The 144,179-nt window shown below is 40.5% G+C and overlaps 4 protein-coding genes and 1 long non-coding RNA gene across 8 annotated transcripts in view; 3 read left to right on the plus strand and 2 right to left on the minus strand.

Annotated features, from left to right (window-relative positions):
• LOC124275486 (probable methyltransferase-like protein 24) overlaps positions 1 to 5,629 on the plus strand; it is a 5,995-nt gene extending 366 nt beyond the window's left edge. The window contains exons 2-4 of the mRNA XM_046711067.1: positions 572 to 646; positions 3,036 to 3,177; positions 5,239 to 5,629. Coding sequence (XP_046567023.1) covers positions 572 to 646; positions 3,036 to 3,177; positions 5,239 to 5,556 — 535 coding nt within the window. The 3' untranslated portion in view covers positions 5,557 to 5,629. The remainder of the gene's footprint in view (positions 1 to 571; positions 647 to 3,035; positions 3,178 to 5,238) is intronic.
• Positions 5,630 to 17,191: 11,562 nt separating this feature from the next.
• Positions 17,192 to 32,938, plus strand: LOC124275483 (probable methyltransferase-like protein 24). 2 transcript variants are annotated; one of them, XM_046711062.1, is made up of 7 exons: positions 17,192 to 17,606; positions 18,701 to 18,802; positions 19,467 to 19,552; positions 21,516 to 21,644; positions 22,443 to 22,517; positions 30,831 to 30,972; positions 32,595 to 32,938. In XM_046711062.1, exons 1-7 carry the CDS (start codon positions 17,460 to 17,462, stop codon positions 32,910 to 32,912), a joined length of 999 nt encoding a protein of 332 aa, XP_046567018.1. In that variant the 5' UTR covers positions 17,192 to 17,459; the 3' UTR covers positions 32,913 to 32,938. The 2 variants fall into 2 exon arrangements, with proteins under 2 accessions (XP_046567018.1, XP_046567019.1); XM_046711063.1 differs by lacking the exon at positions 18,701 to 18,802.
• Positions 32,939 to 54,688: 21,750 nt separating this feature from the next.
• Positions 54,689 to 118,650, minus strand: LOC124275487 (probable methyltransferase-like protein 24). 3 transcript variants are annotated; one of them, XM_046711069.1, is made up of 8 exons: positions 90,990 to 91,138; positions 89,652 to 89,827; positions 78,039 to 78,259; positions 77,572 to 77,657; positions 74,541 to 74,669; positions 71,490 to 71,564; positions 58,621 to 58,762; positions 54,689 to 57,741 (listed from the first exon to the last, which is right to left on the minus strand). In XM_046711069.1, exons 3-8 carry the CDS (start codon positions 78,219 to 78,221, stop codon positions 57,424 to 57,426), a joined length of 933 nt encoding a protein of 310 aa, XP_046567025.1. In that variant the 5' UTR covers positions 78,222 to 78,259; positions 89,652 to 89,827; positions 90,990 to 91,138; the 3' UTR covers positions 54,689 to 57,423. The 3 variants fall into 3 exon arrangements, with proteins under 3 accessions (XP_046567025.1, XP_046567026.1, XP_046567024.1); XM_046711070.1 differs by lacking the exons at positions 89,652 to 89,827; positions 90,990 to 91,138 and adding an exon at positions 118,559 to 118,650; XM_046711068.1 differs by lacking the exon at positions 89,652 to 89,827 and having other exon boundaries at positions 90,990 to 91,137.
• Positions 62,398 to 81,520, plus strand: LOC124275488. The gene is made up of 3 exons (XR_006898301.1): positions 62,398 to 62,500; positions 71,242 to 71,247; positions 81,510 to 81,520. It is a non-coding gene; the product is annotated as an uncharacterized LOC124275488 (long non-coding RNA).
• Positions 118,651 to 130,675: 12,025 nt separating the features above from the next.
• LOC124275491 overlaps positions 130,676 to 144,179 on the minus strand; it is a 19,429-nt gene continuing 5,925 nt past the window's right edge. The window contains exons 2-6 of the mRNA XM_046711073.1: positions 141,067 to 141,770; positions 139,531 to 139,659; positions 138,233 to 138,307; positions 133,397 to 133,538; positions 130,676 to 131,224 (exon numbers count right to left, since the gene is read on the minus strand). Coding sequence (XP_046567029.1) covers positions 130,931 to 131,224; positions 133,397 to 133,538; positions 138,233 to 138,307; positions 139,531 to 139,659; positions 141,067 to 141,770 — 1,344 coding nt within the window. The 3' untranslated portion in view covers positions 130,676 to 130,930. The remainder of the gene's footprint in view (positions 131,225 to 133,396; positions 133,539 to 138,232; positions 138,308 to 139,530; positions 139,660 to 141,066; positions 141,771 to 144,179) is intronic.

Here is a 144,179-nt window from a genome sequence, read left to right on the forward strand (position 1 = left end):
GAAAATGTATGTATGTAAATATTGGGTAGCGGGTATTTTAATTTGGATAATTTGTCCCGAATCCCTTTAATATTTGTGAATAAAATATGTTAAAACCAGTGTGTGGGTTGGGTTTTACGCCGCTTTTAGCAATATTCCAGCAGGAACGGCGGGGGACACCAGAAATGGGCTTCACACATTGTAGCCATGTGGAGAATCGAACTCTGCGCCTTCGGCGTGACGAGCGGACGCTTTAACCACTAGGCCACTATTGTGACGGACTGCCAATAATTCTAATTGAATAACCACCAGCAGGTTCACACTTCCAGCGACGTGTGTGTGTTTTGTTATAAAATATGAAATATAGGTATTGTAAGTTAGGGAGCCTTGAGGTTAGAGTTTTCGCACCTCACTCAGAACATAATTTGTGTAATCCTCGGAAAACATTGGGCACGTTGTTCCACTGTGTATGTGCGTGCGTGCGTGCGTGCGTGCGTGCGTGCGTGCGTGCGTGCGTGCGTGCGTGCGTGCGTGCGTGCGTGCGTCCGAGTATAGTCTTTTCTCCTGATCAGTTCCACCGTACATCTTTCAGGATCAACTACGACTGGAGCTTCGACGACGATGTAGCTACAGCATATGGCTGCCATGTCCACTCGTATGATCCAAGGTGTGTGCTTTCATAAATACGGGTCCAAAAGCCAGATTTTACACTATTGTAACACAGACAAACACGATAGAAAATGCTTGATATTATCGCATTTGCCGTGTTTCCGACACTGACTTGAGCGCTTTTTTAATTTCACATTAAGCTATACCTTCGAAAGATATGCTCATCAAATATTGCTGTGTGCACTTACACGTTGTCATGTAGGCTGTGCTTGGATATACAACTTCTAACTTGCATGTGTGGATGGATTTGACTTTAGATCTTGAAATGCATGACGTAGACGTTTCCTTCTGCAATGTGTCAGCAGCCTAGTATACCTTCACAGTACACTTCACAGACATTCAAGAGAATCATTGTTGCTACATCATAGGCTATGCTTGCATTGGAGGATAGGAGAAAAAAAACATTTCTGTGATGAATGAAGCAAAACCCAACAGGAATGTCCATCTGCATGCGACATGAACTTGAAAATACACCAGAAATAAAACAATTATGTGCCGCAGCCAAATGAACGCTGCATTAGGTTTCAACTGAGTTAGAAGATGAATCGTAGAAAGACAATTGCATTCAGAAAATGATGATCTAGCGAAAGGAATAGTTTTTACAAATTTTCTCACGAAAATCTTATGGTGAGGCACAGCCTACAAATTCACTAATGAGGAAATACCCCTTCAAGTTACCCCGGAACACTCAGTAAGTTTATATTATTTCAAAAAGCTGTTATTCTATAGAAACCCGATAAAAGTCATAGAATGAAATACACTAGACGCCAAAAGAAACGTTTCCCTCCTACCTTTATGAATTACTTAAAAACTATCAAAGATATGTTAGAAGGTATCAGTTTACAAGAAAGCTTAACAACACGAAATCACCAAAATAAATTCTCAAATGCATTCATATATAGGTGAAATGCATCTTTTTCAGAAGAGTTAAATTGTCCTATTTTCGTCCATGCCGAAATAAACCAATAACAGTAAGTTAGATGTCCAAAAGAAAGGTTGAAATAAAATTCTACTTTGGGACAAAGATAAACCATTTAATATCACCATTTTTCAACTATTAAAACAAGAAACAACTGTTGTAGAGTGTGTAAAATTGGAAAATAATCATTCCTATGATTTCAGTCTTTTAAAACTTTTTCTGCTGATTTGCATTAGTGAAAACATGAAAAAAGTGTCTTTGATATTGTGAAAAAATGTTTAGGAATTTCTACAATGATCTTTGTTACCATTTTTACTTGCAAAGTAACATTTTTCCATTTTCTGTTTACACATAGCATTATCAATCGCCAAAACGCAGCAAAATTCAAGCAGTATTTGCATCCATTTCACATGTAGAATGATTCTATAGGGTATGAAGAGAGCCTAGAAAAGATTATAAGATATACAAGTACGAGAAATATGCCACGATTAACAGCTGAAGAGAGAGAAAAAGTCATTGGGATGGTGCAGATGGGGTCGACATACAATGCTGTTGCCAACGCCCTCGGATGCCACCGTATCACGGTTATAAAACTTATGTGGGAGGCTTCATGCAGACTGGGGCACCGTAGACAGACCAAGACGTGGACGCTGAAGATAGGTACCTCCGTCATTAAGGAAGGAGGGTAACGTTTCTTTTATTCCAGCAGATTGTGAATGGCTATGGATATATAGTGTCAGTACTAGGTACGTCTATTTGAGTGAGTGAGTATGGTTTTACGCCGTTTTTTGCAATATTCCAGCAATATCACGGCGGGGGACACCAGAAATTGGCTTCACACATTGTACTCATGTGAGGAATCAAACCCGGGTCTTCGGTGTGACGAGCGAACGCTTTGACCACCAGGCTACCTCACCGCCCCACGTCTATTTGAGGAACTAAACTATAAATTATATTTATTTATAAATTGACTATTAAATACTCTAGGGTGTTGGATGTCAGCGGTTGGGTTATTTGTATGTTTGTGGAAACGTGATACTGGTGAATCATTTCCGTAAGCGAATCGTATTTGTGTAGTCATTATGTTTAACGCATAACAAACATGCACATGAGTAAGTGAGTATGGTTTAAGACGTTTTTAGCAATATTCCAGCAATAGCAGGGCGGGGGACACCAGAATTGGGCTTCACATATTGCACCCGTGTTGGGAATCGAACCCGGGTCTTCGGCGTTACCCATTAGGCTACCCCATCGCCCCAAATACACATGAACGTTTAGTGAGTGTATCCCGACCTTTAGCAGTTTTTCAGTTTTTGCAGCCTTTACACTATAGGCCCCATATACCTTTATGAATTTAATAACCACATAAACACGCACACATACACACGCACGCACTCACGTACATGCACACGCACATGGGCGCACACACAAAAACACACAAACACTCTTTGTAAATATATTGTTTCAGCATGACCAGAGTATCAGACCACGACAGGAGAAGTAACATTCATTTCCATAAGACAGGCCTTAATTCTACCGACAGTACAAACAACAAGGGTTGGAGAATGCGAACCTTCTCGTCCATTTTAAAGGAAAATAATCACACACAGGTAAGAAGGATGTATTTTACGCTATCTAAGACGTGTTAGAACAGGAAACGAATTTTTGGGGAAACAAACTATGTAAAATGAATTAAAAAGGAACAAAATAACTGCAGCATGTGGTAAGTGATATGACCAGTGACCATGGGCACAAGCTATATGAGTGAGTGAGTTTAGTTTTACGCCGCACTCAGCAACATTCCAGCTATATGGTAGCGGTCTGTATAGAATTGAGTCTGGACCAAACAATCCAGTGATCAACGACATGAGAATCGATCTACTCAATTGGGATACGATGTCACCAAAGTCAGCGAGCCTGACCACCCGATCCCGTTAGTCGCCTCTTACGACAAGCATGGGTTGCTGAAGACCTATTCTAACCCGGATCCCAATGTATGTGGTGAACCACACACTCCAACAATCTTTATTGAACGCATATACACGTTAAGACTTTATTCAACATTCTGAACAATGGCATTACGACATCTGTTGCAAACAGCAACTCAGAAAGGCACGCAGCGTTTGTAAGTGTTTATGTCCAGATGTTGCAATAATGTCCGCATCGATCACGACGTCCGCGTGTGCTCCCCCAACTCACTACCTATCGTACAGGGGTGTTTTTTGTGTAGGGAACGTCAACACTGGGATAATAACCTTTTGGCTGTTTGACGTTATCAGTGGTGGGGTAGCCTAGTGGTTAAAGCGTTCGCTTGTCACTCCGAAGACCCGGGCTCGCTCCTCCCTCCCTCCCTCCCTCCCTCCCTCCCTCCCTTCACTCACTCACTCACTCACTCACTCACTCACTTCACTCACTTCACTCACTCACTCACTCACTCACTCACTCACTCACTCACTCACGCCCATATTGTCAGCAGTGCCGGCAATACATAACTGCACCACCACTGCCGTTTCGTATGGATCAGAAGTTATGTCTTGACAGGTGTCACTGCCCATTACATTTCGTCATATTGTAGCTATTGCAACATTCTGTTAATATTACTGTTGGGTCTGTCTCGTGTTCGCCCGAGTTCGATTAGCAGTTGAGAATACTCTGTTTCAAAATTGTTTTCAAACATTGAAACAGAACATGCCTAGAAAGTAACTTTATTTGTCATACAGGTGTTATTAGAAATAATATCTTTTTTGATCATAATATATGTTCCATTTGATAAATAGGTTCACATCAGTAGAACGCATTCCAAATCTCAGCAGAGAATGGGACGTATAATAATGGCAGCAAATCTTTTTTAAAATCACTATTTTTCTCAACGTGTTTGTGGCTGAAAGCCAAACTCAGCAATATCCCAGCAAGGTGGCGACTAACGGTAAACGATCCAATTTGGACATAACAGTAACATCACCTGTATCTTTATGGTTCCCTCAAATCACCTCAACTACAAAGTATCCAGTTTTATCCTTAATATCTTGGCATTTTACATCATGCAGTCAGTTACTTTGATATATCAATGGATCCACTATAGGCTATTTTGGTTATGTTCGGATATAATGTATAAATAATACATGTAGAGTTACAGTGATGGAATACTACTGAGCGGAGTGTTAAAAAACAAAAATATATTTAACGCGATGAACGCAAAATGTTAGTAATAGAGTTACTGTGAGGGCAGCATTTGTATTTTCTCTGTTTCTCATCGCCCGGCCGACCCTTCTAATTCTATTGTGCGCACGCGCGCACACGCACACACACACACACACGGGTTTTTTTCATTCCAAAACCGCCAACTCGCGCACCGCCTCGTCATTTAAAATGTTTACCTTCTAATCAGTCGCTGCCACAAGTCCAAGGAACGCGGGAAATTCTAATAAGAATTACAATAAATGAGAATCAAGAACATAATACAGATAACTTTGTCTTTATTAAGTTGGGGCTTTTTTCCCGACCGACTGACACATGTTCAGAATTTGTTGGCTACGTGAAACACATTAAAAAAATGATGCCCCTAACTAGTGTGTCCTTCAACATTGTAATGCACGGGGCATATTCACTGTACAGGATACACGTATATTAACTCGATTGTATTAACTCCGTTAACGTATTTTCTATTCTAGGCTATAATCGATCTGCTCAAGATTGATATTGAAGCTTCGGAGTGGTTTGCCTTTCCTGAAATGTTACAAAGCGGAAGTTTGAAAAATGTGAAACAGTTTTGTTTTGAAATTCATATCAAGATGCCACTTAACCCAGAGCCGGATATAGACAAGTACCTAAGAGGTCTGGAGCTGCTGAGAGACTTCTATAATGCTGGATTTAGGATATTCCATACAAATAAAAATATGATTCCTGCATACAAGTCAATGTTTGGCATGGAGCGAACAGGTTGCCATGAAATTTACATGGTACGCAGTGACACACGGACATTTGGCTAACATGGCATTTCTGTTTAAACCAACGTCTTGTAAACCTCTCCTCAGCAGCTTGAGAAATAAATTCACAGATTACGACAGTGTTTTGTGTCCTCACACTGCCTTGACGGAATATGTTTGGTAAACCTTGCCAGTTTTCTCCACGTATTAATTGTGAGATGTCTGCGCGTATACTCTAGGGGGGTACAAATACATAAATCACTAACTGGCATCGCTATAAATGAAACCCCTTCATTAAAACTACTCACTCTTTAATCAACTTAAATCGACCTTTTTGACAACAGTGCACAATTCTCACCCGCGAACGAAATTTCAACCAATCAGAGCGGAGCGTCTCTGTGACGTCATATGAGGAGTAGACATGAGGGCCGATGCAGAATTCATCTACATTTCAGGGGGTAAATTATCTTGTTTCCAGGTTTGTATAAACCTGAAATCGTGACAACTGTTGTGGAAAATGAAAGCTATATGTTCTCACAATCTACTGTCATCTAATTTTGTCTCCTGCTTTGAATCGTTTCCGAGTTACAACTTGTTTTCATAGACGATTCTGTCAAAATCGCTTGGTTTCGTTAGGCCTTATTTGTATAATGATTGATCCAAATTGATCCCATTACTGTGGTTTTTTACCTCGATATTTAATCCTGTCATGTAAAAATATGACGTCTATTACGTATGATATTAAAAATTGACATTTGATTTATTTGAATCGGTAAACTAAACAACCCTATTTTGCCATTGCTAGAAGAATTTGAAATTTTACTTAGGTAAATAGGTACATTCAGTTTTAGCACACAGCAAATGCTTATATGTATTTCTTATGCAACAATGAAGTTCTGTTTGTATTCTCAAAACAGTGTCGGCCCATAAGTTTTCACATACAGCAATTAATACTCCCTCGTTGTAACCCGTGTTAGGTGGTATAAACCTACACATGTTATTTGTCATCATTCACTTGATGGTCAGTTAATGAATTTATAACAGGTATAATTAGTGGTAAAACCACTTAGATTACCCGACAAAGGTTTGTCTGGAGTAAATATTCAACATTATAAACATCGATCAAAGGATTAACCGATAACAAGCTTATTGATTAATTACTGTTATCTTACACAGCGGATTTGTCAAAAGGTAGTGTTTATGTATGTAGATTTACTAATCTATACTGAATACACTCTGTCGTGTCTGTGTCTGCGTAAAAACAACGTCCTTCCTTCAAAGGATTAACCGCCAATACAGTGATTAATTGCTCATTATTGGCTAACTAAATTACCGTTTTTAAAGAATGGCGGACATTATGCAATCGGTTGCCAGGTGTGCTATCTTGGGTGACCAATGAGACTATACACCAATGTGACATACCTGAAACGATATATCACTTTTTCGTATACTAGACTGTTAAAAGACACATTACTTGGAACAGCTGCAGATGAATGGCATATCAGTCGTTTTTGTGGATATTGATGGATACATTCCTCGAACAAGGTAATAGCCTGACATTGTTCCTATAACTTTAATCTGTTTTAATTTTAATATTTGCATTTTGTTTTTATTCATTTGTCGTAGCATTGAACAGAATCGTTGTTTTCGTCGTGAAGTGTAATGAGACATACACTAGGGCGTGTGTGCGAATTATGATTCACATTGGCAAACTATAAAACGTCTAGATATTAGTCCTGTTATAAATGCACTATAAGTATCAGCACATCGTCTGCTTTTTATTTAGTTTCAAAATGCATACAAGTATGATAATAAACTAATTAGGATTATAAGACCAAATATAAAGACGTACATTAACTAGTATCTACATACTGGTGAGTGCACGTTAACCACGTGAATGTAGCAAGAAATGTATTGCGCAGTATTGTCACTTCGATCCCCCACCTCGCTTCCGTGGAAGAAATCGTTATGTAATAAGTTGTGTCATGCAAAATGCTTTTGGTTATGGTTCAAGTACATATTTAACTACGAGTAGAAAGTAGTTTTGATTTTCTAACTTGATGAAAACAAACCATAATCTCATTAATTCTAACAGACTTTAGCCCGTGACTTCACGATTGTCAAAAATGGCGGCGCCCTGTCGCGAACATCCGCCAGTCTGAGTATAAATGCTATTTAGGTTTGTTTTCACAAAGTTACAAAATCAAAACTACTTTCTACTGGTAGTAAAATATGTATTTGATTGATGGCCAATAGGATTTTGCATGACATAGCGTATAACATAACAATATCTCTCGTGGAAGCGAGGTGGGTGTCAATATAATACTACTTACAGTATTATTGTTACTTCGACCACAACCTCGCTTCTGAGGCAGAAATCGTTATGTTACAAGTTGTGTCATGGAAAATCTTTATGGTCATCAATCATATACATATTTTACTATGACTAGTAAGTAGTTTTGATTCTTTAACTTCCGTGAAGCGATCTGAACACAAGTAAGATATCGTTTCAGGCTTCCACAACGCTCGCTTCGCACTCACAAACATAACCCATTTTGCACGAACTGCGGGGTCTTGTGGAAATCTGTGCATGGCGACACCATCGCCCGACCTCTAGGAGCAATTGACGACAACGCAACGATTTGGCATGTCTTCGTTGATGTCGGGTTGATGTCGAGAAATCATCAAAATGACGAGCTTGCTACACACTTTCTATACAACTAACTGAAAATCCTTCTTCATATGACGTCACTGCAGTGCTCTGGCGACAGACGTAACCTGTCTGTGGTTTCGTTGGCGGGCGAGAGTGAAGCAGGCGACTTTTTGGCAACTTTTAATCGCTCGGTACTAATTTAAAGTTTTTAAAGAATGAATTTGGTGTTCCGCATAGGACTGACCACAAATCTTTCATATGTCATAGTTAAAAGAGTAAAAACAAACAAAGTTTATTTGTTCTTTAAGATAGTCATACCTTGGTAGGCCAAGGTGGTGAGGTGAGGTGAAATTGGGTTTAACGTCGTGCTTGAGAATATTTCGCTCATATGACGACGTGCATGCGTGTGTATGTGTATGTGCGGCTGCTTGTACTAGCCCAGACTGAAGCTGGTTTTATAGTGCTAGCCCACTGAGATACCATGCCGCAGTGAAGCATGAATACCCCACTCAGACACATTATACTGACTCCGAGCCGACCAGTCCTTGTTGTACCCATTAATGCCGAGCGCCAGGCAGGGACCAACAAGTACCATATTTTAACGTCTTTTTGGTATGACGCGGTCGGGGAGCGAACCCGCGACCTTCCGCTCTCCGGGCGGACGCTCTAACCACTACACCACGGAGGCGGTCTGGAAGGCCAAGGAGACAGGAACACTCCAATCTGAGGCTACAACATCGCAGGATTAACCGATATAAATTCCTGGGGCCCGTTCTGCAAAGCGATCTTAGGGCTAACTCTGTCTTAAAAGTATGTCAAGTTCCACGCACGAACGCTTTGTTTCAGGTGCCACCAGCTCCTTGTTATGTGTTTCCCTCGTAAACACGTTTGGTCCTTTTCTTGGTAGTCCCCGTTCTAAGAGAACGAATGTTTAACGAATCTTGTCGTTTGAAACAACCTCCATCTTATATGTTTGTTCTGTTGAGTCTAACAGTAGCAGTTGTTCTAGAATCTAGTATTCATGAATATATAGCCCCATAAATATTTAGGTGTATACTTTACCAGAAATCTTTCGTGACAAAGACATTCAAATCAGACAGCAATACTAGCTAAAATATGTTTTAAGTGTTTCAACAGATAAAGAGTCCAAGGAGATATTTCGCTTAAATCATTTTTAAAATATGTTATGTTTAAATTAATCTAATTTCGTTCAGAATGTTTCGACGTTATAGAGAAAATTCAATTATTTGTTGTCAGTATGTTCTTGGACTTAAATCTATACATCTAGTGTTATGACGTATGGTGAGTGTTCCCACCATTTATGTACTGTGTGTTGTATTGTAAAGTATTGTATGTATTGTGTGTGTACAGTGAAGCCTCGTTAATCCGGACGGTTGCGTTTCTCAGCAAATTCGTCCGGATTGCGAATAGTCCGGACTACTGAATCAAGACCCAAGTTCAAGCAAGAGTTGCTTCCCTTACTATTACAAAAACGACACGAATCTGGATAAAACAAATAAGCATTTAATGTAAAGCTTATAAAACAATGAATACTTATATATGTTTTAAAGACTGGTTAAGATACTCTTTATGCCTTCATACAAACACCCCTAAATGATGATAATTGGAGAAAGAGACTGGATTACGAATGTGAGATGACAACTCTTTAGAGTTGGGTATGGCCATGTGCGGAATGATCTTAACGTTCATTATCATGGTAAATGTATATAAACATTGACACACAGATAAAAAAGATATGCGTAGAGAAACAAGTGTTTTATTACAAATTGATAGCCTCGTTTAGGTATGTTGTTTGATAGCCACTTCGACTGGCACTTTGTCTCTGTAATTAACTGTGTTTACATCAAAAGGCTTCTTCCGTTTATAATATAGAATATAGAGGAGCCAATACTGACTCCGAGCCGACCAGTCCTTGTTGTACCCATTAATGCCGAGCGCCAGGCAGGGACCAACAAGTACCATATTTTAACGTCTTTTTGGTATGACGCGGTCGGGGATCGAACCCGCGACCTTCCGCTCTCCGGGCGGACGCTCTAACCACTACACCACGGAGGCGGTCTGGAAGACCAAGGAGACAGGAACACTCCAATCTGAGGCTACAACATCGCAGGATTAACCGATATAAATTCCTGGGGCCCGTTCTGCAAAGCGATCTTAGGGCTAACTCTGTCTTAAAAGTATGTCAAGTTCCACGCACGAACGCTTTGTTTCAGGTGCCACCAGCTCCTTGTTATGTGTTTCCCTCGTAAACACGTTTGGTCCTTTTCTTGGTAGTCCCCGTTCTAAGAGAACGAATCTTGTCGTTTGAAACAACCTCCATCTTATATGTTTGTTCTGTTGAGTCTAACAGTAGCAGTTGTTCTAGAATCTAGTATTCATGAATATATAGCCCCATAAATATTTAGGTGTATACTTTACCAGAAATCTTTCGTGACAAAGACATTCAAATCAGACAGCAATACTAGCTAAAATATGTTTTAAGTGTTTCAACAGATAAAGAGTCCAAGGAGATATTTCGCTTAAATCATTTTTTAAAATATGTTATGTTTAAATTAATCTAATTTCGTTCAGAATGTTTCGACGTTATAGAGAAAATTCAATTATTTGTTGTCAGTATGTTCTTGGACTTAAATCTATACATCTAGTGTTATGACGTATGGTGAGTGTTCCCACCATTTATGTACTGTGTGTTGTATTGTAAAGTATTGTATGTATTGTGTGTGTACAGTGAAGCCTCGTTAATCCGGACGGTTGCGTTTCTCAGCAAATTCGTCCGGATTGCGAATAGTCCGGACTACTGAATCAAGACCCAAGTTCAAGCAAGAGTTGCTTCCCTTACTATTACAAAAACGACACGAATCTGGATAAAACAAATAAGCATTTAATGTAAAGCTTATAAAACAATGAATACTTATATATGTTTTAAAGACTGGTTAAGATACTCTTTATGCCTTCATACAAACACCCCTAAATGATGATAATTGGAGAAAGAGACTGGATTACGAATGTGAGATGACAACTCTTTAGAGTTGGGTATGGCCATGTGCGGAATGATCTTAACGTTCATTATCATGGTAAATGTATATAAACATTGACACACAGATAAAAAAGATATGCGTAGAGAAACAAGTGTTTTATTACAAATTGATAGCCTCGTTTAGGTATGTTGTTTGATAGCCACTTCGACTGGCACTTTGTCTCTGTAATTAACTGTGTTTACATCAAAAGGCTTCTTCCGTTTATAATATAGAATATAGAGGAGCCAAGCAAGACTTTCTTCGTTTTCAGAAACGGCAGTCCATTTGGACTGATTACATATATCAAACTTGCATGGGCTGTCTTTAATCTATTTGTTTCAGGATCTGTATTGATAACAGTTGACCATGTGTCAGAGACGTCAGACACCTTTGACACATCACGAAATACTGAAATGATTTCACTGCATTATACACTAACAATTAGACGACCGACTCCACTGCAACATCAACGACCATGGCTACCACAACAGGTAACACCAATTAATACTGGCGACGTCCATAATGCAACCACTATTGCCATGGCTACCATACCAACATCATGTAACATCAACATTGAAGACATTCCCATTTCAACCACTATCACCATGGCTACAATCTCCACAACATGTAACAGGAATAATGACAACGTCCCCGCTTCAAACACTATCACCATGGCTACCATCTTCACAACATGCAACACCAACAATGACGACGTCCCCGCTTCAACCACTATCACCATGGCAACCGTCCCACACCAGCACTGTGACTGTCATCTCTACAACATGTAATACCAACAATGACGACGTCCCCGCTTCAACCACTATCACCATGGCTACCATCTCCACAACATGTAACACCAACAATGACGACGTCCCCGCTTCAACCACTATCACCATGACTACCATCTCCACAACATGTAACACCAACAATGACGACGTCCCCGCTTCAACCACTGTAACCATGGCTACAATCTCCATAACATGTAACACCAACAATGACGACGTCCCCGCTTCAACCACTATCACCATGGCTACCATCTCCACAACATGTAACACCAACAATGACGACGTCCCCGCTTCAACCACTGTCACCATGGCTACAATCTCCACAACATGTAACACCAACAATGACGAAGTCCCCGCTTCAACCACTATCACCATGGCTACCATCTCCACAACATGTAACACCAACAATGACGACGTCCCCGCTTCAACCACTATCACCATGGCTACCATCTCCACAACATGTAACACCAACAATGACGACGTCCCTGCTTCAGCCAATATCACCATGGCTACCATCTCCACAACATGCAACACCAACAATGACGACAACTATCCCCACAACATGTAACACCAGTACTGTGACGGTTGACTGTATTTCAGCCACTATCACCTTGACAACCATACTCACAACATGTAACACCAGTACTGTGACGGTTGACTGTATTACAGCCACTATCACCTTGACAACCATACCCACAACATGTGACACCAGTACTGTGACGGTTGCCGCACTACAGCCACTATCACCTTGACAACCACCCCCACAACATGTAACACCAGTACTGTGACGGTTGACTGTATTTCAGCCACTATCACCTTGACAACCACCCCCACATGTAACACCAGCACTGTGACGGTTGACTGCACTACAGCCACTATCACCTTGACAACCATCCCCACAACATGTAACACCAGTACTGTGACGGTTGACTGCACTACAGCCACTATCACCTTGACAACCATACCCACAACATGTAACACCAGTACTGTGACGGTTGACTCCACTACAGCCACTATCACCTTGACAGCCATACCCACAACATGTAACACCAGTACTGTGACGGTTGACTGCACTACAGCCACTATCACCTTGACAACCATCCCCACAACATGTAACACCAGTATTGTGACGGCTGACTGCACTACAGCCACTATCACCTTGACAACCATACCCACAACATGTGACACCAGTACTGTGACGGTTGACTGCACTACAGCCACTATCACCTTGACAACCATACCCACAACATGTAACACCAGTACTGTGACGGCTGACTGCACTACAGCCACTATCACCTTGACAACCATACCCACAACATGTGACACCAGTACTGTGACGGCTGACTGTACTACAGCCACTATCACCTTGACAACCATACCCACAACATGTAACACCAGCACTGTGACGGTTGACTGCACTACAGCCACTATCACCTTGACAACCACCCCCACAACATGTAACACCAGCACTGTGACGGTTGACTGCACTACAGCCACTATCACCTTGACAACCATCCCCACAACATGTAACACCAGTACTGTGACGGTTGACTGCACTACAGCCACTATCACCTTGACAACCATACCCACAACATGTAACACCAGTACTGTGACGGTTGACTGCACTACAGCCGCTATCACCTTGACAACCATCCCCACAACATGTGACACCAGTACTGTGACGGCTGACTGCACTACAGCCACTATCACCTTGACAACCATCCCCACAACATGTGACACCAGTACTGTGACGGCTGACTGCACTACAGCCACTATCACCTTGACAACCATACTCACAACATGTAACACCAGTACTGTGACGGTTGACTGCACTACAGCCACTAACACCTGGACAACCATACCCACAACATGTAACACCAGTACTGTGACGGCTGACTGCACTACAGCCACTATCACCTTGACAACCATACCCACAACATGTGACACCAGTACTGTGACGGCTGACTACACTACAGCCACTATCACCTTGACAACCATACCCACAACATGTAACACCAGTACTGTGACGGTTGACTGCACTACAGCCACTATCACCTTGACAACCATCCCCACAACATTTAACACCAGCACTGTGACGGTTGACTGCACTACAGCCACTATCACCTTGACAACCATACCCACAACATGTGACACCAGTACTGTGACGGTTGCCGCACTACAGCCGCTATCACCTTGACAACCACCCCCACAACATCTGACACCAGCACTGTGTCGGTTGAATGTAGTACAGCCACTATCACCTTGACAACCATACCCACAACATGTAACACCAGTACTGTGACGGCTGACTACACTACAGCCACTATCACCTTGACAGCCATTCCCACAACATGTAACACCAGTACTGTGACGGTTGACTGCACTACATCCCCTGCCACCTTGACAACCATACCCACAACATGTGACACCAGCACTGTGTCGGTTGACTGTATTACAGCCACTATCACCTTGACAACCATCCCCACAACATGTAACACCAGTACTGTGACGGTTGACTGCACTACATCCCCTGCCACCTTGACAACCATACCCACAACATGTGACACCAGCACTGTGTCGGTTGACTGTATTACAGCCACTATCACCTTGACAACCATACCCACAACATGTAACACCAGTACTGTGACGGCTGACTACACTACAGCCACTATCACCTTGACAGCCATCACCACAACATGTAACACCAGTACTGTGACGGTTGACTGCACTACATCCCCTGCCACCTTGACAACCATACCAACAACATGTAACACCAGTACTGTGGCGGTTGACTGCACTACAGCCACTATCACCTTGACAGCCATCCCCACAAGATGTAACACGAGCACTGTGACGGTTGACTGCACTACATCCCCTGCCACCTTGACAACCATACCCACAACATGTGACACCAGCACTGTGTCGGTTGACTGTATTATAGCCACTATCACCTTGACAACCATCCCCACAACATGTAACACCAGTACTGTGACGGTTGACTGCACTACATCCCCTGCCACCTTAACAACCATACCCACAACATGTGACACCAGCACTGTGTCGGTTGACTGTATTACAGCCACTATCACCTTGACAACCATACCCACAACATGTAACACCAGTACTGTGACGGTTGACTGTATTACAGCCACTATCACCTTGACAACCATACCCACAACATTTAACACCAGCACTGTGACGGTTGACTGCACTACAGCCACTATCACCTTGACAACCATACCCACAACATGTGACACCAGTACTGCGACGGTTGCCGCACTACAGCCACTATCACCTTGACAACCACCCCCACAACATGTAACACCAGTACTGTGACGGTTGACTGTATTACAGCCACTATCACCTTGACAACCACCCCCACAACATGTAACACCCGCACTGTGACGGTTGACTGTATTACAGCCACTATCACCCTGACAACCATACCTACAACATGTAACACCAGCACTGTGACGGTTGACTGCACTACAGCCACTATCACCTTGACAACCACCCCCACAACATGTAACACAAGTACTGTGACGGTTGACTGCACTACAGCCACTATCACCTTGACAACCATACCCACAACATGTGACACCAGTACTCTGACGGTTGCCGCACTACAGCCACTATCACCTTGACAACCACCCCCACAACATGCAACACCAGTACTTTGACGGTTGACTGTATTACAGCCACTATCACCTTGACAACCACCCCCACAACATGTAACACCCGCACTGTGACGGTTGACTGTATTACAGCCACTATCACCCTGACAACCATCCCCACAACATGTAACACCAGTACTGTGACGGTTGACTGTATTACAGCCACTATCACCTTGACAACCATACCCACAACATGTAACAGCCGCACTGTGACGGTTGACTGCACTACATCCACTATCACCTTGACAACCATCCCCACAACATGTAACACCAGCACTGTGACGGTTGACTTCACTACATCCACTATCACCTTGAGAACCTGCCCCACAACATGTAACACCAGTACTGTGACGGTTGACTGCACTACAGCCACTATCACCTTGACAACCATCCCCACAACATGTAACACCAGTACTGTGACGGTTGACTCCACTACAGCCGCTATCACCTTGACAACCATCACCACGACATGTAAGTTGTGAAACTGATGAAATAGAACTCATGATAGAGTCAGAATTGTACAACCGATTTCACCAGATATTTTTTATGGATGTTGAAAGTGTTTTGTTGCTTCTATATCAGGTCTAGAGCGACAAGATATCCTGAATATTCTGTCTGTCTTCTTATTCATTAAACGTTCAGCAATGCCATGGCGAACACAGTGGTCGTGAAACCTTTGTTGATGTATATCCCAGTCTGTGCTGGGAAGAGTAAGACCTTAAATAAAACAGTGCCACACCCATGAAGTGTTACAGAATACACCTTTCATCACATTTACACTATTTACATAATATGTTATTGTTAACACAGTATATCCGTTTTTGACAACTTATTCACGTTTGTTCCAAATATCCTACTGATATGTGAGGTGGTGGGATAGCCTAGTGGTTAAAACGTTGGCTCGTCACACCGAAGACCCGGGTTCGAATCCCCACATGGGTACAATGTGTAAAGCCCATCTCTGGTGTCCCCCGCCGTGATGTTGCTGGAATATTGCTAAAAGCGGCGTAAAACCAAAATCAGTCAGTCAGTCCTACTGATATGCACAGGAATCTGTCTGCGGCGTGACAATTGTCTACACAGAATTGCCTCCCCTTGAGGACGCAAGAAATCTATAATGTCGCGTTCTCCCACCGAATGAACCGCCTCCGTGGTGTAGTGGTTAGAGCGTCCGCCCGGAGACCGGACGGTCGCAGATTCGATCCCCGACCGCGTCATACCAAAAGACATTAAAATATGGTACTTGTTCGTCCCTGCTTGGCGCTCTGGTCGGCTCGGAGTCAGTATAATGTGTCTGAGTGGGGTATTCATGCTTCACTGCGACATGGTATCTCAGTGGGCTAGCACTATAAAACCAGCTTCAGTCTGGGCTAGTACAAGCAACCGTTCATACACATACACACGCATGCACGTCGTCATATGAGAGAAATATTCTCAAGCACGACGTTAAACCCAATTTCACCTCACCTCACCTCTCCCACCGAACCCGCCGTGATATTGCTGGAATGTTGCTAAAAGCGGCGTAAAACTAAACTCAGTCAGTCTCCCACCGAATGTGTTTCTATCAGTGTCATTACTATTCACGTTCGAAGTGGATTTCATCGAGGACTTACACTTACACCATTCATTATCCGGTGAGCATGTATCAATTCAATAACCCTGCCCATGCCACGTTAAGGCTGCATGTATTGTTGAAAGGTTTAGTCACATATTCGCTCGACAGCTGTCGTTATGAGTGTAGGTATTGATTAATTGGACTTCACTTTGAAAAGGTGGATTTGGAAGGAGCGGACTCCACTTGCATACTAAACTTTTCATGATGCCGATGATTACTTTTCGGCACTTCGTCCTCGTTGGCACGGTGCTGACGATTATAATGACATTTGTAACGTTCATATGGACATATCGGGAAAATGTGAGAATGGATTTAGACGATTCATCAAGGAACACAGCGGTGATCGGTGTAAGTATTTCTGCCATGATAGTCATTCAAACAAAACTATTATGTCACTTACTATTGCACTGTAGTTAATTACAAATTGTCTTTTTCTATGAGTGCACCCATTCACGTACAGAACTGCTTATATTACGCTGATACAAGCATATATTATTTGAATTGCTGACCAGTTGGTAAACGTATGGTCCTGCCCAAAATGATGAAAGGAATGGGGTGTTGCTTAGCTTCATCGGTTAACCTTGATGGCGCTGCTGCATGGTCTCGTGTACCCGTGAAGATCCGGGCTAGAATGAACCTTCAGTAACCCATGCTTGTAGTAAGAGGCGACTAACGGGATCGGGTGGTCAGGCTCGCTGACTTGGTTGACACATGTCATCGGTTCCCAATTGCGCAGATCGATGCTCATGCTGTTGATCACTGGATTGTCTGGTCCAGACTCGATTATTTACAGACCTCCGCCATATAGCTTGAATATTGCTGAGTGCGGCGTAAAACGCAACTCACTCACTCACTCACTCTCGTTACGTGACAACCATACTTGAACTTCTATGAGTAGCACGTCGTCATATGAGCGAAATATTCTCAAGCACGACGTTAAACCCAATTTCACCTCACCTCGCCTCTCTGGGTAACATTTAGAAGTTGATGTGACGAACAACGTACAAAGTTCTATAGATATACAACCTTTTTGTTATTTAACATAAGCGACGTTTCAGTGCAGAGGCTAACACTGCTATCAAGCAAGTGATGTACAATATTTAGATTTGGAGATAACGTGCGCTTTCCGACATAATGCTTATTTCGCAAACGGGCCAGCCGGGCCATTTAGTATTTGATCGAAAGAGAGGTGATTTGACCAAAGGATGTGGCAACCTGAAGGCGGACGCTAGTGTTGCATAATTTAATTTGTATGAACTGGGAATTTGGTAATTTGAAAGAAGTGGTAAGGGGAGCTGAAGTACTGGATGGTTTGTTTGTAATTTGTGTTCATGTTTTGTTTTTGTTTTATTGGGGTGTTTTTCTCAAGTTATGTGGTTTGGATTTGTTTGGTATAATATTGGTAATATGTGATAACAAATGCGTTGTCAACTGTTCTGTAGCACCAGATTGGGGTGATGGTCTGGAGGGCTCTATCTTCTAGGTCTGGCATACAGGTCTCTGTGATGATGGGTGAAAAGGGTGATCCCATGGGGAGTCTGTGGGTATGTTAAAGTATCTTGTCTTGCCTGGTGAAGTAGGTTGTGCTGATGGAGGAGCTGATGAGTCGGATGATACTGTCAGTGAAGAGGAGGGTGTCTAAAGTGGCGTGGGTTTCTTCGTAACTAACTTGAAGACAATATATTGTCTGCTTTACAGAAATATGTCACTGTAATCTTTGACTTGAAGACAAAAGCCGTTTAATGCCAGATGCACTGTTATAACAGGAAAACGTTGTTGAAATAAGTTCTAAAATGGATTCCAAACAGTGCTTGTCGAGGTCTTGCATTAAGGGTGGTTTGAGATATGGTCAGATGATACTTGACCAATAACTTATCATTATCTCGGGACACAAGAGACCTAGTCATCCAATTCACAGGAGACCTAGTCACCCAGTTCGTTGCGCAGAGTTGCGTCCCTTTGGCAAGCCAGGATCCCGATTCTCTTCGATTACGTTTGTTATCACCCTACCAGTGCTCATTGGTTTCAACAAAGTAGGAGACATCACCTTCCAAAGTCAAGGTGACACGCTCTGGGAGTTGAATGTTATCCGCTTCTGGTTTTGATCTCTTACATACTATTTAACGCTATTGGTCTTTATCATATAGATATAGGTATATGATCAAACATGTTGTCCGATTTTGTCACTTTCTTCTTTTGATATTTCAGAATCCCGTGACAGTAGGACAACCCATGCCCACGCTGCAGGTGCTGAAGACGTTGGACAGACGACAGCTGTCACAGATATACCACAAGTAAAAACAAATAAACAATAAACTTTGATTACCTGGAACTCATGCAAATACCAGCGTGTATGTCTTTTTCCATTTCGATCAGAAAAGATAGTGATAGGAATAGAGTTCGAAAAACATAATTAAACCAAACACTTTTGGGTCTAAACAAAGAAAGGAAAAGTTTACACAGCTATGTATCAATTGTGAAATAGTCGTGCGTTCTTCAGCTCACAGGGAGAATCCTATATACGCAAGGAGAGAATGGTTGGTCAAGAGGGCTAAAGTTCCTACCTTAGGAGCGTCCCTAAATCGGGCAATGATCCGAGTTTGACTCCAAAGTTCTAGCTCTATACTTAACTTGGTTTATGATCACCGACCGTTGATACCAAAGCAAGTGTTAGACGCAAGTATCACTTTTTACACAGACTGTCATGTCAAATCGCATCAATTTGGTGCAGTTCATCACTTGAGCACGCCTATAACCAATGATCACAGGTTCCTATTCTGGTTCGGCCTGATTATAATAATAAGTCATCTTGCATAGCGCAAACCAGGTGTTACCAAACACCAAGTGATTGCTCGCGGCGCTGTTGATAACACAGCTAGACTAGGCATCAGGGTGACATTTTCGGAAGAGGAAGTTGGAAGGTTGACTAGAAGGCAGAAGAAGATGAAGGGCAGATCATACCAGAGAGAGGCGGATGTGAAAGAGAAGCGTCTGTGTCCAAAGGTTTTCAGTTTGGCTGAGGGAATTGTGAGCAGTGAGTTGTTAACTGATCTGAGGCATCGAGGAGGAACATACTCTTTCACCAAATTGGTCAGGTAGGATGGAGCTGAGCCTTTGATACAGCGGTATGTGATGCACAAGATCTTGTATTCGATCCTTGCTTTGATCGGCATCCAGTCGAGCTTGACAAGGACTGGTGTGATGTGTGACCGCTCCCTGCTTCTGGTGATGGTCCGTGCAGCTACATTCTGAACGCGCTGTAATTTGGTGACAAGATCCTGACGCACATTACCCAGTAGATTGTTGCAGTAATCGAACCATGAGAGGATCATGGATCTGGCCAAATAGTGTGATGCATCACATGTCAACAGGTGACGGATGTTGGCGATGTTCCTCACATGGAAATAGCATGTACGACACACGTTATTGATATTGTCCTCCATAGAAAGGTTCGAGTCCATGATGACCCCAAGATGTTTTACTGTTGTACTGAAAGTTAGCACGGAGTGACCAACTGTAATCGAGTCCACTTTAAGCTTGGTCCGATTCATGGTTTAACTGGTCAGCAAGATGTCAGTTTTGTTGTCATTCAATTTTTAGTTTATTGATTGACATCCAGGATTTTCACATCAGAAATGCACTGTGAAACATGAGCGATCTGAGTTTCGGACCCTGATCCACAAAACGTTCGTAGCGCTACGACATTCGTAAGTCATTGATAAACCAATAGAGTTACAACAGGTCGTAACGTTACGAACGGTTTGTGGATCAGGACCCTGATTTACATCTTTAAGTTTTAACCTGACATTGTTGTGTTTGAAGGCCCTTAGTCTCCCATTCCCCCCGATCCCAATCTCTCTTTGCCCTTCTTGTGATGCGCCCATAAGCGGGTGACAGGCTCAAAAAAACAAGTGTAAACTCGTCATGCCAGTGTCCCTATTTGCTCTATGTGTAAGAATGCAAAGAGTTTCGTAACTCTGATCTAATAAGCTCGTGCTCTGCAATTAATAGCGCCATTATGGTAAAATCTTCTATGAATGTTTTGTCCCGTTTTCAAACGATAATGATAAAGATGTATATGAAAGGCAGCCAGAAAACATTCCATTCCCTTAAAGCTGCAAAAACGTAATTGTCCAACGCATATCTGGATTAACGTGTTATGTGTAAGGATTAATGACCTATTTAAATTGTTGTTTTTAAGGAAGGGGCTTTTGAGTTTGAACGAGAGTAAATAACTCAATGGGTTTTTTTATTCAGCTATGTGAACAGCGTACAGATTTCGTGTAAAAAGGTGGTCAGGCGAGGCAATGAGTTTGACGGCGGTTGGAACGTTTGTGAAGACCATCCCTACGGAATGAAGACACCCTGCAATATATACTCATTTGGGTAGGTCTGTTATATTCATTCCAGATAGTTGTATCACATTTGACAAAGATTGATCAATTTATTCATACGTTGAAAATGCCCATGTCTGGTGACAAGCTTTGATGACTAGTTACATCTATACTTCATTATCATCGATATTGTCGGTGAGTGAGTGAATGAATAAGTTTTCAGATGTGTGCAAACTTTTATTCATCAATCAAAACGTTTTGAGTGATCACATAAATTGTGTCCCTTCCTCTCTTCTCTCTTTAACTTTCCTATCTCTTCTCTCTAGTCTTTCCTGAGATGCATATAATTGAAAATGTATGTATGTAAATATTGGGTAGCGGGTATTTTAAGTTGGAAAATTTGTCCCCAATCCCTTTAAAATTTGTGAATAAATGTGTGAGTTAGGTTTTACGCCGCTTTTAGCAATATTCCAGCAAAAACGGCGGGGGACACCAGAAATGGGCTTCACCCATTGTAGCCATGTGGGGAATCGAACCCGGGCCTTCGGCGTGACGAGCGGAGGCTTTAACAACTAGGCCACTATTGTGACGGACTGCCAATGATTCTAACTGAATAACCACCAGCAGGTTCACACTTCCAGCGACGTGTGTGTGTTTTGTTATAAAATATGAAATATAGGTATTGTAAGTTAGGATCCTTGAGGTTCGAGTTTTCGCACCTCACTCAGAACATAATTTGTGTAATCCTCGGAGAACATGGGCATGTTGTTCCACTATGTATGTGCGTGCGTACGTGCGTGCGTGCGGGTGTAGTGTTTTCTCCTGATCAGTTCCACCGTACATCTTTCAGGATCAACTACGACTGGAGCTTCGACGACGATGTAGCTACAGCATATGGCTGCCATGTCCACTCGTATGATCCAAGGTGTGTGCTTTCATAAATACGGGTCCAAAAGCCAGATTTTACACTATTGTAACACAGACAAACACGATAGAAAATGCTTGATATTATCGCATTTCCCGTGTTTCCGACACTGACTTGACCGCTGTTTTAATTTCACATTAAGCTATACCTTCGAAAGATATGCTCATCAAATATTGCTGTGTGCACTTATACGTTGTCATGTGGGCTCTGCTTGGATATACAACTTCCCAGATAGCAATGATATGTTGGCCCATAGTTGGCCCATAATCACCGGTTTGGTTGGCCCATGGTTGTCAAACTGACGATGGGCCCACTTGGATATGCTCATCGGCTCCACAGTGGCCCATCATGTTGGCTCCTTGTTGGGCCAATAAACGAAAATTCATACAAACCCATGGCCCATAGTTGGCCCAACGTAGTGATTTTGTTGGCCTTATGTTGGCACCACCATTACAACATTTAGCTCTTTCCTGACTTCTGCAGTCAGAAACATAATTAAACAACACAACAAGTTAATCAAGTGAACTATTTAATTCTTTTTTTCATTGTTATTTGAACATTATTGTATTTCTTGAAAATATTCTTGTCTTAGGTCTTTTGGCTGTCGCCGCTGACAGGTTTTTCGAACCGCTCCTGAAAAAAAACCACCAAAACTTTCATGAAACTGTCAGATATCATAATTTTAGACATGAGAACTATCGTAAAAGGACATAGTATTTGACCTTATGTTTTATTTGAAACATACAACTTAATGATTGAAAACTTCTTGTTTATTGCACAGAGTGACGTTCGGATGTAGATTCTTACTCTATTATCAAGCTAAAACCAAATGATGAGAAGTATATATGCGTAGTATGTTTTGACAAGCAGCAGATTGACATTAACGAAGTATGGGGATTTGAAAACTTGAACATTATAGAAAAAGTACATCTCAGATTTGTTAAATTTGCTGTTGGCCTTCGAAGCTCCACTCCAAACTTTATGGTGTATGGCGAGTTTGGCCGAGAACCGCTCTACATCAAATTATACAAACGAGTTATTTCTTTTTGGCATAAAGTAGCAACAAATAACCAATACTGTAAACTCTCCTCACTGATGTATAATTTTATCTCTGTTAATAACTTTGGTTGTCAACTCCGATGGATATCTTTTGTTACAAGAATACTTAATACCTGCGGTTTATCAGAGGTTTTCTCAAACCCCCACAATGTCACCACGTCATGGTTGGTCCTAAAAGTTGAAGCTACTCTCAAAGATCAGTTTTTACAACATTGGCGTAGCTCCATAGAAACTAGTTCTTAAGGTCAATGTTTTAATGTTTTAAGATAAACTATGTTTTGAAAACTACTTATACTTATCCAGGGATATATATTTCCATATATTAAAACTAAGAACTTGCAACAAAAAACTTCCAATTGAAACCGGCCGATGGCATTCTATTCAAAAAGAGGAAAGAATATGTAAGTTGTGTAACGCTAACGTTGTTGGGAATGAGTTTCACTATCTCTTTAGATGTGAAACCCTTCTCCAACAGCGAAATACCTATCTCGCGACATATATGTGTGATCTCCAAAAAACATTCAATGTTAAAGAAATTATTATGTAATAAAACTACTAAACATCTAAAGAACTTAAAGTCATTTCTGAATGTATTGTATAAATCGCTTACTAAGTAATATTCAAATGATCATGTCCAGCCACTTGCCATGTATATATTTGTTTACCTATGTATTTATATATTCTCATGTACCACCGTTGGTTGGTTGAGAAATAAACTTCTCTGTCTGTCTGTCTGTCTGTCTGTCTGACAATCAGCAGATTGACATTAACAAAAACATGTAATTGAATAACAACTGGTACATTATTGGGAGAGGCCAGATGGGGACTAAGAACAAATGGAATGGTGATGAAGCCAATAAACAAGGGGGGGGATTCAGTTGTAACAACAAGCTGATAGGGTGCTTTGATAGAGTCTATAGTTTGATTAGTTCTTCATTGGTCTGTCGTTTCATGTGACTGCAAAATTTGGTTTTGTTGCAATTATTAGATTTTGTGTTAGTGAGCAATTCATTGGACTCAAATGGTGACTATAAGTTGGTGGGTTACTGGTTGAGGCTCGTGAAGACATGTTGTAGGTGGTTCCGCTCATGTTCTAGGTCATGGCTGCTGGAGCAAATGTTCTTAGCGTGCTTGATCAGGGTTGAGATGACGCCAAACTTAGTTTTAGGGGGCTGGTTTGACAAATTCGAAATCTTATCCACCAAGAATCAGGACTTCACAAAAAGAAAACATTTGGAAGCCATCAAAATCAGCGGCCACAAACCTTTGACCAATAGAGACCAAGGATACTACATACCACTGACTGACTGAGTTTGGCTTTACGCCACTTTAAGCAATATTCCAGGAATATCACAGCGGGGGACACCAGAAATGGGCTTCACATATTGTACTCATGTGGGGATTCGAACCCGGGTCTTCGGTGACGAGCCAACGCTTTAACCACTAGACTACCCCACCGCCCCCACTACATACCATTGGAATATGAAGAACTAATCAAACTATAGACTCTATCAAATCACCCTATCAGGTTGTTACAACCTATCATTCCACCCCACTCCCCACTCCCTTTCTCACTAGATCAATTTGTTGTTCTTAGTCCCCAACTGGCCGCTTCCAATTATGTTTATTTGACAAAACATACTATGTACATATATATATATACTTCTCATCATTTGGTTGTAGTCACTGTTAGCTTGATAACGGTGTAAGAATCTACATAGAAACGTCGCCGTATACGGGAGTTGTATATGGAAACAGGAGTGTAACTGACAAACACATAATGATAATAAAGTAAACACAATACATTTAAATAATTTAAAATGAAATGAGATTGATCAAAGTGGTTTAAACAGGCTACCTAAAGAAAAGAGTCAATTAAATCTTTTATCTACTCAATCAATTGCCTTTCAATACAGTATGCGTCAGTTTCTTCAGCCTAAATGATGATTTAAACCAATTATTTCACAATATATTTGCAATCAGTATCACAGAAATAACAATGCATATTTACCAGTTGAAGGCCTCCAGAAATGTAGTGTCGTCTGCTCTTTGAATATCAGGTAAAGCTATCAATGATGACAAGTTTGGTATTCGATTTGGAGAAAATAACGCTGTAAAATTCACTGTATCGTAGTTGAAAGACAGGGAAATGGATTCTTTCTTTTTGTCTGTGTAATTATTTCAACTTTCATCAAAATCTTAATAAGAAAGCATGGCTAAAAATGGCCGTGTGCTCACTCTATTATTCACAATGTTGGGCCAACGGTGGCCCAACTTTGTGAAATAGATGTAAGATCAGGGGAAAATAGGCAGAGTTTTTCAAATGTTGGCCCACTGTTAGACCAACGTGTCAAAAGCCACCGTTACTTTTAAGTCATTAAGATAACGTTGGGCCAATGTTGTCAAACTGTTGGCCAACCAAACAACCATATACCAACATTGGCCCTACACAACTTTGCTATCTGGCTTCTAGTTTGCATGTGTGGATGGATTTGACTTTAGATCTTGAAATGCATGACGTATACGTTTCCTTCTAGGGCTGGGACGGGTACTCGGGTACTCGAATCCGGGTCGGGTACACCTTGAATCGAGTCCTATTTCTAGGAATCGAGTACCCGGAAAGGGAGAGAACTCTGTAATGACAAGGGCAGATAATAAATTGTCTTTTTCATAATTGACGTAACACACAATTACATCATTGGTATTGTCCGATTAATGAAGGTTATTATTAACGACTGTAATTTATCTACGCGTGAGCGGCGGGAACGAAAAGTTCTGTGAAATAAAACACTATCTTTATACATATATTTGGCTCGTTTTCTCATTAGGTGTGCTCTCATTCGCATAATCCGGAATATCCTCTTCTATCAACACGTAGGCCCATCATTGTCTCTATAATCCAATGTGAAATGGCTAAAGGACGGGACATCGACCTTTTTTCTTAACTCATCCGTTTGGACCAAAGGTCGATAGAGGGGAGTTTCCATGTATATTCTCACGCCATTATCTGGATAAAAGTTACTACAACCAGGTGAATAGAAGTATATATGCATAGTGACAAGCAGCAAATTAACAACAACAGGTACTTCAGCAAGTAGCACATCGTTGAGGTCAACAGGAGAGTAAGATCAACAAGTCGAAATCCACTCCATTATCCAAGTGATGGAATCAATCAACATTCAATCAGCTTGTTTATTCTGAACGATGTACATCGGAATGCCGTTCTATGCAATAAACAGGGAGTTGTTATCACGTAAGTGGTATGTTTCGTTATGTATCCCCATATTGTTTACTGCAGTATAAGTGAGATCTGCTTCAGTTTGCGAATGACCAATCTTTTGAAGTTGATTTAAGTTCTACAGATTGATCTCAGATTAAAACATCTCATCCAAATTCGTGTTTTCTATTTCAGGTACTAAGAAATACTGAATTTTTACATTTTAGATATAAATCTATCGGTACCAGTTTGACGTGTCTGGTCATGAGTTAACTAACATAGTGATTATGTATTTTTACCATTACATGTGTCATAAACACGTCATTTATGCCATTATAATGTTCTCTGATCCATTTCATCATACAGCATTTATTTCATTCAATGTTTTGAAGCTCATATGATAACATGAAAAATGTTACTGTTCCAGTTCCTTTTGAAGCGAGAAATTATTTTTGTTCCTCAAGTGTTCCAACCAATATAGTCATGGTTACAAACGGCTTGATTTTAATACCTATCAAGTTAGATGTTATACACGAGTGCATGCACACAAACCCACACAAAACATCTGTAATTTGTGAATTCCGTTCGGACGATAAAGAAATATCTAATTTGATAAGAATCACTATATAAATTATCTTCCCTTACTCTGAGAGAAGCATGGCATTATTCCTTCCTTTTTAATAATTTTATCTGCATAAAAAGAAGGTATTATCAAAAATGTGAAACAAACTTCCGTATACTACCATTTCACTCACATTGCGATATTGACCATGGAATAATGTTAAGTTCAGTTTGATTTCAATGTCATAATATGTGAGGTTCCTCATTCACACATACATACAAACTGACAGCATAACACAAAACAATATGCAACCAACCAAATTCAATACAATACAACTTTCACCGCCTGTGCATACAACACTGTTAACGAATCTCTCAGGTGTGTTAGAGCGATAATCACATCGAGACATGATTAACAAACCTACAGCTCAGTGGATTTTAATAACTTACCTTTTTAATAAGAAAAGCAAGATTTATGGATGTCAACTTCTTTATTGTGAATAACACGATGTTTCGGAGCATATGCTTGCTCCTTCATCAGGTGAAAATCAGGTCACAGTAAGGAAGTTGACATCCATAAGTCTTGCTCTTTGTATGCATTCCACTTCTAAATGGCCATCAAAGATATAACTTACTTCCAGAGGCTTCTTTAAGAGGCATAAAAACTTGCAACTTGGTTTTCCTTCCAGAGGCTGTCTAAACTGACTTCACTCACTCATTAATTTAACAAGGCAGTAGGCCTTGTTAATTGGTGACTCTTAACTGCCTTGACTTACTCATCAGTTAACAAGGGATTAGGTCCTGGGCGTGCAAAGAACAATCATTTACCATCACCCACAAGTTATCCCCCCTTGTGGACATTTCCAAAATTGTAAATTTTTGGAAATCTCGTATTTCCAAAATTGTAAATGTCTTGGAAACATCATCTTTCCAAAATTGGAAATGTCTTGGAAACATCATCTTTCCAAAATTGGAAATGTCTTGGAAACATCATCTTTCCAAGACATTTCCAAGCTTGTAAATGTGGACTTTTTTTCCAGTGTAACGAGGAATGTAAGTAATGCTGATACTCTTTATATTGGTTAAATAGACGTAAATTAAATAGCCTAAGATCTGTTTTAATGTCTTATTGCCATTCTTTCAAGTTTCTATAATAATCTCTGTCAACCCGTGATTGAATTTTCAGACAGTTGACAGAAGCGCTGTATTCCTTACATTTCCGGGTACTCGATTCCGATTCGGGTAAGCACATGCGGGTACTCGATTCCATTTATTCCTACCCGTCCCAGCCCTATTTCCTTCTGCAATGTGTCAGCAGCCTAGTATACCTTCACAGTACACTTCACAGACATTCAAGAGAATCATTGTTGCTACATCATAGGCTATGCTTGCATTGGAGGATAGAAGAAAAAACAACATTTCTGTGATGAATGAAGCAAAACCCAACAGGAATGTCCATCTGCATGCGACATGAACTTGAAAATACACCAGAAATAAAACAATTATGTGCCGCAGCCAAATGAACGCTGCATTAGGTTTCAACTGAGTTAGAAGATGAATCGTAGACAGACAATTGCATTCAGAAAATGATGATCTAGCGAAAGGAATAGATTTTACAAATTTTCTCACGAAAATCTTATGGTGAGGTACAGCCTACAAATTCACTAATCAGGAAATACCCTTCAAGTTACCCCGGAACACCCAGTAAGTTTATATTATTTCAAAAAGCTGTTATTCTATAGAAGCCCGATAAAAGTCATTGAATGAAATACACTAGACGCCAAAAGAAACGTTACCCTCCTACCTTTATGAATTACTGAAAAACTATCAAAGATATGTTAGAAGGTATTAGTGTACAAGAAAGCTTAACAACACGAAATCACGAAAATAAATTCTCAAATGCATTCATCTTTTTTCAGAAGAGTTAAATTGTCCTATTTTCGTCCATGCCGAAATAAACCAATAACAGTAAGTTAGATGTCCAAAAAAATTCTACTTTGGGACAAAGATAAACCATTTAAAATCACCTTTTTCAACTATTAAACCAAGAAACAACTGTTGTAGAGTGTGTAAAATTGGAAAATAATCATTCCTATGATTTCAGTCTTTTAAAACATTTTCTGCTGATTTGCATTAGTGAAAACATGTAAAACGTGTCTTTGATATTGTGAACAAATGTTTAGGAATTTCTACAATGATCTTTGTTAACATTGTTGCTTGCAAAGTAACATTTTTCCATTTTCTGTTTACACATAGCTATATCAATCGCCAAAACGCAGCAATATTCAAGCAGTATTTGCATCAATTTCACATGTAGAATAATTCTATAGGGTATGAAGAGAGCCTAGAAAAGATTATATGATATACAAGTACGAGAAATATGCCACGATTAACAGCTGAAGAGAGAGAAAAAGCCATTGGGATGGTGCTAGATGGGGTCGACATACAATGCTGTTGCCAACGCCCTCGGATGCCACAGTATCACGGTTATAAAACTTATGTGGGAGGCTTCATACAGACTGGGGCACCGTAGACAGACCAAGACGTGAACGCTGAAGATAGGTACCTCCGTCATTAAGGAAGGAGGGTAACGTTTTGTGTACTATTGGAGTGATATAGTATGAAATGCATGTAGCATTAAACATGCATAGATTCCCCATATTAACTAATATGTATATACTATTGTATCATTCACGACGACCTATTGCAGCAGATTGTGAATGGCTATGGATATATAGTGTCAGTACTAAGTACGTCTATTTGAGTGAGTGAGTATGGTTTTACGCGGTTTTTTTGCAATATTTCAGCAATATCACGGCGGGGGACACCAGAAATGGGCTTCACACATTGTACTCATGTGAGGAATCAAACCCGGGTCTTCGGCGTGACGAGCGAACGCTTTGACCACCAGGCTACCTCACCGCCCCACGTCTATTTGAGGAACTAGACCATAAATTGAATTTATTTAGAAATTGACTATTAAATACTCTAGGGTGTTGGATGTCAGCGGTTGGGTTATTTGTATGTTTGTGGAAACGTGATACTGGTGAATCATTTCCGTAAGCGAATCATGTTTGTGTAGTCATGTTTAACGCATAACAAACATGCACGTGAGTAAGTGAGTATTGTTTTAAGGCCTTTTTAGCAATATTCCAGCAATAGCACGACGGGGGACACCAGAATTGGGCTTCATATATTGCACCCGTGTGGGGATTCGAACCCGGGTCTTCGGCGTTACCCATTAGGCTACCCCACCGCCCCCAAATACACAAGAACGTTTAGTGAGTGTATCCCCACCGTCAGCAGTTTTTCAGTTTTTGCAGCCTTTACACTATAGTCCCCATATACCTTTATGAATTTAATAACCACATAAACACGCACACAAACACACACGCACGCACGCACTCACGTACATGCACACGCACATGGGCGCACACACAAACACACAAACACTCATTGTAAATATATTGTTTCAGCATGACAAAGGTATCAGACCACGACAGGAGAAGTAACATTCATTTCCATAAGACAGGCCTTAATTCTACCCACAGCACAAACAACAAGGGTTGGAGAATGCGAACCTTCTCGTCCATTTTAAAGGAAAATAATCACACACAGGTAAGACGGATGTATTTTACGCTATCTAAGACGTGTTAGAACAGGAAACGTATTTTGGGGGGACACAAACTATGTAAAATGAATTTAAAAGGAACACAATAACTGCAGCATGTGGTAAGTGATATGACTAGTGACCATGGGCACAAGCTATATGAGTGAGTGAGTTTAGTTTTACGCCGCACTCAGCAACATTCCAGCTATATGGTAGCGGTCTGTATAGAATCGAGTCTGGACCAAACAACGACGATGAGAATCGATCTACTCAATTGGGATACGATGTCACCCAAGTCAGCGAGCCTGACCACCCTATCCCGTTAGTCGCCTCTTACGACAAGTATTGGTTGCTGAAGATCTATTCTAACCCGGATCCCAATGTATGTGGTGAACTACACACTCCAACAATCTTTATTGAACGCATATACACGTTAAGACTTTATTAAACATTCTGAACAATGGCATTACGACATCTGTTGCAAACAGCAACTCAGAAAGGCACGCAGCGTTTGTAAGTGTTTGTGTCCAGATGATGCAATAATGTCCGCATCGATCACGACGTCCGCGTGTGATTCCCCAACTCACTACCTATCGTACAGGGGTGTTTGTTGTGTAGGGAACGTCAACACTGGGATAATCACCTTTTGGCTGTTTGACGTTATCAGTGGTGGAGTAGCTAGTGGTTAAAGCGTTCGCTTGTCACGCCGAAGACCCGGGCTCGCTCCCTCCCTCCCTCCCTCCCTCACTCACTCACGCCCATATTGTCAGCAGTGCCGGCAATACATAACTGCACCACCACTGCCACTTCGTATGGATCAGATATGTCTTGACAGGTGTCACTGTCCATTACATTTCGGCATGTAGCTATTGCAACATTCTGTTAATATTAACGTTGGGCTTGTCTCGTGTTCGCCCGAGTTCGATTAGCAGTTGGAATACTCTGTTTCAAAATTGTTTTCAAACATTGAAACAGAACATGCCTAGAACGTAACTTTATTTGCCATACAGGTGTTTTTAGAAATAATATCTTTTTTTATCATAATATATGTTCCATTTGATAAATAGGTTCACATCAGTAGAACGCATTCCAAATCTCACCAGAGAATGCGACGTATAATAATGACAGCAAATCTTTTTTTTAATCACTATTTTTCTCAACGTGTTTGTGGCTGAAAGCTAAACTCAGCAATATCCCAGCAAGGTGGCGACTAACGGTAAACGATCCAATTTGGACATAACAGTGGCATCACCTGTATCTTTATGGTTCCCTCAAATCACCTCAACTACAAAGTATCCAGTTTTATCCTTAATATCTTGGCATTTTACATCATGCAGTCAGTTACTTTGATATATCAATGGATCCACTTAAGGCTATTTTGGTTATGTTCGGATATAATTTATAAATAATACATGTAAAGTTACAGTGTTGGAATACTACTGAGCGGAGTGTTGAAAACCAAAAATACATGTATATTAAACGCGATGAACGCAAAATGTTAGTAATACAATTACTATAAGCTCAGCATTTGTATTATCTGTGGTTCTCATCGCCCCGCCGACCCTTCTAATTTTATTGCACGATTGTATTAACGATTGTATTAACTCCGTTAACTTTTTTTCTATTCTAGGCTATAATCGATCTGCTCAAGATTGATATTGAAGCTTCGGAGTGGTTTGCCTTTCCTGAAATGTTACAAAGCGGAAGTTTGAAAAATGTGAAACAGTTTTGTTTTGAACTTCATATCAAGCTGAGATCTCACCCAGAGCCGGACATAGACAAGTACCTAAGAGGTCTGGAGCTGCTGAGAGACTTCTATAATGCTGGATTTAGGATATTCCTTACACACAAAAATATGATTCCTCAATACAAGTCAATGTTTGGCATGAAGCGAACAGGTTGCCATGAAATTTACATGGTACGCAGTGACACACGGACATTTGGCTAACATGGCATTTCTCTGTTTAAACCAACCTCTTGTAAACCTCTCCTCAGCAGCTTGAGAAATAAATTCACAGATTACGACAGTGTTTTGTGTCCTCACACTGCCTTGACGGAATATGTTTGGTAAACCTTGCCAGTTTTCTCCACGTATTAATTGTGAGATGTCTGCGCGTACTTAAGATAATCATACCTTGGAAGGCCAAGGAGACAGGAACGCTCCAATCGCAGGATTAACCGATATAAATTCCTGGGGCCCGTTCTGCAAAGCGATCTTAAGGCTAACTCTGTCTTAAAAGTATGTCAATTTCCACGCACGAACGCTTTGTTTCAGGTGCCACCAGCTCCTTGTTATGTGTTTCCCTCGTAAACACGTTTGGTCCTTTTCTTGGTAGTCCCCGTTCTAAGAGAACGAATCTTGTCGTTTGAAACAACCTCCATCTTATATGTTTGTTCTGTTGAGTCTAACAGTAGCAGTTGTTCTAGAATCTAGTATTCATGAATATATAGCCCCATAAATATTTAGGTGTATACTTTACCAGAAATCTTTCGTGACAAAGACATTCAAATCAGACAGCAATACTAGCTAAAATATGTTTTAAGTGTTTCAACAGATAAAGAGTCCAAGGAGATATTTCGCTTAAATCATTTTTTAAAATATGTTATGTTTAAATTAATCTAATTTCATTCAGAATGTTTAGACGTTATAGAGAAAATTCAATTATTTGTTGTCAGTATGTTCTTGGACTTAAATCTATACATCTAGTGTTATGACGTATGGTGAGTGTTCCCACCATTTATGTATTGTGTGTTGTATTGTATGTGTCTATATATATATATATATATATATATATATATACATGTTTTAAAGACTGGTTAAGATATTCTTTATGCCTTCATACAAATTCAGGGGTGGAAATAACTATAAAATTGATAGTGTACTCCGGTACAGTGGCACATGTAATGTCACTTGCCCTGATAATATTGCCACTATACCGACCGTTTTCCTGCTGATTTTTTTAAATAAACATAATTAACATTGGAAAGTCAACTGGACACCGGTACAGTGTGATATACAAATTTGCTTGCCCGACAGAAAAGAACACTGGACTCGGACGTCGGGCAATGGGTTATTTCCACCCCTGTCAAACACCCCTAAAAATGTTACAATATGATGATAATTGGAAAAAGAGACTGGATTACGGATTTGAGATGACAACTCTTTAGAGTTTGTTATGGTAAGGTGCGGAATGATCTTAACGTTCATTATCATGGTAAATGTATATAAACATTGACACACAGATAAAAAGATATGCGTAGCTAAACAAGTGTTTTATTACAAATTGATAGCCTCGTTTAGGTATGTTGTTTGATAGCCACTTCGACTGGCATTTTGTTTCTGTAATTAACTGTGTTTACATCAAAAGGCTTCTTCCGTTTATAATATAGAATATAGAGGAGCAAAGCAAGACTTTCTTCGTTTTCAGAAACGGCAGTCCATTTGGACTGATTACATATTACAGACTTGCATGGGCTGTCTTTAATCTATTTGTTTCAGGATCTGTATTGATAACAGTTGGCCAATATCTCAGAGACGTCAGACACATCACGAATTACTGAAGTGTTTTCACTGCATTTTACACTAACAATTAGACGACCGACTCCACTGCAACATCAACCACTATGGCTAACACAACAGGTAACACCAATTAAATACTGGCGACGTCCATAATGCAACCACTATTGCCATGGCTACCATACCAACAGCATGTTACATCAACATTGAAGACATTCCCACTTCAACCACTATCACCATGGCTACAATCTCCACAACATGTAACACCAACAATGACGACGTCCCCGCTTCAACCACTATCACCATGGCTACAATCTCCACAACATGTAACACCAACAATGACGACGTCCCCGCTTCAACAACTATCACAATGGCAACCATGCCACACCAGCACTGTGACTACCATCTCTACAACATGTAACACCAACAATGACGACGTCCCCGCTTCAACCACTATCACCATGGCTACCATCTCCACAACATGTAACACCAACAATGACGACGTCCCCGCTTCAACCACTATCACCATGGCTACCATCTCCACAACATGTAACACCAACAATGACGACGTCCCCGCTTCAACCACTATCACCATGGCTACCATCTCCACAACATGTAACACCAACAATGACGACGTCCCCGCTTCAACCACTATCACCGTGGCTACCATCTCCACAACATGTAACACCAACAATGACGACGTCACCAATGCAACCGCTATCCCCTTGACAACCATCACACACCGTGACTAAAGTACTTTTGTACCACTCCACAACACCCCACACAAGACCAACACTGGAACGATATCACCACTTCAACCACGATTCTGTTCACTGGGTCTTACAGACGTGTTTCCAGGTCCAGAACCACAACATATCCTTGCAATATTCTGTCGGTACTTCTTATTCATTAAGAGATACACGCCCGAGTCGAAGATGAAGTTGAGGGATGCGATCATGAACACAATGGGCCTGAAACCTTTGTCGATGTGTACCCCCGCCTGTTCTAGGAATAGCAGGACCTGAAAAACAGTGCCACATCCATGAAGTGTTACAGAGTAGAACGTTCATCACATTTGCGCTATTTAAACAGTATGTTATTGTTAACAGTATATTTATTTAGTTTTTGATGACTTTTTCACATTTGTTACAAATATCCTACTGAAATCAGCAAGTTACTTTTACCCACAAAGGGGATAGGAAGCACATCTGTCTTCGGCGTGCCAATTCACCCCTTGGAACCACTGTCCTGCAGAGTGCAGTGATAGGGTGACTGCCCGCCTGCGTTTGCAGTGATCGCGTGCTTGTTTTGGCGGTGAATGTAAGTTCGTCTTTAACAATCTAGTCACCATTTGAGAAAGACGAACTGTATCATTTAAATATTAACATTACACGAATGCAAGGGTTCTGATGGTTATTTATGGAACGTTTTAAGTTGCTAGGTTAAACATGAAGAAAGCAATCAGCGATTATCGGCAGAACATACCTTTTCAAGTAGACAAATACTAAGTTTATTTCCTAATGGTTTGATGTTACAGTATTTCTATGTGTGGATATTGTTAATGATACACTTTTCCACATATATGTGAAATCTTTGCTCAATTGAATGCATAATATTCATTTAATCTGTCTAATTGTAATCGTGAAGTAATCGGGTCCAGATCGGGTACAGTAGCTGTACACCCACTGTGTATGCTTGCAGTGATTGTATTTTTTCTTGCAGTGATCGGTATCGTCCAGTCAATCATGAGCATGGGCCCTGTAGAGGAGAAGATGGCTGAAATAGATCGTTTGGATCTAAGCGTTATTACCATGGAATGAGAATTTGAAGTCAGAGCTATTGCTCTGTTGAAGGCAACTAACCTCTTCAAGCGCAGCTTTTGATTCGGCTTCTCGGCCTTCATTGATATCAAGCACAACTTATTGTAGTATTTGTAAATACAGTACCAAACGTTCTTCATCCATGCAACGGCATATCAGGTGTCACCAAAGATCATCTAAACTCAAATGTGATTTATGTGACAGGGCGTACACAGACAAAGATAAACTAAAATCACACAAGCAAAAGCATGAAGTGAAAACGTTTCTTTGTGAAGTGTGTGCGACAGTGTACTTGTCGCGCGATTCCCTACCAACCCATTTGAAAAAAGCTCCCACCAATGATTGCACATGTACAATGTGCACAGCAGGATTCACTTCACTTCAGTGACCATTGCTTAACATGGTGAGGGTACATAAGATTCATTGCAATTGGTGTTATTGCCGCCATTATTAAAGGGTACAATGATATATAGTACATGTAAAGAACAGTTTCTCAGAAATAATAGAACTAAGAGTGTCATCATAATGTTTAATGTGTTGACAAACGTGACACATCGTGACATACAGACAGAAAGTTCAAACAGCCCCGGCAAACATCAGTTGTATAAACCAACCCCCCAAAATGAAAATGACAAACATGAAGCACTCGGTCATTCAATAACTCGTGTACCCGCCTTGCGCGTCCAAGACACACAGGTGCACCTTGTTTTCATGCTCCTTATCGAGTTCATAAAGAAAGCTGGCGTATTCGCATTCCATTCCTCTACTAGAGCTCTGCGGAAACCTGGGAAATCCACTTGTGCTGGGTGACGTGTGTAGCCTATAGCCTGACCCGTTTCATCCAGTGTCAAAAACGTCTCATTTTAAGCAGCGATTTCAAACAGGTACCTGAACAGTGAACGACAGTGAAAAAGCATCCATGCATGTGTATTGTCCTCCACTTTCCATTGATAGAGCGACTTGCACGTACAGGTCATAGACATTAAGTGGCAGGTGGATTTCTATATTGACAATTTGAATAAAAAAATGTGCGTTTTGTAACGGCACAATGTATCGGACGTTAAAGAACGTAATGGTGACATTTTAAAGGCCTGATGCGTTTTTCCATACTGTTAAGAACGTTTGTAAAACATTCTGTTGTATATATTTCAAACAAAAAAACGAAGACTTAACAATATAGTGTTATCAATAGCTTGACCCTTCATTAATGACGCCGAGTATACTTAGGGGTGTGTTTAGCCATTCTAAGTAAACTTAGCCTCAGTATTATTCGTTACACTGCTATACTGAGTCTAACAAAACCTTGTTGAAGGTCGCGTCAGGTAACCTTTCCAATTGACCAATCAGAACACAGCTTACCAAATCGCGAAAGTGGACATTCGCACATACCTTTTGAACTTTTACCTCGAAAAAGTTTGTACCCGAACTATTCCGAATGCTATTTTCCGTACGATCGGTTCCTAGTGATGCACGCCACAGCAGTGAGTAAACATTCGCTGAAAATAGCGTTTTGTCAGTATTAAAGCATGTCAGCTTGCGGAAATATTAGCTAATTATAACCATGTCAACAGAAACCCCAAAGCGTATATACTGCAAGTCAAATATCAGTGTTTTATGCGGATTTTCATTTGTTGGGTGATCAGTGTTGGCGACCGGGTACGAGGAAATACACTTTGTAAGTCCCGCCGAACCCTAAATAGTAGCCGTTGTCTGATTGGTTAAATCCGTTCGGCCGTCTCGCCTTTGATTGGACGGCCATAGGTCGCTGAAAGGTTACCTGACGCGACCTTCCACAAGGTTGTGGAGTAAAACTAAACTCACAAACTCACAACACCGGTACTGATGCTACTAATGAAGTGTAATTAAATTATTTAGAACTCCAAATATCCCTACATTTTATGGAAAGTCGGAGTATGACGCCTACATCCGTGAAATGAAATCATTGATAACTTTCACCCTTTGGCGATATATCCCTGTCCCTATTCTTCGTTTTCTTGCTTAGAGGACTAGCTGTGTAGAGATTTTGTATACTCATGCCAATAATGTTGTCACCCCCTTCAATTTTTTAATTGGAGGGGATGTTCGGGTGTGTGGGGAGGTGTCGACAACCATTATTGGCATGAGTGTATTTTTGCAGATGTGTAATGTCTATTTTGTACCCTCAAGTTCGCCTGGTACAATGTCATACACGCCTGGTAAATACTGATTCTTGCCTTTGGTTATATTAAATGTTATGGCCATTGTCTTTAGTTTCAAATATCCGTGTTTCTACACACAGTGATTCACAACTGCAGAAAAGTCATCCATACAAGGGCAATATCCACACCTAACCTTCTCATCCATGTTTCTCAGTCTGAAATTGATCGAAAATATACTTTGTTACATCGAAACACCTGCCTAGTTCATATTTTCGATAAACTTGAAGAAAAGGTGTACAGAAAATTCCGATCACTGAATTCTGTGATCACTGTACTCCAGCGATCACTTCACTGAATATCTATTTTACATTTTACAATCACCCAATTTTCATCTGAATGACTTCCTCTTTTAACAGAAGCTACTTCTGGTGATTTGTTTAAATCCTGTGTGTCATTCACATGAAAAATGAAATTATATATCAGATAAACTTAGTATTTGTCTACGTGAAAAGATATGTTCTGCCGATAGTCTCTGATTCCTCTCTTCATGTTTAACCTAGCAACTTGAAACTTTCTGTAAAAAAAACCATCAGAACCCCTACATTCGTGTAATGTTAATATTTAAATGATACAGTTCGTCTTTCACAAATGGTGACTAGATTTTTAAAGACGAACTTATGGTCTAGAAGCCAGACCCCCAAAATGGTGAAAATGTGGTGCAGTTCTGGCGACCAAACGGGATGTGATTTTTCACAATCAGGAATGATTTAGCTTTGATCTAAAGCCGGTTGTCATTAGCTCCCACGCGTGACTACCGTGCAGGGGCCCTTTTTAAGGTACAACATGTCATGTCGGTTATCGCTATATTTTAATCGACAACTGGATGGTTTAATGTAATAACCCTGGTTTGCTTTGACCGATTTTAAAAAAATAGTAGTTTTGGAATGCTCAGACCATGATTTACATTTGTGGACAATAATATTACATATATGCTCATCGCAAAAGGTATTTTGGTAAGGTTAAAGGTAAAAGATTTATAGAAAGGGCATTTGATGAGAAAATATGAGTTGAACTTTACAAATTAAAGGTAAATTTTCCAAAATTATGTTTTTCTGATTCAGCCATAACATTTGAAGATCATATATACCGTTGGTTGGCATTGTATTCATGAAAACCATTACAAGGAAACAAAGGTTGGTACTTTGTATGTAGATCAGCAAAATATTACACAATGTCTGTTCAACAGTAACAGCACCATGCTTTACATAGTCAACGATACTAAATATGTCAAAGATACTGTTGGACTATCATTAAAATCACACAACATAACAGAAAGCTCTCAAATGTATAATTCAATTATTCAAGATGTCTTTCTTTAATCATCAAAGAATGATGAGTCTGTCATGTCATCATAACACAAGCAACATTGCCTTTATATCAATTCGTACTTATTGTTCATAATAGTCATAGTGTATTCCCCGTTGACATGTTAGCTAATGTCAACATTGTCAAGATCACGGGAACATGTTTCAAGTCTACATCCACATGCCGAAATACACAACAGGTTCAACCTCTTGCAGCTACACCTTCCTGTACATTGACGTTTACATGCACAGATATGTTGAAGAAGCTCCACGGAAACAATTTAGTCTTAACTTATTTGCAACTTTATCACAGAGGAACAGAGGAATATTTGATGAAGATCTATTACGATAGAAACGTACTGCTTTAAATACAAAACATTAAGTGCCTGCTTTTATGGACAACGCAAAGGAATTCCTAGACAATATTCGTGTCTATTGTTCCTAATAGTCATAGTGTATTCCCAGTTGACATGTTAGTCAACGTTAGTCAATGTTGACATGTTTGTTTCAAGTCCACATCCACATGCTCATGTACACAACAGGTTCAACCTCTTGGAGGCACACCTTACTGTACAATGATTTTTACATGCACAGATATGAAGTTGAAAAAGGTCCACGGAAACGATTTAGCCTTAACTTATTTACTTTATTTATTACATGATATGATACAAAAGCACGAGAAATGTGCCACGAGTAACAGCGGAAGAAAGGGAAAGAGCCATTGGGATGTTGCAGATGGGGTCGACATACAATGCTGTTGCAAACAATCTTGACAATGTTGACATTAACTAACATGTCAACGGGGAATACACTATGACTATTATGAACAATAAGTACGAATTGATATAAAGGCAATGTTGCTTGTGTTATGATGACATGACAGACTCATCATTCTTTGATGAATAAAGAAAGACATCTTGAATAATTGAATTATACATTTGAGAGCTTTCTGTTATGTTGTGTGATTTTAATGATAGTCCAACAGTATCTTTGACATATTTAGTATCGTTGACTATGTAAAACATGGTGCTGTTACTGTTGAACAGACATTGTGTAATATATTGCTGATCTAAATACAAAGTACCAACCTTTGTTTCCTTGTAATGGTTTTTCATGAATACAATGCCAACCAACGGTATATATGATCTTCAAATGTTATAGCTGAATCAGAAAAACATAATTTTGGAAAAATTACCTTTAATTTGTAAAGTTCAACTCATATTTTCTCATCAAATGCCCTTTCTATTAAAATTGACCTTTAACCTTACCAAAATACTTTTTGCGATGAGCATATATGTAATATTATTGTCCACAATTTTAAATCATGGTCTGAGCATTCCCAAAATATATTTTTTATGAAAATCGGTCAAACCAAACCAGAGTTATTACATTAAACCATCCAGTTATCGGTAAAAATATTGCCATAACTGACATGACATGGTAGCTGATGACAACCGGCTTCAAATCAAAGCTAAATCATTCCTGATTGTGAAAAATCACATCCCGTTTGGTCGCAAGAACTGCACCACATTTTCACCATTTTAGGGGTCTGGCTTCTAGACCATTACATTCACCGCCAAAACAAGCACGCGATCACTGCAAACGCAGGCGGACAGTCACCCTATCACTGCACCTCTTCATTACAGTGGTTCCAGGCGGTGAATTCGGGGTGCAAAATTGCCTACCTCTGTCACGCTAAAATTCTGTGAGTTCGCGTGTTATTTATATATTACGTATATTAACGTGGCATTACTGTGTATCACTTTGATAATTCCTCCCTCCTGTATCGCACACCCATTCACCGAATAAGAAGAAAAGTTTGGTCTTACAATCAACGGACTCCAGCACATGACGAACGTCACTGACAGTGCCAACAACACCTTTGTCATGCGAAACTCTGGTCTCTGGAGCGGATTAAGTGTAGGCCAAATGATGTTGCTTTGCATCCTCTTCATCTCCCTGATCACCAACAAATTGCAAGAAACGACTACGACGAGGAACACTGCACCAACGGTACTATAAGTCAGAGTAAAGACCGCTTCCCTGTTATCACTAAGTTGTACAAAGGGAAAGACGCCACACTCTTCTACTTTCACACCGCTGACGACTGTGACTGTTCTGACAGATCCTAGTCCAATGAATGGAAATATCGAGATGAAAACTGAACAAAGGGTCTGCACAAGGAAAATGATCCAGACTACATTGGCTGTTATATGACGATTGTACCAATATGGCGCCTTCAGCGCCAGGGTTCTATCTATAGCCATGGTTAAGACTATAAAACCCGAAACTTGCAAGGTCAAGACTAGTATGACATCAAAGATATAACAAAAGAATTCGGTTGTGGCAAAGTTGATTTTGACTAAAATATGAACGATGATGTTCAGAATTCCGAAGATGTCTGTTACGATCAGAGCTAAAACAAGTTGTTTTGCCACTGATGGGTTCTTCCTCCAGTCGAGGACGACAAGAGTTCCCGCCACACACTCCAGAGCAAAAGCAGGAATGACGAAGGCAAGCGCGGTCACTGTAATGCCAATCAGTGAAGCCGAACCATCAGCAACGGTTGTGTTCGTATAATTTTGCTGAAAGAACAACATCATAATTGTATGATTGAGAATCTCTGCTTTGATCAGTAGTTCAATCATTACTGAAAACGTGTCTGTTACGTGCTGTGAGAGTGGTTTAGGAATCACGCCGCTTTTTAGCAATATTCCAGCAATATCACACGGCGGAGGACATCAGAAAGGACATCAGAGGACACTGTACCCGTGTTGGGAATTAAATCGTACCCCAACTGCCTAGATCAAAGCTCATGATGTCGATCACTGGATTGTCTGGTCCATTATTTACAGACCGCCGCCATACAGCTGGACTATCGCTGTGTGCGGCGTAAAACTAAACTCACTCAATCACTTATCTATTGTAAATAGTACCGCGTAGTCCCATTGGGAACAACTTGTGTACTGTTATCTGTGAATTAAGTACATAAGGTGAAAATATAATATCTGTGTGTCTGTTTGCCCTTTAACAAGTTGAAAACTCACAGGGTGCCATAGCAACTGCATAATTTCTTTAAGTCGCCATTTTGAAACGGACTTTTTTTTCTATATTATATCTTTATCTTTATTATTTGGAGTATTTCCATTTCGCTTTATACGAGTTTGTTGTTGTCACAGTTATTCTGTACTGAGCCAAGCCGTAACCATGGGCAGTGCTTCACCATTTTGCTCATAATCTTAATGCTCAATATTAAACATTTACAAAGGGCGGCATTAAGCAACAAACCAACCAATCAACCAATCTTACTTTAATATATGACAGGTTTCATCTCTATATATACTAATCACACTTTACTAAGGATCACAAAAATTCACAACTTTACTTAAACGTAGAGGTATAATTTGAAATTGTGTCTATTTCATAGGATCTGTTTTAGAAATATTTTTAGTTTCACCAATGATTGTTGACAGTCGAGCTTCAAGAACATCAGGTCGAAATTCGTTTCATCAGCCAACATGATTCTCCTAAATATGTTCAGTGTGCAGACAGTAATGATCAATGCCAATATAAGTTTTGTCAGAAGTATAGTGATATGTCGCCATGTTTCGTGACAGTTGCATGTTTGAGAGCGACTTATACCTTAATAGTATCAATCTTTATTCAGAACTGAAGGCCACAGGCCCATAGTACAGGTATATACAAAGTTCAAAAGCAGAGTGGGTTTCTCTTCAAAATCACATGGTATATGAACAAAGCAATATTTTCAATCAGTATACGATTAGAAGTTGACAACAGTTGGATAAATTTATGTTTTGACGGTTGTTTCGTAAAGAAACTGGGTATATATTTGCTTCTAATGTTTCTATAATAATCACAAATTAGAAGAACATGGTATTCATCTTCCAAGACATTTTTACAGTATCTGCACACAGCAGATTTCTTATGAAATTTTCCCTTATAACAACTTTAATCATAATAAACGGAACGAAACTGTGATAAGGCTAGTCTTACTTTCTTGATATTGATACAACGTACATATGGTTCACACAAGAAATCTTCTTTTAACAGGGAATAAGTAAATGTACAGGGACTATTTTGGAGTTTTGCATACCACTCTTGTATAAAGCAATCTTTGCTTCTTCTAACAAGTAAATTTAAGAAGTGGTGCTTATTTCCAACTCCCTGCCATATCCATGCATAACCTAGTCCAAATCTAAATAAAACTGTTTTTACATGTGTAGCCCAATTAAACCTATTACGCTCAGCGCTTGCGTTTAAATCTAGATTACATAACATTTTGTAAGCTTTAAATGGGTAGCGTGAAGAGGGCATGGAGAGGAGCTTTAGCCAGCAAGCAATACAGCGTTTTAGAGTGTACACATGAATAGGATATCTACCAGTTTCTCCAAGGACAATAGTATTTGGTGTAGACATTCGCACACCAAGGAATCGTTTACATGCATAAAGCAATACCCTTTCCAGACAATCATGTTTGTGAAAGCCCCATAATTCTGACCCATACAATAATATGGGTAGTATCTTACAGTCGAATATTTTGAAATAGACATCATATGACAAGTAAAAGCTACAAAGGCATTTTGTAATAGACACTAAAGCTTTCTTTGCCTTAATTGAAATGTTTTTTGCAGAGAGAGACCAATTTAGAGTTCTATTAAATGATACTCCAAGGTACTGGTACGATGTAACAACTTCAAGCATAGCTGATTTGTATGTCCATTTTTCTGATTTTGATAGTTTAGGTCCTTTTTAAAAAATCATAATTTTAGTTTTATCAAGGTTAACATTTAAGGACCATTTATTACAGTAGGTTTCTAAAGCATTAATTTGCCTCTGTAGACCAATTACTGACTCTGAGAAAAACACCACATCATCGGCAAACATCAAAATAAATATTTCAATAAGATCTGGATATAGTTGGACGCCAGTGGAACATGAATGGTTCATCTCAGACACTAGATCGTTGATAAAAAACGAAAATAGGAAAGGGCTTAGGACACAACCTTGCCTAACACCAACAGGACAGTCAAATACGTCTGTAAGAACATTGTTATTTGTGCGGACACAGGCTTTAACATTTTACCTTAATGAATTATGATATACACGTGTTGAAACAACATATGGCATGAAACATGAAAATAGCATTTTATTTATTTAACGGAAAACATGGAGTGAGACTAAGACATACACTTACACTCTCTCATTGTACTCATACAATCCTCGCAAACCATTAATGTGCTTATAATAGTATTAAAGTCACAGTAGGAAAATGCACTTGTAATCCAGGTTAATATACACCCCATCAAAAGTTTAGACTCACTAGTGTAATTGTAGCCATTTACTTAAGTCATCTGTTCTACAATACATTTTGCAAAACTGTCCATACTGTTTAAAGGTACTGTTTACACATGAACTGATGTATTGTAAAACACATTTGTAACGTTGAAAAGATTATTGTCATGAGTTCAATAAATGATGAAACTCAGTGAAAATTGACGAATTCGTTACAAAACTTTACACCAAAACGCAGCTGTTCACATGCATGGTATTTGCACATGCTTTACAGCAATTTGATGCATGACCCTCGTGCAATTCATCTGCATAAGGTTTTCAGTTGGTTCCCCCAAGTTAGTGGAGAAATTCATCTTCGATGTTACCATACATATATACAAAACATATAGTGAGTGCTTTAAGTGAGTCTAAACTTGGGTAATATATAAAACACACATATTACTGTAAACATACACGCACGCATGAGTGAGTGAGTGAGTTTGGTTTTAGGCTGCTTTTAGCAATATTCCAGCAATATCACGGCGGGGAACACCAGAAATGGACACATTGTACACATGCAGTGAATCGAACACGGGTCTTCGGCGTGACGAGCGAACGCTTTAACCACTAGGCTTCCCCACCGCCCTACACGCACGCATGAACACAGTCAGACTTACTTTGCGAGAAGTAACACATGATATCACTCATAAAATGCATGCAAGTCTAAGTCAGATTTGCAGATAAAATTGCAAAGGAAAATGACTTACCTCAAGTTGTGACATGACCACTTTCTTCTACAATCCTTCTAAGTCACAAAAAGGGTGTCCGCGGTGCTCCAAAGACAACGAGCGGCATGGAAGAAAAGCATAGAAGTCTCTGTATGGGCACAGAGGTTGTGAGACATACCTGACAAACTGCCTCAATCAAAACAGAATTAAGAAAGAGATTCTAAAGCTAACGAACGGATAACGAACAGCGATTACATTTCTTTGATAAGTCTTCGTAATCATTGCCTTACCCTGTTTAACACGGGTTTAATCCGGCATTGATTGGTCGGGGATTTACACGGGAATTAATATCATGACGCACACCACCAGTGGGTGTCTGTCGTGGTAATTGTCGATATTCATCGCAGAACGATTAAGTCTTGATTAGTTTTTATGTAAGTCCTATTGTGAGCTAAAACGACAAACTCTTTGTATCGCTTACACAACATTAAAGTTCTACTGTAAATATGTGCAAGTATATTTACTGTACAGGTGTACCCCCAGTGTATATCTCGTGACGGGAGAGATTTGTGGGGACGGTGGTGGGTGATAGTGGGGACGGTGGTGGGGTAATAGTGGGGACGGCGGTGGGGTAATAGTGGTGGGTGATTGTGGGAACGGTGGTGGGGTAATAGTGGGGACGGTGGTGGGGTAATAGTGGGGACGGTGGTGGGTGATAGTGGGAACGGTGGTCGGTAATAGTGGGACGGTGGTGGTGATAGTGGGAACGGGGTAACAGTGGTGGGTGATAGTGGGAACGGTGGTGGGGTAATAGTGGGGACGGTGGTGTATGATAGTGGGGGCGGTGGTGGGGTGATAGTGGGGAGGATGGTGGGTGATAGTGGGCATGGTGGTGGGGTAATAGTGGGGACGGTGGTGGGGGTAATAGTGGGGTCGGTTTTGGGGTAATAGTGGTGGGTGATAGTGGAAACGGTGGTGGGGTAATAGTGGGGACGGTGGTGGGGTAATAGTGGTGGGTGATTGTGGGAACGGTGGTGGGGTAACAGTGGGGACGGTGTTGGGGTAATAGTGGTAGGTGATTGTGGGAACGGTGGTGGGGTAATAGTGGTGGGTGATTGTGGGAACAGTGGTGGGGTAATAGTGGGGACGGTGGTTGGGTAATAGTGGTGGGTGATAGTGGGGACGGTGGTGGGGTAATAGTGGTGGATGATAGTGGGAACGGTGGTGGGGTAATAATTTTGGGTGATTGTGGGAACGGTGGTGGGGTAATAGTGGGGACGGTGGTGGGGTAATAGTGTTGGGTGATTGTGGGAACGGTGGTGGGGTATTAGTGGGGACGGTGGTGGGATAATAGTGGTTGGTGATAGTGGGGACGGTGGTGGGGTAATAGTGGGAACGGTGGTGGGGTAATAGTGGGGATGGTGGTGGGGTAATAGTGGTGGGTGATAGTGGGAACAGTGGTGGGGTTATAGTGGGGACGGTGATGGGTGATACTTGGGGCGGTGGTGGGGTGATAGTGGGGACGGTGGTGGGTGATAGTGTGGGGATGGTGGTGGGGTGATAGTGGGGACGGTGGTGGGGTAATAGTGGGGACGGTGGTGGGGTAATAGTGGGGTTGGTGGTGGGGTAATAGTGGTGGGTGATAGTGGGAACTGTGGTGGGGTAATAGTGGGGACGGTGGTGGGGTAATAGTGGGGACGATGGTGGGGTAATAGTGGTGGGTGATTGTGGGAACGGTGGTTGGGTAAAAGTGGGGACGGTGGTGGGGTAATAGTGGTGGGTGATTGTGGGAACAGTGGTGGGGTAATAGTGGGGACGGTGGTTGGGTAATAGTGGTGGGTGATTGTGGGAACGGTGGTGGGGTAGTAGTGGGGACGGTGGTGGGAGTAATAGTGGTGGGTGATTGTGGGAACGGTGGTGGGAGTAATAGTGGTGGGTGATTGTGGGAACGGTGGTGGGGTAATAGTGGTGGGTGATTGTGGGAACGGTGGTGGGGTAATAGTGGGGACGGTGGTGGGGTAATAGTGGTGGGTGATAGTCGGGACGGTGGTGGGGTAATAGTGTTGGGTGATAGTGGGAACGGTGGTGGGGTAATAGTGGGGACGGTGGTGGGGTAATAGTGGGGACGGTGGTGGGGTAATAGTGGTGGGTGATACTGGGAACCGTGGTGGGGTAATAGTGGGGACGGTGGTGGGGTAATAGTGTGCCCAATCCGTTTCTTCAATGAATAAAATATGTTTCAATCAATCAATCAACGGTGGTGGGGTAATAGTGTGCCCAATCCGTTTCTTCAATGAATAAAATATGTTTCAATCAATCAATCAACGGTGGTGGGGTATAGTATGACCAGAAATTATTGAGAATTTTAGGAATGTGTTTAATTGGATTTCTAGTATAAACAACCTTGACCAGCTATCAAGTTAATCCTTTTTCATTAGTTTGTGAAGAGTTATCCACCTTTGTTTACTTGCTAGCAGACGACATTTTCAGTGATCCTCAGTATGGAGGATTTAGAGAAGAGGAAGTTGAGTTTAGCGTATTATAACAAGGACATCAGATCAGCTAAAGTGATTTCAAGTAGAACAGGCATCCCTTTGTCCACTGTTTATCGTGTTTTGAAAAATATTGCAAATGGATATGGCATTGAGCACCAGGGACGCGCAGGTAGGCCCAGAAAATTGACTGTCGGTGACAGGAGGCGGCTTGGTATTCTTGTTTCTAAAAACAAACGAAAGAGTTTAGAAAACATAGGCTGGATATGATTGATAGAGGAACTGTGGCTGTCTGTAAGGAGACAATTAGAACTGAGCTGCATGCAATGGGTTGGCAGAAAAGTCGAGGAATTCCATCACCGATCATGAAACCTGAACAAAAGGACCGAAGGCTGAATTGGTGCTTACAGCATAGAAATTTTAACTGGGACAATGTGATTTTCTCAGATGAAAGTTCTGTGTTGCTGTTTCCTAATACACTGAAATTCTGGACCAAACAAACTGAAAAACCTTTGTATCAGCGCCCAAAGTACCGTCCGAAATTTAACTGGTGGGGTGGCATATCTGTGTTGGGGGCAACGCCCCTCTGTGTATTTGAAGGGAATATGAACAGAGAGCGGTACACAGATATTCTCGAGGGACATTTACTGCCATCTGCTCACGTGTTCTATGGAAATGTTTGGATTTTCCAGCAGGACAACGACCCAAAACATCGTTCAAAGCATTCACAGGCCTGGTTTCGGACCCAAAATATGACTTTATTAGATTGGCCAAGCTATAGCCCTGACCTAAATCCAATAGAAAATGTTTGGGGGCTTATGAAGGAAAGTGTCAATAAGAAACATCTGACAAATATTGCTGAAATGAAAGAAGAGGTGGTCCGATATTGGGACAGCATGGACCACGACTTTCTAACTTCTTTGATCAGTAGTATGCCCTGCCGCATTGAAGCCTGCATTGCTGCCCATGGTGACTTGACAAAATACTAACTGTTCACCTGTCTTTGAATCTGGAGTTATGTTCTGCTAATATTCACATTTAATACGTGAGTAATGAGTGAAGAAACATGTAAAAATTACAATCTTAAATTCTCAAAAAATTCGGGTTGTACTGTAATAGTGGGGACGGTGGTGGGGTAGTAGTGGGGACGGTGATGGGGTAATAATAGGGACGTGGTGGAAGGATAGTGGTAGGGGTAATAGTTATGAGATTTGTGGTAGTGTTGGTGGTGACAATAACTGTGGTGTCACTCAGTGTGTGTGTGTGTGTGTGTGTGTTGGGGGGTAGGGGAGGGGGCATTGGTGGTGGTGCTTGTGGGGACATTGGTATACCCACTATAACCCCATCACTGTCCCCACTACCACCCACAACCATCCCCACTATCACCCCACCACCGCCAATACTATTACCACACCGCTGTCCCAACTATCACCCCACCACTGCCCCCACTACACATTTTAATGTTGCGTTCTAAGTCTGCTAACTGGTGTGACTATGTTCTAACTTGACATTAATATCCCGTGAGCAAGTGAGCGTGAGTGAGTGAGTTTATTTTTACGTCGCTGTTAGCAGCTTTCCAGCAATATGTCAGCGGGAGACATTAGAAACAGGCTTCACACATTATAACCATGTCGGCAATCGAACCTGGGTCGGCGTGACGAGCGTACGCTGTAACTACTCGGCTATCCCACCGCCTCTGCATCATGGATGAAGAGGTGAATTCTATGATCTATATATTATTATCATGCTTTCAGGCAGACATGTTAATCAGTCAAGTTGTAGGTGTAAGCGCTTTATCCAGTTTGTTTTCTTTCTTGAAGCCATCTGTCCAGTTAAAAATCTTATAAGTTAGTCTGTCTGGGTTTAAGCAATTAAGTCTAGTGTACATTCTCATGAGAGAGCCCCAGAGTTTCACTGGTGTAGGTGTCCATCCAATGTCGCCTGTCACTGCAGCGTTGGGGGTAGATTTCCGCACTCCCATATAGAATTTCCATAGCTCTGTTTTGTATAGTCGTTGCTTATGTAGAGTTTAAAGTCCTCCAAATCGCTGCTCCGTAGTCAACTGTCGACCAGACCATGGTCAAAGAGTTTCCTGTTCATGGTGTAGTGCATACCGCCCATGGACGTGAATTTAGAAATCAGCAGACCCAGCGCTCGACCTGCTGAACTAGCTACAACCTTGGCCATCCTTGCGTAGTCTAAGTGTTCTGTTATCAATAGGCCTAAATAACAGTAACTGTCAGTTAGCTCTAGTGACGTAGTACCACACTGAAAAGCACAAGTCGTTCTTGGCATATTTACAGGTCTACAGTGTAGAACTTGTGATTTATCCGAGTTTACAGTCATGAAATTGTTCTCACACCAGTTATGTGAAATGTCTAAAAGTACTTTTAGGTCGGCTTCATCTTCAGCTAACAGGACCAGATCGTCTGCATAAGCTAGCACAGTCAGTGTTTCGTCAATAAACTTCACACCAATATTGAAACTCTTTATGGTAGTTATCAAATCATTGATGTAGACGTTGAATAGCAGAGGGGAGAGAAGGCATCCTTGCTTAAGCCCACACTTGACGTTAAACCATTCAGTCATATTTCCATTTATTCTGACACAACTCTTCACACTCTTGTAAAGGGAGATAATAGCTTCATACATCTTTCCAAAGATTCCAAGATCAGACCGTTTTCTCCACAATATAGACCTATCAATATTATCATAAGCCTATCCAAAATCTATGAATGCTAAAATTGTCGATTTCTTTAAAGATTTCCGAGTTTCCACTATGGATGTGAGTGATGATATATGTTCTACTGTGGACCTGCCCTTCCTGAAACTGTTCTACTCCTCAGCTATACAGTCCCTGGTTTCTGTATACTTGTACAGTCTTGTATTCAGCACCGAACAGTACAGTTTATAGCTTGAATTTGTCAAGGAGATACCTCTGTATGATAAAGGGTCATATTTATCAGCACATGATGACTTCGAGATAGCATTGATGATACTCATAGCCCATTCACTCGGTATTTTCCCACTAGCAAAACACATGTTAAAAAGTTAATGTAAAAACTTTATACTGGTATTATTTTTCAAAACCGCAACAGGTATGTTGTCACATCCTGGTGATATCCCTTTCCTCGCTGATCGCACAGCTTCATACACTTCATCCAACGTGAAGGGGTTATTGAGCCGAGATGTATAGGTGTCTGCGTCGGTTACCTCCCTTGGCTCCTGTGCAGCATTGAAAATCACAGAGTTACGGTTATTTAACAGATTACTGTAACTGTCTTTCCATGTATTCAATACAGTTTCCTGGTCCCCAGACAAAGTACCATCAGACAGTCTCACCTCAGTTGGGATAATGTGAATTCTGTTAAAACCAACTCCAACTTTTCCTGTCTTTTTCCAAAACACATATATATTTTCCTCACAGAGATTTTCCAATACTGATAAACTATCTTTGTTGTAGCGTCGTTTACATCGTTTAGTTTCTTTGTCAAAAACAATCCTTTGCATGATTTAACGTTTTGTAATTTCTGGACGATAAATTTGTATAAACATATACTGTATACTGAGATGTTCTTTCAACAAGCAGTACAATGTCTCGACGTGGAATGCTTATCAAGGACATACCTGAGAATACAAAATGGTATGCAAATAGTAAAAATATCATCCAAATATACTTAAAATTCAAATTAGTAGTTTGTAAAATAACTAATCATAATATGTATGTCTTCATACAGATTACGACTCGTGAAGATCCGGGTTAGAATTCATCTTCAGTAACCCATTGTCACGTAGTTCGCGTGCTCTCTTTCTACCACCCTACCATTGCTCATGTAATTATCCCATTTCCCCGCTAATTTTACAGTTTTGTAGAACAAACTTTGCTCTTTCTGTACATAGAGTGTATTTCGACATGTTAATCTTGGTTTGCTAGATATTAATGTTATCCTGTTACAAAAATCATCAGGTTTGTGATACGCAAGGTACTTTACAGAGGTCAACTGAGTATAAATTGTGCAGTTTTTTCAACGGTCAAAGCGATGGAAGCGTTTGTCAGAACGAAACCGAACCGAGCCGAGCCGGGCCGCCATTTTGTTTCGATTTACTGACACACCTTTCTTATATCTTATATATATAGGTCATGCTTATAACTATATCAGAGTCGGGCGCCTATGCGTACATTAAGCTAAAGAAGTAAAAGTAGCTTTATGTGACTTTGAGATGAATTTAGAGCAGGATATGTGGAAATATATCACACAGGTTATGTTTACCACGCTACATTATCGCAATGGCAAATGTACAAGTGTCAGTATCTTTCATACATCATCTTCGTCATTCTTCGAGGCGGACGACATGCTTATCATGGCGGATACAAGTACCGAGTAAACAGAGGTGAGGTGAGGTGAAATTGGGTTTAACGTCGTGCTTGAGAATATTTCGCTCATATGACGACGTGCATGAGTGTGTATGTGTATGTGCGGCTGCTTGTACTAGCCCGGACTTAAGCTGGTTTTATAGTGCTAGCCCACTGAGATACCACGCCGCAGTGAAGCATGAATACCCCACTCAGACACATTATACTGACTCCGAGCCGACCAGTCCTTGTTGTACCCATTAATGCCGAGCGCCAGGCAGGGACCAACAAGTACCATATTTTAACGTCTTTTGGTATGACGCGGTCGGGGATCGAACCCGCGACCTTCCGCTCTCCGGGCGGACGCTCTAACCAATACACCACGGAGGCAGTCCCGAGTAAACAGAAATAAAACAGAGACAGTATATTGGCGCTGTATTAAGTCTTGCATTCTTGTTGTAGTCTTGTTTGTGAGGGCTGAGACAGTGGGACAGAGTGGGCCATGTGTTAATGATGTGTATATAGTATTAAATATGTATTAAAAGGTCACTTGCATTTTGTCATTCTTTGAACACCCCTCTGACCACTACATGTGGACTCTCCTATTCCCACTTTGCCTACTCCTTAGTAATCATCCGGGCGTTACATACCCACATTGCCTAAAGGATTTTCCGTATCTAATGGGCTAAAGTTAGGCGAAGTGGGAGTACACCACTGCGACGCTGAAGACAGTTGGGTGGGTCAGGATTCTGTACTTCATGTAGTCATCTTGTGTATTCGCGTTCCTCGCATTCATTGGAAACGAATTCGGATGACTGACAGACCGTATCGTATTTCGAATACCAAGACGCTACCTTTTGTATGGCTTGTATTTCAGTCAATTCGCCTTCCTCGCCCTACGATGACGACGGTATATTGTTTGTTGACAAGAGATACGTTTACGACTTGACACATGCCGATAGCTTTCGGAAGATTCACAATAGCAGCTAGGCCTGTGCTAACTATACAACATAACATATATTTGATCTATCATGATGTTTAATATTTGAATGAGTCAAGAAGTGAGTAAATATGGTTTTATGCCGCTTGAAGCAATATTCCAACAATATCACGGCGGTGGACACCACAAATGGGCTTCACAAATTGTACCCATGTGGAGAATTGAACCGAAAACCTTCAAAACAGATTGCGACCCAATTCGCTGTGCACAGTTGTTTGTTTGGGGTTTTTTGGTTGGGGCATGATCTGGATGTTCGTGTACTAGAACGCCATGATCGCAAAGCGCTCTCTCTTAGTTCGGTCAGCGTCATAACCGTCTTTCCCGAAAGTCGTAAACGCCTTCATCTGGTGATTCCTTCTGCTCAAAAGCCCTTAAAAAACTTCGGCGTAAAACCGATTTTAATATTATACTCGAATAAAATCAACTCGACGCTGAAAAAGGTAAGTTTTATTCAACCATTAACCCAAACATCAGAACTGAACATACAAAATACAGTCGCACCATTCAAAGATAGACCCAAATGTATATATACAACATAGTTAGTTCTAACTAAAAACATACGCAATCCTGCCATGACAAAATTCAGTCGTTAAGCAAGGGCACTAATGGGAACGATTGTTGAAAATTCGTCAGAACACAAATATTATTGTGTTTACATTTTTTTATTTGTCTGCCTGTTATAATATTGTATGAATCAGTATTTGTACCGATATTTCACAAAGAATACATTGCTGCAGGCTTGTTTTGTCATTTAAAAAAGTTATCCTCTTATTCTACCCCTCCATTCAGTACAGTCTTGTAACATCAAACATTTATACATTCAGTACAGCCTTCACATTATTACATCATTCAACACATATACACTCAGTACAGCCTTCACATTATTACATCATTCAACACATATACACTCAGTACAGCCTTCACATTATTACATCATTCAACACATATACACTCAGTACAGCCTTCACATTATTACATCATTCAACACATATACACTCAGTACAGCCTTCACATTATTACATCATTCAACACATATACACTCAGTACAGCCTTCACATTATTACATCATTCAACACATATACACTCAGTACAGCCTTCACATTATTACATCATTCAACACATATCCATCGAGAGCAAATAACTTAAAAGGATAACTATGTTTCCGAACGCACAAAAAGCTAAATTTCGATCACTAGACATCCTGGCTGTTGACAGCAAGCAAAGGCCACCAGACAAGCAAAGCTTCCCGGGTCTATAATGACAGCAGCAACAACAACAATAGCAGTAGTAGTAAATATTCCATTCTAAATCTGCTGATATAAAACCCGAAACATCCAGTCTGAAAACATACCGATTTCAAATTAACACACTGCGTCACACCCACAACACGACATCAAATCCCGCAGTAAGACACATGTAGGTTTTGGAGGGCATTATTTTCGCCTTGTTTGCCTGTCACCAACATTCAGCAGTATCTGCCTATCACAATAGGATGTATGTAGACGGGACTACAAGTCCCGCAGCCTTACCCTTTTTTCATCATCCATGAGGTGAGGTTTTAGAGGTCCATCATGTCAAACGATAAAAAAATATAATATGTAATTTGGAGATGCTAACAATCATTGAATCTTACTTTAATCTAAAAATTCCCCATGCAAATGCCATCATATTCCAAACAAAGAAATGTACCACAGACTTTAGCACCTTCAGCACATAACTGCATGAATGTTAACATGTCATCCCATTGTAAAATCCAGGAGTACAAATTAAAGGTAAATCAAACCCCGAAATGTCAAATAAAAATACATGTTGTAAAAAAGGGATAAAGATAGGCAAGATGCGTATTTAAATAATGCATTATGGGATGTTTGTTTTTCTAACGGCGCACTCAGCAATATAACAATCATATGAGGTCGATCTGCAAATAATCGAACCTGTACCAGTCATTATACTGATTGACACCACCAGCATCGATATACGCCATTGAGATACTGAGATATGCAGCCTGGAGCGCCTGGCCACCCAATCCCGTTTGTCGCCTCACACGACAAGCCTGGGTTGGAGAAGATCAATTATAAAAAGGATCTTCAAAGTGAAGATGTGTGATGTGATACTTCAGTATATTCCCACAAATTATAATTTGCTGAATAAGACCATCTCTACCTTTTCATTTTTCACTTTTTTCACAGCGTTTAAAAGAGCGGAAAAGCAAAAATGATTAAATAAAAACAAAAACAATAAAATTGTTATTTCACTAATTGTACAACATAATTTGTAAATAGTAAAATCTGGATGGCTTGTTAATAGACTTTAAATAAACCATCATGTAGATCAAGTCGATTTGCGAAACATGTTTAAAAATACAAGTAGAGGCTGAAGGATCAAGCTGTTCTCTTCCTTCATAACTCTGCCAGGGTGTGAGTATTTTTGTATCTCATCCGTGCATCATTCCAGACGACATGAAAAATTGAGATAGGAAAACCTTATTTCACGTCGGAACGAAATTCAGGGCTGAAGGGAGATCGTAAACACATAAACATATGGACGGCCAAAGCCATTTTCGAGATTCACATTATGTTCAAATGATCCTACAACGATGTATCGTATCGTAATCACATGTTTCAATCAATAATGAAATGTATTTATAAAACAAAATTATTCGGACTATGAGAAATAAGCACATTTTGGGTAGAAAATGTGATTTCCTAAACTCAGTACAGTATGGTTCTATCGTTATGCATTCATAATGTTGAAACATATGTTTCAATGAAGATTGAAATGCATTCAAATACCAAAGTATCAGAATATGATATATTTGAGCACAATTGTAGAAGACGGTTGTCTGGTTCTTTCGTTACGTTATGTAGTCAATATGTTTAAATCTAACATGGTGATCATAAAAAAAGAAACTGTACAGATACCAAAATATCAGAAAATGATATATTTGAGCACATTTGTTGAAAATGGTTGTATGATTCTTTCGTTACGTTATGTAGTCAGTATGTTTAAATCTAACATGGTGATCATAAAAAAAGAAACTGTACAGATACCAAAATATCAGAAAATGATATATTTGAGCACATTTGTTGAAAATGGTTGTATGATTCTTTCGTTACGTTATGTAGTCAGTATGTTTAAATCTAACATGGTGATCATAAAAAAAGAAACTGTACAGATACCAAAATATCAGAAAATGATATATTTGAGCACATTTGTTGAAAATGGTTGTATGATTCTTTCGTTACGTTATGTAGTCAGTATGTTTAAATCTAACATGGTGATCATCAACCCAAATGATGCAGAATGTGACATCTGTACTGATCTTTTAAATGAATAGTATCTATGGTCCCTGCAATGAGGGAATGTGTGATTCTTTAAAAGCGAAGATGGTAAATTTGTACTTAGTAAAGCATGGACATAAACATGGTCTCCGTTGTAAACCCCGTTTACAGGAATGTTATGGATTATTACATTTGTCTGGAGACTAAGAACAACGTTTTCATAACAACTTGCATCGAATTTGCATAATAATCCCGCTTTTCATCCAGAATCAATACTTTGCCAAATAAGCAACTTTTTGGATGGAGGAGAAAATATGCATTAGGATGAACCTCATTTGTCAATGCAATACTAATAAATGAAATAACAAGCAATTATAGCCAATGCCAGACATATATTTTTTTCACCTTTTTAGAGACCTGAAATGACCCTCTTTTACCAAATTGCATTAGATGTTAGCTTGGTCACCAGATCTTTACCCAAATGTCTGTGTGTCACTGCGCACCATGTAAATCTCATGGCAACCTGTTCGCTCCATGCCAAACATTGACTTGTATTTGGCATCCATGTTTTTATTTGTATGGAATATCCTAAATCCAGCATTATAGAAGTCTCTCAGCAGCTCCAGACCTCTCAGGTACTTGTCTATGTCCGGCTCTGGGTGAGATTTCAGCTTGACGTGAATCTCAAAACAAAACTGTTTCACATTTTTCAGAGCCCCGCTTTTCAGCATCTCTGGAAATGCCCACCATTCGGAATAGTCAATGTCAATCTTCAGTAGGTCGATCACGGCCTGAAAGATAACAGATGTTTCTAAATAATAAACAAAATAAGTTCCAAAACATTTCAATGCAGAGTAGGTGTCTCCCAGCATTATACTAGAGCCCTACAACACTTTATTTCCAATATTTCTACTGACAATTGTTTACATTCTTATCGTATAATGAAGTCCCTGTTTCAAAAAGAGTCATTAGTAAACTGTGATCTGTTTTAACTCCCTTGGTTTTTTTGTCTAAATCCCGTGCTTCCGGACACCTTAAAGTTTGGACAATGGATACATAGAGAATCTCACCCAAGTGTCTTCTGATATCAGTTATATCAACACGAGTTGATAAAGTTACAAATACCCGAGGCTTGCCGAGGATATTTTTACTTTATCAACGAGTGTTGATATATTTGATATCAGAAGACACGAGGGTGAGATTCCATTTATCATTCAAAATCACTCTTCATTAATTTTCACATGGGCACAATGTGTTAAGCCCATTTCTGGTGTCCCCCGCCGTTATATTGCTGGAATATTGCTAAAAGCGGCGAAAACTAAACTCAGTCAGTCAGTCATTAATTTTCAATGAAAAATGTTCATCTCTGAACATGGTACTGCCATTAGACTTGCAGTGCAGCGATGTCATAGCATTGTGACGTCATTAAGTACATGACGTCATCACATTGTCAGGGCATTGTACAAAATCTACTGTCAAAACGATATCTCCTAGGAGATATCGTTTGATCTCACACAAGCGATATCTCCTGTGGAACACAGTTTTGGATGATAAAAATGAATACTTCTTGCATCATTTCAGCAGCTCAAAATTCAGTACGGGCACACTACTGTCCAGACAAACGGGGTTTATTTAACTGTTTCTGACAAATTGAACTGCAGCGTTTCTACCTGCGAGTGGCCATTTTCCTTCAGGATGGAGCTGAATGTGCGCATGCGCCAGCCCATTGTATTCGTTTCATCAGATACGTTGAGGCCTGTACGGTGGAAGTGAAGGTTTGGTCTTCTATCGTGATCTTTCACTTTTGTCATGCTGTAACAAAACAAATGAGTGAATGAGTTTAACAATTTTAACACTGCCATTTTAAGTAACTGTTATATTACTGCATGCCAGGATGAATCCTCACTATCAGGCAAGGTGGTAAGGTGAGTTGTCAAGATGATGTTGATTATCAGTACTACACTAACATATAATACAGACGCGTGACCTGTTGTGGTGTGCGTCTGTTTGGGGTTGAGGGAGGGTACCAGTACGGACTAATATCGATATATAGCGTTCTGAGACACCAAGAATGAATACCCTACCAAAACACTGACCCTGAAACCATAGGTGCCCGACTCTGATATAGTTATAAGCATGACCTATATATATAAGATATAAGAAAGGTGTGTCAGTAAATCGAAACAAAATGGCGGCCCGGCTCGGCTCGGTTCGGTTTTGTTCTGACAAACGCTTCCATCGCTTTGACCGTTGAAAAAACTGCACAATTTATACTCAGTTGACCTCTGTAAAGTACCTTGCGTATCACAAACCTGATGATTTTATTCCCATTTAAAGCTTTCAATAATTTTGCCGTTCATTCTCGGACGAAGTCAGGACATATGCCCGGAAGTAAACAAACCTCAGGCTACAGACCCGCACCGATTAGTACAGCGAGTCTCTGATTGGATAGCGTCTTCTATTATTCCCACCTCTTTTAACGTGCAACTATATTATCCAATTAGAGACTCGCTCTACTATTCGGTGCGGGTCTGTAGCCTGAGGTTTGTTTACATAGTGTGTATGTTACAGAATTGTAGGGAATAGTCTTAAGACTTTTCTACTTTGACCTGGATTCTTCGAACATGCAACATTCGTTGGAGAAAGTCAATAGAGAAAGGGGTAGTGCGCGATGTATCTGGCGGACGTATATGGAGAAAATTCGAAGAATGTTACTGTATAAATACAATAATAGAAAAATACCGGTTATGTTTAAATAGTACCCTCAGTCTGATAGCCAGAGAGATTATTGTGAAAGATCGCAATATGTATCATCATAAACGGGCCCAGATAAAAGTACATGTGATTCATCCCCACATTATTTCCCTTTTATACAGGACATCGTTGTTACATGTAGGGCAAACACTTTCTTCTATAAGTATCTGCCGGTTTCACGTTACATGCATTCAGATTACTGAGAAAAGTAGCGACGCACGTTTTCCTCCATCACACATATAATTGTATACATACCCAGTGATTAGTGATAGCGCTGCAAGCAACTTATCAAAATGTACGACATACACTATCATCTGTAGTAGTAGTGCTATACCTAGCATTGTATTTATTACTCTCTTACATAAGTTGAAGCTTAAGTATCACAGGGTTGTCATGGTAACGATGATTTGGCATACTCTTTATTGTCTTATTCATCAATCTGCGATTAAAATTTTAATCAGTTTTGACGTGAGCATGCTTAGAGAAAAGACCCTTTTGAAACGTAAAGTATTGTGATCGAACCTGTAGGCCTTTGTAAAGCGAATTTCAAGCCACCTACATAAAAAAAACTGTTTTCATGATAAATGTCTGTTAATCCGTGGCACGATTCCGACCATATCATGAACATGTGTTTGTGAATCATAATCAAATAGTGATGTTACAAGGCAGCCATGCTGCGTCAACAACACACGCAAACGCACGAGAATTGCAATACGTGCCCCTAAACCACCGATTCTCCGTGACCTGGAGACACATGTGATTGAGCGTATGTAGGGACGGGTAGAAGACAAAAGACAAAATGAATACTCGTGCTGTTATACTTTTGAATTATAAGTAAACATTCGTTCTTGTCTCGGGATAAATGTATATTTTCCAGTTTCAACCAAATGTACATTCGAAGGATATCGAAAACTAGGTTACGCTATTTGAACCATATTTACAATTAAAAGACCCCAAAAAACAATGGTCTGTTGTCCAATTTTTTTTTTGTTTTCCGTATCTTATCCCAGTCTGTATCATAGTCGCATAACGATATTATTTCCCCTTCCGTCCAGCCCTTACTGTAATGCCTACGCCCTAAATGAAGCATGTCTAGCTTGAAAAAAGGCTCCTTTAGAATTTTATTTGGTAAATATTAGCATTTCACTGACTCAATCATATTGGAAACAATTAGCAACCTAAACTTCATTATGACGATGATTAAGGCATCATTGTAAAACACAAGGGTCATTTCCTTGTTAACTTAGAAGCTTTCGGTGTCCAATATTTGGAACTCCAGCCAAAGGTGATGTTATGCTGTTTGGAAATATGTTCTTTTTGTAATGCTTTGGTTGCACTTAATGATAAGTGATTGTTAGATGTTTTTGAAGGATATTCTCAGCTGACTCAGAGACTTTGCGCGTGCCCCCAACCCCCCATCTTTCAGTTTTATGTTAGTGACATGATCTGCACACTGATGATTTAAAACAGGTATATAAAAAATAATTGTTTGCAATCTTGACCCAATTTAGTTTTCCTGTTATCTAGCAATTTTCAGTTTCTATTTCCTGGAAATTCTGTACGAAGATTCATTTAACAGTTTCACCCAATAACAATAAAGCCTACAGATAATACGTTTCGGTACTTTGATAGATTAATAAGTGCACATTATATTCCATGATATTTGGGATGCCAAAATGATTAACAATGATTGCTAAGGGCACTAGACGACGTATGTATTTATGACACAAAGCATTAAGAAATACAGCTGGCAGGCTAATTTGAATGTCAACGAGGATATCAATTTTCTCAATCAAATTGTGATTGTCAAAGACTCACGAGGTAAAAGCATCCATCAATATACCTATTATATAACGCCTTATGTGTGTGTAACGTAGACTACGTCTCTATGAAGCTATATAGAAAAGCCAACATCTGGCACTGTGACCAAAAATCTTTATATTGCATCTGTGTCGAGAATGATCAGTTTTAGCGTGTGACGGCTAGCTTATTGTCAAGAACTGCGCAACTCAATATGTGGTAAGGACATGCTAACATTATCATTAAACTACCACCTGCCAAGATTGAACAAAGGAAAGGCAGTATTGTGACAAAGTAGGACAACTTATCGGCGACAGAATATTGACACATCTGAAACGGTTAATAAGCAGCTCATTATTCTGACACCACATGTTGTGAGTGAGTGAGTTAATATCTACCTTCACATCGGCAATATTTCAGCCATATCGGGTCGAGAACAATTAATAATTATATTATTGATCAATAAAATTAGAAATTGAAAGCCTGTTGACGAAGAACAGTAAAACTACTAGTGTATCACAATGAATGCTCCCAGTGCCTACAGTGAAACATTCGCAGTCAATGAAAATAATTATTGTTATTTCAACAGAAGCTATGCATGTACTGTTTTAGTCCGTATTTCACTCTGAGACATAAAACATTTCCAATATATTTCGAGATGCAGAAATCATCAGGGCAATGTACTGTTTCACGTGTGGCACATATGAGATAAAGTGGCATCTATACGTTTGGAATGATTTGAGAAACACTAGCCAAATCAGTGGGTTGCTTGTCATTACATACTCATGCCAAAATGGTTTTCACCCCCTCCCCAACCCCCACACACCCCACCCCTCTCCAATTAAAAAATTGAAAGGGTGACAACCATTATTGGCATGAGTATATTTCCTTAATCTCTGCAGGCGCTCGGGCTCTTTAAGTACAATATAGACAAACTTTATGGATAACAACTTCTGTATTTGGTGAGTACGACGTGTCGATACAGATTCGTGTAAGGTAACATGAAGTGGAGGTGAAGTATATATACTGGGTGTAACAAAGAAAACAACATTATTAACACAAATGGCTTGACAGTAAACTGATAAAGCCAGCGAGTTGACAAAGGGAAAGGCTTAGAAGCCTAATGTACAAATGAAAGGGGTATTTTAGAAAGGAGATGTTTATTCAGTTGATTCCGCTTAGTGGAGGAGTGCACCATAAGCGGGTGGAATGAAATGCCGCTGATAGTGGGCTTTTGGCGTTTTATGTGAATGGCTTCGGTGAGTTTGCGTTTGAGTCCGTTTGATTGTTGGCAAGACTGGTGATGTCAGCCCAGTTTATGTTAGCTAGGATACATAGCGTTCACTGTTCAAGTCAGTGAAGGCTATGTATCTTAGCTAAGTTTATGTATGCAGTATTCGATGAGTGCATTAGTAGTTGAAAATGTGTCCATGCTTTGTTGCATCTGTTCACCAGTGTGAGCATTTAACGCACAATCGGGTTTTTTTCAACTGCTTGCGACAACTTCGGCCCCACAATAAGTACAAAGAAGACCGAAGTCATGTACCCGTCTCCTCCAGGTGTTCCATATACTGAAGCAAATATCGAGGTCAAGGTCACAAAAACTACCTGCAGTCGACAGCTTCACATATCTTGGCAGTTCCCTATCACGTTGTGTGGATATAGACGATGAAGTCAACAAACGCATAGCAAAGGCCAGTGCTGCATTTGGGAGGCTGCGTCCTACTGTATGGGATAGAAGAGGTATCTCGGCCACAACTAAACTCACAGTGTACAAAGCGGTGGTCCTCGCCACTCTGCTCTACGATAGTGAAACCTGAACTGTCTACAGTAGACATGCAAGGAACTTGAACCATTTTCACACCAAACGCCCCAGAAAGATTCTCAATATCCGATGGCAAGGGAAGATCCCTGATACAGAAGTACTAGAGAGAGCCATTCTCCGCTCTATCCACACTCTGGCTGGCCATGTGTATCGGATGTCTGACACCAGAATTACGAAGCAACTCCTCTATGGGGAATTAGCATCTGGCAAGAGAACAGTTGGAGGTCAGAGACTACGGTTTCAAGACAGCTTGAAGGCATCGCGAAAGTCCCTCAACACAGACTGGTAGAACTGGGAAATAATTGCCCTCGACCGACCTCTCTGGCGTAGAACACTGAAGACTGGATGTACCATCTCAGAATAGTCACGTACCCAATCTGCACAAGAAAAGCGTGGTGCACGAAAATCTAGAACTGCAAGCACTTCAACTACAGTGACGGACTACAGATGTCCAGCCTGTGGACGCTACCTCTGTGCCCGGATCGGATTGACCAGTCACCTCCGGACACACAAACTCCAATCAACTGCGAGAAGCCGTGGTCCTTGTAGACGACAGACGAACATTGATTGATTGATTGATTGATTGGTTGGTTGGTTGGTTGGTTGGTTGGTTGATTGGGTGGGTGGGTGGAGTGAGTGAGAGGTTTTACGCCACACTCAGCAATATTCCAACAAATCAGACAGCAAAAATCAAAACGCATGAGCAACATTAATGTTGTCAGGAAGTAAGCTTTCAATTATTATCGAAGCTGCTTACTTATCTAAGTTTATGAACTTATTTGCAATCACTAGAATTTTCTGTAATCTACCCAAGAGATGGAATCATACTAGGTGTACTGTTAATGTACAGTAACTGAAATTGGAGAAAACGTCCGTATGGGATAATATCTGTATTCCAAATCAAAAAGAGGCCATACCAAGTATGCGCCTGTTTGCACATTTACAACAGTAATTTACACAGGGAATCATTAATACATTGTAATAATCTTTTTTGAAAGTATAGATAATGAAATTTATGCAGCTATGATCAATCGGGTAACTCATACAAGTGTGCACTAAAATTAAGGACCTACCGGTTCATGTCTGTGTGAACACACCTATCTTTTTTTATTGCAATAAGCAGTGTCTCCTTGTATGTCATATATAATAAGTGTACCTTAGGCCAGTTATTTAAGTTGTAATGTAATTTCCATTACAAACGTATAAACGATAGTACCTACTGATCAGAAGGGCTTATCAGTACCCCACCGCCACCACCCCACCCTAGGCCTACCCCATCCCCATCCCACACCCTCTCCGCACACACACACACTCCCTTACATATCGCGCTGGCCCACAGACCCGTTTTTTAACCTTTTAAACAGACATCATGTGGCAAGAAAGGCACGCACGTTAATAAATGCAGAGTTGAGTGTTCGTTTATTTTAACACCCCTTTAAACGTGTGTAAATCTGACAGCCAGATGATACGTAGATTTCAAACGTTCTTCATATGACCGCCGGATGAAAAGTATATTTCCTAACGTTAGTAAATTTGGGTAATACAGTCATTTTACCGATTCCCGGTAACAGTATAATTTGAGTATGACCAGACACCAACAGCTCCAGGCAAGGCCCAAGCATAGATAGAAAAGCTTGAGATTCCTTGGTCCAAGGGCCGCAGACCCGGCTGGGTCCAGGGGGAAATTGGTGGTGCCATCGCATAATTGAAAAATTAATTCTCAGAAAGGTCACTGAAAACAGTGTTTTCAGACTTGGCTGTGTGATTTGAAGTAGTTAAAATGTGAACCCAGTTTGGCGTGAGATTTATGAATATTGTAATGGGAGCTTGTCATTAGTAATACATTAGTAATACAATAGTAGTACATTAGTGTCAAAACAAAGGAGTTGGCAGGTATGCCAAATGTTCTATGAATACAAATGTTAAACCCAAAGCAGTTATATAACACCACCGTGCATTGAATAGTTGCCTTTCGCGGAACGTTAATGCACAGGGGAAAGTACTATATTTCATGTGTGCCTCGGGGAACTCATAAAAATATTAAGGCATGCTCTTTTAAGAAAAACTATACATGTTACCCGTGAAGACCGGGGTTAGAATTGGTCTCCAGTAACCCATGCTTGTCGTAAGAGGCGAATAACGGAATCGGATTGACACATGTCATCGTATACCAATTGCGTAGATCATGTTGTTGATGACTGGATTGTCTGATCCAGACTCGATTATTTACAGACCGCCGCCATACACAAGGAATATTGCTGAGTGCGTCGATGTAGCTGAGTGCGTCGTTACACAGCAGACAAACCAAAACCAAACCTTTAAGTCCTCCTGACTTGTGTTTTAAACTTAAACCAGCGTTTTTCTTCAAGACAGGCTTTATCCAACTCTTGCTCAAAAGTTGTTTGATCAAGGTTACAACATTCAAGGCCTGAATAAAGTTTCAAGAAGTTTTATGATACTATTAGACATAAGGAGGACATTTCGAAATTTGATGCAGCAGTGACAAAAATGATGTCCGATGCAATTCGCTATTTTGACTTATACCATGCGTTCCCGAATTATTTCAGGTGAACAACTGACTAGACTTAGCTTATGTTTATGACGGGTGCCACCGGTGGGGCAGATACGCTCACCTTTTCGCGAACACGTGGTATCATCACTTCATAGTGATTCATATTAAACACATGATCTGCCATCGTTTCGCATGGTGACAATCACTGGATTGTCTGGTCCAGACGCAATTTGGTTACAAACAGCATCCTACAGCTGTAATGCTACTGAAACAAATATATGCTCATTGTATAGTCACAATTGAACAATCGACTCTGCTTTGAGCAGAGATTTCTTATGAATGTGGAAAGGGTTTTGTCGCTTCTATTTGCATCGTTAACGCGTAGGATCATAAAAGGAGTAAATAACAAAACAATTATAGATATATAAAATCAGCGTTATGAAGTATGAACGTGGAAGAAACTGACAAAGTTAAACAAATATTTTATGCCGGTATATGTTATTGAAAAATTAATATATCACAGACAAGTGATCATGACCACTATCTTAAAACTGCCAAGAGTCACATTGATAACGAGCATCGTAGATAACCCGGGACCAGTATCTCTAAAGCTAACAGAACCAAGGTGCAGTACGTTTATCCGTATTGTGTGTTTAAATCTTAAGGTCAAACCACGCGCGTACCACATATACCTTCGTGGCATACTCGCAACTGGTCATCCATTATACACATTTATCATCGATACTTCGGTCAAACTAATCCCAAGTTCACAATAACGTTATCGAAGTGTTATGATCTATGACAGCTGGAATAGGTATGAAATAGGGACGACACACAGTCCAAAATCATCCTGTGAATGTGTAATAAACTCCTCGTTTATTTACTCAGGTGAGAAACTTCATTTTCTTCTACTTGTTAAAATATTTGTGCTATTATGTCTTAGTTTAATCTATCGTACCTTAACTATATGTTGCAATCCTTTGCACTTCCTTCAGGTTTGTGTGCAACGTGGCCTCCTTCATATATTTTTCATGTATTCTGTATTACTGTTTAGGATTGTTTATTACTGATTAATACTACGATGTTTTGTGATTTATATTTCTTATTATTATATAGATATTTATATAGCGCTATAGTCCATCCCACATGCATTCTCAAAGCGCTTCTTTGTTTTTCTCTCGATCAATTGGATGTGAATTCAGCGGCACATAATACCAATCTCAACTCCCTGGGGATCATACAACTCTTGCTGCCACTAGGCGCACCGAGTTAATGCAACTTTCTCATCCTTTCGAGGTACCCATTCACAGCTGGGTGGATTGGGACACATAGTCACAGTACTTTGTCCAAGTTTACTGCACGTTGCTGTACCCGCAACTGGGTGTTTGCACGTATTCATGTGGCCACCATTTGCCAACGGATTCGTGGGTTCTTTTAAGTGCACAGGGTTGTGTGCTGTACACTAGGGGTTGTTACAACACTGAAAGAGTCTGCACACAAAGCTGACTCCAAGGTTTTTACGCCAGGTCACAGGTGGGCTCGATCCGGGCACCTCCAAGCTCGCTGGATTACTAGCCTGGCGTCTTAGACAGACTGCATGAACGCCCACTGGGATGATGTGTGGAGTTAGACAGCCCCCACGCCCCCTAATAGACTGCATGAACGCCCACTGGGATGATGTGTGGAGTTAGACAGCTCGCCCACCACGCCCCCTAATAGACTGCATGAACGCCCACTGGGATGATGTGTGGAGTTAGACAGCTCGCCCACCACGCCCCCTAATAGACTGCATGAACGCCCACTGGGATGATGTGTGGAGTGTATCGGTAACCCTGACTATTGCATTACATTGTGAACACTATGCTGTTTTTGGACTGTTATAGAATGTAGATTGCATGAGTTAGTGAGTGAGTATGGTTTTACGCCGCTTTTAGCAATATCACCGCGGGGGACAACAGATATGGGCTTCACACATTGTACCCATGTGGGGAATCGAACCCGGGTCTTCGGCGTGACGAGCGAACGCTTTAACCACTAGGCTACACCCACCGCCCCGTAGATTGAGCCCACTGGGGTGATGTGTAAACTATTGCATTATGTGAGTACATTAGAATGCGTATCGTCATTAATGTAGTTTGTCTCGTGCCTAACGAACCACATGAAATGTTTATGTACTTTGATAGCTGATTGGATTGTTAACATGCTCTAATAATTAATTGTAAATCATTTTATTATTGACTGATTATATACAAATTCATTCAGTGGCTGTGTAATAAACTCATCGGTTATATACTCAGGTCGTGTATTGTGTTTGGGTTGGTATAGTAGAACCTCTTGCCAAGCGAGCTGATTCCCCAAAGACTCCCGTTTTATTAGAAGAGAGTAGGAGATGGCGAAAGTGAAAATAACATGGTTCAGTGACTGTCAAACCGGTCTCTCTCAGTTAGTGTTGTTTAAGGGACATCAATCAATAGCCAGACATGAAGATATTTGAATCAATACAGCATTGCTCGCCAGGGCGCACAAAGACTTAGCTATGACAGGCACTGAAACCTGAAGCATAGTGTATTCATTCGCTGATACGACCAGTGGCTGTTGGAGACCTACTTTCTGTCACAGATCCCCAGCTACATCCACTATTGGAGAGAGAGAGAGAGAGAGAGAGAGAGAGAGAGAGAGAGAGGGGGGGAAGAGCCATTCCTAATTATTATTTTGTTCAGAAATATGCCCCAGATGGAGAGTTTTGCTTACTATATAAATACTTGTAGATCGATTGATGGTGCTCAGTCAACACAAATTGTTGGTGGAAGAAATTAGTCTGTCTCGCAGTCCCTGGACCACATTATTTCCCCCACAGCCTAGTCCTACCTGCAGTGCTAAAGCCCTAAATGAAGCAAGTCTAGATTCCCCGAGCTTCTGAATCGTTAGTCTCCTCGGATTCCCTTTTTTAATTTAAATGGGTTTGTTTGTTACTATCAAAATCATATATATTCAGAGACTAAGCGATAGTCTAGAAAGAAATGTACACCCACCTTCCCACCCATGCAAATAAAATGAATGTGCTCTAAGGGTGTTGCAAAGAAATGTACAAAGAGAATTTAATTCAATACAACCGTCACACACAAAAAGGTATAATATTTGCAATTTGAGATCACCCGTTGAACACTGCTTTTTCTCTTTTCCTCCAGGGAAAGTATAGAGCACGCATATGAACGTTCTGTTCCTCAACAGGGGCGGTGGGGTAGCCTAGTGGTTAAAGCGTTGGCTCGTCACGCCGAAGACCCGGGTTCGATTCCCCACATGGGCACAATGTGTGAAGCCCATTTCTGGTGTCCCCCGCCGTGATATTGCTGGAATATTGCTAAAAGCGGCGTGAAACTAAACTCAGTCAGTCAGTCTGTTCCTCAACAATACATTTGCCTTTCATCGAACATTGTTGAAAAGTACCCACCCAGTGATCACGACGCGACAATGTCCCTTCTAGGATTCCATACTAAGCAGATGACTATCGGAACCGTTTCTATTCAGTTCAACAAAAGAGCAGACAATGATCAGTGTATCAATGCTAATGATGCCCATACTTCTCTTCTTTTATAATCCTGGGCCCAATAGGCAACTAGCCTGTCAGGCAGGTCGACCCATAATAAAACGAATATTGACATAAGCAAAGATGTCTCCATGGAGATCACATGCTGCAACTGTATTTTATTTGTCTAATATATTTCGTATTGATTCAGATCAGTCCACCGCTGGTATTATTAGGTATTGTGTGGAGGGACCCGTTATTGATCAGGCAGATGACAATGGTACTATATGTTTATATATATGTAATATATAATATATTATTATTCCTGAACAATATCAATATTACGGTTAACTAGTAAAGCTATTACAGGAAATATTGTTATGAAAAGAGTCAGAGAAGCATAACGCCTGTGAGTTCTTGGAGTCAGTATGCTGATGGTAACGATATCCTCGTGTAACTAAACATTTACAACACATTGATAATTCTGGTAAACTGTATAAGCATTACATGTAATACTGTTGTGAATAGAGTTAGAGAAGCATAATTGACAGTCTGCCTCGCAGTCCCTGAACCACATTATTTCCCTACAACATAGCCCTCCTAGACTAACAACTAGTCTCTGAAATGAACATATTTTACTGAAAAAAAGTTCATAGTAAAAAAATATATATAATGAAAAGGAGCCCTGAGACTTTCTTCATTTTCCTGAAGCTGAGGAAATCTAGACTTGCCACATTTTCTAGACTTGTGTGGGCTTTCTTGGATATATTTGCTTCAGGGTCTGTACGAGAGACTATAGCCCTCCCTGCAGTGATAAAGCTCTAAATGAAGCAAATCTAGATTTCCTCAGGTTCTGGCTATGGTTTCCCTAGGGTTCCTTTTCAATTTGAAAGGGTTTATTTGTTACAATCAAAATTATATTTTCAGGGACTAAGCGTTAATCTACATTATCGAATACTATGCCAGTATTGCATAACAAACGCATGCAGGTAAAATATTCTTATTTACTCAGTTGCTAGTGATTAGGTTGGTGATCGTAACTCTAAGGTTGTCTTGTACAATTGACTGACTGAATAAGGTTTTACGCCGCTTTAAGCAATATTCCAGCAACATCACGGCGGGGGACACCAGAAATGGGCTTCACAAATTGTACCCATGTGGGGATTCGAACCCTGGTCTTCGGCGTGACGAGCCAACGCTTTAACCACTAGGCTACCCCACCGCCCCTGTTTTGTACAGGGGCACCCTGGTCTTAATATATAAGATCAATACTTATGGTTGCCAGAGCAACAACTGTTAGCAAGCCATGAGCATAATCGCCTTAATGAACCCCAAAGGAGAACAAGTCCCAACGCATCTACAAGTGGGAGTATTTGCTTTAACATCGGAAACAGGTTCTGTAAGGTGTCAGTCCTTTATCCCAAGGCATCCGGAACATGTTAAGATTCAATTTAGGTCTCTTGTGTAATGCCTGCATATACATATGGCAGATGTTTCACATTTATTTCGAAATTGCTGATATTTTCATTTGTTTTTAAGATTTCCTAAATTAAATCAGAGAAAATTGAATCGAATTGAAGATATCTTAAATGCATTAAAGATATCTCAAACAGAGATATTTATGGATATTTGGATCTAATTGTAGATATTTCAAATACAGATCATGATAAATATCTACATTTCGTGACATCACATCGTGACATGGTGATGTGATAAAGGATATCTTGTGAAGAGATGTTGTTGTCTTAAACTGAATTAATCATATCAGAATGATATTTAAAGATATAAACAAATTCATGTTTTAATGATATCAGTAATTTAATTCCTGACGACCGTGAGTTCCATTCCTTTACAAAGAGTGATCCCATTCCAAGGCTGTCGTCACTTTGTGGAATGAGGGATGATCATTACCTGCTACACAAAACAAGAAGGGCGGATCTGGAGGAATAGCTTTGTGGTTAAAGCGTTCCCTCGTCACGCCAAAGGCCAGGGTTCGATTCTCCATACTGGTACAATGTGGGAAGACCATTTCTGATATTGCTTGAAAATTGCTAAAAAGCTACCTAAAACTAAACTCACTCACTAACAATACAAGAGCAACTGAAGTACTTGACAAACGTACCTTGGATCATACGAGTGGATATGGCAGCCGTAGGCTGTAGCTACTGCATCGTCGAAACTCCAGTCGTAATTGATCCTGAAAGGGAACAATAACTATGAAATAGATATCACAGTATCAAAGGTAATCTTACAATCTGATAAGGGCTGCAGGTAGCCTGGTGGTTAAAGCGTTATCCTGTCACGCCAAAGACCCGGGTTCGATTCCCCGATTGGGTACAATGTGTGAAGCCCATATCTGGTGTCCCTGCCGCGATAGTGCTGGAATATTGCAAAAAGCGGCGAAAACCCATTCTCTCACTCACTCACGACAATCTGACATAATCAAACAAGATCTGAAGTGTACCAACCCAAAATATGCTTCCATATCTACATGCTGTTTGTACATCTTGATAGGGAATGGATTCTGGTCTGCTTCAAATACTACAGTTCCAACGCGTTTTATTTACAAAAATATTTAGGTTCATACTTTTAATTACTACAATATATGATTTTCCATCTGTGTCTACTAGCTAAACTGTCTAGTCTCCATCAGGTAGCTGTTCCATAATTATAACTGGCTGATCTACTTGGTCCTTCGATTCTGAGGACAACCACTCGCAGACCTCTGGGGACTAATTTTTACCATATCTTACCATAATTTACTACATTTTACCATATCTTACCATTTATAATCTATATATGAAAGATGAGGTGGGGGTCGTATTTTCGTGAATTTGTCAACAATTCATTTATTTCTGTCAAACTCCAGATTTTACTAGACACAGTCAGGTACAAATTATACAGCCCAAAAATCTACAGCAGAACATATTCAAAGTATGCCTTTTGAATAAACATCAGTCCTTGATCTGTTATCAACAAATTCGATCTTTTCATAACAAATAAATTATCCTTTAGATTAATTGTCCTTAAGATTAAGGTATCGAACCGCACTTCTATGGACATAATGCATTGCAAATTCCAACACTGATTAATCAATTATTGTATATATTGTACAGTTTTCATCCACTGTGTCTCCTTTCAGAACAAGGTCTGGTAGCCTAGTGGTTAAAGCGTTCGCCCGTTAAGCCAAAGACCCGGTTCGATTCCCCACATAGGTACAATGTGTGAAGCTCATTAAAGAAGATGATATTGCTAAAAGCGGCCTAAAACTAACTCTCTCACTCACTCACTCACTCACTCACTCACACACTCACTCACTCACATGAGCAGAAAACAATGAAATCAGTGATTCGTTGAAATATATAATCAAAATATTAGCTGTAAAAATGCAAAAAAGTAAAATATTTTTACGCAAATGTTCAGAAAGTCTCTGGAATAATAGCATTGAAATATTATTGCTTGGTATTTACCAAACATGATTTATTATACCAACCATATTTTGCAGCGGCAATTGTCTATTTTTCTGTTATAACTTTAAATATGATTCATGGTTGACAGTACCAGCTTGAGCTGACACACCCTGTCCAACAAGTTCACTCGGTCCTCTCCATTCACTTGAGTATGCGAGTCCCAATGGCCTCACCACTGTGTCGTTGAAAGGACCTATTCACTGTTTATGGGCTTTGTGTGTCGGTTGCCGTGCAAATCAATGCGGCGAGACGACATGTATGGTTTAAACATAATTTTATTCCGTCAATACAGAAACCTGGATAGGCGAACAAGCCAAGTGGCTTATATAAACGCCGCTCTAGTACACGGTTCCAATATTGCTGGATACATATTTGAAATAGTCCGACAAGAAAAGAATACTACTGAAACAAAATTGCACTCAGAAAAATGATTGAATAATAAATATTTGGTTATGGTGTTGGTTGTGCCTAGCAACGAAAAGAGCTGCCGCAGAAAATCAAGTTATATAAATCTTGTCTTGCGTTGAATATACATGTATATGTAGAGGTGATAATCACTGGAAGCGCTTACTTTTAGAAACGAACTGGTGTAATGAGTTTAGAATGTCACAATTTGTTGAGTTATCCAATGCGCCGTTACCGTATAAGGTAGTTTTCACATCGTATCCTTGAATATAAAAATACACCGTTGTTCTTAAATTTTGATAGTTCCGACATGTAAAATGGTAGTGAATGACGTCTTCGTTATAATGACCACATGAACACTTAGCTGTTACTGATATATGTCGATTATATCTGTCTGCGTTCAGATCACTACAGCCGAGCTTGAGGCGACAATGGATGATTTGACAAAATCTAGTCCCAAAATTTAAATCAAAGTAGTTGTCAGTTTCTGTTGGATTTATCATGGTTTTAAACTGCCTCACGGAAATAGCGTTTACAGCTCCATCGGGCAATGAATTCCACGACATAATCGCGCTCGGTAAAAATGACTGAGAATATCTTTGTGTTCTACAGTAAATAGTAGTTTGAATGGAAGTACTATCTCTAAGATTATAGTTGCTTTGTTGAAATACTCTACCTGGTACAAGATCATTCAGATAATCAGGAGTCAGACGATGATACATTTTATAGAAAGTTATAAGTTTAGAGCGATATCGTCTTTGTTTCAGTGTGCTATAATTAGTTTCCTTGTATATTTTATCAAGACTGGTGCCACGAACCGCACCGCATATAGTTCTTAATGCGTCTAAGTGTAAATTTTCCAGTAAAATCGCCTGTTCAATCGTACAATTATCCCATATATGACAGCAGTAATCAAAAAGTGGTAAGATAAAGGAGTTATATAAAGTAGTTAGCGTTTTCCGAGATAAACGATAGACATGTATATGGTACTGTACAATAATCCTAGTTGTCTGCCTCCAGCACAAAACACGAAACAAGTGTTAGGGTTATGGTTGGGTAGTTAACGTCTGAGACATTGATATTCAGGTATGGGGTGGGGGAAGGTATGGGGTGGGGGTACAAGACTGTAGATTCTCAAGTACTCAGCAACAGAAGCAGACGTGGAAACGATCAACCTGAGACCCAAGACAAGACATGTATCGATCAAGGTAAACGGGTTTCGCGTGTATGTAGCCAATCGATGAACAATCTCTGTGAGGATACTGTTGCTATGGCAACGAGGCATCGACCAGACCTACCCAAAGGAGTAAATATTGCAGGGTGTCTTGATGTTATATGGAGGGTCTTCACAAACGTTCCAGCCACCGTCACCGACGTTGCCTCGCCTGACCATCTTCTTACACGAAAACTGAACGCTGTTGACATAACTGGAAAAAAATAATTAAATATTAATATTGAAACTGCCCTCGGCAATATTCCAATTATATGGCGACAGTCTGCTAATAATCAAGTCTTGACCTGACGATCAAGTGAATCACATCATGAGCATCGATCTTTGCAATGTGGACATGATGACAACTGTCAACCAAATAAGCGAGTCTGACCACCCGATCCCGTTAGTCGCCTCTTACAACAAGCAAGACCAATTCTAACTCGGATCTTCACGTGTCTATATGTTATGACAATAAGTAACTTGCTTGTTAAAACGGTTATAAAACACTTAACAATTACCGTTATCCTCCACTGTTAAAAACCTACAAAGGCATTCAACCTTAACAAGACAACATGTAGCTCTCATTTGTTCTTGCAGCTAAATGACTGCATTTCAGCATCAGAATATTCTGTCCTATATTGGAAGGTTTGTCAACCAAACCCACTAGCTTTACTGTCAATTTCCACTACCTTTTCAAATTCATTAAAATTTAAAATATTCATATCTAACGCAAAAAGGGATGCGTTTACCTGATTAAATTAATACATTTGTTAAAAATTCATATTTTCTTACTTAAAGGAGAATCGTTTCCATGGCAACGAACAAATATTTAATGAGCCTGGTATGGAGTTGTAACATTTCAAATGGTATCATGTAACTGCAGGCTTCCCTGTGGCATTCCAGGTATGATTACAGGTGCATCCTCACATTGCCACCAGGCCACCAAGGATTAACATGCAATGTGAATGAGAGGGTATGTTTTCAGTGCAGTGAGAGTGTTGAGGATGAAAGACACGTTCTGTTGTATTGCCCTATGTATGATGATTTGCGTGAAAGTTTATATGAAAATGTCTGTTTTAGCTATCCCAACTTCTTAGATCTTTGTGATGATGATAAATTAGTTTTACTTTTTAAACACCATGTATATTTCAGTGCCAAAACCTGCTTTTATATCTTGCAAAGAAGAAAACATATTTTATACGGATAGATTTTACACTGTATGTACCTATATAATTATGTATTATTTAGTATTATTAATGTATTAATACATTAGTCTCTCACAACCCTTAAAGGGTGGCTCACTTATATGCTATATTTTATAAATATATTTATATATGTATTTTATGTGAGGTGAGACTGAAATAAAATATCTGTCTGTCTATCTGTCTGCATTAGTTTTAAAATGTTCATACAAGCACAGGGGTTTCTTTGATGGGCATTTTAGAAGTTGAGTCGATGAATTCCTGGCTTCCTATTAGTTGTATAAGCTCTACTTCAGTCCTAGTATGTCACCCTACTGGCTTCCTATCAACTTACTCAATCTGTTATACAAGCGTTGTACATCAACCTCATTTATTGTATAAACAACTCATTTCCTATCTACTGTAATAACAACTCATGTACATACTCTCTCAATTTGTTACTCATGTATCACCTGCTTGACAACGACATTAGAATCTATGTGGAAATGTCGCCTCCACAGAATACAAGAAGCTGTATATCCATAATAATTGTCATTCTTCTTCTTTAAGCACAGGGGTGGTGTCAAAATCTCACTAAATGGTGAACATATTTCACTTAGCAATTAGTGTCATGACCTGAGATATGTTAACTAACTTGGTGAATATGAAAATAATTAAACGAAAGAATTAGTATTATTTCACTGTTCAATAAGTGATCAGTTATTATATGATACCATATAAAGAGTTGTATGGCAAAATGCTCCATTGCAAAATGGCAAATGCACAGGTTGGCATGGGGGGTACTTATATATGGGGAAGGGGGATGCAGCAATTTTGTACATACAAATATTCAGAAATTTTACATGTGGAAGTGGTGGTAATTGATCATGTACATGACATTGGGGTGGGGGTGGTGGGGGGTGTGTGTTTGTCACTTACTTTGTACATGCTTCTCCATAAAATTCATCATTGCCACCCAATCTACACCCACCCACACCTCCACCCATAAATTATGAATGGTCGCTAAGATGGCTAAACATTAATATTATAGCTGTGTTTATGCACTGAACATTATTGATACTAAATGAAATGGCATGTAAATTGATATTTATGTGATTCAGTTTGATGTTGTGGATATTTGAATAAAAGTTTTTGAGATGACCCCTGGTGACGTCTATGTTTAAGCCAATCATCATGGGTGACTGTATCACACATTGTGAACAATAGGTGGTGGCAAAGATCCTGTCTCCACGGTCTGACGGGCCTATTATATTAGTGAGAAACAGTATACATTTCCTGTAACCCATTTGAAGTTCGGGTTATAACTGACACGAAGAAGCACATACACACAGGCAAGCTCTTTTTTAGATATACTGATATACTCGTTTAGATGAGGCCCAGATAAGCTGCGTATATACGGGTAAAATAGGCATAGAAAATTTCCATTTACGCGTTGAAAAATATTTGTTGCTACCAATTACGCATTTAAAATGTTAGATACGCAAAAAGTTTAAAACAAATGCGTACGGAATATATTTATAAAAATTGCTTGCGTAATGAAGACATCGATTGCTATCAAGTTGTACTGTTAGTATAGGACAAGTGTTGTACTGTCAGTATAGGATGAGTGATTTTTTATGAAATCATTTCCATTATATTTAAGTTAGTTTTGATTAGGTATGACATAAGGCAGAACATACCTGTTTAGTAAACTTACTCAATGACGTAATACTTAGGTGAGTAAAATGACTGAAATACGCACATATTTGAAAGCAGTGGGTAACCGAAAATGAAATACCCACTCAACATTCATAATACCCACTCCAAAACAATACAGTGGGTACAGTACCCACATGAGCTAAATCTTATCTTGAGCTCTGCCGTTTAGATTTTGGAATTTGTTTTAAATCGAATCATTCGTGGACATGACCTTACTTGTGGTATATCTGTGACAGCTGCCGTCTGTCTAATGTCTTCAACACCTGCAGTGTGGGCATGGGTTGTCCTCCTGGCACTGGATTCTGAAAGAAATAGGGGACAGTGGAAACACTCCCTGAAGTGAGCTGAGGTGACGTTTTCACCGATCTGATCAGAAATTCAGCCCCTGGCAGTTTACTGTCGAGGTAAAGCCTAAATTGAGGTAGGCCACTAATCTGATGGACGCCCCTCTTGGGTTGCTGGTAAACCACAAGGCGTTAAATTAATGGAATCGAGGAACCTGAAAGACATAATTATTCAACAAACTGCAGTAATCATCCATTAATATTCCATGTCATATGTAACAGAACCATGCCAGCTCCATGTGTATGACATGTGAATCCTCGATTCCTGGGTAGGAAATCCAGTGGTTGATATTATGATTCAACTTAAACTTATCAAATGAGAAAACCTAGGCTACTTACTGATATCACAGCAGGCGTTGCTGTCTGGGCAGGTGCTGGTACATTTTCCTGGGAACCTCCACTATTCATGTAGACAATCTGGATGTTCTTGAGATTGGTCCATTTGAACATTGCAAACACCATAAAAGACATCAGCACAAAAGCCAGCAGCACCCGGCCTTTCGAAAACTGTACCGGCATCATGGCTCTTCAGTTTGTGGGTGAAGTCCCGACCCCAGACTCTGCAACAAACAGAAACAATATTTTAGATATGAACATTGACCCTTAGAGTCTTTCCACGTATTTATAATTAGAAGGATACACATAAAAGGGTGGATGGACAAGTGGAAGCCCAGATTATATACTGATGTGCAAAAGAAAGTACACACTTGGTGCTTTGAGACTATCAAAACAACGTAAATATTTTGCTAGCAATGTTCCAATTGGGTACGATATCTATGGTGTTATTGCAACAGGTACACAATTTTTGTGACTTGAGAGTCGCAATCAAAACACTTTTCAAAATATTACGCTGTTTTCAGGAAAACATTGTACCAACGCATCAGGTGTGTACTTTCTTTTGAACGTCAGTTTATATTAAAGCTGTATTAGCCATGCTGTCAAGTCAAAACACAAACATGAGGGTGTAGAGTGGGGCAGTGGTTGTTTGAGGACAGTATGCGTGGTGGGTGGGTGGGTGTGGGTGGGTATGCTGGAGCAGGAGGGCCGTGTACAGTGGGCCTGTGTGAGTTTAGTTTTAGGCTGCACTCAGCAATATTCCATCTATATGCGGTGGTCTGTAAATAATCGAGTCTGGATCAGACAATCAAGTGATCAACAGCATGAGGGTCGATCTACCCAAACGGTCAACCAAGTCGGCGAGCCTGACCACCCGATCCCGTTAGTCGCCTCTAACGACAAGCATGGGTTACTGAAGATCAATTCTAACCGCATCTTCTCCGGTTCAACCGCAGCCCAATTCCTTTTAGTCTTACGGGGTGATGCAGTTCGCCAGGATGGGATTCATCACAGTTTGATCAATGACAGTTGATTCTCAGTCATTTCAAATACAAAAATCAACATTTACTTGTCTTGTAGAGATGCGAATGTGAATGTTAACGTATCGATCATGAACGTCATACCCTTAAATGTAAACTTGCACCACCTGTTGACGATTTAGGGGTTTCGAAAACACACACACACACACACACACACACACACACACACACACACACACACACACACACACACACACACACACTTTGAAAATTCCTTGATCCGCCTATGGTAGATGTCATCCTATATTTGAATACTAAAACGTCAATCAGCATCATAAACTGAATACAAAAATACCCTGTCGTTTCGTCTCTGGATCGCCATGACACCCAGTCGATCAAAATATTCAACACTTGAATTATAAAATTCCGTTTAAAACTAAACGTCAACAGTCCACAGTTTGTTGAAGTTACTATTACTGACGAGTTCGATCAGGTTTCTTTTTCAAGAGAAAGAGAGCAGTGCCTCAAGGGCATACTTTTGACGCCATTGTTCTGACTGCCAAGGTGCACACTTACATTAGAGCCCCTTGTGAAAGGGAAATACAAGACTTCGTGTATTTTGTCTCCTTATTAAGGTTTCATGGGCAAAGTATGTTGTACATACAACCTGGCTTCTCTTTCCTATTGCTGGTGGGAAGAAAGTTAGCCTCGTTTTTTTCAAAGGGTCAAGGACATGATCAGGGGACGCTACTCTCATGTCAAATATCCATGCAACATAAATTTCAAGTAAAGACGTCCGGTGTTCGAGCCAATATGATATTTCAGTGTGCTCTGAAACGTCAGCGTTATGTCTAGTAATTCTATTAAAAATATCCCTGAGTCTAGTATTGTGCCCGGATCCATGGAACGTGAATCGCAGAGTATTAGTCAATATATAACCGGCTCAGCGGGTTTCAATAAAAGATGAATGTGTTAGTATAGTCACGCGATGTATACATAATTCATTGCGAAGAATTTACCCTCTAACGCGTTCACTCCGTTACACTGATTATGTGTCATCAAAATTTCAGCGTTTAAGCAAAACGGCCAAATGTAGTTTGCACTTGGATCGATCTACCAGTATGGTCAGTTTGAAAATGAAAACTAATATACTACTTAACTGCAGCATCCTGGTGTACGTTTGCTGTGTATATACTTTGATTACTTGATACAGAATGAGGGGCGGTGGGGTAGCCTAGTGGTTAAAGCGTTGGCTCGTCACGCCGAAGGCCCGGGTTCGATTCCCCACATGGGTACAATGTGTGAAGCCCATTTGTGGTGTCCCCCGCGGTGATATTGCTGGAATATTGCTAAAAGCGGCGTAAAACTAAACTCACTCACTCACTCACTGATACAGAATGAACATTATGCGAAGGTGTTATTAACCCACGGTGCATGACGGACGCATTAAGTGAGTGAGTGAGTTTGGTTTTACGCCGCTTTAAGCAATATTCCAGCAATACCACAGCGGGGGACACCAGAAATGGGTTTCACACATTGTACCCATGTGTGGAATCGAACCCGGGTTTTCGGCGTGACGAGCGAACGCCTTAGCCATTAGGCTTCCCCACCGCCCCCCGACCGCATCCGTGGTGTAGTGGTTAGAGCGTCCGCCCGGAGAGCGGAAGGTCGCGGGTTGGATCCCCGACCGCGTCATACCAAAAGACGTTAAAATGTGGTACTTGTTGGTCCCTGCCTGGCGCTCGGCATTAATGGGTACAATAAGGACTGGTCGGCTCGGAGTCAGTATAATGTGTCTGAGTGGGGTATTCATGCTACACTGCGGCGTGGTATCTCAGTGGGCTAGCACTATAAAACCAGCTTAAGTCTGGGCTAGTACAAGCAGCCGCACATACACATACACACGCATGCATGTCGTCATATGAGTGAAATATTCTCAAGCACGAGGTTAAACCCAATTTCACTTCCCCCACCTCCCCACCTCCCCGGACGCATTAAGTAGTGAAATGTGCATAGGGTATTGAAACTCGGGTATAAATGAAGTGTGCACCCCTCCTTTTCTCAATAGTGTGCACACACACACACACACACACACACCCCCCCCTTTCTCAAAAAGCTGTATCCGCCCCTGATGTGTGTGACAAAACAGTGCATGTAAACGAGAGAAACTAGTCATGTGCACAGTCACTAGTCATGTAATCTGAAGGAAAGTATTTTGGGTATATTAACCAAATATTTATGATTGCATGTCTAGTTGATTTCATTCACCGTTTGACGAAATAAGGGGGAAGAAGATTTTTCTTTCTGTTCAGCCCGAAAACGACATTTGTAGTTTATAACACTCTAAAGCCACTATTATCAGTAAGTAGTCAATAGAGGGGTACTGACTCTCAGCTGTTACCATGGATACAGAGATAACACCGTGTAAATACAGATAGTAGTTATACAACAGCGCCTCTCAATGTTAGTGTCGAACCAACTCTCTACTCGAGAGTAGCATAATGGCATACTCAAATATAACTTGCAGTAACTATTACCAAGTTGTATTGACATACCATTCGAATGGTGTATGGTATGCATACATGCTCAATTTCCTAAACATATAAACTTTAAGTAGTTAATGTGCCTCAAACAGAGAATTCTGCAAGTTAGAAAAATATCGGTTAAATTTCTCTGCTCACAACCACCCAATTAACAGTAACTTTGACTCTCGTTACAAAAACGACATGAAAACCTTTTTTTCTGATTGAGGACCTATCGTACACTGAAAACGGGACAAAAAGTATACTGGACAAAAATAGTTAGGGATATATGCAAATTTTGAAATAATGAATAATGATCTATTTATTCATTGACACACTGATAAAATATAAATCATAAAAATACCAATATCCCTAACTTATTTTGTCCAGTATATATATCGTAACTGGATTTCTTGGGCCGATGGGATGAAGAAAAACCTCTCGTCTACAGGTATTCATTTCTGTTTTCTCATCGATTGAAGTGTGTCAATCAAATTGCAATCTTTACACGTATTTAAACCAGTTTGCACCTAGTGCATGTTAGTATTTTGCTGTTCAAAGAACACAGACTTCATCTTGGAAACAGAAAGATGTGGAACTGGCTTGTGACTCAGAGCAGTGACTACACGGTCAATGACTGTGTCTGTTCAAGTCATGACATACATGTATATATATAATGTAATCTTATCAGATATAGAATGTTTTGGTTACAATGATGTTCTAAATCATTAATTTTCAAAACCCCAATTTCATACTTTTGTTTGGGATTCAAAGTTCCTGCCTAAGGCTGAACTAAGTGCAAATAAGTTTTATTTCTTGCAATCGAACCCAACAATAAATTGGTATAAATGGTTTTGGGAGATACTGAGAAGTATGCACTCGTCAAACGAGATTTTCGTTAACTTTCGACAAGGATTTTAGATGAAAGTGGTGTAAATTGTTAAGATAACAATGAAGAGCGCCAAGTTTGTTTTCCGTATGGAATATGATACGGGATTTGTGTGGTTCAATGTAAAAAATAATTAACCATAACTCTTGAAATTGGGACTAATTTAGTGAATTTTCATGAATCATATATTATATTCTACAATTTTGGTGACATTACACGTTGGCATAAACCTCAAGGCGTCATTTGAAAACAGATGAGATGACATCGAACATGCGATTTTGGGGGGACGAACGATTTCAAATATTGTTTCTAATAAATAGTTTTCAATTTGCTATCGAGCTCATATCTACCAATAAAAGAATACGAATGTTTGACATCAGAGATATGTTATATTTGGGATTACACTTTCCTAGTAAAGTACAGATTCTAGTACTTTTGTTGGGTTGAGTCCCATCCGGGATTCGAACCCACCTACTAAGAAAGTGTAATCCCAAATATATCATATGTTACATTTCACAGCTTTCTAAATGGCATTGTGTAGTAATCGGAGATATGCTTATCAAATAGGTCAGAACAAACATAACGGTTTATACAGATTCCTAAGATGACTCAATTACGATATTTCCGCTCCACACCGCAAAGCACCGTAACGCAATGCAACGCAACTCAACGCACAACATATAGAACACCGGTACCATACACCACACCACACAACACAATACAATACTTACCACAGAACACAACACCACACATAACACTAGGCCACAACACACCACACCAGTAACAGTCCAATCACAGATTTGAGGGGCGTAGGGGTAGCCTAGTGGTTAAAGCATCCACTCGTCACGTCGAAAACCCGCGTTCGAATCCCCACATGGGCACAATGTGTGAAGCCCATTTCTGGTGTCCCCCGCCGTGATATTGCTGAATATTGCTAAAAGCGGCAATAAACTAAACTGACTCACTCTCTCCAATCACAGATCTTATATACTTGTATACTGTATACATGCCTGTAAATATTAATAAGCATACTTACACCAACGATAATGTATATGTCCACGTGTGTTCGCTTACGATAACCTACCACAGTAAACCAGAGCCAATCGTGGATGCTAAGTAATCTGTCTCGACACATCAACATTCCTACCATAAAGGTTGACCCCTGGCAACACTAACGTCTCCTATCTGTAAATCACGTGATGCTGGAACACGAGTGGGGGGGTTGAATGAACTTTGCTAGAGTGTTTACTTATGGGGTGTCAGGGTAGGGGTAGAGATACCGGGTCAAGAAGCATAACCCACTCTCAGTGTAGTCACCCCCGGGCTGATCAGTCTTTGTATTTGACTACTCAGCCAGGGGACATTTCTGGACCAGGCCGGCGGTCAAACCACTGACCTTCGGCTGTGTGGGAACACGATCTATTCACAAGGCAATGGGTGAGTGAGTGACTATTGCTTAAAGCCGCATCAGCAATTTTGCAGCTATTCACGGCGACCAAGGCAATGAGTGAGTGAGTGTGGTTTTACGCCGCTTTTAGCAATATATACAGAAATATCACGGCGGGGTACACCAAAAATTAGCTTCACACATTGTACCCATGTGGGGATTCGAACCCGGGTTTTCGGCGTAACTGGAGAACGCTTTAAACACAAGGCTATCCCACCGACCCTCAAGGCAATGAAGGTCGTACTCAAGAATCTAACTACAAAGCTGGTATATATAGCGAGTGAGTAGGGTTTTACGCCGCTTTAAGCAATATTCCAACACGATCACGAGAAATCTAAACACATTATACCCATAAGGGGAATCGAGCCCGGGTCTTCAGCATGACGAGCGAGTGCCTTTACAACTAGGCTACCCTACCGCCCCCGGATACGTATATATTGAATGAGAATCAGATCGTTGTATGTTCGACATACATGTAGATGTAACATTTTCTCTTCTCTTCGATGAGAAATGTAAACGTCTTTCACTTCAGCTGAGTCAATGTTGGTTTTACCCGTGAAGATCCGGGTTAGAATTGATCTTCAGTAACCCATGCTTGTCGTAAGAGGCGGGATCGGGTGGTCAGGCTCGCTGACTTGCTTGACACGTCATCGTATCCCAATTGTGTAGATCGATGCTCATGGTGTTGATCACTGGATTGTCTGGTCCAGACTCGATTATTTACAGACGGGCGTCATATAGCTGGAATATCGCTGAGCACGGCGTTAAACAACAAACCAACCAACCAACCACAATATGGCGTTAAACAACAAACCAACCAACCAACCAACCACAATATGGCGCTGGGGATCAAAGTCCATGTGGGAAAATATATTACGTTTGTGTTGTTTTCAAATATACATGAGGGCTAAAGGTTTAAATTTAACAAAACTTTACGTTGGTCTACTCCCATTTGCGAGAACTCCCAGTTGCGAGACTCCCAGTTGTGAGACAGTGGAGAAGGTAAGTAGCAAAGAAAACACACCTTACTCCCCTGTCTGATAGAATGGATTAACCCCAGCTAATTAGAGATTAGCTATTTAACTGAATCTTGTGAAGGTAGCTTAAAAGATAAAGTAATTAACCTACTCAGGTAAATGGCTTTAAAAAATAAACACTTTGTGTAGGTAACTTCGTGATCATTTGAAAGAGAAATTAACGCCTCCGTTTTGTGGGCAGCCTGAGAAAGCGACCAAGGGATGAACCAACATCAACTATGCCGAGCATCTACAACGACGAGGTGACAAAACTTGATGCAGCTGCTGTTTGAACTCTTCCCTCCTTCCCTTCTGTCGAGAGTGCTCTCTATCGACATAGAAGGCACACCACCCCTAAGCTCCTCAGACCAGAGCCGATGTCAACCTCACTGCTCCATGGACGGACACATGCGACGGCAACAGATTTCTGCTGTTCAGCGATGGTGAAGACGACAAGATGGTCGTGTTCTCAACAGATGAACAGCTGCGAGTGCTTCGATCCGCAACAGTTATCTACATGGACGGCACGTTCACAACATGTCCCGACCTCTGGAACCAGCTGTACATCCTCCATGTCAGGAAAGGGATAACGACCTTCCCCTTGGTATACGCCCTGCTCCCTGGGAGGCGCCCCTCGATAGAGGAAACGCGTGTATAGGGAAATAGACAATCGCCTACATAGACTCAAAGATCAACTCGCAGATGGAACGAAAAATCACATGCAGTATCTTGATGCAGTCGGCAAACTGCTGAAAATACGAAAAGTGTCAAAATCTCCAAATATGGACCCATGTAAAAAAGTGTTTTATAATGACACACAAACATCATAATAACGCAAATCATCAAAATGTGTGAATAAAAAATGATAATGAAGTATTTAATGAACTATTTCTTCTGTGTAAATATAATGATAATCTTTTTCAGTATTTCAGTATTTAACTTGTTCTTTATTGAAAACAATAAATGCTCTTCAATGAACAATGTCTTCTGTGTCTCATTAATGAACTATGCCCCCTTGCGGGTACTCTTCAGCAACAGGGCTGTTCCCACTTTCATCGTAGGGATGGGGAAGCACCACCTATGTGCACTGAACCATTAATTAATGTGTCTCACAACTGGGAGTTCTCGCAAATGGGAGGACACCCTTTACGTTAGCTGTTGCGTTTGTCTTCAATTAACATGATGACGAACATGGTCATCATTTCATATTCTGTTTTCTGTTTCATTTCATATTCTGTTTTCTGTTTCCTTTTTGACAGGTGTTTGCGAAGTTGAATAATATCAGTTGCCCATTCTATTCAGATTTGTGTTACAGTTTTCTCACTCTGCTATCTCGCTGCTGCTGCCTGCCGTTCAGCAGGCTGTGTTTATGCTGCAACACAGAGCAATGGTTAAACCTCTTGCCGCTCTTGTCAACCGTATGTGTAGGAGGAGACTATATTTCTCTTAGTACTGGGGATGGGGTGGGTGTGGGTGTCGGTGGGTGGTTGTGAGTGTAGGTGGGTATGAGGACAGAAGGATGAGTGTGTGGGTGGATTTAATGCTTGCATGAATGTACGTATGTATGTATGTATGTATGTATGTATGTATGTATGTATGTATGTATGTATATACATTTGTATGTATGTATGTATGTATGTATGTATGTATGTATGTATGTATGTATGTATGTATGTATGTATGTATGTATGTATGTATGTATGTATGTATGCAAGAATCGGTATGATGTTGCACGTGTGATACATGTGCAATATATATTTTTATCAATCATAAATGTTTTACTGTGTTTTATATCTGTCTCATAGGCCAAATGGCCGGATGCTATGTAAACGTTTTAATCGTGTCATCATGTACTGCTTATTAGCATGTGACACAATAATAAAATATTTTTCTTCTTTCTTCTCTTCTCCTTGATAACTTGTCTGCTCTTGTGCTCTCGCTTTGTGATGGCACAGATCAACGGAATCCACTCAATACATTATCACTCTATCGCCAGTTTTCGTTAATTCCGACTCATAGGGGAGCGGGGGTGAATTTCACAGATAACACATGTTAAATTCCTCGTCAATTGGTCATACAACAGCACTATTTATCACTCATAAAAAAATGACACCTGTTGACGATAATAAAATAGCGTCCGGCTGTGTCACTGAGTGATCAGGTCAGAATGTGTTACAAGTAATTGGTTTCATTCATAATGTCAGATGCATTTGTTTTTCTGTCTGTAATAAATTACCATTACTGTTTTCGCATTTCTGATTTCTTGCTGTCAAATTTTCATGTCGTAAAGTAGTTAATATGAAATAAGATCCTTAAAACTTTCGATACATTTGTACATATTTGAAATACCCGCCTCCGTGGTGTAGTGGTTAGAGCGTCCGCCCGGAGAGCGGAAGGTCGCGTGTTCGATCCCCGACCGCGTCATACCAAAAGACGTTAAAATATGGTACTTGTTGGTCCCTGCCTGGCGCTCGGCATAAATGGGTACAATAAGGACTGGTCGGCTCGGAGTCAGTATAATGTGTCTGAGTGGGGTGTTCATGCTTCACTGCGGCATGGTATCTCAGTGGGCAAGCACTATAAAACCAGCCTAAGTCTGGGCTAGTACAAGCAGCCGCACATACACATACACACGCATGCACGTCGTCATATGAGCGAAATATTCACCAGCACGACGTTAAACCCAATTTCACCTCACCTCACATATTTGAAATAATCCTAGTTACAGGGAATGCATATAGTGTATGCATATAAAGTTTTAAATGCATTCTTCACATTTGTGGTGATGTATGTATTTTCCTTAATACAATATTCGTTATTGATTACGAAACTCTCAGAAACACAGATGTACTCCTGAAACAGAAATTGTTCTGACGGAAGTTACAAATTGAGCAACATGTTCGAGAACCATTTGACACAAGGGACAATGAATTGCATTTCTATGTTATCCTCAATTCTACCACGTCATTAGTGATAATGTGTAAGACTGATGTGTGATAGTGTTGGGAATTGGTTGAAATCTCACAATTGCTTCATTACCAACGAACAACCATTGACAAAAATTGGTTAGCGTCATTTTTCAGATTTTCCTATCCAGGTTGTTATATCATGAACATAAACTTCCTTGAGTCTTAGAGAAACATTCAGTCATGGCTTTTCAGTTAGTGAAGTGAGTTTTCTAAGAATTAAACACGTTTTCAGGCCCTGGCAACTTCTAAGATATGTTCCATTATAAAGTTTTTCAAAGACTTAAACAGTAGTTCCAAAATCGTTTATGTTCGATCATGAGAAATTGTGATCGACTGCTTGGTCGTTTGGTCACTGCGACCAATCTTCGATTATTTCAATTAATCGGAACACCACAGGTGTGTGAGACTTGTGTAAACTGGCACGACTCCCATGGCCGAAAGCTACAAATACAGAATACGGATGGGACTCCCCCTAAAAGTTCTAGAACATGAGATTGTTGAGAGACATTTAGAAGTTGGTTAATATATAAGACGAGTATATGGATGGCAATTTCTTCTTTACTGTATAACACGACGTTTCTGAGCTACCTCTTGCCCCTTCTTCAGGTGATAAAATTCTAGAAAATGTGTATATACTTCACTGAGAAAGTTTAATCCCAAATATGGCACATGTTAAGTTGTTACATTTTACCACTTCCTGAAAGACATTGTATTCATAGCTGGTATTCGTGCTGATATAGACGTGTCAGAGAGGGGTGGTAGGGTAGCCTAGTGGTTAAAGCGTTCGCTCGTTTGATTCCCCACATGGGTACAATGTGTGAAGCCCATTTCTGGTGTCCCCCGCCGTGATATTGCTGGAATATTGCTAAAAGCGGAGTAAAACCATACTCACTCACTATACTTGCCAGAGAGGCACACAACACAACTAGACTACCAGCCGTCAGTTTCCAGTGTTATGGAAGCTTGATGGCTGAGTGGGTTAGATCGCTGATTGTTTGTGCTGCCACACTCTGACAGCGTGGACGTATCAAGCCCAATATTGGTGTGCCATACCGTGATATTAATCCCGGATGTGCCCACTTTCTAGACGTCATTGTGCATTTACTGAGTGAGTGAGTAAGTTTAGCTTTACGCTGCACTCAGCAATATGCCAGTTATATGGCGGCGATATGTGAATAATCCAGTCTGGACAAGACAATCCAGTGATCAACAGCATGAGCTGGGATACGATGACATGTGTCAGCCAAGTCAGCGAGGCTGACCACCCGATCCCGTTAGTCGCCTCTTACGACAAGCATGGGTTACTGAAGATCAATTCTAATTCTAACTACAAGACATCATCTATTTATATTTATATTCAATAAATGAGGTGAAATTCTGATTACGGGTCCGCAGGACCCCCTTTTGCTGGAGGGAGCCGAAGGGAGATTAATATGCAGGAGAACTCATTTATAATCAAATATAGTGAGTGAGTGAGTGTAGTTTTACGCAGCTTTTAGCAATATTCCAGCAATATCACGGCGGGGGACACCAGAAATGGGTTTCACACATTGCACCCATTCGGGGAATCGAACCCGGGTCTTCGGCGTGACGAGTGAACGCTTTAACCACTGGGCTACCCCACCGCCCCAGTAAAATATAGCGAATAAAGACTACACACATCATCATCATCATAACACTATGACTAACTAAATGAATGTTAGTTTTAATTTAAGACTGAAACACCACGAGCATATGACATTGCAAACACTAAACATTGCAACCGATCGAGAAAGACATGGCGAGATACGTACTGAGACATGACGATATTTACGTTGAATGTCCCACCCTTCTTTGTCCCGCAACCAATCCACCCAATAATACATGGCCGCGTACCTTCAGGCTTGGCCGACTTCAAGGGCTACCCTGCGCACAAAAGGACCTGTTTGACGGCAAAAGGAGGTCTTCGGACCCGGACTTTACCACCACTCTGCCATTAAAAATGTGACTTACATTTATTTATATAGAATATTTGTATGTACAGATTTCAGAATACTGCTGAAGCTTTAAATGAAACCAGGTGGCAAACTAGACAGCGGCCTTGAATATTGGAAGAGGAAACTCACTGACTGAGAGAAAAATCCATTATGGCGCCCAGTTGTCTTACTTTTTACCTAAGACCTCTTATGAAAACTGTTGAATGCACTTAAATGTGTATAGGAAATATATCGATGTACCTATGTAATATTAATATGATTTCGTTTCTTTAGGGTTTCTTTTACTAAAGATATATAATTTAAATGAAAACACGCCCACCACCCCGCCACCCCGTCCCTGTATCACGAAGAAATCTTTTCACTACACCATTTGCATGACCTATTTATTAACTTAGTGAAGGCAGGACAGATACAGATAGGTTCCCTTGTTGTAGCTGAAGTAAGCTCTACCTGGGCTTCGGCATTTACGTGCGTGACTGAAAGTGTTTGCACAGCTCGTCCTCGAAAACTGTGCACAACCATCTCATATATCTCTTCGATATATGCTTTGCTTTCAATTTGCGACGACCTGAATATTACCTCGGGTAAGCCTAGTCCGCTAGATAATTGACCAGCCTACCCTCGGGGAGGCCAATACCAGCCCTCATGTGTGTGCATGTTGAACTGGATCTAGCTAGGAGGTTACACATTCTCATGTACAGGTGAATACCTGGCGAACGAGTGTATTGACTTACACGCTCTAAGGAATAACACCACTGCCCGGTAAATGTTCTCATAATGATTATTCTATGTAAATCAGAACTGCAAAGTACAAAGAACACAGTATAAAGTATAAAGTACAACACTTGCATTTGTGGAACAGCATAGTGGAGATACCCGACGTGAACAAATATGTCCGCGGTATTAGAAGAAAATGTATCTTCAGGGTAGGTATAGATAAATCAGTGGAACATAACGCCATGTGTGCCACTAACATACGCTGTAACTATTTTGAACATATTTTAAATCGTCGCGATCATGAAAGTGATTTGTAGTCAAATATGATAAAAGCAATATGCTAACTATTACGGGCTCTCTTCAAAGGGCCCAACGTATGAAGTGATAGCGATTCCATCATCAGTGTAAGGTTAGACCGTCAAAAGTATCGGTACATACCAACTCCAGAATGACTTGATTCAATGTGTTGAAAGGATTGAAGGGGGTATCCGGTGTGTGCTGTGAAAAGACTTGACTACCTTTGAGGGAATATCAACCCTGATAACCGCCAGGCTTGAACTGCGCATGAAGGTGAACACCACGTGACGTCGTTTGGTTGTAATGAGGCATGCGCTGTAGTTTGCACGTAGTCTACGATTGGTTTGTTTGGGTGGCCGGTCGTTCAACGCCGTTCAATATTCCAGCTATGTGCAGTGTGCGAGGAGCACTGTATTGTGGCTATTGATTGACGCCGTGCTTTATTAGTTATTACATGGCTGTTCAGTTTATTGTTAATCAATAACTTACTTTTACAATTTTACATTGCTTCAAACACAGGATTCAGTCAAAATTCATATTAAGGGACCGTTCATAATTTATGGCTGGGGGTGGGGCGGGGTGTGTGTGATGATGATGATTTTAAGGGGGGATCACCCATTTTGTTCTGGGGAGGTGTGTTGCGGTCGGTATAGTCTGTCTCACAGTCCCTGAACCACAGTAATTTTCCTACTGCCAAGCTCTCTCTGCAGTGCTAAAGCCCTAAATAAAGCAAGTCTAGATTTCCTCAGGTTCAGGCTGAATCTCTGGTCTCCCTAGGGCTCCTTTTCAATATAAATGGGCTTGTTTGTTACTATCAAAATAATATATATTCAGAGACTAAGCCTTAGTCTAGGGTCTGTACAATCCCCAATATGTAAAATCAAGACAATATGTAAAAACTAACACAATATGTAACAACTTAACGCAAAACGTAAAAAATAACGCAATATGTAAAATATTAACGCACTATGTAAAAAATGTCTTTAACGCAAAAAGTACAACACCTAACGCAAAATGTAAAAACAATTTTTAAGGTAATATTTCTTTGTTTTAACCTTTCTATCCTTTGTTATATTAAAATCAAAATCTTTCACTTCGACACAACAACTACTTTCCACCAAATTTTGGTTTACAGTTAGAAATAGATAATCAAGGGGGCAAATAATAAAATTAATCTAGTTTCAGCCAATTGCAGAGGTTTAGCCGATGAAAGTAAACGCAAAGAAATTATGAATATATACAGAAAAAAGAAATTCTCTATCATATGTTTACAAGATATACATGTTTCTATAGACCATGAAAATATCCTGAAAAATGAATGGGGTTTCGATTGAGTTATTGCTCCTTTCAAGTCAAATGCAAGAGGAGTTTTACGTCGCATGTGACCTTTAGGCTATGAGGAATACACAAAAGGAGTCGCCAAACTAAAACACAATATATTCAAGATTGATTTTGCTTTTTACATTTTTATCATTTTAAAAATTATCGTTATTTTTGCTACAGTCGAAAATATTGATCTTGACTTCGTTGTGTACTGGTCACCGTAAAACACAACTTTGCAGATTCTGATACCTTTCGGTATGGACTTACCGAAACAAATCGTCAAAAATGCAAATTCAACTTATAAAGTTGAAAAATAACGCGATGAAAAAAAACGCGCGAAATCGGAGTTCAAACGTTTCACTAAATTTCCCCCGGCTTTTCTGGGGAAAACGGGTTTCAACAGCTGGGCTGCGCTCATAGCATGTGCGCAGTGAAATAGGTTCGCGCAGCTTGGAAGCGGGTTGTCCGGTGAATACTCGGTGAATGCTTTGGTGTGAGCTATTTTTCTAATGTTTTGTTGATATCTCACAGGCGCGAGCTTTTTATATCTTATGACAGTAAATTAACTGTTTATATAATTTCATTTGTCTATTTCACCACACGTTCTTCTTACCGAGTCACTTTCTCAGTTCGATACTTAAAAGCAACCGGTTAACGTGCACTCACCAGTATGTAGATACTAGTCCATATACGTCTATATATTTGGTCTTATAATCCTAATTAGTTTATTATCATACTTGTATGCATTTTGAAACTAAATAAAAAGCAGACGATCTGCTGATACTTATAGCATTACAGCATTTATAACAGGACGGTAATATCTAGACAGTTTATAGTTTGCCAATGTGAATCATAATTCGCACACACGCCCTAGTGTATGTCTCATTACACGTCACGACGAAAACAACGATTCTGTTCAATGCTACGACAAATGAATAAAAACAAAATGCAAATATTAAAATTAAAACAGATTAAAGTTATAGGAACAATGTCAGGCTATTACCTTGTTCGAGGAATGTATCCATCAATATCCACAAAAACGAGTGATATGCCATTCATCTGCAGCTGTTCCAAGTAATGTGTCTTTTAACAGTCTAGTATACGAAAAAAGTGATATATCGTTTCAAAAAATTGTAATTTAGTTAGCCAATAATGAGCAATCAATCACTGTATTGGCGGTTAATCCTTTGAAAGAAGGACGTTGTTTTTACGCAGACACAGACACGAAAGAGTGTATTCAGTATAGATTAGTAAATCTACATACATAAACACTACATTTTGACAAATCCGCTGTGTAAGACAAAAGTAATTAATCAATCAGCGTGTTATCGGTTAATCCTTTGATCGATGTTTATAATGTTGAATATTTACTCCAGACAAAAGAAATGCCAAATGGGAACCTTTGTCGGGTCATCTAAGTGGTGTTACCACTAATTATACCTGTTATAAATTCATTAACTGGCCATCAAGTGAATGATGACAAATAACATGTGTAGGTTTATACCTCCTAACACGGGTTACCTTGAAAGTTATCTATTACACCTCCCATTAAATGTACGCATTTGGCTTACCTCTATTATAACTTGTTACCTTAAACTTTCAATAGAAACAGGTAGATGGTATAATAATATTAAAGAAGAAAGATTATGTACATTGTGTAAGAACACAATAGGAGATGAACTTCACTTCATGTTATATTGTTCATGTTTAAGTAATGTAAGAAATTCATTCCTACCAAACTATTATTGTAATTATCCATCATTAGATAAATTTATATCCCTCATGTCTTGTACGCATAAAGCGCTATTGTTAAAAGTAAGCAACTATGTGAAAACCGGACTACGTATGCTCCCATGAAACAAATCTGTACATTTGTATTTTTCTCTGTCACTATTGCGTGATCTTCATGAGAATAAACCATTCATTCGTTACAACGAGGGAGTACAATTGCTGTATTGTGAAAACTTATGGGCCGAAACTGTTTTGAGAATACAAACAGAACTTCATTGTTGCATAAGAAATACATATAAGCATTTTCTGTGTGCTAAAACTGTATGTACCTAGTTACAATGTACCTAAGTAAAATTTCAGATTCTTCTAGCAATGGCAAAATAGGGTTGTTTAGTTTACCGATTCAAATAAATCAAATGTCAATTTTTAATATCATACGTAAAAGACGTCATAGTTTTACATGACATGATTAAATATCGAGGTAAAAAAACACAGAAATGGGATCAATTTGGATCAGTCATTATACAAATAGGGCCTAACGATACCAAGCGATTTTGACAGAATCGTCTATGAAAACAAGTTGTAACTCGGAAACTAGGCAAAGCAGGAGACAAAATTATATGACAGTAGATTGTGAGAACATATAGCTTTCATTTTCCACAACAGTTGTCACGATTTCAGGTTTATACAAACCTATAAACAAGATAATTTACCCCCTGAAATGTAGATGAATTCTGCATCAACCCTCATATCTATTCCTCATATGACGTCACAGAGACGCGCCGCTCTGATTGGTTGAAATTTCGTTCGCGGGTGAGAATTGTGCACTGTTGTCAAAAAGGTCGATTTAAGTTGATTAAAGATCGAAGTGAGTAGTTTTAATGACGGGGTTTCATTTATAGCGATGCCAGTTAGTGATTTATGTATTTGTACCCCCCTAGAGTATATGTGATCTTTAATGTATTGTATAAGATTGTAAGTACTTGTATTACTAACAGGATTAAGAAGACACTTGATTATCTCATTAACGAAAACCAAACGGGTTTCATCCCAGGAAGATGTATAACAGAAAATATCCGACTCCTCTACGACATCATGTTCGAAACTAAAATATATAAAAAAAAAGGTCTATTAATCCTGATTGATTTTGAAAAAGCCTTTGACACCGTCTCCAAGAATTTTATTACGATGGTACTGGATAAGTTCGGGTTTGGGTGTAACATACAGAAATGGGTAAATATATTGATATCAAATGCTTCTTCATGTATTACTTGCTCTTTTTCCCCCAGTGGAACTTGAAACAGAGTGACATGCCACCCATTATATCATTTCATTACAAAACTGTGTCTACAGATTGTTTCATACAAAGTGTATCCAAGTGAAGTGAATATAAAAAAAAATAATTAAAAAAAAAAATGTAAAAATTTAACCCAATATGTAAAATCCACTTTTAGGTTTGAATGCTAGGGGTGGCATCAGTTTTGTACATATGTATTAGGGGGTGTCATTCACATTGCACATGCTTCTCCACAAAATCAAAACTATCTGGCGTACGCTTTGATGTGGATCATCTTGTATTTAGAAGCTTTGGGGGGTTGAAGGGGGTCTGGCGTCTTCTACATTCAGTCGTTGAACTCATTATCTGCATATATCATTTGAGGTTTTAATTACAAGTTGTGTGATTAGATTTGCTTGTTGTTTTTATTTTATTTTTTTAATCTGTTTTGAGGGGGAGCATTTATTTCTGCAGTAAAACGGTGGTTGGTTTATAATCGAGCCTGCACTATGACATTATGATGGGTTGGTTGAATAGTTGATTGGTTGGATGGTTTTATGTTTAGTATATATATTCCTCTATATGGCGGCGATCTTTATATAGCCGAGTCTGAACCAGACGATCCAGTGATCAACAGCATGAGCATCAATCTACGCAATTGGGATACAATGACATGTGAAATAAAGGACAAAGCAATGGCCATAACAAGCCCCAGTCACTTAAATGCTCTTTCGCATTATAACCTGCGTAATAAATTTGGAGGCCAAATGAGTCCTGCATTTCAAATGTTGGTCATTTGGCCTTAAATGATACGCCTAGTGGTTAAAGCGTTCGCTGGTCACGCTGAAGACCCGGGTTCGATTCCCCACATGGGTACAATGGGTGAAGCCCATTTCGGGTGTCCCTCGCCGTGATATTGCCGTAATATTGCTAAAAGCGGTGTAAAACTAAACTCACTCACTCATACAATCGGAAAAAAGTTTTGTGTCGTGTCGTGATACTGGGGTAACCCAGTAGTTAAAGCGTTGGCTCGTCACACGAAGACCCTGGTTCGATTCCCCACTTGAATTGGGTACAAAGTGTGAAGCCCATTTCTGAAAGTGACGGGATATTGCTAAAAGAGGCGTAAAAACTCACCCACTCACTCGCTCTTACGCAATGGTAGCGTTGCATTAGCTAGATTTAGATGAGGCGTCCCACATACTAGTATTCAACTGGAGACATATCAGTATGACCTACCAGTCGAGCAACGCATCTGTCCTTCATGAACAAATAACCCTGTGGTGCAGAAAGTATGCGTCTTTATTAAGTTTACGGTTTAAGTGGATCTGCGGTTTTATCGTGAATGTTTAGCATGATTTCAAATACTTGTTTATCTTTTCTCTTATCTGACATACAGTTGGTAGACTTGTTTAATGTCCAACGAAGACATGTGTATAAACATTTCCAAAACCCCTTTATTGTATTTAATGATGGGAATTTATGTAGCCTGTTCATCAAATTTGGTGATTTGTATACTGCAGATATTAAACATATATGTACGACTCCACCCTCCAGTCCCCGTCCCCTAGCCCCCGTCCCCGTAGCCCCCTGTTGTTACAAGCTACTATTTAGTACCTATAGCCCCTCGCTTGGCTTTCGGCATTAATGGGTACAACAAGGACTGGTCGGCTCGGAGTCAGTATAATGTGTCTTCACTGAAGCGTGGTATCTCAGTGGGCTAGCACTATAAAACCAGCTTCAGTCTGGGCTAGTACAGGCAGCCGCACCTACACATACACACGCATGCACGTCGTCATATGAGCGACATATTCTCCAGCGCGACGTTAAACCCAATTTCACCTCACCTCACTTCGCCTGGCTGTTCTGTTAGCTGTACTCACTCCCCTGTAACTGGATAAACTGCTACTATTAATTAACTCGTTAGGTCAGGCGTTGGTTGTGAGTAGGTAACTACCGGTACTTGGTATAGATAATAGAGAATCACGGCTCAGTGATCATTATTGATCAGTAGATGATCACTGTTGCTAATAATTGACAAAACAAATATGAAGATTCTATGTTTATTAACATTCCCAAATATATAAATTCAGGTCTTGACACATTGTCTGAATGCAGAGTCAGATCAGTTTTTCTACGCAACATACAAATTGTCCATCATATGTCTAATTGCACACAGGTATGAGTTAAGATTCCTCTACCTACATATTGCTTCCTACGTTTGGGAGCAGACTGTCCACGCTTAAGTGGCAAAACATTTCTTCCTGATCTGTGCTCCATCACCACACAAAATGACTGTATTACCCATATTTACTGACGTTTCATCCGGCAGCCATATGAACAACGTTTGAAATCTACGTATCATCTGGCTGTCAGATTTACACACGTTTAAAGGGGTGTTAAAATAAACGAACACTCAACTCTGCATTTACATCTATTTCACAGGTGTGTAAATCTGGCCATTGTTTTCGTGAGTTTTCTAGCATGTGTAACATATGCAAATGCTGTGATTGTAGGACATGCATTTCAATACCTTTGAAATCTCGTATGACCAGGGTTAGGTTTGAAATATATTTAGTACATGCGTAAATGGTTGGTAATGGGTAAATAAAGTGTTACAAGATTGACACTACTTTAACATGTATTTCAATGGTTCTGTCATATAACGGTGTATTCCCCTCCAAGAGTGATACGATGAGTTTTCCATTACAGGGCGTTTGTTTCGGTTTTAGAGTATATTGTTGCAGTTTTAGAAGGGTTTTTTCCTATTTTGGTGATTTTTGTTCTGTTTTGGTGTATATGAGTTTTGATGATTTATTCACCGTTTGTATGGTAGGCCTGATGGTGTCTGTTTGAAAGGTTCAGATATCGGGTTTATGGGCTAGAGCGATATATATGTTAGGGAGTGTGTGTGCATGTGTGTGAAAGGGAGAGGGTGTGGAATGGGGTAGGCCTAGGGTGGGGCGATGGGTTGGTGGCGTTGGGTCGGTGTTGGGTCGGTGTTGGGTCGGTGTCAGTACTGATAAGTCTTTCTGATCAGTAGGTAATATCGTTTATACTTGTTGTAAATGGAAATTACATTACAGTTTAAATAACTGACCTAAGGTACACTTGTTATATATGCCTAATTTTAGGTCCCTAAATTTAGTGCTCACTTGTATGAGTTATCCGACTGATCATAACTTCACGAATTTCATTATCTATACTTTCAAAAATGATGATTACAATGGATTAATGATTCCCGGTGTAATATACTGTTTTAAATGTGTAAACATGCACATACTTGGTATGACCTCTTTTTAATTCGGAATACAGATATTATCCCATACGGATGTTTTCTCAAATTTCAGTTACCCGACGGAATATAATGTACACCTATTTTTATTCCATCTCTTTGGTAGATTATAGAAACTTCTAGAGTTGCAATTAGTTCATAAACTTAGACAACTAAGCAGTTTCGATAATTATATTGAAAGCTGACTACCCGACAGCATTTATGTTCCCCATGCGTTTTCATTTTTGCATTTTGCTGTCTCATTTGTTATACATTATACAATTATGTTAATCATTTTGGCATCCCAATATCATGGAATATAATGTGTACTTATTAATCTATCAAAGTACCGACACGTATTATCTGTATGATTTACTGTTATTGGGTGGAACTGTTAAAAGTACCTTCGTACAGAATTTCCAGAAAATAGGAACTGTAAATTGCTAAATAAATGGAAAACTAAATTGGGTAAAGATTGCAAACAATTATTATTCATATACAAGTTTTAAATTATCAGTGTGCAGATCATGTCACTAACATAACAACTGAAGGATATATGGTGACAAAACCGGATTCAATCTTGAATGTATAATAAATGTGCCAATGTATATTCTTTAACTGTATCAAGGAATGATGGGGTACTCTCGTGGTCAGGTCAAAAGCAGGTGTTTGATTCCCGACATGGGCACATTAAGACTGACGCTTAGTGTCTTTAAAATATATTATTTTGATAAAAGGCAAAGAACTTAATTTCAATGGGAAAAAAGACCAAGTAATTTGGAAGATTCACAGACTAACAACATCTATATTGGGGCTTCAGTATTTCTTTACAGTATTTTCTTCTAGACATATATAGAAACGCTTTATAACCAGTAGGCTACCCCATTGGCCCGCCTGACATTAAGAGGACAAGACAATAGTCAATATCTGAATGAGATATCAATGATAAAATGTGACTTGGTATCTAAGGTGGCCAGCACTGTTATACTGGACCAGCACAAGTAGCCAACACACACAACAATTTCACTACCGGAATATTGTGAAACGTTAAACCCTATTTAACCTCACCAATGTGTTCTAGGTGTTTTCTATACTGTGAATAAAAAGTCAAGCGCCACCCGGTATGATTTGCCAATCTAGGTTGTCTTATACGAAATCTTTCAGAATAAAACACCTTTCATTATTTGGTTTAGTACTTTTATTTTAGAAACAAAACCATTATGGAAATTATCTTTTACTTTAAACAGGATGTGTGCGCTTTTGGAAAACATGCATTTTGTTTTCCTCAAAAAGGTTACCTTCTTTTGAAAAGTGAAAATCAGAAAAGACTGTTATATGGTCACATGATTGTCATTTTTGACAAGTGAAACCTAAGTTTAATAGTGTTGTATAAGCAAAATAGGAATAGTTATTTTGCTTTAAAAAGCAGTGCCATCATATCTTTAACAGTATTTCCTTTAATTGTAAATACAAATGATTATGATATCTCTAAATCAGTTACCAGATGAACCTTCTCTAAATATGGATTGGTCTTCCCAATTATTTTAGCCTAACATTTCCACAGCTTCACATCTTAGTTTTGGAATAGGCTGGCGCTTAACTATTTATTCACGGTATATGTATCAGCATGACATCTAAAATCATTACATTAAATACATTTAAATTATTCAACATATATCCGAGTACTTTTGACCTTTTGTAACATATCATTGTTTTAATTAAAAGTAGTATAAATATATCAAATCCTTAATTCTCTTGAATATACTTTCAAAGCATTTAACACTACTTGCGTATTTCCGTCATATGATGAAGACAATACACTAACAACGAATACAGACTTCACACTTACATGGTTCATCTGATGTGTTTGTCATGCGTAGGTAAGAAGATTGGACATCTTATTTAAAAAGGAAATATCAAAGGTTTAGTTACTCTGCATGTGATAAACAAGGAAGGTTTATTTTAAATTATCACTACCAACTGCCTGTATGGAGGAATGTTTCGTGAGTTAAGCTGACACATCACAGACGGTTGTTTTAGTTTCTACACGCGCTGAAAACTTCCCGGTCCGGGTACTGTAAGTGTTATGTCTGCCGCAACAACCATGATATCACAAGCAAACAGTATCACGCCACAGTCCGTCGTGTCGTTGCGAGGATTAAAGAATGAGATTAAAAATTGAGATGCCCCCGGGGACTCACAATGCTTCACAACACAAGATCTATTGTACTGTGTGTCACGCCCGATATACTCCCAAACATAACAGGGCGGTGGGTTAGCCTAGTAGTTAAAGCGTTCTCACGTCACGCCGAAGACCTGGGTTCGATTCCCACATGGGTAGAGTGTGTGAAGCCCATTTCTGGTGTCCCCCGCCGTAAAACCAAATTCACTCACTCATCCAAACACAACCGATGTTGACCACTTTCTGAAAGGCGTTCTGCATTCACAGCAGACAGTAGGTACGAACAAAGATTTCAAATATGTTGCTGAATATTGTCTGTAAAAACATAAACTATAGTGTTCGTGATGACTCATTCCACTCACTCACTCACTCACTGACTCACTACGCTCAACTCCGATCAACCTCACTCAACCCACCCCACCCCGATCTGACCACCCCACCAACCTACCCTACCTAGCACCAACCTACCCTACCTAGCTCATCCCGCCCCATCCCACCACCCTGGCCTTCAGAACCTCACTCACATCAACCCACCCAGCCCCACTCACATCAACCCACCCAGCCCCACTCACAACCCACCACCCAGCCCCACTCACACCAACCCACCCAGGACCACTCACAACCCACCACCCAGCCCCACTCACATCAACCCTCCCGCTCCCACTCACATCCATCCACCGAGCCCTACTCACATCAACCCAACCAGCCCCACTCACACCAACCCACCCAGCCCCACTCACACCAACCCACCCAGGACCACTCACAACCCACCACCCAGCCCCACTCACATCAACCCTCCAAGTCCCACTCACATCCATCCACCGAGCCCCACTCACATCAACCCACCCAGTCCCACTCACACCAACCCACCCAGCCCCACTCACAACCCACAACCCAGCCCCACTCACACCAACCCACTCAGCCCCACTCACACCAACCCACCCAGGACCACTCACAACCCACCACCCAGCCCCACTCACATCAACCCTCCAAGTCCCACTCACATCCATCCAACGAGCCCCACTCACATCAACCCACTCACACCAACCCACCCAGGACCACTCACAACCCATCACACAGCCCCACTCACATCAACCCACCCAGCCCCACTCACAACCCACCACCCAGCCCCACTTACGCCAACCCACCACTCTCCACTCACACCAACCCACCCAGCCCCACTCACACCAACCCTCCCAGCCCCACTCACATCCCACCACCCAGCCCAATTCACTCCAACCCACCTAGCCCCACTCACATCAACCCTCACATCCCCACTCACATCCCACCACCCAACCCTACTCACATCAACCCTCCCAGCCCCACTCACTTCATACCACACAGCCCCACTCACATCCATTCACCCAGCCCCACTCACACCATACCGGCTCCACCGGACATTCACACCACGCCTCACCACGCCACACCACGCCTCACCACGCCACACCAATAATACCGGGAGAAGCGCCTCGCGAAACTCACAGGCCCTATTACTAAAAGCGGCGTAAAACCATACTCACTCACTCACTCACAACACAACACCCTCAAACTCACACAAATGAACATTTTCCGTTTCCCTTTACATTGTCAGCAGTTGGGCAAATCTGTTAGTATGCCGAGTCACATCGCACTCACCACGTGCCAAATGTATTACCTTCACACAATCAACCGGGTCCTGGGTTGCTGTGGATTCTGTTTGTGCAAGGTCATAAATATTTTCGTCATGTATACGTGATACCAGTCACTGGTCTGATTAAGGGTTAGGGGCGTTGGAGTAGCCTAGTGGTTAAAGCGTTCGCCGGGTTCGATTCCCCACATGGGCACAATGTGTGAAGCCCATTTATGGTGTCCTTCGCCGTGATATTGCCAGAATATTGCTAAAATCGGCGTAAATCTAGAGTCCCTCACTCACTCTGATTACGGGAAATAACCACGGCACAATACCCTGACCTTATGTTAAACTGTCATAAGGAAGAGCCCAACTTGCTCTTTCCCGGTTCAGTTGCATATAAATCATTGTTGCCTTATTTTCATTGCTGGAGAACCAACTCGATGAAGTCACGAACAGGATGTAAATACTACAAACCTTTTATCTGTGCTGATACATATTAATCACATTTTACATTGAAATCTCCGTGTTAAGAAAGTAGTGATCTGTTGTGAAACTATCGTGATTTTCACACGAGGCATGATACATCCTCAAACTGCTGTAACTCTTAAAGTGTTGGGGGCGGTGGGGTAGCCGAGTGGTTAAAGCGTCCGCTCGTCACGCCGAAGGCCCGGGTTCGATTCCCCACATGGGTACAATGTGTGAAGCCCATTTCGGGTGTCCTCCGCCGTGATATTGCTGGAATATTGCTAAAAGCGGCATAAAAATTAACTCACGCACTCACTTAAAGTGTTGCACGAGCTATACCACCCGACAAACTTCAACCTCCACTGTGGATTTGACCGAACACTTACTAACGTTATCAAAACGGTACATAGCTGGCACAACTTGGCGCCCGTAAATAAATTACCGTCAAACTTCAGTGGATATTTTCTTTTGTCCGGTACTTTACACGCGACTTATTCCGGTGGTATACGAATACAATGGCAGACCTTCATTACCGCCGCGATGTACATGAAGCTGGAGATAACATAGATAAAGTAGGCTTACTTCTAATGAAACCTTTACTTACTTGTCATGTTTACAATCTAAATCCTTCATTAAAAGGCATTGAATAAACCCCACTCACTAACGCATGTGATAAAAGTACATTAGTAGATAGATAGGTAGAAGATATTTTATTCCAGTGTCACATGCTCTACAATAAAATCATTAATAAAAGTACATAAAATATATAAATATATACATAAAGTGAGCATCCGGCCATCAAGGCCTACGAGACACTAATTATTGTCATTAAAATACACATTATATGATGCATAAAATAAGAGGGAGTGAATGGGGTGATCTGTGGGGGCGAGAGAACGCGACTAGGGTTTAATATTGTGTCTACGTCTAACCATTTGAGTTATAAGTGAAGAAAGCGGCTTGTATGATTCACTTGAGGACATTAGATAGATAAGCTGGGTTACTGGTCTGAGCTGGATGATTATTTTCAGCCAAAGTTCATAACTAAGTCTGAACATAACGGGCAAACGACGAGAAAATTAACCTCGTCTTCTACACTGTGAGTATTACGGCAGTGACAATTTCTCTCTTCTAGAGCAACCCTGGAACGAGCAAACCTTCTTAACTCTACATGTAAGGGGAGGGTCCCACAATGCAATTTACAGATGACTGCGTTGATATCGATCCATGGTAGAACTTACATATGGCTCGGTACTGACATTATGCCATTTGGCTGGCCTATATCGTTCCATAATTGAGTAAGCCATTCTCGATCATCAAATATTAATAAACAAGACTTTGCTATCTGAAATTCGGATTGGGAAATAGTTGAAAGACTAGACACTGGAAGATTCCATGCAGAGACTAACTTAAGAACTTTGTTATTCCACGAAGTTTTAAATTTAAAAGAATTTACATGGATAAGTCTAGTTTGGTCAGCTACGTAGCTTACGCCAAAATCTTAGAATTTCAATCCATTGTTTAGTTAGCGAAGACGTCGATTTCCATCTCGCCCCGCACTGCTAAGTTTGGGGTTTTACTCCCTACCGATAAAGAGAAGCGTCAGGCCCGCTTAATTAAGTGAATACGTGTTATTATCTTATATCTATTATGTGACAGGGTGGTTAAAAATGGCCGTCCGTCATCCAACCAGCCAGGGTTCGATACCGTAAAATGTGTGAAGTCCATTGATGGGCTCTGCGCCATCTCGCACGCACGCACGCACACGCAAACTAACTTAAGAAAGGCAGCACACTACATTATCAGTCTGCTCCTCTGAGATCGCTCTGTAAACAATATCGGGTTAGAATTGATATTCAGTAACCCATGCTTGTCGTAAGAGGCGACTAACGGGATCGGGTGGTCAGGCTCGCTGACTTGGTTGACACTTGTTATCGGTTCCCAATTGCGCAGATCGATGCTCATGCTATTGATCACTGGATTGTCTGGTCCAGACTCGATTATTTACAGACCGCCGCCATATAGCTGGAATATTGCTGAGTGCGGCGTAAAACTAAACTCACTCATTCGCTGTAAACAATATATACTCATGCCAATAATGGTTGTCACCCCCTTAAAGGTTTTTAATTGGAGAGGGGGTGTGGGGTTGGGGTGTGAGGTGTGTGTGGGGTTGGGGTGCATGATTCTCTATTATCTCCCTAAGTACCGGTAGCCACCTATTCACAACCAAAACCTGACCTAACGAGTTTAGTACCAGTTAATCCGGTGTCCTCCCATTTGTGAGAACTCCCAGTTGTGAGACACATTAATTAATGGTTCAGTGCACATAGGTGGTGTTTCCACATCCCTACAATGAAAGTGGGATCAGCCCAGCCCAGTACCCACAGGAGGCATAGTTCATTGAATATTTTATTTATTCAGAAGAATATCTAATTTTGATAACACATTTTTATTGACTATTATGAAGTTTGAAAGTCATTTTGGTTTAAACATATTTTATTATTATTTATGAAAATGAATTGGGATTGGTGAAGTATTACTGCTTAAGTTAACACCGCTCCCATGCAACATAAATTATAAAATGAAATGGAGGATGTGACGTCATCGATATTGACTATTGCATAAATATAGTTTTAAGTACATATAAATATATACAGATTACATCAAATACAACTATTCTCCAAGTAGTCATAATTAGAGACTTACAGTTGTGTGTGTCTAACAATCTATTGTAGGAATATAAATCAATCACGAGAAGGTTGAGTTAATTTCAGAATTTCCCTGTGAAAATTTGAAGGTTGTGTCTTGATGATATAATCGTGGACGGATTCAACTATATTCTGGTTTACACAAGGAGTAAATTCTTTGTTTCCGTTCAAAAAATTATCCAGGTTATAATGGCTAGTTGATATCCACAAGAGCAACATGCACTGTCTATTAAATGTCTGTTATACTTATCGGCGTTTGGGTCGCTAGATCCGAGCCTGAGGCAGCAATAAAAAATTTGACAAAAACAAGAGCCATAATTAAGATCAATATAAATCTTGTTTTCGTTTTTTTGTAATTAGGTTTCAAAATTCTTTGAGACTGCATGACTCTTTGGAATTTGGTAGGGCATTCCATAAAATTATTGTGTCGGGTAGAAAGGGTTTGGCATAAGGGGCATTTCGACTGTAAATTTCAGAGTTATTTCAGAGTTATTTCTTAAACCTATAGCTTGTAGTTTCGGAGACGGAGTAAATCTGAGTAGGTAAATTAATGTCTCTTTGATCACGAAGTTACCTACACAAAGTGTTTAATTATTAAAATCATTTACCTGAGTATGTTCATCAATATATCTTATAAAGTTTCATTAAGTTACCTCCACAAGATTCAGTTACATATCAAATCAGTAATTAGCTAGGGTGAATCCATTCTATCAGACAGGGGAGTATGGTGTGTTTTCGTTGTTAATTACCTACTCCACTGTCTCATAACTGGGAGTTCTCACAAATGGGAGTAGACCGTTAATCCAGTTACAGGGGAGTGACGGCAGCTAGCAGAACAGCCTGTTGAGGGACTAGAGGTACTAATTAGTGGCTTGTAACAAAAGGGGGCAAGGGGCATGATGGCTAGAGGAATGATGCCATATGTACCTTAAAATTCGATGATAAGTAGTTTTTTGTAATATATATCAAACATATTAAAGTCTCATATAATCTATAAGAATGGACTGTGTTTTACTGCACTGAACAGTGACCTACATACGATATTTGTCTGTTTATTTGACCGTTCGCCTTGCACGTGGTTTACATGTATATTGTGAGAGGAATAAAGAGATTGTGACGTCTTTTAATCAGTACAAATCCGCATATCCCGTGGGCCTGACGGCTGTCACAGGATATTAATTAGCATCAGATTGTCAGCTGACCATTTACAAGGAGGCGATATGGGCCCTTTCACAGTTTAATTACTTCCCTTGCTCGCTATATCCTAACACTGATCACCAAGGTAAACAAACTGGCACTTAACGTGTAGATAAGTTTCAGGGCTTCCTATCTCATAGCAGACAATATGCAGATAATATCTTTGTAGGATGGTATGAGCTATATCAGTTATACACCGAATTTTAATGTGTTAAGGTTAACTCGAGGTAAAAGATTGGTCCTTGAGATTTCCTGATAAAGTCATCTTTTTCCGGTTTTGTCGAAAGTTTGATGACTCGAATAATTTAGGTAGCCCCCTTCAACTTAAAAACAACGGTGTTAGACAAAAATGAACAGAACTCTGATGGCAAGCTTATCAAATTCATTGTGTACCCCACATCCCCATTGCTCTTCAAATGAAAGCGACAAAACCCTTTCCATAATCATAAGGAAGTTAAACGTAAGGTCCATTGCACAATTCGGACTCAAAAGCACGCCTTTATGAATTACTATTCATAGGTTAGTAAACTGATACCCTGGTTTTCCCGAAAACGTGACCGAGTAACATGATACACACCAAATACACATATGACGCACCTTGAGCTGTTCAAACTTGGGAACGCCCTCCACATGCCTCCGCTATAACGTTTTGAAAGGACTGCTGGAGGGAACACACTATTTTACAAATGCAATGAAAACGGACCAACGTCCAAGCGACTCAACCATCAAATATTGCCATAAATTACACTCCTTAACGCACACTTTCGCGTGATACTCAGTGCGATCTGTGAAATATGCCCTTCCCGTTTGAAAAAGCGTATTAGTGGAGTCGAAAGTGCCCGAATCGTAGTCGATGACGTATATCGGAGTGACACTGAAATCAAGGTATTTCATCTAAGATTTATGAAATATTTAAGAGTTCAAGTATCGAATATATAGCCAGTGATCTGGTGTCATGAAGATGCTTAATAAATAGCGAGCATATATTTATCCCAAAACCTGACAAGACAACAGGGATGACAAAACTTTAATGGATGATCAACGTTTTTATTTTCACAATAGTGACGTTTCGGTATATAGATTCTTATATCGTTTCCAAGCATATCAAAAGAATCTATACGAAACGTTGCTATTGTGAAAATAAACAAGTTGATCATCCATACAGTTTTGTCATCTCTGTACCACCAACTTGCAGAATGCCACTCAAACAAAGACAACGAGGACCCGGACACTAGGTTTAGAGTAAGTTTAGTATTAGCCGCTTTAGATACTACCATCGCTTTTAGCAATATTCCAGCTACATCACGGTGGGTGATACCAGAAATGGGCTTCACACATTGAACCCATGTGGGGAATCGAACCCGGGTCTTCGGCGTGACGAGCGACACTTTAACCACTAGGCTACCCAACAACCCCCAAGGTTTAGATGTGAATGTCAAAACGGCTATCTGTGGCAACGACTTCTTGCTGAATGGACCAGTCCAGTGAGTTTATCACCATGGAATGTCCGAGACGTAATATCATCCAGGGTTAGTATTTGAAATATGTGAAACCCAGAACAGGCTGATAAGGCTTTCTGTTGCAACAGCAGACTCTAACCAAGCATATCTAAACGCCATATGTCGCCATGAATTGCTCAATAACACAATATCTATTAATTGCAACAAAACCAAATTGTGCACAGTCACATGAAATCGACAGACCAACTCTGATGATTTGTCTCATAGTTTTGGACATCCGAATGAAAAAGCTGTTTAACAAATGATCATTTTTCTTGTTGTCACTGTTCTCTATTCTTTACGAGGGGGGGGGGCCACTTTCTGGTAGAACAGCCAGGTGTGCGATTTACACTTGCTGTTCTACCAGCAAGTGGTCCCAGACCCCCCACCCCATCCCCTAGGGCTGGGACGATACACTATGTCACGATACGATACGTATCGCGATATTTTACCTGCGATACGATAAATATCACAATACATACACCTTGAAAGAATGGCACAGTATTACTGATTTAAAATGATTTATTTCAAGGTATTTGTGTATAACAATAACACTATTGTAATAAACAAACAAGTAGTGAAGCCTCGTTAATCCGGACGGTTGCGTTTCTCAGTAAATTCGTCCGGATTGCGAATAGTCCGGACTACTGAATCAAGACCCGAGTTGCTTCCCTAAGAATTACAAAAACGACACGAATCTGGATAAAACAAATAAGCATTTAATGTAAAGCTTAATTCATCACATCAATAATTTTACCGAGTGACATCCGCATGTTGATCCGACGTGTCTGATCACGTCCTTCCTCAGCACAGGTGAGGTAATGTCTAACAAGCGATCTATTGTAGTATGCCTTGAATGTCCGAATTATTCCTGCATCCATCGGTTGAATATGAGACGTGGTATTTGGTCACATTTCGCAAAGTTAGCGAAGCACATTTGTGACTTGCAGCATTGTCGTAAAGCAAAATCACTTTTAGTCCACGTGACCGGATCTGTCTGTCAAAGTACATTAACCAATCACAAAACAGCTCACTTGTCATCCACGCCTTTGTATTGTGGTGTCAATCAAAGTGTAAATGTACAGTATCTTCAGTCGGGTGCTTTTTATGTCTAATTAAAACAACAACCCAGTTGGCCAGTTAATTAAGTAAACATCGCCGGGCGGTGTTGTTACGGTTCGTGAACACGACTTACAGAGTCCGGACTGTGAAGCAAATTACTGTTTATTTTACTGTTTGGTGACAGCTACTTACCGTCCGGTTCCGGAAACCGAATTTCCGGATTATCGAGTCAAATTAAATAGGCATAGATTGGTAACAAGCTGAAATCGCCCGGGAGGCGAGACATCCGGATTATCGGAGTCCGGACTAACGGGGCTTCACTCTATCATACTTGCGTATTTTAATCTAAATAAGTACTTTAACATATTTAAGATACAACTGTTTTGAAAAAAGGTTGTATGTGGTTTTGTATCGATACACCAGTCCACGATACGATAGCTGTATCAAACTTAAATGCATCACGATGTATCGATGCATCGGTGAATCGTCCTATCCCTACCCACCCCACCCACTCATAAAAAAATAGGGAATCTTGAACCGCATTTTAGAATCTTTGAATGGCAAATGGACGTGATACGGATAAAGGCGAATATATATGGCCGTCAACGTCTTTAGATGATGTCTCATCAAAAACATTGCCTGTGTACTGGTTAAATGATTCAGAATAAGCTGACAATTCCTGACGTATGTTCATTTGAATATATTGAAAAGTTCACTGACATATGTTACATCAAGGAACAAATGACTGTACATCAGGATCTGAAAATATATTTAGATCCACGAACGGACTAAGAGTGTAAGAAAGTTTAATAACACAGAGCTTCATGTTTGTGCGGGTATGTTTCTAGAAGATATAACAGTCAGGATTAACAATCCATCAAGAATAGGGGGCGGTGGGGTAGTCTAGTGGTTGATGCGTTCACTCGTCACACCGAAGACCCGGGTTCGAGTCCCCACATGGGTGCCAGGTGAGAAGCCTATTTCTGGTGTCCCCCGCCGTGGTATTGCGGGAATATTGCTAAAACTTAAACTCTCGCACTCATCAAATATAGGCCAAGGGCACCAGCAGGTAAAGGTGGTCAATTTGGTAATCAGAAACGATTATTAAAAATGTAGTTATGTGATTATACAGATACCGTTGCTAATACACACGTAGTGATTTCAAACAATGTATTCAGAAAATCAAGTTGTCAACCGAAAATAACATAAAATATAGCCACAAGCAGCGATGTCGGACTCCATGGTCCTTACTGGCTGGTCCACCCAAGAACTCAATTAGCCAACTTTTGGTCGAAATCGGACGGTTGGTTTCAAAGTTACAGATGTTTGAAGAGTATTTGAGGGCAAGAAATCGTCGAAAACACACCCAGAACACGTTTCTGACACACGAGCGGATCTCTGAAATACAGTCGGGGTCTCGGGGTCATGTACCTTTATAAATAGTTAAAAGAACTGTAGCTCCCCTGTCCTTGGGTGTACAGTAGATACCGTTAACATCCCAGAATTGCCAGACACATATACTCAATGTTTTTTAAAAAGTTCGTTTCAGTTTTCACCTGGTAAGTTTGGTTTGGAAACGATCGTGCAGAGTAGTTCCTGGACACGAAAATTGTGGAAGCTCTGGAGCTGATGGTTCGAGCTCAGCACATTTTGGAAGACAAGTAATCAGAAAATCGTGAAAAACATGGCCAAAAACTTCAATCCAATATGGCTGCCAAACGGTGCCTTGTAGCTACATGGGTCCTACACTTGAAATTGTAGGGATTCTGATTCCGGATCTGTACCAGAAGATTTGGAGATCCAGGGGGTATGGAAATTGATCTTTTTTGATAAATTTTGAATTATCTGCCCTTTGTTATTGGGCCTAGAGCCTTGAGAATTTTAAGGGGAACATCTTCACCTTGGTGGGCATCTGGGTGATTTTTTAAAGCGATTCTCAGCACTGGTTTAGAAGCTATGTTTGGTACAAAATACGGCGGAATAATAAATAATAATAATCCGAACGATTACAATAGGTCTCCTTGCCTAAAACGGTTGATAGAGACACAGATCTGAAAAACAATTCCTGTCGATGAACAAATCTGTTGTTCCTATATTCGATAGTGTTAGTGTTAGGGTTACGGGTTAGGGTTAGGATGCATCTATATGGCAATATCCAAACTCTACTACACATGATACATTCCCATGAAAGTATCCAAACTCAACCACACATCACACATTCCTAATGCAGTACCAAAATTCAACCCCATATCACACATTCCTACATTCTCTTCCCACAGACGTTACTCCTGTCATATCTTCCTACGTAACCTCTGTTCTAATACGGCCCTTTCATGGTGTGAGCGTTCAAGACTGGTGATTGGAGGCAATCAGATTTAGTTGTGCAATCAGCGACGTTGTTTCAAAAGTGATCATTCGCAAGGCCTCGGTAATTTCCGTATGCTTCGAGAAAACTAAACCTCTTCCCCTGCGCGATGCGCAAACGTTTCTTCTAGACAGAACTCAGTCATGTTATGGCGGATCAGTGGCGTCTCCATCGCCCTCGTTGACAACGGACAAGCTAGCCATTAAACGTCTTTTGTGTAACATCAACACAAGTCCCCGGCAGATGGGGGATATTTGTGGCCCCACATTTGCTTGTGTTAGTCAAGTCGAATCTAAGTCGATGTGACACGTGTTCGAGAAAACTAAACCTCTTCCCCTGCGCGATGCGCAAACGTTTCTTCTAGACAGAACTCAGTCATGTTATGGCGGATCAGTGGCGTCTCCATCGCCCTCGTTGACAACGGACAAGCTAGCCATTAAACGTCTTTTGTGTAACATCAACACAAGTCCCCGGCAGATGGGGGATATTTGTGGCCCCACATTTGCTTGTGTTAGTCAAGTCGAATCTAAGTCGATGTGACACGTGTTCTGATTGGATAGAAAGAAGGGAGATAATTCGTTTTGCGATCTTTTGCCGCTAGGGGATTTTACGAGAACCGGGAAATATGGCCGTATTAGAACAGAGGTTCGTAGGAAGATATGACAAGTAACCTCTGTGGGAAGAGAATGACTTTCCTATGGCAGTATCCAAACTGAACCCAACATCCCACATTCCTAATGCAGTATCCAAACTCAACCCCACATCACTCATTCCCAATGCGGGCGGTGGGGTAGCCTAGTGGTTAAAGCGTTGGCTCGTCACGCCGAAGACTCGGGTTCGAATCCCCACATGGGTGCAATGGGGAAGCCCATTTCTGGTGTTCCCAGCCGTGATGTTGCTGGAATATTGCTAAAAGCGGCGTAAAACCAAACTCAGTAAGTCAGTCATTCCCAATGCAGTATCCAAACTCAACCTCAAATCACACATTCCTATTAAAGCATCGAAACTCAACCTCACATTACTAATGCAGTATCCAAACTCAACCCCATATCCCACATTCCTATGGCAGTATCCAAACTCAACCCCACATCATTCATTCCTATGGTAGTATCCAAACTCAACCCCACATCAAACATTCCTAATGCAGTATTCAAACTCAACCTCACATCACACATTCCTAATGAAGTATCCAAACTCAACCACACATTCCTAATGCAGTTTCCAAGAGTCCACCACACATCACACATCCCTAATGCAATATCCAGACTCAACCCCACATCACTCATTCCTATGGTAGTATCCAAACTCAACCCCACATCATTCATTCCTAATGCAGTGTCCAAACTCAACCACACATTCCTAATGCAGTATCCAAGAGTCCACCTAACATCACACATCCCTAATGCAGTATCCAAGAGTCCACCTAACATCACACATTCCTAATTCAATGTCCAAACTCAACCCCACATCATTCATTCCTAATGCAGTATCCAAACTCAACCACACATTCCTAATGCAGTAACCAAGAGTCCACTCAACATCACACATTCCTAATGCAATATCCAAACTCAACCACACATCACACATTCCTAATGCAGTATCCAAACTCCACATCACATCACACATTTCTATGGTAGTATCCAAGCTCAACTACACACGATACATTCCTATGGTAGTGTTAAACTCAGCCATTTCTGAATTGCGAAACGCTCAAAGGTGGGAATGAAATTTTTACATGTAATGTGTAACAAAAGACTTTTTAATACGCATGAGTAAAGGTGTATTATATGCAGTGAAATGGATTTCGGTCTAGCTTTCACTTGTGACTCTTGCACTGTGTGCCGTTGGTAAGGCTTGCCGTCCCGATCTGATGTCTTTGTATACCCCTTAACTTTATCTGTAGTCCGCCTCTGTTCCTTTGACCTGTTGGATACGTGTCTACCTCCTTTGGAACGTGAACGGAATTTCATTGGACACTTTACCTGAATTCTGAACACGTGTCTCTTACACATCATTTAAAAGCATTGACCCTTGAAGATCCGGGTTAGAATTGATCTTCAGTAACCCATGCTTGTCGTAAGAGGCGACTAACGGGATCGGGTGGTCATGCTCGCTGACTTGGATGACACATGTCATCGGTTCCCAGTTGCATAGATCGATGCTCATGCTGTCGATCACTTGATTGTCTGATCCAGACTCGAATATTTACAGACCGTCGCCATATAGCTGGAATATTGCTGAGTGCGGCGTAAAACTAAACTCACTCACTCACTCTCATATTGTCTTGATTTTACATATTGGGGTTGTACAGGGACTTCGTCGTGACGAGCAGACGCTTTAACCACAAGGCTACCCACCGCCCCTCTAATTGTGAACAGACATCCATAGGTTTTCTGAATTTTCCTAAGTGCATTACGTCCGCACAACTGGGTCACGCGTATGCTCGGTCATGTGACCGAGTGCAAATAGTTCCAGCAGCACGCGATGTTATTTCACCCTGTAGATTTATTAAACAACGATATCTTCAACGGGTGAGTAATAAGTAGAATATACCACATATGACGCGTTTCTCGGCCCTCTTTCCCGCACACAGTGTCGACTGTATTATTAAGGGTGAAGATACATACATGCTTACCACCACGGCAAATATATTACAGCTGTATACATATAATACATTTTTTACAGCAGTGTTGCTCGAACAGAATAGACTTTGAAATTTGAATGGTTTGTCTCGGGTATTTGGCTGTGCACCAAGGGAGATAGAGGGCTATTCTCTTGGGATGATTGTGTGATGACACGTGCGACGACAAAGGAGCTGCGCAACCTTTCAATCCCTCGAAACAAGCAAAAATGCAGTATTTGCCAACAAGACGTAACTGAAACTGGTAGCAAGAGCGAATGCAGCTTAAGAGGACGGGTTAATTAGCTCAGAATAATAATAGCATATTTGTACCGCGCATATATCCATGCATGCTCAAAGCGCACAGTCACAATCAGATTGTTATTACCCGGATAACCCAAGCTGCCTGTTAAGCGCTAGAAGGTTAATAATCACATGACTTATCCCACCGGGTACCTATTTCCTGCTGGGTGGACAGAGGCATTTTTGAACAAACCGAAACATGATCCTCATTAATGTATTCAGACAATGACCTACTTTTCAGCCGATCCGAATTTTCTCGTGTGAAAGTGAAAATAGACATCACAAACAACTATGGTTACACTGAATTCCAATTCATGGTATTTTCAAATGAATTTTAATTTTAAACTTTAATAACATCGTATTTCTATATTTTATGGCGAGGTGTGGCGACAGCATGATCTTAACTAAGACGTCACAGACTGCCCCAGTTTGATGAGGTGGTAAAATGATTCATAATGCATCTGGCTCACTGGTTACACCTGCTATGTGGTTTTTGCGCTTATTCAGTGTAGTTCTGTAACGCACAATGTCATTGACATCATATCAAGTCCGTACCAGACCGCCAAACTTTTCTAGCGGCAGAGCCTCGTCATGATATGTCCACGATTTCCAGGTTTCTGTTTGTCAGTGCTCGCTGTACGACAGAGCATGCTGCACGACATGTTTGCAAGGGTTATAAGGGGCGTAGTGTTGCAATATACAAGTGGTTAGATGTATCAAACAATAACTGATTAATAGTTATGTATCCAGTTAAATGAATTGGTCTCAAAATTCTGAACTGGTTATTCTACTAAGTTGCGCAATAGGACGGAACCCAGTCAACAGGAAACGAGACAGTTGTGTACTCAATGTTTGGACTTGAAACTCACTTGCCTAAGGTGAGTCAACATGTGTCACATGTGCTTCGTTGTGGGGCAGGACTGAAGTCCTCGAAACTCTCAGGAGACAAGTTGCCAAACACGGTCGCCCATCCAAAGACTCTCCACGCTCAACGTCAACTGATTATGACCTGAGCTCCATGCACAGGACCACGCATAATACTGCTCTCTTTGCCAGACTCTTAAGGTGGCAAGGTTAATGAGGTCACGTGAACGTTAACGTTGATTTCAAACCCATTAGAATGTGTGAACATGAAATAACATGAATCAAGTATTTCACGTGATGGAAACATGTGATCATCCTGTTTCCGCACCGGTGACATCAAAGTTTAAAATCCGTTCATATGCATACCCTTGATATCCGGCATGATACAGTCATTTCTTTGAAAATGTACATGTTTCCCCATCTGAGGAAATGTTTCCAACCCTAGTAAACAAATGTATTGAAATACTCTAAGGTCACGCATTTGCTAAGGTATCGGTTTTGTAATTCATGTTTGGAAGCACATCCCGGTCATAGCATACATGAAAGTGGTCCTTGTGCATACAATATGCGCTGAGCGTAGATTACGACCACCTTGCGTATTAGGAATGAACTGTAGAACTCATGAACTCATTTCCCTGTGTAACATATAGCTGTTAACAACGTTAACATGAGTTTATTCAGTGACATTAATTGAACGTGGATAATTAGTGAGTTGATACCAGTCTGACAATCTATCAGTTTGGGATATCTCCTAGGCCATGAGTTTAGTTCATGAGACGATTCCTTCTCTTATAACAACATAACTCTTTACATACATCGTTTTATGTTCGCGCCGTTTTAAATAGGCAACACAGAAGCACTTTGGCAAAATTACGTTGCAGTTCTCTCCGTTTGGAGTTAGAAGTAGGTAGATATTCGAGTCCTAAGACCCCGCTTCATCTGCGTGTATGTAAGCTTTGTCAGAGCCATCGCGTTAAAGATGAGAAACACTTTTTGACTGAGTGTGAAGTTTATTCCGATTTACGCTACGAATTGCTCCAGTTGGCTTGCTCAACTGATACCAACATCTACAGTAAATTATCCAAAGAACAATTCATAAGCTTGATGCAAACTGAAAACCTTACTAAAACCTCAGCCACAGTTGTAACTGCTTTCTATAAGAGGGGGAAACTCCAATCTGCAATGTTATATACAGTGCACTCTGTCTAATTCGGACCAGCTTGGGACCGACTAAAAAGTCCGAATTATACAGTAGTCCGAAGTACACAGACTTTAATGGAGTTATCTCCCTATTATCAGCAGAATTAAAATTATAAACTATTTTCGCAATGTTATTGAAAACAACGATTCTCGGACACCTGCTTCGGCAGTGGGTCCACAATAACATTGTCAAAGAGCAAAGTAACTCAATTACTACATGTATGTTCTGGCTCTGTGACCCTGGTACTGTGGCGGCTTACCTTAGGTCCCGCCCGCGGCCCTCTTCTCCTCTCCCCCACACACACACCGCAGTGACCATGGCCATGTGCGCGTGTCGGGGGCGTTCGGGCGGGGTGGGGGTGGGGTGGGCTGCCATGATGCCGGCGTCATAGAGTTATACATACACTATACTTCAGTGCTGCATATGCATACATGTGTGTTTACTGTTATGTACGATTTTATCAGTAATAATGTCTCGTAGGCCGTATGGCCCGATGGTATACTTCTTTGTAACTGTTTTATCTGTGTGACACTGTTTTAGCAATATATACCATGTGACACTTAAATAAAATATTATCTTATCTTATCTTATTATAACTAATCTTAATCCTCTACAGGCTGCCTGCACAATGAGGATAAACCGTTTCAAAGGTATAGCATTGTATAAAATATATGCCAGGTGTTAGGAAATATCTGTAAACATACTTAATCCGGCCATAGCCTGTATTTCCTACAGTGTTTGTGTTTATTTCAAGGGTGTACCAACAATCCGGCTTCTGGTCCTCTGTTAGTAAATCTGCATACATAAACACTACCTTGTGACAAATCCGCTGTGCAAGATAAAAGTGATAAACCAATCAACGTGTTATCGGTTAATCCTTTGATCGATGTTTGTTTTGTTTTTTTAACTCTTATGATCCTTATTGCTGCACTTCCATGCGCATATTACATAACATGTTATACATTTACCACATCTAACCTTAATTTATGATGTTGAGTATTTACACCAGACACGAGAAATGCTAAATGGGAACCTTTGTCGGGTAATCTAAGTGGTGTCGCCACTATTTATACCTGTTATAAATTCATTAACTAACCATCGAGTGAATGATGACAATTGAACAGGTGTATGTTTATACCAGCAAACACGGGTTACAGCAAGGAAATTGTAATTACAGTACTGCATGCAAAGGTTGACATCAACACGAACAGCATGGCGTCAATGACAGAACACAGAATATAAATCAGATAAATAAGTAACAAAGTTCCTTAAACCGTAGCCGTGTTCCAAGGCTGTACTGACTGACTGAGTTTGGTTTAACGCCGCTTTTAGCAATATTCCAGCAACATCACGGCGGGGGACACCAGAAATGGGCTTCACACATTGTACCCATGTGGGGATTCGAACCCAGGTCTTCGGCGTGACGAGCCAACGCTTTAACCATTAGGCTACCCCACCGCCCCCTGTACTGAATGCTAAGCCCATGGATGTACAGTAATCCTATCCTTTAAAGAGGTAAGTTTAGATAGGCGGATACCAGTATGTTAATTATATTTTTGAACCATTATCATTTAACATATTGTTACCGTGCTAATATGAAAGAAATATATTTTTTTGATTAATTTAGCTTTATTGTAAATAGCTAATTTGTGATAGTATAGATAAAATAAAAATTCTTTAGGGTACTAACATATACTCACTCTATATGTTTATAAGTAAAAGAATTTAATATTATATCTATACGATCACAAATTAAGATTTACAATAAAGCTAAATTAATCAATTATATATTATACATATTTGCTTAATTTTAGCACGGTAACACTATTGATTATTACCTTAGTTACTCGTGCAAGTCTACTTAAACCGATAAACATCGTGCAATCTAGACCTGATATAACTATCAGAAGCTTTTGTCACCTGTCGAGATCAGCCCAGCAGCAAATGAACGCAATATTGTCGGCTAATTAAAATCTTTCTGCCTAAGGCTTTTCACCACACTAAAGGCACACAGGAATATGTACATACCAGTCGTGTTCAATCTGTGCCTTTTAGTATAGTTCCAGTTCTTTGATACTCCAGACACTTCCCGTGTCATGAAACACGGCCTGACAAGATGATAAGTACCCTGGTGTTCTCCTCAACATAACTTGACATGCGCAAAGGTCACGTGATCGGTGACGCCATACAACCCAAGGTAGAACCTTCTTCTAATTTATGCTGCCCGTGATGAATCATATGGAAAAGCACCAATCACACACATACACGTTCTTGCGACAGCGATACCGAATTTAATGACGTCACGCTCTCTATACATAATTAATTAATTAATATATTTTATCTATGCATTGTTGTATGGATTTTATGTGTCTCGTAGGCAGGCCTGTAAAGGCCGGGCAGATGTTTCATATGTGATACAGAAGATGTTATATATTATGTAAACATCTGCGTGACACAATAATAAAATAATTTCTCTCTCTCTCTCTCTCATAATTAATTGTATCGTTTGTATTGTTTCTGTCATTGTGTTAACATTGGGTTGGTTGATTTGTTGTTAAACGCCACGGGGGGGGGGGGGTGTCACTTACTTTGTATATACATTTTGGAGGGATCATTCACATTGTACATGCTTCTCCACAAAAATCACCATCACCCACCTAGCCAAGCCATAAATTATGAACGGTCCCTAAAACTAAAACTCCTTATGTCGAAGTGTACCCTTGGTACGTGTTGAGACGGGTACACATGTAGAAAAAGCTTGAACGAAAGATTCTGTGTTCATGGCCCTCAATGTGTGGAGGATTATTTCACAAAATCTAGCCTCTTATAACCACGGACGCGACTTTAATGAAATATTTGTACGTTTGTGTAACCAGACCTCGCCGTAGCTTGTCTGACATATCGCTTTGTTAATGATTTATTGCCTTAGGTCAGGGTTGCCTGGCTACTGGTTAAACATCATGGCTGATCTTTGAGGGGCAGAGGTCACGATTGTATTTGCAATGCAATTCCCTTTGTTTCTCATTTGTAAGAAACAAATGTACCCAAATGCACCCATGAAAGTCTGGAATATATATGTCCAGTGTACCATCGTTTCATGAAGTGAAGACAGTCTCTGAGTTAATTTTATTATGCTTCATGATTCTTTCAGAATATTATTTAGAAACTGTTTTTATTTTCTGTAAAATATGTTCATTTCAGAGACTAGATGTTAGTCTACAGTCTCCCCTCCTGAATTGTTACATTATGCTACACACGTGTTATTCCATACAATTCTTAGTTGTTGATGCCACCAAGGCTATCTTGCGTATTGTCTTTTGTTGTTGTTGCTGCTGCTGTTGTTGTTGCTGTTGTTGGTCCGATCCCAAGAGAGAAAAAACCCTCAGAGGTGGAAATAACTGCAAATTCCCTTCTCAGAAAAGTCGCAGAAAATGATGTATTCAGACATATAGTCCGTTTGACTCCATTTGAGACCGAAGAATTGCTCACTAACACAAACTCTAATAATTACAACAAAACCAAATTTTGCACAGTCACATACAATCGACAGACCAACTCTGTTGATTTGTCTCATAATTTTGGACACCCGAATAAAAAATTTGTTTAACAAACGATCATTATATTGTTGTCACTTTTCGCTATTTCTTACGAGGGAGGACCACATGCTGGTAGAACAGCCAGGTAATCAACAAGCGCGTGCAGTGAAATTTCAATTTCACACGTACAAGTCGCACACCTGGCTGTTCTTATTAGATTTTGTGTTAGTGAGCAATTCATCGGTCTCAAATGAAGTCAAACGGATTTGTGTGTGATTTTTACGGATTTATGATATCGTTTTTCAGATAAAACCCGTTTAGGTTTAGATTCATCAGTTTTGTCGTGAGAGCGTGACATGAGTAACAGTGAGTGAGTGAGTTTAGTTTTACGCCGCACTCAGCAATATTCCAGCTATATGGCGGCGGTCTGTAAATAATCGAGTCTGGACCAGACAATCCAGTGATCAACAGCATGAGCATCGATCTGCGCAATTGGGAACCGATGACATTTGTCAACCAAGTCAGCGAGCCTGACCACCCGATCCCGTTAATCGCCTCTTACGACGAGATAGTCGCCTTGTTATGGCAAGCACATGGGTTGCTGAAGACCTATTCCGCCCCGGATCTTCACGGGTCCATGGGTTGCTGAAGACCTATTCTACCCCGGATCTTCACGGGTCAACATGAGTAACAAATACAGGAGTCTGAAGTCACAGATTTAGCAGGTATGAGTTATATTCGTGTAAAATATAGTATATTGTATCTAGTTTGTTTCTTATTAACCTTAACCGATTTAAAATATACATTATCCAGCTGCATCTAATTTTTGATTTAGTTTAAACATATTTCTATTCATGAAAATGAATTGGGATTGGTGAACAAGCATTACTGCTTATGTTAACACTGCTAATTTTTAATTTCAGTGTATTTATTTGAACTGACAAGGATGTATGGGATGCTCAAAATAATTATTATAGGATATTTATATAGCGCACATATCCAGGCAGCTAGTGCATGCTCCAGGTGCTGAATATATATAATCCAGCTGCACCTTATCTTTAATTCAGTATATTCATGTGAACAAACAAAGATATATGAGACGCTGTTCGTCTATACCTTGTCATAGCGCTCCTTTTGTATGCTGTCTCCAACGATGCAGATATGTCGAGGACCACTGAATTTGGTTATGATCGTGACATTGTCCCCTATGCCTGCAGGAATCATCCGGTCTTGTAGCAGTTTCACAATCAGCAAATAGGTTAAAAACTGATAAACATAATTACGTTTGCATTAATATTTCATCAAATGACCTTCAGAGCACATGGCACACTGTAACAGCTCGGCATGAAACTTATTGCCATTGAAATATAACACGAACTCATCAATAAATAAGTTGTGTAAAACGGGAACAATGGCAGTTTCTGCAAAGTCAGCTGACACATCACGCAGGAAAATATACTGACGGTCGAAAGAAACTATACGCCCATTATTTGATATTGGTTTGAGTTAAAACAATCTGGAAGGTGGTAGTTGATGCCAAATATCTTAAACGAGTTGTCTTTCGGATCGGATGTTTGCGGTATTTCAGCGAATGTTTTCGGCTTGTATCATTTGTATAACGTTTGTAATTTTGGGATATAATCACATTTTCAATGGTGCCCTTTGCCTTGTCCAACGGTTTATTTCAAAGACACTGAAGAGGATTATATCTGTACGAGGAAAGTGTAATAATATGCATGAATAACATGAATGTAGGTGTGATAACATGTTTACCTATGCTTGATGTAATAATATGTATGCCAGTGGGAGGTGTAATTAACAAGCATGCCTGTGGGAGATGTAATAACATGTACATGTATGCCTGTGGGAGGTGTAATTAACAAGCATGCCTGTGGGAGGTGTAACAACATGTATGCTTGTGGGAAGTGTAATAAGAATAATGCCCGTGGTAAATATGATAACATGTATGCCTGTGCGAGGTGTAATAGATAGATAGATAGATAAATAGATAGATAGATCGATAGATGTTTATTTACGTCTCGCCTCAACATGGTACAAAAACAGCTAAGTACATAAACACAATATCACCGTAAAAAGTTCTGCCATTCCATATGGAATTATGAGAGACACTTGAGCTAAAAAAAACTATAGAGAGTATAACATGTGAATATAACAAATACAACAAAAAAAGAGAGTACAATTTACATTAAGAAGATATATACACATTTGCAGTGCGCTTTTTAAGAATATTAAGGCAGGTTTGAGCAGATAAAAACGATACATCTGTACAAGATAGAATAAAACTAACTTTTTCAACATCCCCCACATTTAAAAAAAACATCTAGAAGACTTGTACATTTAGATAAAAGTTGCAATCGCTCCTCAGCATACAAAGGGCAATGCAATAAAACATGACACTCATCTTCAATAAAATCTTTAAAACTTATTACCTCCCCTACCAGTTAAACTACCAACATGTAACAGGGCCTGTTTCCATTTATAAACGAAGTCGCTAAAAACAACCTCTGTAACTTTCGAAACTACAAAGGGAATATGGCACACAATGTTGATATCCTTTAAATGATCCAGTTTTAACTCCGACAACTTCTTACACACTCTAAAATTCCAATTCCGCTTATATCTTAACGCTAAGTCATGACTCCATCTAAATATCTTACTTGTAACTCGATTAAGCTCTAAATGACAGAGATGTCTGAAAAACCTCGACACACTCCGCCACTGATTTACAATTGTTGGGTACCAGCCCATATAACATGTATGTCTGTGGGAGGTGTAATAACATGTATGCCTCTGTGTGTGTGTGTGTGTGTGTGTGTGTGTGTGTGTGTGTGTGTGTGTGTGTGTGTGTGTGTGTGTGTGTGTGTGTGTGTGTGTGTGTGTGTGTGTGTGTGTGTGTGTGTGTGTGTGTGTGTGTGTGTGTGTGTGTGTGTGTGTGTTTGGTGTTAATAGCATGCACATGTATGCCTGTTGGAGGCGTAATAACATGTATGCTTCTGGGAGGTATAATAACATATATGGCTGTGGGAGGTGTAATAACATGTATCCTTGTTGGAAGTGAAATAAGATTGATGCCCGTGGTAAATATGATGACTGTGTATGCCTGTGCTAGGTGGAATAACAAGTATGCCTGTGGGAGGTGTAATAACATGTACATGTATGCCTGTGGGAGGCGTAATATCATGTGTGCTTGTGGGAAGTGTACTAAGACTAATGCCAGTGGTAAATATGATGACTTGTATGCCTGTGCGAGGTGTTATAACATGTATGCCTGTGGGAGGTGTAATAACATGTATGCCTGTGGGAGGGATAATAGCATGTACATGTATGCCTGTTGGAGGCGTAATAACATGTATGCTTGTGGGAGGTGTAATAACATATATGGCTGTGGGAGGTGTAATAACATGTATCCTTGTGGGAAGTGAAATAAGATTAATGCCAGTGGTAAATATGATGACTTGTATGCCAGTGCGAGGTGTAATAACAAGCATGCCTGTGGGAGTTGTAATAACATGTACATGTATGCCTGTGGGAGGTGTAATAACGTGTATGCCTTTTGGAGGTGTAATAACATGTACATGTATGCCTTTGGGAGGTGTAATAACATGTATGCTTGTGGGAAGTGTAACAAGATTAATGCCGTGGTAAATATGACAACATGTATTCCTGTGGGAGGTAGAATAACATGTTTGCCTGTGGGAAGTTTAATGATAGTTATGCCTGTTGTAAATATGATAACATGTGTGCCTGTGGGAGGTGTAATAACATGTATGCTTGTGGGAGGCGTAACAACATGTATGCTTGTGGGAAGCGTAATAAGATTAATGCCCTTGGTAAATATGATAACATGTATACCTGTAGGAGGTGTAATAACATGTATGCTTGTTGGAAGTGTAATAAGATTTATGCCTGTGGTAAATATGATAACATGTGTGCCTGTGGGAAGTGTAATAGCAGGTATGCTTGTAGGAAGCGTAATAAGATTAATGCCTGTGGTAAATATTATAACATGAGTACCCGTAGGAGGTGTAATAACATGTATGCTTGTTGAAAGTTTAATATGATTTATGCCTGTGGTAAATATTACAACATGTGTGTCTGTGGGAAGTGTAATAGCAGGTATGCTTGTAGGAAGCGTAATAAGATTAATGCCCGTGGTAAATATGATAACATGTGTGCCTGTGGGAGGTGTAATAAGATTGATGCCCTTGGTAAATATGATAACATGTATACCTGTAGGAGGTGTAATAACATGTATGCTTGTTGGAAGTGTAATAAGATTGATGCCCTTGGTAAATATGATAACATGTATACCTGTAGGAGGTGTAATAACATGTATGCTTGTTGAAAGTTTAATATGATTTATGCCTGTGGTAAATATTACAACATGTGTGTCTGTGGGAAGTGTAATACATGTAGCAGGTATACTTGTAGGAAGCGTAATAAGATTTATGCCTGTGGTAAATATGATAACATGTATACCTGTAGGATGTGTAATAACATGTATGCTTGTTGGAAGTGTAATAAGATTTATGTCTGTGGTAAATATTATAACATGTGTGCCTGTTGGAAGTGTAATAACATGTATGCTTGTTGGAAGTGTAATAAGATTTATGTCTGTGGTAAATAGTATAACATGTGTACCTGTAGGAGGTGTAATAGCAGGTATGCTTGTTGGAAGTGTAATAAAATGTATGCCTGTGGTAAATATTATAACATGAGTACCTGTAGGAGGTGTGATAACATGTATACCTGTAGGAGGTGTAATGACATGTATGCTTGTTGGAAGTGTAATAAGATTTATGTCTGTGGTAAATATTATAACATGTGTACCTGTAGGAGGTGTAATAACATGTATGCTTGTTGGAAGTGTAATACGATTTATGCCTGTGGTAAACATTATAACATGTATGCCTGTGGTACATTTCAGCCAGAGAAAGAACAGCTTTTCGCTGCCTCATGAAGGGATGTTGTGAGCCTTGAGTTCCTTGACTACCCTTCATCCTACACATACGTTCGCTACAGTCACTGTGAACTGCCACACACGATGGTGGAGCGAGGAGACGATGTTGACAGCAACCATCTTCAACAAACACTCTGTCATCAGTATGCTGTAAGTTAGTCATATTCTCAACTTTAGAGGTTTAAAACTAGGACCTCTTTTCAAGCTGTATTATTTGTCAGGGTGATTGAATTTAAATGCAGCATATGTTTGTAATTAATAGCAAAATATGAATATGCATATATATTAATGTCAGCATTTCTAAATCTGTCTCAGTATCCTCAGTGAACATCATTTGAGTGACATGTAATATATTCAAATTGCAATTTATGAACCAATACTGCAGAAACACGATGACCTGGGACGCTATGACCTGGGACGCTATGACCTGGCTCAGTAAAACAGACAATGATTTATAGAGCCAGGGTGTCGTTGTACAGAGCGATCTGAGCGCTAAGGTGACTCCCATACCTTAACGTAGACTTAAGGTAGTCTTAGCGCTAAGGTGACTCCCATACCTTAAAGTAGACTTAAGGTAGTCTTACCGCTAAGGTGACTCCCATACCTTAACGTAGACTTAAGGTAGTCTTAGCGCTAAGGTGACTCCCATACCTTAACGTAGACTTAAGGTAGTCTTAGCGCTAAGGTGACTCCCATACCTTAACGTAGACTTAAGGTAGTCTTAGCGCTAAGGTGACTCCCATACCTTAACGTAGACTTAAGGTAATATTAGCGCTAAGGTGACTCCCATACCTTAACGTAGACTTAAGGTAGTCTTAGCGCTAAGGTGACTCCCATACCTTAACGTAGACTTAAGGTAGTCTTAGCGCTAAGGTGACTCAAATACCTTAACGTAGACTTAAGGTAGTATTAGCGCTGAGGTTGTTTTGTACAATGGCACCAAGGTCTCCAGCAAACAGATTTTCATAAGGAAATGAAAATGGAAACCTGCATGCAGGTGAATTCCTCATTTAGCTCACCTGATCAATATTGGGATTATGCCATAGATTGTTGTTCATTGTCCCATTGTGATCCTTTGCCCTTTGCGTTCTTTGTCACTTTTGATGTCAGGATAACGAGTGTGTACAGCATCATCATAGAACTCAGACTTATCAAAGAAGAACAACAAATCAACATGATAGCCATGATCAAGTTGTGAAGATATGTTTCCCAATCATATTCTTTGGCACAATATGGTATCAGCAAAGCGACATCAGTATTTGTTTTATCTCTGTATTATTGTATTGCGATTGTAATACAAATATTTATAACTTGATGACTGGTCTTTGTTTCCTCTGAGGTAAAGCGTCTGTGTACAAGTATTCAGCAGCGTCCGTACGTACCACATATCAGAAGTACTTACGTCCCGCTTCTTGTTAACGCGATATCTCATGAACTGTGTGTACCCACTGTTTTCAAATTTGGTGACCGCCTTCATTGGGGGAATCAGTCGATTTGGGTGACCTTGACCTTATTTCCAAGGTCACCACGACACTTTGACCACTTTTCAAACTGTTGTTAACGCGATATCCCATGCATGTAGGTGACAGCCTACATTGGGGGATTACGCAGGCACCAGTCGACTTGGGTGACCGTGACCTTATCTTTAAGGTCATCATGACACTTTTACAACTTTGCAAGCTTATGTAAACGCGATATCTCATAAAACGTTCCACCCAATGCTTCAATTATATGGACAGTCTACATTGGGCCATTACGCAGACACTAGTCATTTCAGGGTGACCTTGACCTTATTTTCAAGGTCACATGGTTGACCGTGAGACACTAGTCATTTCAGGGTGACCTTGACCTTATTTTCAAGGTCACATGACTCTTTTTCAAAATCTTGTTAACGCAACATCCCAGGAACCATTACACCCGAAGTCAAGCGTGTTATTTTTTATGCAGCCTTCATCTCATTCTCAACTGAACTTAGTACTAACATAGCGGGTATCGGGGTAGGGTAGGGTAATAGGGGGTAGGTTACACGGGTAGAAAATCTGGACCCGTCCCAGCCCAAATATACACTGATACTGACAGTGGATATGTGCATCTTCACCTATACATTCAAATCTACTATATTCCTGAAATAGAGTTGGGAGAAGATTCGGAGCAGTGACCATGACTAAAAATGTATAGAACCTGACTGACATGATCAGTCGGAGAGACGGTCTCCAGTGTAGGTGACGGGACTAGATCATCGACAGAAGCGGACGGATTGTGCAGCTAGTCGCGGCGTCTGCCAAGGCCGTCGCCTCACCTACGACTACGTCGACGATGAAGAATCGCCATCCGACTTCTCTATGTGTGCAAGTGACGGAGTGGGTCTCGGCACCGGGTACACTGACCACTCGGTCCCGGTGTGCGTTCTGTCACGTATTTACAATCAACTTGTACTGTTTCGACCATTATTCCCCTACCATAAGAAACATGGCAGCTGTCGTCTTCAACTCTTTACACCTAACTTCCGTTGATTTCCGTTGTTAACCATCCTGAACTGCCTTCCGAGGGCACAATCGAACCTCTTGGTCACAAGCATTGGTCACCGAAGACCAGTTCTATAATAGATCGACTCGGGTTTAATCCTGAGTCGTGAAAGACACATCTGTGTTATTCCCAGCTAAAATGAATTGAACTCTATGTGGAAACAATAATTAGAAACAGCTCTGTATAATAACACTTTTTATTCCATGGCCTATGACACAACTACACAATGGACAGAAAACTGTACAAGAAATCCTCCTTTTACTAGCTATGTGCTTTGTCATACGCCCCCAATGCGGGTCAGAAAATCGTTAATAGTAGGGGCTGGATAGTAAACAGGGGCTTAATTTATCGATTTTCTGAACCGCAGTGTGGGCATATGGTGCTTTGCAATATATATACACAAAAGTCGACATCGTAACACAAACATTACACCGTGTTTCCACTTTCACCCACATACATACTTCAGCAGTCTAGGTTGTTGTCATAAATAAGTAGACATTCTTCTGCGTTCGGATCATACCCATACAACATGCGGGAAACTTGCAAATCTGATCATTCTCATACCATTATTACAAAGATGGTTTCCGGAATTTCCAGTTTGGCGATGCCAGTGACCTTTTCATAACGGGATGTGAAAAGATCAGGAAAGACATGTCGAAGAGAGCGCAAGAGTATCTTCAAGTCCTGACCGACTGACTGATTTTGGTTTTACGCCGCTTTTACCAATATTCCAGCAATATCACGGCGGGGGACACCAGAAATGGGCTTCACACATTGTACCCATGTGGGGATTCGAACCCGGGTCTTCGGCGTGACGAGCCAACGCTTTAACCATTAGGCTACCCCACCTCCCCTTCAAGTCCTGAAGGGATCAATAGTATCTTAGCTGCCCGCTTACTAAGGCACTGCCACTAATATATACGTCTACTATCAGGAGATTGTTGGGTTGCATTTAACTGAATTCAGAAATGGATTTTAAAGAAGTACCGATTTGATTATACATTTTCAATTTAGAATTCACTGAGATGGATGTTCCCCGGTTGTATTATGAATGCCGTATTGTCAAAATCGCAATTCAATGTCACAGAGCACGTTTAGAAGATAATCTTAAAGGTAATATTTTATGGAACAGTCTTTGCAATTGTTTGTCTTATTGCGAATGTGCGGGCGAGCTTGCGTGTGTGTGTTTAGCGTTGCACTCACAACTATTCCAGCTGTGTCATCTGTAAAAATCGAGTCTGACCAAACAATACAACGATCGGAATCACATACACGCGTATATAGATTTGTGCATATGGGATATGATCACATGCAATCCACGTAATATCCCGATCTTATTACAACCATCTGTTACTTGGGGCTTTCATCCAACCTGGATCCCAAGCCAGTTGATTGCATTGTTTACGGTGTAGAGAACAGATCGTATATATAAACAACGATCTGTTCGTGTTCGTGGGTGTTTAAAATATGAAGTCAACATTCATGGACCCGAAATCGTTAATCAAACGTACATAAACGTGATTCATGCCGTAAAGTATTGACCGCCAGTATTAACGCTGTGAGACCTCGCAATCATAAAATACTAATTTGCACATATGGCGACAAATCCTCCACATTGTTATGACGTCATATGTTACTGCTCAGCCACACCCTACCATTGTAGCTAGGAATGCATCATTACGACGGCGGAGGCCCATTTCTCCTTATTGATTTAGGTAATTGTAGATGACAGCTATATTTGACGCAGGTGTCTCTTACACCAACCCACCGCACCAACAGCCAGCAATCTGTGCACACAGTAACCCCCCTCCCCCCCACACACACACACAAACACGCACAACCACACACTTACCAACACCAAACCCAAACTTTTTTTTTCCACATACCCTCCATCTGCCCATCCTCCAACATACCACCCCGTCCATCTGCCCATCCTTCAACAAACCACCCGTCCATCTGCCCATCCTCAACATACCACCCCGTCCATTTGCCCATTCTCGAACACACTACCCTGTCCATCTAACCATCATCCAACACACCAACCCATCCATCTACCCATTCTCCAACGCACTACCCTGTCCATATGCCCATCCTCCAACACACCACCCTGTCCATCTGCCCATCCTCCAACATACCGCCCCATCCATCTGCCAATCATCCAACACACCAACCCATCCATCTACCCATTCTCCAACACACCAACCCATCCATGTACCCATTCTCCAACATACTACCCTGTCCATATGCCCATCCTCCAACACACCACCCCGTCCATCTGCCCATCCTACAACATAACGCCCCATCCATCTGCCCATCCTTCAATACACCACTCTGTCCATCTGTCTATCCTCCAACATACCGCCCCATCCATCTGCCCATCCTTCAATACACCACCCTGTCCATCTGTTCACTAATCCAGGATGTACTCAACTGTCTTTTAGAGTTACTTGTAGAAAATTGAAAAGAAAGGTCAAGTCCAATTTTCAAGTTTGTACAATGTTTTGCCCTGCACTTTAGAGTAACAGTGGTAGGTAACTATGCCGTAAGTAATATGCCGCCTTATGATTAAGTACTTAACAATAACCCGTGAACGTCAGGGTTAGAATATTGATTTTCAGCAACCCATGCTTGTCATAACAGGTAACTAACGGGATCGGGTGGTCAAGCTCGCTGACTTGGTTGACACATGTCATCGGTTCCAAATTGCGCAGATCGATGCTCATGCTGTTGATCACTGGATTGTCTGGTCCAGACTCGATTATTTACAGACCGCCGCCATATCACTGGAATATTGCTGAGTGCGGCGTAAAACTAAACTCACTAACTCACAGAACTGATTGCGACACATTTGCAACATACCAACCGCAATGTTGTATCTCGAATTCATCATTCAAGGTTACATTCTCCGGATATTTGCGATGATTCCGAAATGGAACGACAAAGGGGGAATAAGTCAGTTGGTTTTCTTCGCCTGCTGTTATGCCTCCTACAAACACGCGTGCATAATTCTAACCTCCAAAATAATTACGTAATTAGATAATTCCGTTGACCAACAGTCCCTCAAGTAGGGTGGGTTGATGTGCCATCTCTTTTCGTTCATGTCCCACACCAATCCGATTGACAACTTATATCGCTTCCCTGCTACGTTCTATCCTCACTAGAACACAGTGCTTCAGCCAAATATCCATGGAAGTGTCTGTGATGAACATCTACTCCCGAAAGTCTCACACAGGACATTTTGTATTGAAGACTAAGACTTCAAGTAAATACCCCGGGTTTAAAAGTTCATGCAAATGCAAACCGGGAATCGGGATGCCTCTTCGTACTCACTCCGAAGATCCAGGACCGCGCCTTCTCTCAAACCCTCAAAAACAGGATCTCATAGGTCTGAGGTCTTTGTTCTCCAAAATTGGATTTGATTTGGATGTTATCAGCATTCGTACGTGCAATTCTGAAACCGTCTATGTATATATCTCGCATCAACATCAGATAGTTCATGTATTCTTCCTGGGTCGGCTCTGTCCTACTTTGGGACAAGACGTGAATCTCGAGAAGAAACTGTTTCACCTTGCCCATAACTCCGCTCTGGAACATTTCCGGTATCGCTCGCCATTCGTTGTCTTCGATATCCACTTTCAGTATATTGATAACCTGTGACATGAAGTCAGAACTGGTTAATTCGTGTTTTTATGAAAAGGAGAAAGGGGATGGTTTGGATCCTATACAGGATTACGATAAAGCTGCTTATGGGGAATAAGGAAGTTGCATGAAGTAAACCAGTAGAGGAATGTTCATACCAGTTTGTGGGTATTCTATGGCACTGTACAAGTCATCCTCATATTATTTCTTACGGCGTCGCAGGCAAAGGTTTCTTATTTTGGTATAATATGTTATTGTACGGGGTATTGTGTTGGGGATTGGGCAGATGGACGGGGTGCTATATTGGAATAAGGGCAGATGGATGGGATGGGGTGCTGTATCGGAGGATGGGCATATGGGCGGGCCGCTGAGCTGGAGGATTGACAGATTGATGGGGTACTAAGTTGAAAGATGGGAAGATGGACGGGGTGGTGGGTTGGAGGATGGGTAGATGGATGGGACGGCATGTTGGAGGATCGGTAGATGACAGGGTACTGTATTTAAGGATGGCAGATGGATGGGGTGGTATGTTGGAAGATGGGCCGATGGATGGGGTGGTATGTTGGAGGATGGGCAGATGGATGGGGTGGTGTGTTGGACGAGCGGCAGATGGACGGGATTGCGTGTTGGATTATGGGCTGATGGACGGGGTGGTGTGTTGGAGGATGAGCAGATGGATGGGGTGGGGTAATGTGTTGGAGGATGGGCAGATCGATGGGTGGTGTATTGAAGGATGGGCAGATGGATGGATAATGTATTGAAGGATGGACAGATGGATGGGTGGTGCATTGAAGGATGGGCAGATGGATGGGTTGGTGTGTTGGAGGATGGGCAGATGACCGGGTTGTGTGTTGGAGGATGGGCACATGGACTGGGTACTGTATTGGATGGGCAGTTGTGTGTGTGTTGGATGATGGGTGGCACGCTGTGTTGGTTGATGAGTAGATGGGCGGGACTGACAGATGGGGAGATGGACCGGGACCTGTATTGGTGGATGGGGAGATTGACGGGGTAGTGTGTTGGTGGATGGGGAGATTGACGGGGCCCTGTATTGGCGGATGGGGAGATGGACGGGGTACTGTATTGGCCAATGCGGAGATTGACGGAGTACTGTATTAGTGGATGGGGAGATTGACGGGGTAGTGTATTGGTGGATGGGCAGATGGACGGGTCCTGTATTGGTGGATGGGCAGATGGACGGGTCCTGTATTGGCGGATGGGGAGATGGACGGGGTACTGTATTGGCCAATGCGGAGATTGACGGAGTACTGTATTAGCGGATGGGGAGATTGACGGGATAGTGTATTGCTGGATGGGCAGATGCACGGGGTGGTGTATTGGCGGATGGGGAGATTGACGGGGCCCTGTATTGGCGGATGGGGAGATTGACGGGGTACTGTATTTGCGGATGGGGAGATTGACAGGCCCTGTATTGGCGGATAGGGAGATGGACGGGGCCCTGTATTGGCGGATGGGGAGATGGACGGGCCCTGTATTGGCGGATGGGGAGATGGACGAGGCCCTGTATTGGAGGATGGGGAGATTGACGGGGTACTGTGTAAGAGGACACACATATGACAGCGATGCCATAGTGTTTTGATTTATGAATGGGTTTAGTTTTGAACGAGTGAGTGAGTGAGTTTAGTTTACGCCGCACTCAACAATATTCAAGCTATATGGCGGAGGTTTGTAAATAATCGAGTCTGGACCAGACAATCCAGTGGTCAACAGCATGAGCATCGATCTGCGCAATTGGGAACCGATGACATGTGTCAACCAAGTGAGCGAGCCTGACCACCCGATCCTGTTAGTCGCCTCTTATGACAAGCATAGTCGCTTTTTTGTGGCAAGCATGGGTTGCTGAAGACCTATTCTACCCCGGATCTTCACGGGTCGGTTGCTGAAGACCTATTCTACCCCGGATCTTCACGGGTCTTGTTTTCAACGAGAGGCAGTTATAGTAAGTTACCAAAACATCTCCGTATTCACACTTCACCTACATCATATACCTAGTTCCATATTTAAAACGGGATCGGGTGGTCAGGCTCGCTTACCTGCTTGACACTTGTCATCGTATCCCAGTGGCGAAGATTGATGCTCATATTGTTGATCACCGGATTGTCTCGTCCAGATTCACTCATTCACTCTTATTTAAACTTGACTCTTTATAGATCAATCACCTACCTCAGTATGGAACAATTCGTTCTTGACAGTGGCCAGAGTTCGAACCTTCCAGCCGCTTGGTGTTCGGCCGTTGTCCGAGGACAGCGTGAGAGCGTGGATGGTCACTCCCGATTTGCGTTTCAGCCCGTCCATTATCTTCATCCTGGGAAGAGGAAAGTGTAATTATGTATGTGCTTATAACTGTCATTATGGCGTGGAAGGTTAAGGTTTAAGAATAAAACGTGTCACATATAAACGCGTTCACTTGTCACGATAAACGGAGATCTTGTTGACACGGTACTCTCAGAGAAAGAGGCGTCTTAGGGGTGACAGGGGAGACGAACCTTTGATCTATAGAGCAGGATAGTCAGAAACATGTCTCTGCTTGTGGGTTCAGCCAAGAGTGAGTAAGTGAGTGAGTTTAGTTTTACGCCGCACTCAGCAATATTCCAGCTATATGGTGGTGGTCTGTAAATAATAGAGTCTGGACCAGACAATCCAGTGATCAACAGGATGAGCATCGATCTGCGTAGTTGGGAACCGATGACATGTGTCAACCAAGTTAACGAGCCTGACGATCGGATCCCGTTAGTCGCCTCTTACGATAAGCATGGGTTACTGAAGATCAAAATTCTAACCCGGACCTTCACGGGTGGGTTCAGCCAAGAGGTAAACTTCGGGTTTTACTCCCACTGTAAGCTAACACACGGTTATACTGTTCAAAGCTTAATTTTGCGCACGCAGGGGCTCGTAAGGCTAAAAACTGCCATCAAGGTATGTACTGTCACTAAGGGGGTCTTAGCATTATATAAAAGGACCCCGTGCTTAAGACGCCGTTAGTAACACTACATACCTTGATGGGAGTTTTTAGCATTACGAGCCAATGTGATTGCCATTCACCCAAAGCTGAAATATTGCTATGAAATTCATTAAATGATACCATCACTCATACTTCTAAATCAGGCTTACTTCATTTCCGATATAAACATTAGGCCAACACCAAGTCTGTGATAATGAATCAAATTACTCTTGTGATTACAATATGAGCATTGAGAGCCTAAGGAAAATCTAAGCTTGCTTAATGGTAGGTTTTGCATTACAGAAAGGGTTGGAAAGAAAGGAAATTGATATGGTCCAAGGACTGAGACTTCACCAGTATCAGACATGAAATCTGTATGTAGCCGGATTTTCCCAACAAAGCAGTGCCATGGCGACATTGATTGCACGAAAGATAACATAGTTACGAATCACAAACTAATCGTGAATCTCAAGTCGAACCCGTGTCGCCATGGCCCGTCGCCGCCATGCAGTCGACAGACGCGGGTCAAGGTCAGATCCTTGTCAGTGATCGAGTCATTCGTAACTACTCGTGTCATTCCGGCAAGCCTTCTTGTAGGTCACGGAAAGAGGCGAGTAGTTACGAATGTGACCGAGTTAGTTTAGTATTATGTGGCTTTAGCACTATTCCTGCAATATCACGGTAAGGGACAAATGAAGTGGGCATCACTCATTGTGCCAATATGGCGAATCGAACCCGGGTCTTCGGCGTCACGAGCGAACGCTTAAGCTACTAAGCTACCCCACCGGCCGATCTTATCAGCACGCATTCTACAATCAAATTACGCACGCACCCATGTGCTTCGCCTTGCGTACAACAGCTTAACACAGTATGATATGGCATTGGGGTTTTAGGGCGACTTGAACCATTAGAGGTCTATTTGCGTCCAACATCGACGGTACGGTAACCTTGTGGTTCAGTCGTCACGCCGAGGACCCGGATGTAATTTACCACCTGGGTACAATGCGTGAAGCCCATTTCTGGTGTCCCCCGCCGTGATTGTTAGAAATATTGGCGGAGTAAACCTAACTCACTTACATCAAAGGACTTTAAACAATAGCACATTGAACAATAGCAATGAAAAGATTCACCAACCTGCATCTTAATTTTAATTTTAATTTTAATTTGTATTCTGTATTCTGCATCTTAATTTTAAAATTAAAAAGCAGATCAAACAAAACGTCAAACGTTGAAATGGCTTGAAAATCATTACAAATGAATAAACATATGAGATTTTTATATTACATCATTTTCATGATGCAGTCACGAAGTCTAATACTGCCAGCTGAACTGAGGCATAAAATATGTTTGGTCCCACGTGTGTAGAGAAACTGAGCTTTCTTTCTCCATTACTGCTCTTCTTAAATTTAATCTGGTATGACTGAAGTCTGGGCACTCAATTAGATAAAGTCTCGAGACACAATACATACAGGGGATACACCTGTATCAGCGATAGTGCTGTGAGCATTAATCCACTGTGTCCAAGATGACGTCTAGTAATTATGACTTCCTTGTGGTCCTTGCGTCGACGAACATTCTAATTTGATTTAACAGAAGGGCGGACGGTGTGAATGTGTCGGCCAGCTGTCCCAGCATCCCACAACTGTTGCCAGCTTGAAGTGACTGATTTTACTAAAAAGGAGACCAAACCGTTTAGTTGGGGGTCTGTATTCTGTATTCAGATTCTGCAAGTTGGTCAGCTCTCATTTCCCTGCAGCCCAACATGAGCTGGGATCCACTCTATAAAACTTTGAGTTTAAATTTGGATCCAGCTTCAATATGTCATATACAATGTTATTTCGTGATCTATTGCTACCAGATTCGAACAGTAAATGTGACTGCCTCATGATCATATTCATGAGTGAGTTTAGTTTTACGCCGCACTCAACAATATTCCAGCTATATGGCGGAGGTCTGTAAATAATCGAGTCTGGACCACACAATCCAGTGATCAACTGCATGAGCATCGATCTGCGCAGTTGGGAACCGATGACATGTGTCAACCAAGCCAGCGAGCCTGACCACCCGACCCCGTTAGTCGCCTCTTACGACAAGCATGGGTTCATTCTAACCCGGACCTTCACGGGTCTCTATGGGACATGAAGTCTAGCCATATGTTCAGCAGCAAATACTGAGAGATGGTCATTTAGCCTGAACACACAACAGATATAAAAATCGGGTATACCATAGCAGTTCGAACCAACGCCTAGCAGAAAAATATTGACCAATGCGAACTTGAACAATGAAACGAACAAATCCATTTGAACATTTTGCCTTTTATAGTGCATTAACCTTCTGAAAATTGGTCACAGTACTTTGGTCAGTGCCTATACCAGGTATTGGACAACTGAAAGGAGTACCCTCGATGCTTTTGACTTTGGACAAAATAGATGATAATGCATAATTAATTATAATTACTCCTGCCTGGGCAGTTCTTTATGAACACATCCAGATCACAGTGAAGTGAAGTAAGGCAAACCCTATTGTGAGCTCGTTTCCTTTCTTTATTTGTCATTTTACATTCATCATTTGAGAGAGTAGATCGCTTACTTGGCGATTTTCCAATGGTTGCAAGGGATGTTTCAAAGATTTGTGAAGTAATGACATTATGTTATCATTCGAAACATCAACGGCTTTGTTTATCATTCCAGATGTTATATGTTTCCCACAGAGAGAAGAACACTACGATCGCTTTGCATGTTTAAATTTCCATCGGGAACGTGTATATTCGTAAGATCTAAGCGGACTTGATTATCACTACCTACTTCTTTGAAATAAATCTCACTTACATTCAGAAGCTAATGGGGATGATATAATCGGAAGAATATACCCATGGCCCAAAATCCACTTTGGTCAATTTACCATCATTCAAAATCGCCATTTCTGAATGATCTAAAAGGTCTTCAGCAACCGTTCCATTGTAGTCTGTAGTCGTTCCATTATAAAACTTCCCCACAAAACATTTTTACCATTAAAATCTCAACAAAGGAAATAAGGATCATAACCATCCTCCATCAATTTCATATAATAGTTTATAATGGGTTTTCCAGTGACGTGAACATTAATCGCTGTGACATATTTAGTTTCGTCAAAGAAACTTTCAACAGCATTTGATTCAAAAACAACTTAGGCAACTTATGCTCCTTGAAGTACAAATCCCCAATGAGGATTTGTGACATTTGGATTGCTCATAATTCTATCCTGATTGAAACTGACATAACCCTTGGTTTTGGTATTGGTCTCCGGTAAAAAGAAGACACTGCTTCCTTATGTTTTCACAGCCTCGGTACTCAGCACTGTGATTTCTTCCACACCTTGACACACCATCAACCCTACAAGTCCCCACTACATCTTGTACATACAGGATATTTACTCTTGCACCGCAAAGACATGTGGCCAAACAGTTGACAATTGTAACACCTTATTACCAGTGGTGCGTAAAGACGAGCACGAAATGATTGGACATACGTTCAGGAAGGCGAGGAATGGCAAATGTCAGCAACACAAATGTAGTGGTTTCTTGTCCTTATCTCCCAATAGCTTGTATGACCTTCTGACCTTAAAGTTCATCAACAATTTCAGTTACATCAGCATCATAGTCAACGTTATGTATCACGACTTTGCTTTGGCTCAAACTCTTGGTTGCAACCACTGGTAGTGATGTCATATATCGTACAGCCACCTTCAGTTGATCAAAATATTTTCGAGTCTTTGTATCACTTGATCAACTTTTCTAGTTTGAAATCGACTTCACCAATATATTTTTTTGTGAGCCAGCTATAGCTGTGAACATACGTTTGTACATGTACGTCTCTCGGGTCAACAGACGAAAATAATCAACCTGGTATTTTAATAGCTTATAATCATTTCCGTGTTGCAATATTGCTATATGACTTTGCAAGTCATCAAGCCTCAGATCCCAATTCCGTTATACTTTTGTATACTGTCTTATTATTTGCTTGCTTGAGAGCAGTCATAATCCAGACAGTATGTTTTGTAACGCATGTAATAATACTCACTTTGGATCAAAATAATGAGTTTCACATCCGTATCTCTTAGCAACGTCGTCCTCAAACGAAAAGTCTGAGTCGAATCTGAAAAATTCAACAAAATTCCCTTTTATCTTTACCCTGTGAACCAACTGTATGAACAGAGACGCCTTGGTTTTCAAAGCGTTTTGTATGAAATTAGTTGTCAGCCAGTCAGCTTCTAATTTTTAAGTGGATCTTATGTAAAAGCATTTCCTGGCTTCCCAGTAGCATTTCCCATTACCCAGCTGGTAATACTGTTCAAACTGTTCATACCGAACTTACTGACCCAAAAGTACTTATTCAATCACAGTGGTTCTTTCAAAACATAAAGAGATACAATATGGGCTGCACGAAAAATGTACGTTGATTGATGTATGTGTGCATCGGAGCGAAATGATCTCAATACTGACACACACACTGCTGTCTGGAAAATATAGATGTTGCTGAGGATAGATAGATAGATAGACAGACAGACAGACAGACAGACAGACAGACAGACAGACAGACAGATAGATAGATAGATAGATAGATAGATAGATAGATAGATAGATAGATAGATAGATAGATAGATAGATAGATAGATAGATAGATATAGATAGATAGATAGATAACTAGATAGATAGACATACAGAGTTAACTGTAAACAATGATGCTTTTAACAGTCTGACGGGTATAACGATGGGTTGTTAGCTGGATTTGACGTGATATTGACAGGTAGCTATAGCTATATGGCGCTGGTCCAGGTATCATTTGTACCAGAACCAAGTCACCGGGCCTGACCCCATCTCGTTAGCTGGTATCTCACTGTCATCAGGGACTGTTAAAATAGTTCTAATAGGTAGTTGTTAACTGGATCTTCACGTGCCTGTAGTAGTAGTAATAGTAGTAGTAGCAGTTGTAGTAGTAATAATAACAGCAGTAGATCACTAGCAGTAGTAATAGTAGTTGGTGGTGGTAGGAGTATTAGTAGTCAGAAATTGTAGTAGCAGTAGTAACCGGAAGTAGTAGTAGTAGTAGTAGTAGTAGTAGTAGTAGTAGTAGTAGTAGTAGTATGTAACAGAATCAGATGATTAGAACGTCACAAAAGACTTACGATAGATATCAAAACGCAGTAGTCCCAGACGATGAGAAATAGCTACAGTTCTTGGTGACATTACCACCTCTAGTCGTAGTTGTAGTAGTGATGGTGGTGGTAGTAGTAGAAGTACCAGTTGTTGATGATGTTGTTGATGTATTATTATGTATCTGACGCACCTGTATAATGAGTGTCTGTCCTCCACACTTACCCAAACGAGTACATCAAGCATGGTCGTTCAGGACGGTACCCGTCTGCATGGCACACGTCCCAACCCCCGTGCCCTTTCTTCCCCATGTGGGCGATTATAGCACACTCCGTCTGTGGTACGATGACATAGCTGAAAACAACAGATGGGAGACTGAAATTCACAACTACCTGGCATCGCATACATAATTATTAGCTCAATTAATAGCTCTATTTTTCCGAGGAAATATACTGTAACAATTCTTGTTGAATATTGCCTGACCTGGTGATCTACGTTTAGATTTTACGATCTCTTCAATGACTACATTCTGACATACAACACACTGGAAACGTACCACGGACTTTTGTTAGAGCAGATGGTGATTGCCATGGTAGTTTTACAGAGTTACGCCCCTTGTACAGAAATTTGCAATTTCGCCTTCGCGAAAAATGACAAACCAATCAGTTTAGTTTAGTTTTAGTTTTACAGCCCGCTCAGCAATATTCCAGCTACTAGTATATGGCGGCGGTCTGTAAATCATCAAGTCTGGACCAGACAATCCAGTGATCAACAGCATGAGCATCGATATACGCAACCAAGTCAACGAGCCTGACCACCCGATTCCGCAAACCAATCAGAGCTTTAAGTACTTCGGTTAAAGAATCCTTCAGAATTGTTTTCTAATTTCGCATAGAGAGAGAGAGGTTGTTTATTTAAGTTTCACCACATACAATGCAAAGTGAAAATACATAAAATACATTCAATTTTGTTTTATTTACCATATCGGCTATGAGAGACCTTTTGCATAATATATACTTAAAAACAAATAACAATAAAACAGACATCACATTCATCTCACACACATAACACATTCACACTCTTGTATCTAAATATATATTCAAGACACAGTGTTCGAATCCAGCCATACTCTGTAACAACATATGCATACATATGATATGTTCGATCAGCAAAGATCTTCGAAGAAAGATATACAACGTTATAATTTTAGCTCTTTCATGAAGAAAACTTATTAAAAATCGCTTGCTGAAAAGGATATGACAGTAACGATTTATTTTATACAATTTTCATATCAACCTCAGCACGCCCGAGAAATGTTAGTGGAATGAAATGTTGGGTTTGTTTGTTTGTTTGTTTGTTTGTTTGTTTGACCTTAGAGTTGAATTTTTCTTTTGTTATGTTACCTTGACGTACGGTACTCCAGACAACCACAAACAGTTAAACACTTCATTATGTCTGTGCCCATTTGCTCTACTAAGATTATTTAATTCATAACTAGAGCGTTTACTGCTAAATATAGTTATTCCACCTACCTCAATAGCAAGTATGATACAGAGTCAGGGTTACTGTTGTACTTTTAAAACATGCCTCTCAACAAAGATTCCCGGCAGAACACTCTCTCTCTCCTTTCAAGCGTTTTCTGCATGCATGTAGAAATATTCATAACGATATTCAATTCTTGTGTACAATTAATAATACATTCGTCGTTTCTTGCATTCTGATAAAATAATTTTACATGAAAAAAATTCTTTTAATTCTTACTTGTGGAACGTGGACTCTATTCGTGCATGGCTCCACGTGCTGAGGGTGGCTTTGTCGGGCAGTGCTGCGTCCACTACGCCGGCAGCTCCAGGCGGAGCAACGTTGTTAGCCTTCTTGGCAAATTCTAGTTTTCTTTTCAGAGCAGCAATTTTCTCTTTGTCCTCATTGATTATCCTTGCTACTTCATTTTTATGCATCGCAGGCTCTTTATTAATGTTTTGTACTGGTTGTTTCGCCTTTTCAAATTCAATGTTGTTTTGCACAGCCTTAACTTCGTCCTTGATCTCGGGAACTTTGTTTTCGACCTTGACCTCAGGAACTTTGTTTTCGTCCTTGACCTCAATGATTTGTTTTACGTCCTTGATCTCGGGAATATTACCTGGGTGTACTGGCTTTGGTACATCTTGATGTTCATCATGAACGTCTTCTTCCTGATGATCTATATCAATAACGTCATCCACTTTGACTACATTCCCGAGATGTTTATTTGTATCAATATCTGCTTCGACCTTCACCTCCTCCTCTGCAATATTCACAGGAGGTTCTCTGTCCTGATTGAGTTTTTCCAAGTCTACAGGCTCACGAAATGGTCGCCTTACACGAACCTTTCCCTGGCCAACTGCAAGTTCCTTCCCCCCGTGTGTATCCCAGAATCCACCTCCTTGCTGGACGACCTTTGAACCACCCCCGCCGCCGCCATGTTGCTGCAGGAAAAGGAAAGAGTAAATAAAACCACACTCATACAGTATTGTTTTAACACAACCTTTCAGTTAGTTAAACATAAGTAATGATTATTGATTTGTTTTGGCAAATGTTCTACAACACAAACAAAAACAGTAACTATATAAACAAAGGGAGTTAAGAAATACACAATGCCATTTTAGAAAGTGGTCAAATGTAACATATGTTATATTTGGGATTATACTTTCTCAGTAAAGTACAAATCCTAGTACTTTTTGGGTTGAGTCCCATCCGGGATTCGTACCCACATCCTCAGAGTCAGGCACCTAATCGCCAGCACACAAAAGTCAGACGCCTAGACCGCTCAGCCACCGCGGCTTCCACAAAATGGAAGTCGGACAACTGGTTGTCTAGACTGCGGACTTTGTGTACCCCTCTGAAAAGTGTTAATTGGCACGGCTCCCAGGAACGAAAGCTATGAAATACACAAAGTACTAGAATTTGTACTTTATTGAGAAAGTGTAATCCCAAATATAACATATGTTACGTTTGACCACTTTTTAAAATGGCATTGTGTATTTCATAGCTTTCGTTCCTGGGAGACTTGCTTGTAATGCGGGTTTTTAATTTCAAATTCAAGTTGAAATTCCCCACCTAGAAATGTTTTTCAAAGTGGCATTAATCCAATCTCTCTGACTCAAACTAACAAATGTGAAAACGACTTACCGGCAGTAGAGTCTTTGTTACTATAACAACGATAAGTTCATATCCAAGTGTATATTTTGTTGTTAAACACCGCACACAGAAATAGTCAAACGTGCGTGTAGTATGTGTACTGTTGGTTTAACACCGCACACAGGAATAATACTGCTTGTTTGTTTAACACCGCATACAGGAATAATACTGCTTGTTTGTTGGTTTAACACCGCATACAGGAATAATACTGCTTGTTTGTTGGTTTAACACCGCATACAGGAATAATACTGCTTGTTTGTTGGTTTAACACCACATACAGGAATAATACTGCTTGTTTGTTGGTTTAACACCACATACAGGAATAATACTGCTTGTTTGTTGGTTTAACACCACATGCAGGAATAATACTGCTTGTTTGTTGGTTAAACACCGCATACAGGAACAATACTGATTGTTTGTTGGTTTAACACCGCATACAGGAATAATACTGCTTGTTTGTTGGTTTAACACCGTACACGGGAATAATACTGCTTGTTTGTTGATTTAACACCGCATACAGGAATAATACTGCTTGTTTGTTGGTTTAACACCGCATACAAGAACAATACTGCTTGTTTGTTTAACACCGCATGCAGGAATAATACTGCTTGTTTGTTGGTTTAACACCGCATACAGGAATAATACTGCTTGTTTGTTGGTTTAACACCGCATACAGGAACAATACTGCTTGTTTGTTTGTTTAACACCGCATGCAGGAATAATAATACTGCACCGTTGTTTGTTGGTTTAACACAATAATACTGCTTGTTTGTTTAACACCGCATACAGGAACAATACTGCTTGTTTGTTTGTTTAACACCGCATGCAGGAATAATACTGCTTGTTTGTTGGTTTAACACCGCATACAGGAATAATACTGCTTGTTTGTTGGTTCAACACCACATACAGGAATAATACTGCTTGTTTGTTGGTTAAACACCGCATACAGGAACAATACTGATTGTTTGTTGGTTTAACACCGCATACATAATAATACAGGGGAATAATACTGCTTGTTTGTTGATTTAACACCACATACAGGAATAATATTGCTTGTTTGTTGGTTTAACACCGCATACAGGAATAATACTGCTTGTTTGTTGGTTTAACACCGCATACAGGAATAATACTGCTTGTTTGTTGGTTTAACACCACATACAGGAATAATACTGCTTGTTTGTTGGTTTAACACCGTACACGGGAATAATACTGCTTGTTTGTTGATTTAACACCGCATACAGGAATAATACTGCTTGTTTGTTGGTTTAACACCCCATACAGGAATAATACTGCTTGTTTGTTGGTTAAACACCGCATTTGATTGTTTGTTGGTTTAACACCGCATACAGGAATAATAACACCGTACACGGGAATAATACTGCTTGTTTGTTGATTTAACACCACATACAGGAATAATATAACACCGCATACAGGAATAATACTGCTTGTTTGTTGGTTTAACACCGCATACAGGAATAATACTGCTTGTTTGTTGGTTTAACACCGCTGCTTGTTTGTTGGTTTAACACCGTACACGGGAATAATATACTGCTTGTTTGTTGATTTAACACCACATACAGGAATAATACTGCTTGTTTGTTGGTTTAACACCGCATACGGAATAATAATAATACTGCTTGTTTGTTGGTTTAACACCGCACACAGGAATAATACTGCTTGTTTGTTGAATAATACTG

Source organism: Haliotis rubra, unplaced genomic scaffold (genome assembly GCF_003918875.1).
Source record: "Haliotis rubra isolate DU_JTF1 unplaced genomic scaffold, ASM391887v1 Scf2, whole genome shotgun sequence".
In the NCBI taxonomy this organism is placed as follows: domain Eukaryota; kingdom Metazoa; phylum Mollusca; class Gastropoda; order Lepetellida; family Haliotidae; genus Haliotis; species Haliotis rubra.

What these genes read in the sequence shown, in the direction of transcription:
- LOC124275487 (XM_046711070.1), bottom strand. Translation starts at nt 78,221, where the DNA reads ATGATGCCGGTACAGTTTTCGAAAGGCCGGGTGCTGCTGGCTTTTGTG. An exon ending in CAACGCCTGCTGTGATATCA is followed by an intron (nt 77,658 to 78,038) that starts GTAAGTAGCCTA and finishes TATTTCTTTCAG; the next exon opens with AATCCAGTGCCAGGAGGACA. An exon ending in CTGTCACAGATATACCACAA is followed by an intron (nt 74,670 to 77,571) that starts GTAAGGTCATGT and finishes ATTTTTTTCCAG; the next exon opens with TTATGTCAACAGCGTTCAGT.
- LOC124275483 (XM_046711062.1), top strand. Translation starts at nt 17,460, where the DNA reads ATGATGCCGATGATTACTTTTCGGCACTTCGTCCTCGTTGGCACGGTG. An exon ending in CTGTCACAGATATACCACAA is followed by an intron (nt 19,553 to 21,515) that starts GTAAAAACAAAT and finishes TTTTTTATTCAG; the next exon opens with CTATGTGAACAGCGTACAGA. An exon ending in AGGAAAATAATCACACACAG is followed by an intron (nt 30,973 to 32,594) that starts GTAAGACGGATG and finishes TTTCTATTCTAG; the next exon opens with GCTATAATCGATCTGCTCAA.